Source organism: Gambusia affinis, linkage group LG02, assembly GCF_019740435.1.
Source record: "Gambusia affinis linkage group LG02, SWU_Gaff_1.0, whole genome shotgun sequence".
NCBI lineage: Eukaryota > Metazoa > Chordata > Actinopteri > Cyprinodontiformes > Poeciliidae > Gambusia > Gambusia affinis.
This window is the reverse complement of record NC_057869.1, coordinates 10787207-10931385: the sequence shown is the minus strand read 5'-3', so window position 1 is coordinate 10931385 and position 144179 is coordinate 10787207. Positions and strand designations below refer to the sequence as shown.

General features: G+C 38.2%; 2 protein-coding genes and 1 long non-coding RNA gene across 5 annotated transcripts; 2 read left to right on the top strand and 1 right to left on the bottom strand.

Moving 5' to 3' along the window:
- Window positions 1-1942: 1942 nt before the first annotated feature.
- On the bottom strand, window positions 1943-2374 carry LOC122841985. The gene is made up of 2 exons (XR_006372469.1): window positions 2294-2374; window positions 1943-2192 (listed from the first exon to the last, which is right to left on the bottom strand). It is a non-coding gene; the product is annotated as an uncharacterized LOC122841985 (long non-coding RNA).
- A 30602-nt stretch (window positions 2375-32976) lies between these two features.
- Window positions 32977-52765, top strand: spata17 (spermatogenesis associated 17). The gene is made up of 7 exons (XM_044135528.1): window positions 32977-33083; window positions 34677-34766; window positions 35825-35906; window positions 37296-37346; window positions 40853-40956; window positions 48276-48399; window positions 52118-52765. Exons 1-7 carry the CDS (start codon window positions 33016-33018, stop codon window positions 52385-52387), a joined length of 789 nt encoding a protein of 262 aa, XP_043991463.1. The 5' UTR covers window positions 32977-33015; the 3' UTR covers window positions 52388-52765.
- Window positions 52766-76548: 23783 nt separating this feature from the next.
- On the top strand, window positions 76549-138619 carry greb1 (growth regulating estrogen receptor binding 1). Of its 3 annotated transcripts, none has more exons than XM_044135522.1 (34): window positions 76549-76633; window positions 120397-120578; window positions 120722-120829; window positions 121304-121480; window positions 121667-121849; window positions 123864-123977; window positions 124089-124214; window positions 125014-125175; window positions 125290-125412; window positions 127114-127299; window positions 127902-128038; window positions 128152-128428; window positions 128512-128640; window positions 128728-128937; window positions 129225-129422; window positions 129546-129729; window positions 129817-130000; window positions 130089-130225; window positions 130325-130676; window positions 130788-130903; window positions 131012-131217; window positions 131311-131860; window positions 132521-132677; window positions 132763-132865; window positions 133025-133177; window positions 133304-133440; window positions 133552-133713; window positions 134086-134290; window positions 134409-134571; window positions 134670-134788; window positions 135345-135577; window positions 136484-136684; window positions 137332-137470; window positions 137785-138619. In XM_044135522.1, the coding sequence occupies exons 1-34, from the start codon at window positions 76554-76556 to the stop codon at window positions 137946-137948; spliced, it is 6057 nt and encodes a 2018-aa protein (XP_043991457.1). In that variant the 5' UTR covers window positions 76549-76553; the 3' UTR covers window positions 137949-138619. The 3 variants fall into 3 exon arrangements, with proteins under 3 accessions (XP_043991457.1, XP_043991458.1, XP_043991459.1); XM_044135523.1 differs by having other exon boundaries at window positions 120397-120557; window positions 137785-138618; XM_044135524.1 differs by lacking the exon at window positions 76549-76633 and adding an exon at window positions 115322-115409.
- Window positions 138620-144179: the final 5560 nt, after the last annotated feature.

The following is a 144179-nucleotide window of genomic DNA, read 5'->3' as shown; positions in this document are numbered from 1 at the left end:
TCTCTTACTCACATTCTTCTTCTGACTCTTACATACTATTTCTCTGTCTGTCTTCCTCTTCTGAGCTCTTTGTCATTCTGTCTTCCTATTCCCGACTAAAGTTTCTAGTTTATTTTTCATTCAGCTCAATTTTCTTACATAACTCTTTCGTTCTGGGTGCTTTTGTATTATTAACCGCCTGTTTGTGCCGACATACAGCACAAGAGGACACGCGCACATGCACGCAAGCAGACTCCATAGTCAACATTGAGAAAGTGTCAGTGCTGTTCTCAGGTCAGTTGAATTTGATCGTTTCCACTTTCTGCATTCACACATTAAGAGGCAGCCCACAGGCGGAAACACAGGAAGAGACAGAGACACTGGACTTTACAGTGGTGACAGGTATGTGCAGACAACTACACACAATCACGTTTTGACAGATGTACTTCTGAGAACTGAATCACGCACCCTAATTGTAGAGTCGTTAGTAGCTGCTTATGTTTGGTGGTTAGGAGAATTATATTTGGTCTTTTAGTTCTAAAAATAAAAAGTTCAGGCATCCAGGTGCAATATTTGGGATTATGATTCCTTGCTGCTGTGGATTTGTATTTTACTGGTGGCCTGTGATCAAATTAAACAGTTTTAGATGAGGTTAGGTCCTATTCAATTCTCTTCTCCCCTGTCAGTCGATCTTTGTGTTACACTCTTTAACTATATCCTCATCCTCACCTCTGTCTAAAACTCTTTGCTGCAGGGAAGTGATCCTTATTGCTTTTCCTTATTTCTACAGTTTTTCTGACAAAGTTTTTCTTTGTCTTTCACCTCATTCCCACAGTTTCTGTCTTCTTCATGTCCGCTACTTTTCTAGACTTCCTGTCTCATTATCATTTGTTTACTCAGCTTCACAGTAAGTGCAATCCTTCCATCCTGATCCACATCACCTCCTCTTTGGTCTATTCACTCCTAACATTTCTTACTGTTTGTTCAGTGAGTGAAGAAGTACTGAACAAAGCCAGGATAGATATGTTATCCTTCATCTCAATGCCCAAAGCTTGAACATAGTCTAATTTTTTCATAATGAACTGCAACCCAATCCTCACCTCCATCATCTTTAGATCTCCTCTTAAGGAAGTGGAAAGAAATCAATTTTTATTCTTATTAAGGGAGCCCTGCTCCCGCTTAAGTCTCTGATTCAAGTGTGTGCATATGTGATCTTGTCTGTGCTCTTTCTCCAACTCCTAGCATCTTTCCTTCTTTTTCCCATTCCCTAATGTATGACTCTCTCTTTCTTCCCTTTGTGTTCATTTTTCATTCGCACTCGTCTCCCTGTGATTATCCCAGTGCATATCAGAGGCTCTTAATGAAGATTCACAACATTTTCCCCTCCCAGCTAATACCTTATCAAAGGAGAAATCTCGTTCCAGAAAATCAATTTTCTTTCATATTATTAAGTCCTCCAATACAGCGCTTGCATGCGTGATTCCTTTGGTTTAGCGCTGCAAAGCAACAGTGAGAGACTTAACCCTACGAGCCTTGCAAACTCCAGTAACACACATGGATCTGATATCTCTTGTGACTGAAGCAGATATAAGGGCCAAGGTAAAAGCAGAAAAAAAGAATCAGTTCTTTGAAAAGAAAACTTTTCAACTTATAAAGTGCAAAAGTCTTCACAAGATTTTCCACAATCACTGTTTCAAATTAATTCGCCGCCTTCATCTAAATTTCTACATTGTAAAAATTGTACAAGAAGAATCACAAAAATATGGAAAGTTAAAGGTTTTATGATCCGTTGTTGCCATGTTCGGCTCTAATCTTCTGACCCACATGCAGACTCAACAAGTCCAAGTAAGAAGAAGGGAATTTATTAACAAATGATCGGATAACAAAGACAGGTCCACGTAGCGTCTCGGGATTTGACAGCTATGCGCGAACTGCGGCACCTGAAACAGAGCGGTGTTACTGGTGGTCTGGGGTGAGTGCTCCTTAAGCAAATAGAAGCGGCTTACTTGTAAGGCGGTTCAGGTGAACCGTAGGGGGAAGGTTGTCCTGGATCCCGTGTGGAGTTTTGGTGGGGATAAGTGGGCCGAAGGTCCAGATAGAGTCTAATGATGACTGGGAATGGGCGGAGCAGGCAGGCAGGTTCCTTGCAGGAAAGAGACTCGGTAGGAGGAAACAGAGGGATCACTCCAACTAGGAAATCTCCTTGATGAAACCTGGACAGAGCAACACAAGGCTGAGAGACTAAGATAACAAGCTCAAAGACAAAACATCAGCTAAACTAGCAGACAACGAGAGAGAGCCTGAGAGAGACTACCGGTAGCGTTAATCCTCCAGCAGTGGTTGACGGATCTGCATCTCCTTTGTTTCCACACCCTGATGAGGCTGATGATCTCCACGCGGCCGACTGCCCTGGCTCCTCACCAAGATCCTCGCTAGAGAAGATGCGTTACTCTCTCACTCACACACACACACACACACACACACAGGATCCTGACACCACCCCCCCACTAAAGACCGCCTCCTGGCGGTCGGGACAAGGACGACCCATGCGAAGCCTCAAAGTCCCGAATGAGATCAGGGTCGAGGATGAACGAACGGGGAACCCAAGACCGTTCCTCAGGCCCATAACCACGCCAGTCCACTAAATACTGGAATCCTCTACCCCGACGACGAACAGCCAGGATCTTAGTGACATCATAGGCAGGGTGGCCATCGATATCCCGGGCGGGCGGCGGGGGTCCGGAAGGGGGACAAAGAGGACTAGAACGGACAGGCTTAAGGAGGGAGACATGAAAAACAGGATGAATCTTCAATCCCTCAGGCAGTTTGAGGCGCACGGCTAAAGGACTGAGAACAGAGGTTATTTTAAAAGGACCAATAAATCGAGGGGACAGTTTGCGATTTGATGATTTGAGATTGATATCACGTGTGGAAAGCCAAACCTCCTGTCCAGGTGAGAATGAAGGGGCAGGGGTTCTCTTACGATCTGCCAATCTGCGATTCACCTCGGCCGTCCGGTTGAGGGCAGCATTAGTAAGGGCCCAGATGTGTCTGCAACGGCGGAGGTGATGGCGGACAGAGGTGACTGATGCTTGTTGTTCATCCGACGGAAACAGAGGAGGCTGATAACCAAGAGACGACTCAAAAGGAGAAAGACCAGTAGCAGTTGAAGTGTGACTGTTGTGGGCGTACTCCACCCAAGGTAAGTGTACACTCCAGGAGGAAGGGTGCGAAGAACAGAGACAACGAAGGGCGGCCTCAAGCTCCTGGTTCAGACGCTCAGTCTGACCATTAGTCTGGGGGTGAAACCCAGAACTAAGGGCAACCTTGGCTCCCAGGGCTGTCCCAAAACCCTTCCAAACTCTCGAAACAAACTGCGGACCTCTGTCAGAAAGAATTTCAGCGGGAATGCCATGCAGGCGAAACACATGTTTGGTCAGGAGCTGAGCAGTCTGCATGGCGGTGGGGAGTTTTCGTAAGGGAACCAGGTGGCAGGCCTTAGAGAAACGGTCTACGACAGTTAGGATGGTGGTGAAGCCTTTTGAAGGTGGTAACCCAGTAACGAAATCGAGAGCTATATGTGACCAGGGACGTTTGGGAACAGGAAGTGGGTGAAGTAACCCACTAGGAGGTTGATTCCGAGTCTTATTACGAGCACAAACTGAACAGGCCAGCACGTAGTCCTTTACATCTCTAAATAAAGATGGCCACCAAAAGTTCCGTCTGATCAGGGTGACAGTTCTATTAATGCCAGGATGACACGAAAACTTTGCTGTGTGAGCCCAATGAATAAGACGAGCTCTGACTGAAGAGGGGACGTACAAACGGTTGGGTGGTTTATTAACAGGACCAGGTTCGGTCTGTTGAGCTGCCAGCACCTGGTCCTTAATCTCCCAAGAAAGGGCTCCAACTACACACGATGGTGGAATGATGGTGGCAGCTGGTGCGTCATGATCTGAGGAGAAGAGTCTAGAAAGTGCGTCTGGCTTGGTGTTTCTGGAACCTGGCCTGTATGAGATAGTAAAGTTGAACCTGGAGAAAAGAGAGACCAGCGGACTGTCTGGGGTTCAACCTCTTAGCTTGCTGAAGGTAAGCAAGGTTCTTGTGGTCTGTCCAGACAACAATGGGATGCTCAGCCCCCTCTAACCAGTGACGCCACTCATCAAAAGCCATCTTCATGGCCAAAAGTTCCCTATCTCCTACATCGTAGTTTCTTTCTGCTGATGATAGACGACGGGAGAAGAACGCACAGGGGTGTAATCTGTTGTCACTGGAAGAAACTTGTGACAGAACTGCCCCCACTCCAGAATCGGAGGCATCCACCTCGACAACAAACTGCTTCAGGGGGTCAGGCTGCATGAGGATGGGCGCAGCAGCAAACCTCCTCTTCAGTTCTAAGAAACTTTGTTCTGCTGTAGGTGACCAACTAAAACTAGCCTTGGTGGATGTCAGGCTGGTGAGAGGTAGGACAGTCTGACTATAGTTCTTAATGAACCGACGGTAGAAATTGGCAAACCCCAGAAAACGTTGAAGTTGTTTACGAGATGTTGGGGTTGGCCAGTCCAAGACCGCCTGAACCTTAGCCGGGTCCGTCTTCACCTGCCCGCTGCTCAAAACATAACCCAGGAATGTCACTGACGACGCGTGGAACTCGTGATTTCAGCCTTCACGAACAGCTGGTTCTCCAAAAGACGCTGAAGAACCAGACGAACATGCTCCCTATGTTCCTCTAAGGATCTCGAAAAAATAAGGATGTCATCAAGATAGACAAAAACAAACTGATTAAGATAATCCCTAAGGACATCATTAACTAGCGACTGGAACACTGCTGGTGCATTCATGAGACCAAAGGGCATAACCAAATATTCAAAATGGCCGAGTGGTGTCCTAAACGCCGTTTTCCACTCGTCTCCCTCTCGCATTCTGATTAAATGGTAAGCATTACGGAGATCAAGCTTGGTGAATATGGTGGCCCCCTGAACGAGTTCCAAAGCTGAAGCGAGTAATGGTAGTGGGTATTTATTCTTAACAGTGATTTGGTTTAACGCCCTGTAATCGATACAAGGTCTGAGTGTTCCATCCTTCTTACCGACGAAGAAGAAGCCGGCTCCCACGGGTGAGGTAGATGAACGGATTATGCCAGCTGCCAGGGATTCACTGATGTACTTCTCCATGCTCTCTCTTTCGGGTTTGGATATGCTGTACAGACGGCTGGTGGGCAGAGGTGCTCCTGGAAGGAGGTCAATAGGACAATCGTATGGACGATGAGGAGGGAGAGAGAGAGCTCTGGACTTACTGAAAACCATGTGGAGGTTATGGTATTCGGATGGCACGTTGGCCAAGTCGACTGGGGAGGGTTCATCCTCTGGATGAGAAATTGCTGGGGGAAGAGCAGATTGCAGACATGATGATAAACAGTGTTTGCTCCAAGACTCCACCCGACTGCTCCTCCAGTCAAGGTGAGGATTATGGCAGTTGAGCCATGGATAGCCTAGAACCACTGGCGACTGAGGTGAGGGAAAAACAAAAAAGGTTATCATCTCCCGATGATTTCCCGACACTAAAAGTTCGATGGGAATAGTGCGATGAGTTATAACTGGTAAAGCCTTACCATCCAGAGCCGAGACCAAAACTGGAGTAGGAAGGGGAACTGTGGGTATGTGGAGTTGATTAACCAGATCGTTATCCATGAGGTTCTGTTCACATCCAGAATCAACTAAAACAAATGTCTGGAAGGACTGGTTACAAGTTATCAATGAACATGGTAAGGTAAAACGGGAATTCTTCTTAGAGCTGCCCACCACTCCTCCCGTAGCTAATGGTGAGCCTTGTCTTTTGGCAGATTCTTACAGTTGGCGACATAATGTCCTGTCTGACCACAATAAAGACAGGCTCCAGATCTCAAACGACGCTGTCGTTCCTCAGGGGTGAGTCTGGTTCTACCTATCTGCATAGGTTCCTCAGGGCTCAGATCTGTAGAGAATGTATTGGATTCAGCCATGTTAGAACAGAAATGCAGATCCTTCTTGGATCGGGTTCTGTCCCGGATCCTATTATCTATCCTAATAGCTAGTGTAATGAGATCCTCCAATGATCCTGGTTCATCTCGATAAGCCAATTCGTCCTTTATATTGTCATTCAGAGCCTGCAGAAAGGCTCCCTTTAATGCCTCCGTGTTCCAGCCGGAAGAAGCGGCCAAAGTTCTAAAATCAATAGCGAAATCTGCCACTGCCTGGCCACCCTGCCTTAACTTCCAAAGCTTGCGGGTAATCTCTGAACGAGACTCTGTATAACCAAAGGTTTGCTTAAACGAAGACAAAAACGAATCATAAGTGCCCTGAAACAATGTTTGTTGTCCCATCTTAGCCTCCGCCCACTTAAGCGCTCTTCCCCTTAACAACCCAATTACGTAGGAGATCTTTGCTGCATCTGTCTGGAAACCCTGGGGTGAAAAGGAAAAAACTAAAGAGCACTGTAACAAAAAACCTCCACATTTACCTATTTCTCCTGCGTAGGGCTCCGGAGTAGGTGGCGAGACCTCTTTGAATCGTACGGGGAGGGGAGATGTCTGCGCCGGTGAGGCGGATGCGCTGGCAAGGGCAGGAGGCGGGACTGCAGCCGGTGGCGGAACTGCGGGAGAAGGGCCTGCAGAAACCGGTCGTTGGGAAAAGTCCTTGAGAATCTGGGAAAACTGGTCTAAGCGCTGGTTAGTGTTAACCTGTTGCTCATATAAGGACTTGAGCATGGAATCATGACGAGCACAGCATGATCCAGATTGGGATCCTGAGTTGGTTCTGCTGGGTCTGATTGGCTGGAGGATTCTGCCATGTTCGGCTCTAATCTTCTGACCCACATGCAGACTCAACAAGTCCAAGTAAGAAGAAGGGAATTTATTAACAAATGATCGGATAACAAAGACAGGTCCACGTAGCGTCTCGGGATTTGACAGCTATGCGCGAACTGCGGCACCTGAAACAGAGCGGTGTTACTGGTGGTCTGGGGTGAGTGCTCCTTAAGCAAATAGAAGCGGCTTACTTGTAAGGCGGTTCAGGTGAACCGTAGGGGGAAGGTTGTCCTGGATCCCGTGTGGAGTTTTGGTGGGGATAAGTGGGCCGAAGGTCCAGATAGAGTCTAATGATGACTGGGAATGGGCGGAGCAGGCAGGCAGGTTCCTTGCAGGAAAGAGACTCGGTAGGAGGAAACAGAGGGATCACTCCAACTAGGAAATCTCCTTGATGAAACCTGGACAGAGCAACACAAGGCTGAGAGACTAAGATAACAAGCTCAAAGACAAAACATCAGCTAAACTAGCAGACAACGAGAGAGAGCCTGAGAGAGACTACCGGTAGCGTTAATCCTCCAGCAGTGGTTGACGGATCTGCATCTCCTTTGTTTCCACACCCTGATGAGGCTGATGATCTCCACGTGCGTCGACTGCCCTGGCTCCTCACCAAGATCCTCGCTAGAGAAGATGCGTTACTCTCTCACTCACACACACACACATACACACACAGGATCCTGACAGTTGTAGGCTAAAAAATATTTTTGTATGTATTGTACTATAGCAGAAGATGCTGTCCCCAGATCTACCACAATTTCTGCTTTACTCTTGGGTAATCCAGGTTTGAGGGACCATTCTTCTTTCAATAAGCATAGGAGAACTAAAAATCAATAAACCAAGGTCAAGGTAATGTTACTAATCTCACCAGAAGAAATTTGTATGTCAATATAAGTCAGCGAGAGGTTGGTGTTATTTATGGTGGTCAAGGTATGTCGGCTCTTCTCTTACTTCTGTGTTACTCTTTGGTAGATAAAAAACAAAGACATTTTAACAGATTTTATTTTTTATGTTTTACTTTTTGATAAATATCTAAGAAAAACAACTTCTAACCTTGGCATTTTTGTGAAATAGACTAAATTTAGGAGAAATGAGTCCAGTGTTTATTATAAAGGGACACTAATGCTCAATCCACTTTTGTCGTCAACAGATAAATCAGTGCACATAAAGTTATGATTTCTATGCATTGTTTTTTACTAATTTACTTGTAGAATACATTGTTGTGAAAAAGTATTTGCACCCTTACAATTTTCTTCTGTTTTCATGCTTTGGCAGACTCTTTTTTGTTTTTTTTCCTGATGATGTAACAATTTTATAAATGAAACGCAGCTTTCAAATGTATTCATCAAGATAAAAAAGCTTTATAAACCAACCTTGCCCTGCATGAACAAAGTAATGATTGTTAAATCCTGGATTAACTGTGAAGATGTATTTTATATGGAGATTAGAACATTAAAAGATGCGCTGCAGGCGTAAAATTAGCAGCTTTTCAGAAACAAACTCAACCATAGTGGTGGCAGTGTGATGGTCTGGGATTGCTTTTCTGCTTCAGTAAATGAAGCATCACATAAATCATAAATCATTGTGTGGAGCCTCGATTTGTGTTGTCTTCCCATTAGTTTGCGATCTTAAATTTAAGTAATTTAGAAAATGCAGCAGAACAATAATCCAAACCACACCAACAAGTCACTACTAAGTGACTTAATAAAAGTTAGTCCAGATTAAAATCACTTTGAGATATTGTGTCCTTTAAATAGGTCACTTGTGCTTGAAAAAGTATAAGTGGCTCAATTAAAAGAAGTCTACACAAAGTAGGCCAAAGATGCACAAGACTCATTTCCAGTTACTCCAAGTGCTTGATGGTGTTTTTTAGCACCCAGGGTGGCACAAACAGTGGCATTAGGTTTATAGGGGGAATAACTTTCCATAGGGCTGGCTTAGATTGGATAGTTTTTCTTACCTCAATAAATTAAATCGTTATTTAAAAACTTCTTTTCCCAGATATTGCGTTTAGGCTGGAAATAAGTTTTTCCACTTTACATGTAGTTTCAATACTGTGCATTAACTATAAATAGTTTATCACAGAAATGGCAAATCGGGTCAAATTACTTTTTCTTAATGTGATTATTTTTATTTCTTTTGCAATATATATTGTATATTTTTCACTTTCACCCTGTTAGATGCATAGGAGGTTGTAAACCTGTCATTGATTGGAATCTACATGTACAAGATTTAGTTTAAGTATACGCTGGCAGCACCTTATTACTTTCTCATCATAATCTCAAACTCATTTATTAGAAGCTAATTGAAAGCATTTTCTCATCACCCAGGAAATGTTGCCAACTCAAAATGACCTTACGTCTGCTCATAATTGATGCATAAGGATTATGTGCCATGGTGCATCTCAGGGTTTGGGCCCCATACGTTTTAACTGCTCCGCCTGCCGTGTGTTCTGACCAACAGAGGATCCAAATCCCACTCTTGCTTACACATGCTTATCATAAAGGACACATAAATAGATTTTACAGTTTTTCAAATGAGAACTACAGACTAATATATTTTATTTAAATTGTTTGTGATGGACCAAGACAAAGTAGCACATAACTATGAGGTGAAAGGAAAATGACACACGGTTTTCAGATTTTTCTGAAATTTCAAGGTGGAGTTGTGAAAAGTATGCTGTCTAGAATGAAAACCTCAGGATCTCAATCTTTTTTCCAGGTGATTCAGTTGGTACTTCAAGCAGTGGCCTTTAGCAAGTACTGCAGGAGAGAGCCAACAGATTGAGAGTCAGCTCCTGTATTTTTGAGGAAAAGGTTCCGAGCTTTATTTCAGACTGCAATTGTTTAAAACCAAAAATGGTTTATTTTCTTTCCAGTCAAAACTTTGCAGCAACATGAAAATATTTTAGACTAGGTAATATGTATTGAAGAACAGAGGCAATGGAGCCGTTATATGAAGTGCAAAAAAGCCATTTAAATCATAATAAATCTCATTAATCATTGGTACTGTGATACTTAATTTAAAAGAGATTTTGGTCATTTGATTGCACAAAGTTTGCTTTTGCCGAAACCACAATTAATTAAATAAATATCTAATTTTCTGTTTTTGTGGTAAACAGCTCAATGGTGAAGGTCTTGAATACACACACACACACACACACACACACACAAAATAAGAGGCCTGGTTCCACTTTACTTTTTTTAGGCCTTGTTCCAGCTGTTGAGATCTGCTGCGACTTAACATAGGAATGAGGCCTCTGGTGAAGGAAGAGGCTCTACTGCAGAGCTGCTGGGTGATAGATAAAGTAGGGCAGGGGTAATGATGAGGCATCATCGATGTAAATGATACTCAGGGAGGCCTGGCAAGAGGTGTGTGGGGGAGCGGCGAGCAGGTGAATGTGAAAAAAGGGAAATGCGGAGACACCAGCACTCCTGAGAGATGGGAGCAGGTGAGAGGAAGGGTTGGAGGAAAGGTGGATGGATGGAGGAAGGGAGAGAGGGAATAAGAATGATGAAGAGGGAGAGGAGAGAGAAACAGAGGTGTTGGGGTGGTGATGTATGTAGCCCTGTCACAGAGTAGTCGGGGAAGATACAGTGTACTCCTTACGCTGGGGAAGAAACACCTCCACCCACTCAACAAAATACACACACATTTGGCTGCTGTCCCACAACCACCCACTACCTCTCCCTGGGTCAGGCCCGATGTAGGGGTTGACTAATAAGGTAAAGGTTGTTAGGTTGATCCCCAAAACAGACAGGGGTGTTTTCTGGCTGTGAGCTGGCAGCTGGAGGATTTTGGTATTACTTCTAAACTTCTCGCCAGCAATGCCCTTGAATAAGACGCATAGTCCCACGTTGCACTGTAGGTGGCCTCCAGCATCTCTGATGAAATGCAAATGTACAGAGAGCTGTAAGTGATTGGAGAGGAAATATGAATATCTGTCTTCTGAAAGTGCACCAATCAGACTGGAAACAGAGAGTAATAGTTTCAAAGGAGGGATGAGAACTCAGGAGTCGGTGTGCAGCGCAGGATCCTGTTTAGCATTCTAGTCTGACTAAGCCCTAAAAGACAAAACGCATCGTTAGCAGCTGACCTGAGTAACAACACATTTACATATTTTCTTTGCATGATAATGTTCTTTGATGTCTGTCACTTCCGTATTTAGCTTTGGTTGGAATCTTATTAGTTTTGGTCACCTAAAAAAATTGTTAATTTGAGAAACTTCATCAAAAGACACAGTGGAGCACAGCAACAACAAAATCATTTTATTTTGTTATTTTTTTAATCCTCATTTTGTTTTAAAGCTTATTTTTCAATTTACTCGTTATTGTAATACTCTATATGTGTTTTTCATTTTTACTATAAAAACAAAGTTTCCCCACAGCTGCAGCTGAAATACTGACTGTAGATAAGCTTTCATGGATGTTGGATCAACATGATTGATCTGCAGAAATTATTTTTTTATGTGCATTAATTCAAGGCATAACAAAGAGCAGACTAATTATTCCTGATTATGGAGAACTGCAGATTCCATTCTCTGCTACAAAATATGAAATCTTTGCACTAAATATTTTCTTTTCATTTCAATCATTATATCTCAAATTTAAATTTGAGATATAATCCCTTAGCTTTTCTTAAATCCCTTAGTTCTTCTACAATTTTCATTTATCTTACACCTGATTCATCCACACAGTAAAAGGAACAATAGCCTTCTAATACTGTGTTTTTTCTCACTTATAAAAGGTCACTGTGTGTTTGAGCTTTTCAATTCAGTTAAATATTCTAGATAAAAATAAAATTCAGCTTTTCTTTTTATATAAAAAAAAAGGTTTAAGTTTGCTACACTGTTAAATTGTTACAGGTTAACATAGAAACTGAATTTATAGCTCTACCAAGAACTGAAGAAACAAGATTTTCATTCACCCATCCTCAAATTTCCTCAAGTTTTGATAAGTTTAACCTCTATCAAGTACAAGAAAAGTAAAAAGGAATCCATATAAAGGCCTATCATTATGAATGTCATAAATTTAGCACATATCTAAGGTATCCAAATGTAAATTTAAGAAGTTTGTGGGAAGTTGCGAAGTATGTATGTGTATGTTGGTGCTCCAAGTGAGAGAGCACAGTAATCCATTCTCTCCACAGTGGTATAGAAAGACAGTCTTGTCATGCAGCACTACTCTAACACACACACACACACGCACACACACGCACACACACACCCACGCGCACACCTACACTCCAAACACAGAAACTGTTGTCATGCTGTGTTACATGGAGCCATGATCACATTATCTTCCACTGGACCCTACACACTCATTCACTTATATAGCATTCTCTGTAGATTTCCTTCACACATACAAACACACACAGTGCAGGAGCCATTGCTCACCTGATGGGCTAGTTGAGAGGAGAGTGGCACACAAACACACACACACACACACACACACACACTCAGTGGTCCTGCTGACAAGCTCTTCCACGCCAGATTAATCTGGTTTACAGTCTTATCTGAGTACAGATAGCACCTCTACAGGCACATTCATATACACACAAAAACACACACAAATATAATATCACAAACAACATTTGGAGAAGCAATGAACTGGAGAGATGGTGCCACACACACAAACAGAAACATGGACACACAGTGCAAAAAGTGTACAATTGTCTGTTTAACTGCAGGTGGGCTGGCCAGCAGCAAACATGGTCAAACAAAACAATAAAAAGAGAGTTAATAAAAAAAAAAAAGACCCAAGTGAAAAGAGAGAAACAGGCTCCTCATGTGAGAGTTGCGAGAAAGTGGGGGGTAGCAGAAGAAAGTTTGGATTCGACAAACATCCCATTAGTCACAGCAAGGCTTCTCCACTCACTCCCCAGACAGACAGAAATATAACCAAACGAATACCAAAGCAATAATCTTCACAAACTTCTCTTTTCATCTGTCCTTTGTGCTTTGGCAAGGTCAGCTTAGCTTATGCCTTCAAATGATCTTTTTCAGTTTTTACTTCTGCTCTGCACCTTCCTGTCTTTTGTTTCTGTGTCTGCATGGCAGGTGAACTAATTTACCAATACGTTTTAAGCTCCTTTCTATGTGTATAATATGCACAAGATAGTTTTTGATACGCTCATGTCACAACATAGGCTATTCAACATAATTACAAACAAGTGTTTCTAAGAATTTTTATTTAGCTAAGTATGCAGTTACATATTCATTAAAAAAATGCTTGGTGTGCGTGAGCAGCGCAGCTTTAACATTTAGTCCTCCATGAAAGAAGCAACAAAATCAGGTATTTTATATGATAATGCATTTATACTATAAACAGTTTTAGAAATGTTAAACTGGAAAAAGGAATATATGAAAACTTCCTAAGCAAAAATATGTTTCTGTATTGAAAATGCAAAAAACCTTTTCATTCCATTTTTTCATCCCTTCCTCTGTTTTTTTTTTCTCCAGTCTTTGAGCTTCCAACAGTGGAGAGTTATTGATTTAGCATCTACTTTCCAAGCAAAAGAGGAAATAATTAGAGAATATAGAACAGATGCAGAGATAACTGGTGGAGAGCGAGAGAGACGTATATGAGAAAGAAAAAGAGAAGGTTTCTAAACACTGACTGTCCTTAGCAACTACCCCTTCATTAAATCCTCAGATTGGACACATTTTACTCTGTCTTTAAATGTGGTAAGCTTGTCTACCTGACAGCAAATCTGCTGACTAAATAAATAGAAAATATAATAAAACAATTAGTTTTATAAAAAGTCTTACTTCTTATATTAAGTTATCTATACATATTTTAAAAATATGTATATATATTTTTAACAAAACATATATATACATATTTTAAGCTAGTTAGAAAATGTCAGTATCTTAAATCCTTTACAGTGTACTGTTTCATTTTCATAATGAAATGCTGTTTCTATTTGTAAACGTTTGTAAAGTGTCTGTTGTGTTAGACATTAATTCAAATTATCAGCTGCATAGGCAAAGATATTTAAGTCTCACTGGAGCTTGTATTTTTAAAAAAGAGTAATGACTTTTCATTTTAGGATTTAATGTGTTTTCTCAAAATTTCCACTCATTTCACAATCTCTTTTTCCTCTTCAGTTATTCTTCAGTCTGGGCTGTTTTTCATCCACTGAGTAAAAACAGATTTGTTACAACACTGTGTATGCACGCTGACAGCACTGTTGTGTATTATTACAGTGACAACAGGACACTAAACTCCACTTTTCACTCCTCACGAGGAAAACGGGTTGAATGTCAATTCCAATTTCTCACCAATTTCTCTCTCTGCCTGAGTCAAAAGCAGTGAGCTTCAGCAGTACAAAGTTGGTAAATATGAGTCGGAGCAAACAGACAAAACACATCATAGATGCTCCTTCTATCTTACAGTTCTTCTTCTGGGTTGAATCCACAACAGTCTCTTCTACTCTCCATTTCTTTATTTTAAGCAAACTCTTTCCCTTCCATCCGTAGGTTTTCCCTCTGCTACTCCTGATCTTCTCACTTGCACCCCACTTTCCCTGTCTTGTCATGGACAGCTGCCATCCGTGTGCATAGACGTGCATGTGCGTGAGTGTGAGAGAGAGTCTGCGCTTGTGCTCTGTCAGTCTGTATGGAATGATGTGAGTGGCCTCTACTGGCTGATTGAAGGGAAATAAGATGATTCATTTAAAATAAAAGCTGCACTGCTTCCTTAAACACATGCAAACTCACAACTGAAGCGGAGAAAGAACTTGAAATAATATAATTTAAAATGCAAATATCACCTGCAGAGAAACTATACTATATGTTTGATTGTGTTGTTCATGTTTCTTGCTTATTATAGGAGCATAATGTGTATGATGGTGCGTGTGTGTGTGTGTGTGTGCGGGTATGTGCACGTGTTTGAAAGGGAAAGAAAGGCTATGTGAGGTACAGTGTACAGGGAACAGTAGGCCATAGATTTATTGCTTTCAGGGGAGTGGAAGGCTGCAGGCCTCAGGGGTCTGTCCTCACATCAATATAACAATGACATACATCGACCCAACAACGGCCCACTTGCTTCATCACTAGGACAAAGTAGCATCAATAGTTACACAGAGAGTGCCACTACACTGGTTGCAGAAAAAAACAAGAGCAGAAAAATAAATAAAAGAATCCCCAAATGGTTTCGGATGGAAAAACAGAGCAAAACTGTCAACATGTTTGGAAATTTTATTTGAAAGACAAGTTGTGGATGAGAAAAAAACCAAACAAACAGAAAAACAAAAATCTAGAGTGGTTTGTTGTAGAGAAGTTTTAAACATTTTGAATAATTTATTTCCTAATTTCCTTAATGTGATACCAGTCTATTTTTATGTTTCACTTGTTGCTACATAAATACTGCAAAAGCACAAGTTATGATCAGTTAGCACTTCTCTGATAAAAAAAAAATAATAATGATAAAATAGAAAATATTTATTACCTATCACAGTAATCAATTTTATTTTTGGAAGTTTTATCATACCTTTACTCAAAACTGAATTCAATCCCAGTATGTGGCATGAAAAGTGATGAAATTCTCACAGATTATAAATATGGTTCAATTATTAAGCTTTCATATTTAATGTGAAATAAATAAATTTACCTGACAGGTATGAAGACAGTTATGGTTAAGAAAAATCAGGAGTTATTAATACTACAATGAAAAACCACTAAGAAGGCTTTTAACAAAGAAAACTCCAAATACAAAATATTTTAGTTAGTACATAATACTGACAGGAGAACCAGGAAGCACTGCAAGCTGTTTTCTCTATTTAGGTATCCTAAGAAAACAGATTTTGTGGAAAGGTATTCAGATTTTTAAATCTGTTCTCCATGTAGTCACATCTCAGCAGTAAAGTTGGCAGAATGATAAATAGACTTATTTTGAAAAAAAAAAAATCAACACTGGTCAGCCCATTATTAATGTACTTTGTTACCTTTGCTCTTCATTCTATTCCCAGAGTTCTGCATTATAAATCTTAAATTGAGATATTTTCATACATGTGTGGCACCTCACTAAACAGAGCACAGTGCAGTTCATAATTTGCATATGTTTTATTATAAAACTCCTATGATCTGACATTTTACACATCAAGTGTTTTAGTACAAGACTTGTCATCGCAAGCTTTTAAAACACTTTTATTTTTTAAGTTATGGAAAACAGATAAATCACAGATAAACAGAATTAGTGTCAAGTTCCATGAAAGAGTTATCTACTGGTATAAAGAGACAAGTGCAAGTGGAGGGAAAGGCATGGTCGGTATTAAATTGCTTGCTCTATCATTATAGTTGTATTTTTGGCAAGTATAAGACATTAGTTCAAACAATGGTTGAAAGACAGGAAAGGAAATAGAATAGAAAGAAAACAATAAAGTACAGGACTGTTATCAAAAGAGGAGGGGGAAGAGAAACAATATGCTGTAACAGTGAGCCGAGAGAGTTTGTTGCCACTGAGTGATGAAAAGTCCATATGTTACAGAGCCATCATAAATTATGTCCCACAACGTATGGTGGAGGGGCACTGAGTCTGGTGTGTATGTGTGTGTGTGTCATCCAGAAATAGGACACCCAGCCAGCTAGTCAGACAGCTAGCCAAGGAAACAAATAGCTCTCCTCGCCACCAGGACAGACCTGCTTCACCTATACCTGCCACACCTAAAGCAGCAAATACAGAGACACACAGACCCTTATTGTACATAAACATGCAGAGGGGAAACTTAGACACCAACTTCACCAAACAATCTTTGAAGGGTGGGCAGTTTAGGTTTTAAATAAACATGGAAAATTCACCAAATAGAGTAATGTATGTGCAGGAGTAAAGACCTACAGCCTAATTGAATAATGAGGAGAGTGAATCAGCACAGATGTTATTGTACAGCAGCTATAGTCAACTTTTACAGAAAAAAAGGCTAATTAGTGACGCATGTTTACTGAAAATCAGAACTGCCCGATTCCTCGATACTTTTTTTTATCTTCGATTGTATGTTTCAAATAAGCATTATTAGAATCAGCCTTACAGCGCAAACAATAATAATACCAATGCATTAGTGCCATCCAGAAAATGCTTTTTTTTAAATATATATATATTCCTGGTTTACGAGCTGTAATCTTCCCTCTGACTGAATAGGACACAGCCAGAGGTAGAGGCTGATCTTGCCCCAGTGTATGATTCTGGCCCACGAAACGCAGCGCTGCTACCTGGCTGTTTGTGTTTGTCCCTGCTCTGTTTGTGTGTTTACTAATAAATCATCCCATTACACATCATAAGTAGGCCATCATAATTAATTGGCCAGTCAAGAGAAGCTCTGACAACGAGCCCCCAGCGGTGAACATGTAGACACACATGCTGTAAGAGAAAGCTCTCACACAAACAGCAGGCCGCTCCAATAGTTCACACGTAACTACAAAATAACTGTACATATTTATGCATGAAAATAAGCACCGGATCACAAATCTGCAAAAAAAAAAGGAAAAAAAAAAGACTGCACTTGGAGTAATCTTTGCGTATTTTCAAGTTTCCACTTAAAACTTGTCTTGTCCTTATATCAAGGCAAAATCCACACTCAGTGAATATTAAACATTTTTGAAGTTATGATTAATTCTGCATATACCGTAATTACATAAATAGAAAAAGTTACCAAAAAGACAAAAACTTGCCGTTCATTTGCCTTAGTTTCCAAACATCCTTTGTCACATATTGGTGTTAAACCAAAGAAAGTTGCACAAAAAGCAATAAATGCATCAGACACAAGGTCAGAAGGTATTCAGAAACAAGAAAACCAAAAGGACAGTGAACAATATTCCGACACACAATAGAGCTCAGTTCAAAGGATTGCCACGTCAGTGTCTATGTGTGCATGTTACATGTGCACCATGGTGTGAGACTGCACATATGCACACAGCTGCTTTGTTTCTGCTGCATGACCTGCTGCAGCAGCATGTGGCCAGAGTGTCTCTGAAAGAGATAGGCTGTGGAAGTTTGTGGAGCTGTCAGTGGTAAAAGGAAATGAGGGGAAGGTGACCCTGGAGAAAAAGAATGAATGACCTCTGATACCCATCTTTAGATCGGAGGAGAAAAAGACACCTGATTGGGCTTTGAATAATTTAAAGGGACATTCCACCCAGGCTTGTAACCCCACCTTCTAACACTGAGCTAAAATAAACAAATGTTTCTCTTGACTTCAGGTGAATGGGTGATTCAAACCATGTGTTGCTTCGTGTTTTTCACGTTTGATTACTTTGTAAGTTATTTAATATTTCATTTATCTTTCATACATAATGGATTTTCTTAAAGAACAAGAATCAATGTTCAAGGCAGTCTCATCTTTTATAAACTATCTTATTATCAAAATCTCAGCTGAAAGCTTCTTCATTTGCAGTAAAAGCTCAGAAAAAGATGTCGATTACAAAAAAATTTGAAAATTAACATAACTTCACTTCTCATATATACATTTTAACTTATTGTATGGCCAGTGCTTTGCCAGTGTCATTTAAAGATATCCAAAGGTTACTCATTGCATATTACCAATATTGTACAGTGGGGGTATCATTTATGTAGCTAATGTATTTGTGATGTCTTTTATAATCTCTGCATATCAATCACCATCTGTTGGAATGTTCCATGCTTATAAAGTTTGCATTCTGCATAAAAATGCATTAACAGGGCAGCAGAATTTTAAACAGTTTAGAATGTTCATTTTATTTTAAAAACTTTGGAAAAACATCAGGCACAGCTTATTGCAAAAAAGGATCAGTTTGTCTCAGTGATATCTCTGCCGTTTATCTTCATAACTAGTAGTGCAATGACACCAACCTTTCACTTTTCTTCCTTCTACTTTATCACCAGCTTTCAGCTGATGGTACTTTTTACACAATCTGCACAATGCCAGTAGTTCTGATCTTTTAGAAAACTAAAGGATCTACTCAGACTGTAGATTAAATAAATATATTTGGATTCCTGTTCAAGCCTTGCTCTACTCCCACCCCATGGTATTAAAATAAAGTGTAAAACACTTGCTACAGTAGCCTAAACATAAAATCAGAAAGAAAGGAGTTTGTTACCTGCAAACTAGCCACACACTGAACCAAAAAGGTGAGACCCTATAGGCTTGTTAACAATCAAGGTTAGGGTTAGGGCAGGTTTTCTTCTTCAGAGCTGCAAATCTACTGACAACAGAAGTGTCGTCACATTGGTGCTAACAGACTGATGTTATAAAACAGACAGCAGGATATAAAATTGAGAAACATTCTGGATTAGTTTCCTTTCAATTCAGATTTGCAATACCCTTGTGGTGTCCCAAGACAAATATGACAACTACTTTTACGCTATAGAATGGTACAAGTGGATTTAAGAAGCAGCTTAAGTAACAGAGAAAATCGTTCACTCTCTGTGTCTGCCAAGAGTCTCCAAACACACCAAACAGATTTATTGGTCTAATCTGGGGACCCCTGCACTGACATCCGCGAGTGAGATGAGGGAGAGAAGGAGGGAGGCCAAGGTCAGGTTTAACAGGGTCAAGTTCAGTCCATCTCCCTGCTGCACTGCATTATGCAGTCAACTGACAGAATTAGCATAGCAACCCGATTTAGCCAACCTCTTTTCCCCCAGTTCATTACTATATCACATCCACACACACAAACACACACTCTATACATTTTTGTTTCATAGGCTTCCACTGTTTCCAAGCTGTGGCCGACTGAAGCAAAAATGCATAGACTTGTTTCTCTAGAGCTAAAAATCTGAAGAATTTTTTCAAAGCTAGATTTAAAAGATCCAGATTGTTGTTCTAGAAAACGACAACAAAAAAATAAAAATCTAAATTTGATAAATATTTTTATTTGAAAGCAATTTAAAGGGGTGATGTTATGTATTTTTGAGGCACACAGTGCCATTACATAGCACAATCAAGTAATTGCTACCTTCAGTTTTTATAAAAAATCCTATATATAAACATGACTTAAAAGAAATTTGACTTTGTAAATTGACGCCTACTCTTTCTGACACTACACCCTCAGCAACAATGCTCCTCCATGACGCCATATATAACCGTTCTTACGAGTGTTTGTCACTCCTAAGAATTAGTTTGTATGATAAACTCAGCAGACTTGGAGTTCCACCAGGTGTTTGCTAATTGCTGCTGCCGCTAGTCTTGAGGAGCAGAGTGGAGGGGAAGGGAGTTGTGGGACAGGAGCGCTCTGTGAGCCAGAAGATAAAATGAAGACTGCAGCTTAATGGGCAGCAAGTCTTTAGGCACTCCTGAATGGCTGCCATGGAAGATTGAGATATTTCTCTAACATTCATCAAAAAAAAATCAAAGCAACATTATGGAGCTCAAAAATGTTTTTAAATAATATACTACCCTTCACCTCTTCTGTGTAGTTTTCAGTCCGCTTGTTGGTTTTCTTTTTTGTGCTGTACAGAATTTTCTGTTTTCTAAATGAGCTCAACTGATATAAATATTCAGACAACCTCAAGTACTTTGAGAGTTGTCTGACGTTTAATCAAAAAAAACAAAAAAAACAATTACTGACCGCCAAACCGGCATGAAAACTGAGAAGTGGCCAAAAAAAGAGAAGTAGAACCTAAGGTGCCGCATAGAGGTTATGAATCAACAATCACAAAAGCAAAAATGCAGCATACACACTGATCATTTAGCGAAGCACTGAGAGAAAAAATAAAAAGCTAAGTCTAAATTAAGATGTTGGATGCTGGCTTTCCAATAGGACCTTGACACAGCTGTTGACCTACTCATGACAGGATCCCAGTGCTGCGGATTTGGAATTCTATTAGTATTACCAGCTCCAGAGGAGGGGAGGGAAAGTGTCATGCAGTCATCAGGAAGAGGCCAATCCATAGCTTCTATCCATCAGCCAATTACTGGTGCTAAAGTGGAATTAGATAGGTATTGACAGTGAGAAGAGGTGGGGGGAGATTAGCAAGAGAAATGGAAACAGCAGAAGAACGGGAAAGCTGGAGGGGGGGAAGGGGAGACGGTGAACACAGATGAATGGAGAAAACTAAAAACAGAGAAACTGGGGAGGAGAGAGGAGGAGAATATTTTTGAAAGAAGGGAAAGAGAGCTGTGATCTCATCATTTCACTTGTTTAATGGTAAAATAAGACAGTATAAGTTACAGAAATCTGTGTGTCAAACATCTGCATGGAAATTAATATTAAATATGTTTTTTTTATTTGTCTTTTTACTGTTTGGTTATTTTTAGGAACTCGGAAGAAATGATTTTGTGGTGCCAAGGAAACCAGAAAACAAATGCTACTTCTGGAAATTATATTATTTGAATTCTTTAATATAAAATAACATTATTCTAAATCGCTTAATTATAATTAAAAGGATGTGGAAAAAACTTCAGTTATTACAATAAAAAAAGGCTAAATCTAACTTTTTAAAAGTATCGTAAGGTGAAAAAAGAAACTTTATCTTAGGCTTAAATTTAAGAAAGTGAAAAGTGGATGAAACGGCAAGAGAAAAAGATTTCTAAAAAGATAGAAGAAGATGGCAAAAACAGACAGTAAATTGTGTGGGAAGGAAAAGGGACGGGACAGAAAGGGATGAAAGAGAGGGAGACTATATACTCAGAGCTATGTAATGAATTTATGCCTGGCTGGCAGATCTTTATAAGTTATTGGAAAAATAGTCGGGGCGGCGTATTGACACAGCTGGGTCTGAGATCAATACATTGAGAATGAGCAATACATTTTAATTTAAAACTGTTCAAACTTTAGCAGCAAATCCATGTGGCTCAGCACAGCCTTTTGCCCCATCACAACACACTTCTACTAACACAAACTCACATGAACATGCCTTTCTGCACACAATCAAATGCACACATACATATAGACATGTGAAGGCTTGAGTTGACAAAGATAGAAAATTCAGGTTCTTGATCTTAGCGTAAGCATCACTGTGACAAACATACTGGGACTTCTACCGCTTCAGAGGACATTACATGAACTGAGTTTCAACCTAAACTTTAACAACAAATACAACAATATTTGCATGATATGACTTTCTATTTGCTTTTTCATGACGTGACAGTAGAAATAGCTGATTTTGTCATGGGATTGTTGCACAGAAAAGCAGGTGCTGTGCTACAGTGCAAAAGCGCTCAATTTTACAGTAAAAAAACCCCCCCAAAATGCATATTTTTAAAAGTTCCATTGCGCTTTAAATGTATTTATTTTGTACTTTCCATCCTTGTAATGATCATGCACAAACTTTCCGTGATGGTGCAACCCAAAATTGTATTTACATTATGTGCAATTTTAAACAATCCACTTTTAGGCTTTGGGTAAGACTGCATTCAAAAAAGACAAGTTAAAAAAAGAAGAATAACTGGGTTATATTGAGTGCTTATTAGAGCTGCTGTTGCCATTTAATCATCCATCCATCCATCCATCCATTTTCTGTTCACCCTTGTCCCTAATGGGGTCGGGAGGGTTGCTGGTGCCGATCTCCAGCTACGTTCCGGGCGAGAGGCGGGGTTCACCCTGCCAGTCTGTCGCAGGGTCATTTAATCATTTCAGATAAATCTGAAATGTCATTTTTTTCCAGCATCATCAGGGCATTTTCATCCACAAAACTGCATCAAACTGGACGATCCCTTTTGTAGCTGTGCATAAAAATCCCAATAGATCTACAGTTTTGAAATACTCTACCAGCATCCATCCCATGTTTAAGGTAACTTAAACTACTTCCCTTTTCTTCCAATCTAAGGGTTTAGGTGCTCACTGTTGCTCACTCTGTAATGAAAAAAGAAGAACTCTGAAAGGCCGTAGCAGCTCAGATGAGGTAACCTTTCTAAAACTAAACTTTTTGGTAAATTATGGTGGACTTCTTGTTTAAAATGTCAGAACATGTCATGCACCTGCCTCTGTGTCAAATAGCACTTTGTCATTCTGATTCTTCTGTTTATCTCTCTCTTCACATGAGTTGTTTAGGATAAACTGATAGCTTCTTTATGGCCAGTTCATCAATGTGTATGTAGGAGGGCACTCTGGACAACTGTTTTCATCCTGCTCAATTAGCATAATTAATTAACATGAATCAATACAAATAAATTATTTTTCAGCACTAAGAATAAATTACACTACATCTCGAACTGATCCAGCACTTTGCAAAGCTTTTATTGATCTCCTAAGAAATGAGATAATACTCAGTGATGAGGCTTATAGTATTGTATTCCTATTGTAGTCGGCCATCTGAATGCTTACATCGTCCATCATTGACCTAGTAGAATAGAAGAAAACTTAGTATGTGCATAGGCAAACTTTCTCCAGTATGCAGTCCTAATGGGGTTTACATTCATTTTTATGTATACCCATCTTAAAACAACACATATATACATTATATTCCCCGTGTTCTCTGTAATTTTCTGTGCTGCAGTGATCAAACAGTAAAAACTCCTAAATGAAAGCAGAGCAAGATGACCAGAGGCTTTTTCATGTGGTCACAAATTTTACGTGAACTTATACGTAGAAACGGAATGCAAAGTCAACATTATAACACAGCTCTGTATGAAATTTTAAGGCTACATGAAAAGACAAATGCAATTTGAAATAGATATGACAAACACAGCCAACACTTCCACGTTTGTGTTGGCTGGCGGGTTTTCAGTGGCTTGGGTTAATCAGAAAAGCAAGGGGAAGGGTGCTATCTACTCACTACACTGCCGCATTTATTGATTCTGTTTACACATACACACATGGGCATGTGCTCACACACTAAAAAACTGACAGCCTTTTTCACCTGAAGAACAGGGGCCCATAACACCTCCTTTAACTAATCCATTGGCCCCCAAATAGATTTTCACATTTTACGCTCTGCAAGGAGGGGAAAACACTGGAGCAGAACTGAAAGTGATATAAATGTATCAAAAAACAGATGAACAAACATTGTGGGAAGATTTATTACTGGAGATTTTAATAAAAATGGGAGGCGGATGAATTGATTTTGGTTTAAGGGAGGGTGTTATAAGGAACAATTTATCGGGATGGCCCAGCTAAGATGCATTATTTTCCGATTGTTATCTGGCTTCACTGTTTAAGCGCCTGATTTGTGTTGTGTATTGCATTTTATGGGTAAGAAGGAAAGGGGAACTTTCAATGATTTAGGTGGGATGTATTAATCAAAGGCAGCCAGTGTGAACCATAGATCGCCAAGCCAAAGAGGTACAGGTGACAGCTCATTCTGCTAAAGAATGTTTTGGAGCTGCACATCACCGCTTCTCAATTCCTCTTTTCCTCCTCAGCCTCCTCACCGCCTCCTTGTTTCGTGTTCTCTTCATCTCACTATCTTTCTCGCCTCATCATATAAGCCCCTTTCTCTCCTTTCCTGCTATCTTTCTCTATCCACGCCTCTTTTCCACAGTATGGTGCACACTTAGTTTTAATTTTATGAGGCTGAGAGTAGCTTTTAACCATCCATGCGGCAAATAAACTGGGGATTACGAGTATTTAGTGTTTTCCTCCTTCGTAAATGCTCCCACAGTGCTCAGTGACCTTTACTGCTGCCTCTGACATGCTAAGAGACAAGCCCATCATCATCATGAGGTTTATGGATTCACTTCACCATCCGTTTGGAATTGGTCTGCTGTTTGCCATTGTACTGGTGGGATGTTTTCTGGTTCATCTTTGTGTTTGTTTGATGTTTTCTTCAGCATTTTATAAGGTAACATCATTATGCTGTGTATTTTCATTTTTCTTTTTTTACATTGTTGTGGCTTGTTTCCAATATTTAAAGTAGTCATCTCTTTACACAAACTTAGTAAACAATTATTTTCCAAGATTGGTATTATTTAAATGATTAGCAAACAAATTCACAAGGCTATTTGCACAAGCCAAACACATGCAAACCAGAGCTTGCGTCTTGAGTTAATCCTCAAAGTGCCCGCCAATGAAGATCTTCTTCTAAAACTGCCCTGCCAAGCAATTAACTTATCTCTGCATCAATACCGTTTGCTCACATTTTAATGAGACATTATGTGTGTGAAGCCCATATTTACATGAATGTGTGTAAATTACACGGAGTAAAATTTATCATATTGCTCAAAGACCAGCATAGATTGTGACATACATGTTTAGTAAAACAAATGCTTCTTAAAGCTGTGAGTCTGAATAAGCAGAACAAAAAGAGAGAAAAACAACTTTCAGCAAAGCTGGCTTTACACAGAGGATAAAAATATTACAAAATGGAGAATTCTTTCTCTCTTCTTGTTTGTATAAAATATTGTTTCAAATTATGCAAGTAAATGAACTGAAACTAAAACTTCTAACTGTAAATCATTTTACACAGTGAGGTTTACAAGCAATAGTTAAACAGAATGAGAAAACTTCTAACTTTTTAGTAAGGGTTTTTCATTTCCTGGTCAGTCAGGAAAATGGTGATCCTCTTTAAAGGTGGAGGTGACATTTAACCCTGCCATTCTCTGCTTTTTGGGGGACCATGATGAGATGCTACCAGCAGGAGGGAACAATACAGCTCCAGATATGAAGATATGAATAAAAATGGGGGCAAATTGGCCAGTGCAGGATCTCAGGGATGAGGGGAGCACAGTGTGAGCGTTCCCAGTCTTCTGGCAATGAAAAAGCTTTCCTTTTGTTTTTGTTTTTTTCGTTTTTTTGTTGTTGTTTTTACATCTTCCAAAGATTTTTTAAGTCCAGGTAGCGAGCCTGAGGAATGGATGTTTTTGGTGCATCAAAGTGAGATGTGGATTAGTCTGTGGGATGGGTGAAAGGAAGCTTTGTAAAACTCCATTAGAAAATGCAGGTTAAAATTACTTCAAGTTAGAAGAAACCTGCTAATAAAATGCATGGAATGCCTTTAACCTAAATATTCCAGAAGTATGGACAATTTTAGACTAGTGCTTGAACTGTAGTGCAAATGACTTACACATTCTTAGTCCTTAATGTGCCTGTTTCTGAAAATATGTTTGTGATTGCTTTGTGAATTGAGTACAGGACTAAAAGAGATAGTGTCCACAGAAGAATGATGAACAAAAACCAGAGCAAATAGCACAGGTTTGGGAGTTCAATCATAAATATTCATTTCTGTTAAACTAAATAAAATCAAAGTGGAGAGAATCGAGTGACGAAGGCTACTTTACAAAAGAAAAAGACCTTCAGAGTTGGGCAACTGTGTTCTCCTTCTAAACCGTTTTAGACAGCATAGTTCTCTTACACTCTCTCTCTCTCTCTCACACACACACACACACACGCACGCACGCCCACACACGCAAACACACATACGCACAAATCCCACTTAATGAAAGGCTATTTGGCCTGGCCATACACCTGCGGTCAGACTTGTTTTCAGTTGATTTGTAAGTTAGATCAGCTGTGTAATGAATAAAGCTCAGTGTGTATGTGAATGTAGGCTGTTGTAGAAGCATCGCATTTACAACAATTCTATGGTATGCATTAACCGTCTGCATCATTAGGTCTATATTTACTATATTATTAGTTAAGAGCAATAATCCAACTTTACATTTAAGCAAAACATGTGACAAGGACATTTTAAAGTGGACGTCCAGTCATAACAGTGTTGACAGTTAGGGAAAGTAGGACAAAAAAGCCTTCAATGGGTGGATTTAGTGGAAAACAGTTTCAACTCAGTCAGAATGTTTGCTACACTCAGTGAGTCACAAATACAGGTTTACTGATGCATGTGATTGGGTGGTCACTGGTAACCCTCAGATTTATATTGAGAAGTGCAGACTACTAAAAAGCATGCAGCATGTGATTGCTGAAAATAATACACATTTAAATCAATAGTTGCTTAAAAATAACAACACATTCATATACAAATGTAGGGTTAATCTTGTTTGAAAAGAGGGTGTGGGTCTTATTAAACTTCAAGACCTTTGTCCCAAAAGTTCACAGTCCAATGTTTTTATCCACATGGTTTTCATTACCTACACATACAAATAACATATGAACACAGCCAAAACGCACAGCATCATTTTCAGACAATTTCAGTGTTAAGTTGAACATTGGTGGAGAGTTTGATGCAAGCAATAAATGAAAAATATCAGAAGGGAGAGTAAGAGAAAAAAAGTCATTTAGATTTACATAATAACAGTAGAATTACTTCTAACGGTGATAGGTGAGGAAAGATTGGTTCTGTGATTGGTGGAATTGTGGTACAACATTCAGTTAATCAGTAAGTCCATCCCCATATCACTTGCTGAGCAAAACGAAGTCTCCTGTATCTGTTCCAGAACCACTGTACATCCTCATGTGTGTCCACGTAAGTGAGAGTGTGTGCAGATGTGTCTCTTTTGTGTGTCAGAACTGATTGCTCTTGACTTCATTAATCTCTGCAGTGTGGTTATGATTAGCTCTCTGAAGCATGCCAAAGGACATTTGACACACTCTCTCACATGCTCGTTGTCAGGTTTGGCCACCTCTCCAGCCTGTTGGTCCAACCAATTAGCCAGGTGCTAAGAGAAAAAAAACAAGTAAAAGACTACCTTCTGCTGGTCTGATTTAAAATAGATGACTGGATTTGGAATGTTAACACCATTTCAAATGTGCTTTTTTAAATTTTTACAATTCAGGGACATAAACACCCTGAAACACTAGGATCTTAAGGAAAATCTTTCCTGACTTAAGAGTTAGCAGAGTTGCCCTGCCGGTAAAACAAATAATAAAAGACAAATAAAATAAAATCCAGCACTAGCTAACATCTGTGACTTTTCTGACCTTTAGTGACCAACCTCTACTGTGGATTTACATGACTTTTACTTGTATATTTCTAAAGTTTATTTCATAGGCTGTTGTAAGTAACAGGAGTTGCTACAGACCCTTTCTTATTTAATTGATAAATGTACAAAATACAATTATTACGATATAATGCAAACTATCTACAAGAAGGGGAGAAACTAAAGAAAACAAGCAATTAAACAGTGACAAAGAGCAAGAGCAACAAAAAAAAGACTCACAAAAGTCCTCAAATAGTTCAAGCTGAGGCTAACATGGAATACCAGTCAGACGAGCACAAACCTGAATTAGAAGCAAACAGGACCAGCAAATGGATAGGGACAAATGAAAAGAACGAGTGGGGTGAGACAGTAAAGTGTTACGGAGACGGAGAGTTGCAAGACTACACCCTGCCATGATCACAGTACATAGTGGGTGATTTATTTTCTACCTCCAAAATTGAGTCGGTGGAAGAAAAAAAAATCTACATTCTATTAAACTACTGAGAGTTTTATATTAAATGAAGAATGTGATTGTGGGCGTAAATGTGAGGAATATAAAGCACAGTCATGAGATGTGGCAATCATAGCCTTCATCTTACTTTCAACATCTTGTTCTGCTTTGATTGTCATAGTTTGTTTCCCTGCTTTCTGTCAAAAAAGGAAGAAAATGGTACAAATAGAAAAATTCTTCTTATGTTTACAGAATAATTTAAGGCACATTTACTTACAGCCAGTGCTGCATATAGAAATACTACTTGTCAAATGTTAGAACTGTGCAGTTAAACATTGTGCTTTTAATATAAAAATTAGTCTTCGTAAAGTTTTTTTTCCACGAAAAAAAAAAAAAAATTATAAATGTAGCAATTGTGAGAATAAAAACAGAAAACAAACTGTGATTAGAGAAGAAAATGTAACAAATATGTAACACAATTTTTGGTCCACAGAGAAAAATATTACAGCTTTGATAGTAATTGGACAAATAGTTTGGATTGTATACAGTATACAAATAATTTACGATTTTTAGGGTTAATAACATGATTAGGTTAACCAGTTAAAACAGTTAAAACAGAGGAAAATATGTTTTCAACTTTTCGGTAAATCCTTGCACTTTGTACTTATTTCAACTGAGGAGTACAAATGAGGACACTCCCACACTTATTCTGACCCAAAATGACTAAATTCCCACGTGAAAATATGCCACAGGTGCACACGATGAGAACTACTCAGTATTTCAAAACAGGTTAGGTCTGTTTCAGCCTCAGACATTTTAGTTAGGTGCCTTCCTGGCTGCTGAAGTGAGAGTGAGCACTTTGTTGAGGCAAAATGTGACACTAGCTTAATAAAGAGACAAATGTTCTTTAGTGTTTAATATAATAGCCCACCACAAAATACCACTTTGAGCGGCCCAGTCAAAGTCCAGATTTACTGAATAATCTGTGACAAAATTGGTCAATTGACATTCTTAAATTCAGCCGGTCTGTCTGAATTTAAGCTAATTTGCAAAGACAATTAACTAAAAGGATTATCTTAAAGATGCATTCATTAAAACTGTTATGGTTGCAATTGCAGTGCAATGCGTTTCCACAAATTATTGCCTCAGGGCAGCTGAATATATATTTATAACCCTTTTTTTTTATTTGAAATTTCTGTATTTCATTTTATTGTTGCTTGAATTTTTCCAACATTACATGAAAGTTTTTATTTTTCTTAATTTTTTATTTTTAATCAAATACATTTAAAACTTGAACCATGGCAATCTACACAGACAACAAACCGCCACATGTTACTGTGTGTGTGTGTGTTTGTGAGAGAGAGAGAGAGAGAGAGAGAGAGAGAGAGACAATGCAGGCAACAAAATGACAAATTGTTGAAAAGCAAAATGAGAGGAGTAATGATGGCACAATAATGCCACATGTGTACTGTAGACTAAGCTTTGTGCGTGTGCGCATGTCAGTGTGTGGGTGGCTGTGTGTGTGTGTCCAATCCAGAAGGACATTTGCTGCTGCCGGCCCCACTGTCACAATGAGAGATTCATCACCACACACACCACACACATCTCTACACACGTATACACAGATGGAAACGACCGCACTAATGGATCACCCCTGTCTGCATGCAATCCGCCACAAATAATGATGAACCACCCCTGCATTAAACTATTTTACACAATGCCCAATTCATTAGTCTCCTTCCCTCCCTTTTTCTGGCTACATGTGAGATAATAAAGCTAAGTTATTTCTCCTTTACCTTCAGAATCATAGTAAGACATTAGGACTTTAGAAAAGAAGACTGAGGAGAGGTTAGGAGATGGACATTTGGTTGCAAAAGCACCAACATTGTAAAAGTAACAGCTGCCCCAGGAATAAAGAAAGAGCAATTTGAATACTATTGCTATGAAGAAAAGGGTCAAGTTTCACCATATTTAATCTATCAACAAATTAGATTGATGTTATGGATTTTTGAAGATGGACTTGTAAGGTTTGATAAAAAGATTGAAATAAAAATGAGAATCTTTGTGGCAAATAAAAAGTAGCTCAAATAATAATTTATGGAAAATAAGAAAGGGTTGAATGATTCAGTTGCCATTAAATTTGTTTAAAAAGGAAACATTGAGCAGCGCGTCTAAATGATTGAGAACTTAAGTTTGATCATATTTTTTGACAGGTAACCTGTAGGCCATGACCTATAGTTCTCATCCATTGTGCTTAGACTGGACTGACTCCCTCACAACCCTGATCATATAGAGTTGGATAGTTATGAAAAGCAATATAAAGTAGACAGATGACCCATAAAATCCCACTCTGGACTGTTGCTTTGGAAGCAAACTCTGACAAACTGTTACCTGTTACCAAGGCCCGTTTCTGTTGTTGTGGGGTCTGACTTCCTAATTCTAGTTCTGACCAATTGTGCTGCATCTATTTCTCAACAGGCCCATGGCATTTGTCTGAGTTTTCTTAAATTTTCTTAAATTCAAAAGGTGATGTTATATAAAGGGTTTGTGTACTTAGGTTTGATACGTTTAAAGAAAAGAAAGAACAAAAGTCAGAATTTTTTAGGATCAAGGACAAGATGTTGAATTCCAATCTCTGGTCAATTAATTGGTAAATATAGTGAAAACAAAGTTTGGTGTTTAAAAGAAAATGAATGGATAACAGAAAAAATATTTTTTTCTGTGTTTAACATGTAAAATATTAATTACCATGATGTATTTTATTCAAATTGTACATCTATATTTTTAGTGTCATTTAATCAAAATGTATACCACTATGGGATAGCGATTAGATAATAGCTGGCACAAATATCCTTTTTATTTAAAACACATTTTCCTTTTTCATTCTATCTGGAGCGGGAGAGGAAAGAAGAAAGTGTCATTATGGATTTCAATTAAGTGATCCCTGGGCAGAGAGGGATGCGTCAGGGTGGGGAAATTAATGTGCTATGGACAGATGTTTAGTAATAATGGCCGAAAAAGGCCTGCCGAGAAACACATTCCATCCGCTGCACCCAGCTGTGGCTGGAGGAACATGCTTGCACAGAAATACACTGAAAAAAGTGAGAGGCCAATATCCACGGGCACATTTGTCTAATCACTCATATGCTGACACATACAATAATGATAAACACACACAGTGCTGAGCACTTTCACATACACCCTGCTTATCAACAGAAGCTGGTATCACCGTTGGTGTGCATGTGTCTTTATGACCAGCGTTGGCCACAGCACATCCACCCCTCATTTAGGTAGAATGGGCAGAATGACTGGTTGAAAAAGCTTCTTGACTGTGGGAGGTGACTGGATGCATGTTAAGTGGCATGCCCCGTAAGGAGATATGGAGTAAGAAAGAATAAAAGTAGCGGTATTCATTGGAAACTGTCTTTAAGGGCTTATTACATCCCTGAGCAACAAAAATGTTTTGATTGAGAACTGACAGAAGATGAGCAAAAAAAGCTGAAAAGCAAAAATATTAGGTAATCTGGCAGAATCTGGATTATTAAACAGCTTGTAAACAGCAGGTCTTTTATGATGTGCTCCTGTTCTTTTTTCTGTCATTTTCTCACAGAGACACACCTGGTGCCACCTAATCAGTGTTGTGGCAGGATGGATAGCTTCCAGCCATTCTTATTGCCTTGTCAAAACAACACTCTCCCAAAATCTCTCTCTGTGTTTCTCTCTCACACACGCACGTTTTTCATGGCCTATTGTCACAACAGCTCTCCGGTAATTACCAGGGTGGCCACCCTCCTACTGCCCTTCGATGGATGGACTGTGCAACCACAGGTTCGCCCCTGCAGCCATAACTCTACACCGATGTCTGCTTACTTCTTTTCACCTGCACAGCAGCCAGCAAATTGGCTTCAGAAAACGACAGAGACACAGAGAAAAACTTCAAACAAGGTTTTTGTCAGAGACTTAGGTATGTGGGTGCACAGACATGAGAAAGCATTGAAGTAGACACACTTATTCACTCTCAGTATTTGTCATTTCCCTGTCTTCAAGGAGTAATCTATAATGCTGATATACCTCTGACCAACAGGCAGACAGGTGTCTTTCCTAAGAGAGATACAAAACTACACAGTGACTTACAGACAGACAGAGACAGAGAGACACACACACACACATACTGCTTTGGTGATCACTGTGACAGCGGAATATGACTGAAGAGAAGTGGAATAAAGATGAGAGGAAATAGGGAAGGGGGAGCAGGGAGACATAAATTGATAACTTTTGATAAAGGTTGATAACGTCAAGAAAAGATGGAAATAGATGGAAGAGCAGATGGAAGGAAGAGCTTTGGCGACTGGCAGATCAATACAAACATCTACAATCTGCATCTAGAGAGTAACCATTTTTAAATGACTTCCTAGCATGCCTGCTCTTATAATTTAAATACTTTTTAAAAGCTATATGTAATAAATTCAATAGATCTGAGTATGTTATTTTTAATAACCGTTGGTTTTCTTATGTTGTAATTGGTCTTACTCTACAGTCTCATAATATATATACATTTATAAATATATAAATGTTGAACAATAAATGATGTGTCTGTCCTATTCTACTCTAATAAAATGACATTTCTTTATTTTTTCTGAAATTTTGAAATCAGTTTTACTTTTGGAAATACTGACTTTGAGTGAGGCTATTAGTATTATCCAGTTATCTAGTATCTATTCATAACATCAAAAATGAAACAGTATTTGGTTTGGTCATTCTTTGTAACAAAACTACTTTAATTAAAAAGACAAAAACAAAAAAAAAGTCAGTTCCTAAGATTAAAACAGACGCTCAAATTACTAAACATATTGCATGTAAACGTTTTAAATTAAACGTGTTAATGACATATAACATAAGAGGCGTGGGTCATTGGACGCTATGAAGCATTTATTTGTTTTACAAGTTTTTCCTACGAGTCCTGAACGCCTCTTCGGAACAGAGCTCTCGTTGCCAGGACAACAAGTAAACTGTCTGTGTGGCAATGGCTGATCTTCTAAAACTGAAACAACAAGTAGAGGAATTCAAAAGTGAATACTACAACAGAAACAGGTTCGTGATATGTATTTCCATATGTCTATATTGCGTATATTGTATATGTGCTTGTCGCAGAACTTTAAGTTTTTGGCAATAACGAATTAGCTTAACTGACATAAACTTTTTTGTTATCGAAATTTAGTGTCAGGTTAACAGCAATGACATTAAGTTTTGAGACAATATCACCGTCATCATTTTAGAAATGATGACGGTGAATGTCGTAGCGATTGATTGTCTACAGAGTTTTTGTTTGTTTGTTTATTTGTTTTTCCGGATGCAGGAAAACCGATAGCATTCCCCCCCCCCGTCACATAATTAACAAAGAGGAACGTACAAGTTAAAGGGTACATTGTGATTTTTATTTCCTAAAATATGATTTGGTATGTTGTTGGTTTTTGGCTGTTTGAGAAATCTAACAAAAATAGATTTAGTGAAATGTTCAATTTAGTTCTGAACACGCTATGTTTTCATCACTCGCCACAAATGTAATTTTAGGTATTTGTTTTGACTAAAATATCAGATTGTATTGAGTATGAGTGTATCTAACACCAACTCTAAAATATATTTGCACATGTGGTCTATTAAAAATTATCTACATTGTCAGTTCCACATCGTGACAATCTAAAGTGATTCTTAGACTCCAAAACACAAAGAAGCAAATGATGTTGTGTCCCAGTTTTGGCAGCTAAATGCACTGTGTAGAATCATAAAGTTTAAAGAGAGCATCTAAATTAAAAATGTGGTTATTTGTTCAGAAGCACACAGCACATATTTTCAAAATTTTGATATATATTAATGTAAGTTTTAAAACTTTTTTAGTAATCTAAGCCTTACTTTAAAATTTAGTTATTTTCAAAATACAGGCAGGCTCGAAATATGTCACATTTATCACAAATTTAAATTTAAAGTAAACTTTTAATTTGACTGACATTGTACTGGAAGTAGTTTTTACAATTTTTTCTTGCATGTTTAAAGCACATTGAAATCATAACACATTTTGATGTACAATTCATAACAACAGACACCAATAATGCTTTGGAGGCCTGGGAATCATGGAGTGATGGTTACAATTACTTTATTGAATTGCAACACTCACATTGGTGAGGATTAGAAACAATGACTGAAGGATTTTAGTGAGACATTTTTATCCAAACCGTGGGAAATATCTTTAAAATAAATTGTTTTACATTCATTTAAATTCATGTGTTTTAAACAACATTTTGTTGTGGTGTGGTGGGATTCTTTCCTGAATGCTGGACTGAAATGTCACAAATTATATGTTTAAATAACTCCATCACAATTCCTATCAAAACCTGCTTTTAATTATAGCAGAAAAGAAAATGTATATATTTCTAAAAATGTGTTTGATTTTCTATGATATTTCCTGACATAGTTGGAGAATCAAAGCAAAATAGTTGTGAGCAGTTTGAATGTTTAATAGTATTTAATCGTTAGGAAGAGTACACATTTAGTTAATCTGCATCTGTTTCTTTCTTACTGTGAATAGCATCTGCTTGGGGTATGCATTACATTATTTATGCAGAGCTACTGTTACATAATCTAACTCTAGAGCTTACAATGGTTTCATTCCGGGCCTTTGTGCTTTAGGGAAGCCGAGGTGAACAGAAAGAAGGAGACCCAGGCTGCCATCCGAATTCAGTGCTGGTTCCGAGCCTGCAGGGTGCGGACATACATCAGGTAGTTCTGCAGATCTTGCATGTTATGAGTGTTTGATTTAAATACAACTAAATTAACCTAACATTGTTATATTTGAAATTAAAAAAAACAAACAATCAAATACACAAACGCACAGCAGCAGAAAGAGCCTTAATTGTCTTTTTTTCTCTCTCTCTCTCTGAAGGCTGTAAAATATCGAGGCACAGCTTTAAGAGTTGAGTTCAAGGGAAACCCTGATATTAGCTCACTCACATAATTATCCCCCTTCTAGAGCTGTGCAAATGGCCTCAAGGAATAAATGTAGCTCGTTTAACACACAGAGAAATATCTCTACCTTCATGCTTCCTCCGATGCTGTGACCCTAGCACCATTCTGCAGGGTCAGCAGACAAACTTCCAGACAGTAGGTTAATTCAGATTACTTTAGTTAATTGATCAATGCGTTAAGTGGATAATTAGCAACAATTTTAGCTGCCTAAGTGCAACTCCGGGGTTGTGCTATCCCCACTATAAGCATTGATTTTCTGGGCATATAAATGGCCTTTTGGAAATTGATGGCCTCGTTGGAGGCAGAGAATCGCAGTGGACTTGCATTTAGAGTATGTTTGAAGATGAATACAAATGTGCACCACTGACTAAAGGGGGTGAAAGGCTCATCTGGCGTGATTGAAAAGCCTGAAAGCGCAGAGGCCTTCCATGTTCGTGTGTCTTTCTGAGAGCCTACTTGAGAGTATAATGTTTTCCTGACCTTTCCAGGCCTTTTGTTGGCTAATGCCATTTGCACGTTATTCTTAAATAAAGGTACATTTATTTCAGGGTATTTTTCAAAATTTGATCAACTACATTCTTCTGGGTAGATCTGAATATTTACCTTATTTTTTATTAGAAGTTTCTGCTTAGGCTAGCTTTTTGTTTTAACTGAGATGAAAAATTTCTGACTGTAAACTAACCTGTTTGTGATTAAAGTAATAAAATCTTTTATTTTTATTATCTCAGAATAATATCCATTTCAAAGTTTTGCCTTTTCAGCATGTACAAATATACCCAGCTAGTTCTCTCCCTAATATGATCTTATTACAGACATCTGAACAAGAAAGCAATCATCATACAGAAGGCATGGCGCGGCTTTGCAGCAAGGGCACATGTCAGACAAATGGTGAAGGTAAGTTAGAGCCCGGAATAGCAATAGATATATTGATTATGATATGATAGCATGCATTAGAATTCAATTGCCATATTTCTAAGTCTCTGCCTCTGACCTTAAGAAATATAATTCACTCGTTACACATGTGGGAATTAACACTTAGCAAATGTGATGAATTACGATAAGGAATTCCATCATATCATAATTTCTGGGATTCTTATAGAAGGAGTTTAGTGACAAATAGAAATGAGGGGAGAGTTGTGCACATGATGATTGTGTATGTGTGTGCTTTAATAAAACAAGGCCCCATTTTCAGCATATTGCCTCCAACTGCTTCTTAATTGAACAGATTGTTGATACCGGATCCAATACCCAGCGCTCTCACGTATAATTTTCCCCTGGATTGAGTTTTGTAAATGTATCACAACAAGCTATTTATCATGCCTGTAAATTGACTGTTTGCTAAAGCATAACTGCCAGTTGCCGTTTGGGAGGCGTTCAAGAATTGGAAAGGAGGGGGCGCAAAGGGGTGTTAAAATAAACAGTGAAGGATGTGTCACACACACATATGGGCTAAAATGAGGCTGTTTGGTCTCATTTAAAAACAGACGAGTGCTAATTTGAATCACTCAAAATTGCCACGGTGCACTGTTTTGAATTAGCCCAGAGATATTCCACGCTTCACCTCCTCTTTTGGTCTCCGTCTGTCTTTCTCTGTCTCTGGGACCTTATCGTGTGTAATGTGACTTGTGCAAAGCTTCTTCACAAAACATCAAGCTGAATTTACAATCTCCTTTCAAGTCTTTGTGTTCTTCCCTCTTCCTGTCTATCCCTTCTTCTTCGTCGTTATTGAAAAAGACGTGTTGAAATATGAATCTCTTTTATGGCCGACTCTCTAGTTTGCTTCTGAAATGTGCCCCCAGTGGTCGGCTGGCACGTTCAGTCTGTGACGGCTTGTTGAGTGCGTTGCTGAGTATCCTCTGGCCCTTTGTTAGTCTCTTCTGTGGCAGGGCTGTCATTGATTATGAAATCCAGAGGAGAGCGTTTGGCCGTCATACATCTCCATTAGTGCGCTGCTTGACTACCATAGATTTTCTTGGCCCTTGTCTGTGTTAGTATATTAAGAGAGTACCGTCCTCCCCTTGATACAAAGGCCCACTAAACACTTTCTCTCTCCCCTTCTCATGCATCTCCCTCACCTTTTCTCACTGCTCTCTTATTTTTTGCTTTCTTTTCTTCTCCATTCCTACACCTCTTCCTCCACCCTCCCCCTTTACTGTGGCCCTATCTGTGCCGTCTCTGTGCAATGTATTATGTATAAAGAGCTCTTTATCTTTGATGCCTGCTGTGGACAGATCAGAGGGCCGGGAGACAAGATGTAACGGCATCTTTCCTTTGTGTTCACAGGCGGCATATTTTACCATGAAGATGAATTTCTACAACGACATGGCGGTCAGGGTAAATATCATGATAGTGTCTTGTATTAGCAAATTCAGTGTCTTGCTGTGGGGACACTCTGTTGCTTAGTGTCCGCTGTGAATTGGAGTCCCCATGAATAGCAATCTCTAACACTTATTACCAATTCTACTGCAAAACCGAAACTCTTCATTTTTACAATATCCTACTATTTGAAACATTAACTTCAATGCTGCGTTTTAGTTTACATGGGATTTATCATAAGAAGGTTGATTAGATTTATGGGGAAATTTACATTAGAAAAAGAGAATAGAAATAATATCATATTGTATTTCATTCACATACAGTGCAATAAAAAATGTACTTTCCCGCTTATCAATTGAGTCTTCTTTAGATTTATTTTTAACACACATGAATCCCAATCCCAGTGTTCTGAGGTCGACTTTCCCCTCATGTACCTCCTGGTTTCTGTCTTTTTCCTGAGTTCCCGTAAGTTAGTTTACATGATTAAATTCTTCTACTTTATGATGATTTCTATGCCTTCCTCAATTCATGACACCCTGAAGCATGTCTGAAACTGGCAATCAGTCCTTTATGTCGCTGGGAATGAGGATTGGCCCACTTTTCTTTGACTAATTGTTTAAATTCAGCCACTTTAGATGGTTTAGGAGTATAAACGACCTGTTTAAACTCTTGTCACAACAAATCAATTATTTTCAAGTATGTAAGGCTGCTCCCAAACCCCCTTTTTCTTAATAGCTTTGACGAAATAACTGAGGTTTTAAAAATAGATATAACAAATGCAGGTTTTAGCTTCTTTTTTTTTTTCCTGGAATAATTGCATATAATTTTCACAACAAATGTCACTAAAAATCATTTTTATGAAGATAACATTTTTTTATTAGGCTTTAAACTTTATGCAAATATCAACATCACATGTAGTAGATATTTTTCAAAAATTATTAGTTGTCTGGACTGGGGGCAAAAATTGTTCTTTTGATTTTAAAGATTTCAGACTGTAAGTGTAACCTTAGTGCAAAGTTACATTTACACCTGTCAAGACCAAGTGTATATTTTTGATAAGTCAATATAGGCAGTTCATATAGATCATAGTTTGATTCTTAGAATTGTGTAGGCAAACTAATTCTCCGCCATTTTTATAGCACCATAGCCTTTATTTTAACAAATTCTCTCTTTTTTCCCTGAGAGCAGTTTCTACATTTTATGTCATAAATCACAGCAATGTAACCCTGACTGATGCTTGGCAGTTTTACGAACAGACACTTTTTGTTTTTACAGTTATATATTCTTTATTTTTAGAGCAAAGTCTCATTCCCCTTCCTCCATAAAACTGGTTGAAAATTGGAGAAACAGAAAGGAAAAAAAATAGGTAAAGGAAAAAGAGTAATGGTGCAGATGGGCAAAGACAAAATATGTTTTTGAATGCTTTCATTTTGTTTGAAATGAAAACTCCTTGTACTCTTTACAACTGTAGTAAATATATGTCATTATAGAAAAACATGCCCCAGTATTAAAAGTTAGGGCCAATGTCAGCCTGTGCAGCAAAGCACATGCTTCTAAAGTTAAAGGAGAGGGCTCTTTATTAACTATTAAATACATTTTATATCCTATGATATTTCTCTAACTTCCAGATTTATGGTTTTGTGGTTAAAAAAGCAGATGATTTAATCCCCACATGAGCCCTGTAAAGTTTATTCTATGTTTATCTGTGATTTAAGAGGTAGAGTTTCTACCACCCACAATTCCTGAAACAAGTCTTATGCCTTGCAATATTACAGATGTAGAGTTAAAAAATTACAATTCTAAAAACTTTTGGAGATGTATAATGCAAAGACCAAACTTTTACATGTCTGGCACATGTGACTGGCCACACCAAAGTTAGGAACAAGTCTCTCCAGGGGCATTTTGAGCTATTTACAAATTTTGAAAGTGTGGATTCTAAGCATTCTAATGATGTCAAACACATAGAAATCAAAAGATGAAGAAGATAAGACAATTTGAATGTTGATAAGAAAAGAGCTCACAACATTTAAGAGATGCACCCAAACCTGATCAGCTACCAGGGGGTGTCAACAAAGGCTCTTCATTTAATCCCACCGGCCAGCGTTCACTGACAACAAGTATGAGCAGAAAGGTGTGCAGCCAAAAGTGAGCTTTTAGAAGTTTTCTGCTTTTGTCCCATTTTTCAATAAGGCTATGAGCTTCTGTATTGTGAGAGAACAATGAAACATCTGTTATCTGCCATTCAAACACAGTATGCTATTCAACTTTGAGTTTCCCCCAAAACTCCAAATGCCTCAGATTTACTCTGAAAACGAGCAAAATTCAAACACTAAATTTAGCATCTTAAAACCTCCAAAACTGGTATTTACACTTGGGAGGTTTCCTTCATGATTATAATATATTTTGCAAAAGAAAAATAAATAAATAAATATCCCTATTGTTTCAGCAATTTATCTTTCTTTCATTTTGTGGTCCGGCGACTTATTCCTATTTTTCTTGTGGTCTGTCACAAAGATAAAATGTTTTTTTCAATCATAAGACTTCAGACAAATGCAACCTTCTAAGAAAAAAACAAAACAAAACAATAATTTTGATGTATTTATATAACCACAAGAAAGATCATGACACAATTGAGTCAAAGTGTAAAACTTTCTTATTAAAGGAAATTAACCCTTTTTCACTTATTCCTCTGTGTCTGAACAGACAGAGGAATAAAACAGGCCTCTTAGGATCACATTGTGATGTTTCCTTTAAATCAATGTTGACTCAGTTCTTTTATTTCTAATCTCCCCTTGTTTTCATCACGTTGTGTTGAATAACAGAAGATAATGTATTAAGGCCATAATAGAAACTAGTGTTTACATGCTGCACCTCGTATTTGTATTAGATTCAACAGCATTGATTTTACTAGTCAACAGAGGTCAGCAAAGAACTTGTGGTGCCAATTACTTTATTTAAAATTATCTATTGACTGGCAGATCAATGCTAATTCTCATTTTGCTCTTTGTTGTTTTCCCACAGCCTCCACTCCTCCTTCTCCTCTTCCTTCTCATAGCATAATTATTCTTTTACCTGCCATTGTTTTAATCTCCTAATTAGTCTGAAGGACATCCACCCATTGCTTTAAAATGGTCGGCTAGTGTGTGTGGGTGGATGTGCTAGCTAATATGCCGCCTACTCTGTCCGTTGTGGGTTGAAATGGTTAAAATTACGGAGATGTGTTAGTTGTCTGACACATCTCCTTGAAAAGCCTGTTTGTCACTGTCTTGTAGGATAAAATGCTGCATGTGATTTATATAAAAACTATCACAGCACAAAATACATGAAAGTAATGGGACAGTCCTGACACTCCTCAGCAGATAATGTTTTGTAGAGAACTTATTATCTTTTGTACAGGGCAGGTGTCTTAGCATTAGATTATTTCAAAAGACAAAAAGAGTTTCTTCTGTACTTTGTCATCTATTCTCTATTCTGTCATTATTCGTGGTGTAAAGTTTTGAGAAATTTCTGTGTAATTTTTACAGATTCAGAAAACATGGAGAGGATTCTACTACAGGACGTACATTCATTACTTTTATGCTCGGAAAAGGTATCTGCAGCAAATTCTCATGAAGAATGAGCTTCTCAGGTAAGAAGAAAATTAAACAGATTTGACTTTTTACTATATACATTATGTATATAACCTACAAAAGATCACTTTTCTTTCTTACCTCCCTGCCTCTCTAACCCCTCAAGAAAAAAAAAAAAAGAATTAGTGCTTCTAATTTACAAAATCTGTAAATTTGTAAATTTACAAAATCTGTGCTTTATGCTTGTACCCACATGGTCCATAATATGAGTGTCTTGCAGTGTTGGAAATACTTTTAAAACTCAAATTTCAAATGCATATGGGACAAAGATAAAATCAGCACTTTCAAAATGTAGAAAAATATATGCGACGAACCAAAACGTAGATGTGTACTACTATGTACACGTAATAAAGACAAGTTTAACTTATGAGGAATAATACAGCAGAATGCTGTAGCTGAAAGACTAAAATTGAGCTAAGCAGAAAGGAAAAGTGAAGAAATATGAGAAACCAAGATGTAGAAATAGAGTAGAAAATAGAGGCTGAGAAATGATTTCTTTAAAGTGCTCCGGGCTAAGGGACAAAGAAGTGAACAAGTGAAGAAATTAAAAATTAACCTCTGATTTGAACCGCTGCCTGTACATTAATAAAACATGCTCTGCTTTAGGGCTTAGTGCTAAAGAAACACCATCTTTTATTTTCAAAAAAAAAAAAAAACTATCATGTTTAGCTAATAGCCACATTTTTAATGCTGCTAATTCATCTCAACAGAAAATATCTCTAGGCTTCTGCTAAAATTAAATGTAAATTTGTTACAATGCTTCTTGGATCACTGCCTTTCCTCAGGACTCCACCTGCATTTCACCTTACATCCTTCCTCTTTAACCTTTTTTAGACTAGGACTACATTATTAAAGCTTATACTCTGCTATACTATATTGCATCATACTGCATGGAGTTTATGAGAAGATTTAAATGTTCCATTTTTGGTCTAGTGACTGCATTATAAATGTATGACATTCTGTTGCTTTTGTACAAGCGCAGAAATAGACTCTGCTACACCCTTGATGTGCTCAGGGTGTTACATTCTCCTTTGCTTCAGATAATCACATGTTTATGCAGTGCGACTGAGGTCAGGATCAATTAACACTGCTCCGTAATTCATTGAAAATATCCGCCCTGTGTTAGGTATTTAGTCCTTGAATCGCTCATGACCTGATCGCTTACCCCACAAAGTTCTGCTGCTTAATCCACCAACATGTTTTTTCCTCCACTACCTGTCTGTCTGTCCAGTTCACTGAACACATTATTGAGTCCTGGATTAATGGTGTCCATTCAGCGAATGTTGTTGTAGCAGTAATACAGTTGTATGTCTCTTGCTAAACTGCTTTCTGTCCTTTCACACTCATAGTCTCTATTTCAGTCTCTTTCTCTAATGACAGATCACCCCAGCACAAAAACCATCTGTGCCATTTCATTAGGTACAGCTACCAACTAATCCCTGCCACTTACACCATCCTCTTCGATACACGACTCCCTTCATCTCTAACTTTCGCTTCTCTCCTTGCTCCTCTCTATCTTAATCTATTTAGCTCTATATCTTCCCTCTCTCTGCCACAGGTTCACTGTGTCCATCTTCATTCATCCTTTCTCTCCTATTGCATACCCTAATGAAGTCAGGACCCCAGCGAAGTCCCCTCTCTGCCTCAGATTTCCTTGATACCCCAACAATTTATCACTTTGTCAGGGTGACACTTAAAGTTCCCCGGCTTTATTAAGGGCATGCAGTGGGACGATGGGGCCAATTAGGAAAGCAGAACAACCATGCTTTGCATATTTACTAAATGTCTTGGTGTTGCCGTTGCCACCACTAACATGCCCTGTTGACTACGTGAATTATTCCTCTATCTTCTATAACAGCTGGGTAATTATTACTGCCACAATCAGATAAATAATTTTTGCTGTGATGCTGCAACACTGTAGTTAAACCTTTTAACTTATCCTTAAAAGTGCCAAATTGGAGGACTGAGAAGAATTTGTGGATTGCCACTGGGCTGAGCTGTACTATTTCTTTTCTATAAGCTACATTGCTCCCTTTTCTCTCCACACTTTCTTCTTTATGTCTTTCTTTAGTCAAGTTTTCTTCATTCCTCTCTCTCTCTTGTGTCCCTTCCAAGGACATTCATGAAAGGGGAGCTGCTATGGTGGAGATAGAGCAGGCCTGCCCTGCGATCACTCTCCACTTCTGTGCGCCTGCATTTCTTTGCTGTTCTTTCCTTCTGATCCATTCTGGATACAGTTAAGTTCACTCTTTCAGTTTGATTGTATTTGTATGTTCTCCCTCTTGCTCTATATTTGTGTTTGTGAGAATAAAACTATAGGAAGAATAAGTTAGATACATTCAGAGTGTTCCTTTTTGCTTTAGCAATACTAATTGGGACATATTTATTTTAGCTTAGGCCTGTCACGATAGCAAATTTTGCTGAGCGATTAATTGTCTCAAAAACTATTACGATAGATGATAATATTGTTTGAAGACCTTTGTACACTGATTTAATGGAAATGGCATAATGCATGCTATGTCCTGCCAAAAATAGAGACACTTTATTTTCAAAAGAACATTTAACACTGGAACTGATAAACAAAATAAACAAAATAACCAAAAACAAAAATAAAATGGATTCTCAGTCCTCCATCAACAAAAAAATGTACTTGATTAAAAACACCAAAGTGGAAATAAATACTGGTTTCAACAAAAAGAGTGCAGATTATGAAGTATGTATATTAGATTGCCCTTCAGTAATCATTAGATTTAAATAGAGAAGATGGGCACATCGACTACCTGATGCAATAGTTCACACTATCAATCAATCAATCAAATTTTATTTGTATAGCACATTTCAGCAGCAAGGCATTTCAAAATGCTTTACATATTGTTTTTGATGTCCAAAGAAAAAAACTTGATCAATTTATTAAAAAAGATGACAGAAAAACCCAATGAATTAGTTTTTACACTTCATAGAACTTCTAGAATAAGAATAGACAAACAGTTATCCATTATTTATTAATCATTACAGAATATGTGACTCACACTGTGGTAGTATAGTAAACAACAACCCTTCAGTTAATATTTCCATCTCCAATCAGTGACCTTTGTAACAGAAAATATATGAAGTCAGCGGAAGCGACGTAAAAGTCCACTCTGGAACGGCGCTAGCGTTGTAAGTAGCAAGTTTAGTTTTTTAACCGTCAGTTTTAACGCCGTAAGTTTACTTACGGAACCGTTAAACGGTTTCAGAAAGCCTTTTGTTGTCTCGCGCCAGTTTTCTATGATTTACATTCAAGACTGTTTAAAATGAGTCATTTTGTTAACAGTCAATTGGTGGTTCAGTGGAAGGAACATTAACGAGTTAACCTTTTCAGATCATTAATCGCATGTATTTGCGCATTAATGCTGACGGTCCTGAAATATATATTTTAAAGTAGGTTTTTCTTTATCAGGTTATCATTTAATAAATTATAGGTTATATCACTATGACTGCAGGATCTATGCACCTTTTCGCACTAAATTTTTTAGTTTAAAGCTGATAGAAAGATTAACAGTTTTAATACAACGCATTAATTAATGCGTTGTAGTACTACAACGCATTAATTAGTTAACTGGACTAACTAACTAGAGTTAGCTAGTCCAGTTAACTAATTTTAAGTCCAGTTAAAATTAGTTAACTGGACTTGTAGCCATTATTTTGTGCCCATTGTTGGACACCACACGGCACCTAGAATTTCTGTCGGCTAAAGTGTGGTCTCAGGTTTTGAAACAATCGACCGACAATCGGCCGACAGCTCTAAGATCGTGTAGTGTGCGCTGGACATTACACTAAGGGAATGAGGAAGGGAGGGTCAGTGGAGAGCACCGGAGTTGAGCCTTTTTTCATTCAGTGTCATCAACAGAAAGAGAAAAGGGCTGGAAGAGACGATAATGGCGATAATTAAAATGATGTCGATAGTTTTAATTTATCGTATAATTAATTGATTTATCGTTTATCGTGACAGGCCTATTTTAGCTATTGTTTGCCTCAGTACTCTGCTCATTTTAAGTACTTTAACTGATTAGTTAATGTAATCAATCAGTAAGTTAAGCAGAAAAACTGTTACAGGTTGCTGAAAAATGACTCAAGTTGTGACACCAAATTTGTCTATAAAGTCGTATGTACACTCTTTGCCAACTATTGAATCATTCAATTGGAACAATTAAATCATCCAATCAGGTCAAGGCTTACGTAGCTTATTAGCTTCTCTCTTCTCTGTCTGGATGACTAAAAATGTAGCCTGCTATCCCCTGGATCCTCACTCTCTGATATTCCATCAGTCCTTGAACCCCTGTTGTGAACCATAAAGTAAATTATTGATGAAATACTGAGAAAGGTAGCTCTCCAATATTACACATTTAAATACGTTAAAGGTCCAGGGCAGAAGTGTCAGCAAGGGTTTCCAGTTATTGGAAAATAGTTATACTATATTACCATGTGTGTTCAGCAGTTCAGCAGCCACAATGTGAAGTCAAAGTGCTCTGCCTCATCTTCTGCGGCCTGGTCTGAGCAATGTTTGTTTCTTGCTAACTGTAATGTGTTATGAGTTCTTAAAATTATTAACTTGACTGTAATTCATGTCATATGCCAATTTGTCATTGGAAAATAATTTTTAATTAGGCCTCAGATACACTACGGTACTCCATAGGATAGATCCTTCCTCCATTTTTGAAAGAAAGTCTGTTCAATTAAAAAAAAGCTCTAATATATCCCCTAAAACAATGTTGCTAAAATCTCTCTTCTTTTTTTGTTTTTAACCAAAAATTGGAGGTCTAACTGGAGCAAAAAATCTTCTTTATTGTCAAATATCTAGGTTAGTGTGGACATGGCCTTGCAAGGCGACTTATTATATGCAGTGTCTTTCAGACCCTAGTGCCATTTAATAGCCTTACAATTGGGCTCTGTCTCTTTAAGAAGCTGCTACTCTTTCCGACGCCCCGCCTTCAGGATGTCATCACAACAATGCTAATCCATTATGCTGTTTGCAACCGCTGATAGGAGGGTTGAACTGAGAAATAGTTCACATGATAAGCTCAGCCGAATCAGTTCCACCAGGTGTCTACTGCTGTATAAATAGGCAGAGCTTCATTACAACAAACTTTAAATCACCCCCGAATGGCCACCATGGTAGATCAAAGCAACAATCCAGGTATCTTTGTTGTGAGGAAATAACATTATAACATGATGTAAAGCCCCCCAAAAAGTGATTCTACATGTTGCCCCCACTTGTAAGTGTTCACTCAGACTCTAAATTCTCAAGATATTTATCTGGCATTTTTGGTAAATAAACTCATTCTACAAAACACAAAAAATTTAACATCATTGTACCAAAAATCCCAACAGACACAGAGATGTTCTTCCTCTACGCCCTGATTAATTTCAGCTTATTTTCTCTTAAAAGGATAATTTGCATCTGAACTTCATATCTAATAAAGGAGACAAACATATCTACTTTATGATTGACACACCAGTCAAATGCACTACATTGAATTTTTTAGTTTAAAGCTGATAGAAAGATTAACAGTTTTAATCTTTAATCTTTTAATTGTAGATTTAAATGTCGGAACCCTACATTTAAATCTACAATTCGATTTGTTGATGTTGGTACATGTTTATGTATGAGAGACGACAGAAAAGTCAATGTGCATTTTTATATTTTTCACATAATTTCAATTTAACTTATTCTAAAATACACACATTTCCAAACACACACAGGAAGAGGACACGTGCCGAACAGGGCTAATGAGGGTTGTATGTTGTGGTGGCTGGTTGGGTCGACACAGATCGAGGTGCCTTCAGCCGTTACAAATCTGTTTGGCTTTTGTCCACTACACAGCAATTAATAACACCAGGACTGGGGGCAGGAAAACAAAGGTCACCTATTCAGCCAGACCAAGACAAACACAAATTCACTCCATCACAAATTTGTGTGTGCTTCCAAAGTCTTTAAAAAAATTCGCATGTACACTAAACCACACTGGCAAATTTGTGACATATACACACAAAATATCACACACTTAAGACAGTTTTACCTACGAACTCTCAAAACAGAAACATGCACACCTAATAATACAGGTTGTGGCTCTGCGAGGCATAAATATAAAGATATACAATCATGCACCAGGCGGTTTGTGAATGAGATTCTTACAGTAAACACCAACTTTATATTTTACATTAACAGGTAATATTCCTGTTAGCTTGGTAGACAAATAGAGGCCAGCAACCTCAATATTTACACTTTTCATACAACCCCCCCACACTTTATCAAATAGCTATGCTTAATATTATAAACATACACATTCAGATTTGCTCCTTTTCTTATTACACACAAGCACACACTGAGCTCTGGATATTTCATTTATTTTGTAATTTAATCTGGTTCTCTGGAAGGAATGAGAATGCAAAGGCAATGGGACCGCATTGTAATTCCCTTTTAAATGTCAGCTGCCGCAGAATGTGTTAACCTCACATTACAGAAACACTTTGAATATCCGGATTCCGGTGTGGAGACTTGTAATTGAAAACAGAAGTTGGATAGGGCGAGAAAAAGAAGGGATCGGAAACGAAAAACAAAAGGATGCAGGATTGTTGATGAGCTCTGGCTAAACTCTTATTGGTATTACACCAGCGGAAATAGATTGGTTTTACTCTTAGCTTTGTGGGCGTCTCTTCAAATTATCATGGCGTATGTGTTTTAGTAATTGTTTCCAATTCCCCTTTTAAGTTATTACCCCTTTGTAACAATAAGGCTGCGTGATTGTGGAATGAAATAGCTGTGTATGGGGTTTTAATGCATCCCATTTAGCCAGCTTCGCTAAACAGATGTTACGGACAGACCTGTCCTGGCTACTGTGATGAAATATATCCATCATCCTCCCACTTATAGCCTCTCATGCTTTCAGTTTGCTTTTTTCTCTCCGCAGAGCCTCATTTCCTTGTTTTTCTCCCACTGCACCATTGCCTTTTCATGTCTGTCCCAGTGTGATTAGGCAGTTTTTTTATTACTCTGAAGGACACTTCAGGGAATTGTCAGGCTGTGCTTGTAATACATACTAACACCTGCACAAATGCTGTTTAATTGGGTTGACATTGTCTACAAATTGTCTAAAACTCATGATGATGTCCTAACTTGTTGTGAAAAAAGTGTTTAACACTTAGAAATTTTGATATTAATTTAGAGAATTCATTCATTTACATTAACTGTGAAGGCAGTAGTTATAATTTTGAATGGCAATACCTTTAAAATAAAATATGACTGTTGATTTATGTGGCTGTTTTGTGCTCCATGTAGGAAAGAGTTGGATGAGATTGAGAAAGCACAGACGAGAGAGAAGGAATATCTAGAGGCTACAAAAGAGCAAAAAATGAAAGCTTACCAAGCTTATCGATTGCACCACCTCATCAGCACAAAACAGGTTGGTATTTAATAAAAATAAATAAATACAACTGTTTTGCTATGATGTAATAAACTTGCATTAACCAGACCAATATTTAGTGGAAAACTAATACTGTCTTATGATTTCTTCCTATTAACATTTATTTGTCTTGACAAACATGAGAAAGTATTTACATTTTTCTATTATTACTCATATATTAGTCCCAATACATATGGATTAATAATTTAATTTTCACATTTTCTTTACTCACAAAAATTGTATAACACTTTATGTAAAATTTATTTTGTCATATCTATGCAGTTTTATAAAAAATGAAATCAGCAGTGTGTACATTACATGTGCATTAGAATTGAAAACTATATTTATGTTGCATTTAACCTCACATTACAGATTGTTGCAATCTGACATACCCGTTTTAAGTCTTTAAAAATTCCCACATTTATGCTTCAATTTGACAACAAACTTTTAACCGAGGCTGCAGCAGTAGATGAAGATACATGTCACACTGAACACATATCACCAAAGAATTTTATTTTTCTACTTAAAATAAAAGTGAATACAATGTTTCATTATGATTCTCTGAAGAAAAATCTAGGCAATAAGCATCCCTATTTACATATGCCAACACATATACCTGTACAGCTTATTGTGCTTGGACCGACAAAAACTGAGATAAGCTCTCCAGACAGGGCGGTCATCTGGAGGCAGGCCACACAGAGAATTTCTTTTTTCTTTTATTTCCTTTTTTTTCCATTTTTTCAACAGAAGAGGGCTGTGTGGAGTTAAGTTGAGTGTGCGCACATGGGTCCTCATGGCTCTTCTGATGTGCTGAGTGGAGTATTTTAGTTCTTCCCCTGATACAGGTGCATAGGAGTGTGTGTGTGTGTGTGTGGCATCCACAAATCTCTGTGACTCCCTACTGGGATCATAATGAAGACAAAGCACACTGGTCACTGTTGATTCAGCACCACTCCTCTCAATTTTTCTGTCTTCTTTTACCTTTTCATCTCATACTGTCATCTTCTGATTGGTTTCAAAAGCCTTCTTATCAAAGACATGACTTTTGTACATTGCTAGCTGGAATAATTTCAATTTGATTAGTCAGAGATGTTTACCAATGTGTGTTTTCTTTTTCTTATCTGAATAAACTAATGATTTTTTAAAAACAAGCAATAAAGAGAGTATAGTAGAGTTTATCTTCTCTTCCTGTCCTCTGTCTTTTTAATATATATTTTTGTCTTCCTCTCTCTGCCTCTGCATATGGCAGGGGTATCTTTCCCATAGTAGTTCTGACCTTGTCAGCTGTGAATAGATGGCTCTCCACCACAGTTCATCCTTCCTCAATTCTCGGACCCAAGCCCACACACACACAATGAACCCACACTCTCATACGAATACTCAGACACGGCTTACCAAAAGGCCCTAAGTCCCTCTGACAAAGACAGAGATGCAGTGTTCCCGGGGTCAACATCATTGTTCTTCTCGTGGCTGGCTTGGTACTTTTGGGGTTTTGTGTTTGTGCTTCTGTGTGTGTGTCTATGAGAAAGAGAGTGTGTTTGAGTTACCAACAAACTCTAAAGAACATAAGTTTGTCTCTGTACTAATATATTTAGACTTTCATGAACTGGCATCATGTTGCTGTCCTATTGAGTGTGTGAGCATAGAAACAGTCCTTTGGATTAAAATTCCTGCCTTGCTGCTGATGACCCAGGCTGGAAACATTTCTGATGAGTGCCAATTACCACCTCATGTAATCTTTACTACACTGTACTAAACTCTCAAATTAGCCGAAAAGATTATTTGTATTAATAGTTTAGCAAAGTATTGTGTGCAACAGTGAACTCTTCTTTGTGTACAAAATTACAGAAAATTTGTTATATTATTTGGATTTTACAGACTGATAAATCTTCTAATTTAAAATAAAACACTCCTGTGGGAGATGCAACATATGTGTAGCAACTAAGAGGTAGTGGATCAAAAGTAGCATTAGAATTACATTTCAGTGAGTTGAGCTAATGTAACGTGTAATTTATTTCTTGTTTTTGCATTTACTGTTGTAAATATATATTTATTGGAGCCTAGATCTGTCTAGTAGGTATGAATTACGACTAGATTCAGTCAGATAATTTGTCTTTTTTTCCTTATTAATTTAGTTGTGTGTTACACCAAAGTGTGGACTCATATGAACTGTATGGTGGAGAAATGGGTTGCTGCTTTGCCACAAGACAGTCCTGAGTTTGAATCTTGACAAGGTCTTTCTGCCTGGAGTTGGCATGTTTTCTTTTGTCCTCAGGTCTAGGTGTGTGTGTGCGTGTGCGTGTGTGTGTGTGTGTGGGTTGCGGGCTGTCCAGTGTGTGTCAGCCTGTAATAGACTAGCGTCCAGAGATAGGGACCAGCTCCCAGCAGGTATAAACAGTAGACAGAACCATAAATGAAACAAATATCTCTTTATCCCAAGATGGAGAACGTGGAATTCTCCTTCTATTACTGACTTCTACATATCTAAGGAGTATTATTATGGAGTGCCCCATCAAATTAACCTATTAAAAATAAAGCATTAGTTTCAATTTGGTGGCATTTTAAAGATAAGAACAGACTTGTTTTAAATTCACCAATTTCCTGTTACAGCTCATTGAATAGCTAGTTAAATCAAAAATTGTATTAGCAGTGAAATATTATAGAATTAACTAGTTGGTCAATGTTAAAAAAAGAGCGAGGTTTTACTTGATGTAACAATTTCCCACTTCTGACTTATTCCCTTCTGTCTCTGTTGTCTCAGTCTTAAAGTAGCTTAAATAGCAAAGAGTGTTATTAGCATATAGAGTAGATACAGAGTCGTCCGACTTGAAGCTTTGGTCTCTTAATTAACAGACAGGCAAAAGGACCACTGTGATTTGAATAATTATTACTGAGACTGTCGGTGCCTTATCTCTTCCAATTTTAGAAGCAATAAGACAAAGTTTTGTTTGTGTTTAAATACTTTTGCTGCACAGCTACAAAGATTTCAGTGTTTGTTTGACAGTTTGTGTAAATTTTCTTTCTGTTCTTCCATGCATTGTTGCTCTTGTTCAATGAAGAAATGATGGGTGGAAGGATAGAGAAATGTTTTCCTAATGGAGCTGAGACTGAAATTGTAGCTGTTTATTTCACAATTACTGGACTTTGTTGGCACAGTCCAGACAAAGAATATGTCTCAAAAAAATTTCAAGGAAATTCAGAGGAAACATGTAGTGACCAGCAGGAAAAAAATATATATGTCATTCGGTGTTACTGTTGAAAACTAGAACTGTGGCATGGTTAAGAGACCATATGCCAACTCAAGTCCAACAAGTCCAACCCTGATATTGTCACATACAAAAGAAACTTTATAATGACATCATTTTCCAATGTCTAAAAACCATAAAAGCACCATCAATAAGGACCCTGGCTAAATTTAATTTAAGTTATTCAAAATATTTCTTTGGTATTTATAAAAATTATTGCTGTTATTTTAACATAACACATCTTTATTGTTTTGTGGCAATACCTTAAGATGTTAAATCATGTGACTTGCTGAGCAGTAAAAACATTGTCAAAAGTAAGACTTACTTAAAATTCCCACATTAAAATAGTTAAATCTTAACATGTACAACTGTTACCACTGCAAAATAATTATTCCTGTAGCCTCCATCGCTGGTTTTCTCTCTACTTCTCTTAAGTCGTGGGCTAAAATTTCTTTTTGTTTCTCTTCTTTTAGGTCCCTGGGGTATTTAACTCTCCTTACAGGCAGGACCCTGAGGAGATGGAGCTGCTGCTGAGGCAGGTCAGGTATCAGGTCCCTACCAGCAGGGTCCGCCGAGATTCAGGTTGTCTCAGGGGCCGTTGTGACTCAATGGGACTTAGTTTCTCTGGGCCTCCTGAATCCCAAAGTATTTCCACCAAAACCCGGGAGTTGAGGACCAGACTACCTCCTATTGGCAGCAAGAAGGGAAAGGCAAAAATAACCCAAACTGTCCATAACAGATGAGGCAGATAATGGATTAAAGCAATATGACTGAGGTGAAAAAAAAAAAAAAACTGAAAAAAAGTGCAATAGTAAAATTCTTGTGTTCGAGTGATGACAAAATAAAAGACAATGTGACAGCAGCTTTAAAGCCCAGCTGGATCAGAGGCTCCTGGAAGAACACCTTTGCCTCAATAAAGGGATCACAGGGAGAAGAATCAGCAATATCTGTTCTCCATGCGACTTATGCAAAAATCTTAAAATTACAATATTACACCTCAGACAGGTGAGACTTCCATGACTCACACTTTTTGTGATTTATAATGAATCATCTGATCTTTCATTTTATTTTTATGTGTACTAGTTCACTTTTAATCTGAGTAAACACATATTTAAACCATACCTTTTTAGTGTTTCTATGACATCAAGTAGGACTTTTGAAATAAACTGGAAGCTAGTGGAGGTAATCTCTTCAGTCACTGAAAGAGTTTGCAAAATATACAGCTATTAGGTCTTGAGCAATTATTCATATCCACCCCTCTTCATACCCCCTCTCTTTCAGGTAAATCGGGAAGCTTTCCAACACAAAAACGGACTTGCTTGTGAAAATTTTACTTTTGGTAAACATAAAGTTCTCATGTAATTTACTTAAGCTGAAACATACAAATCAGAAGATAAGGCTAATACTGAATAGAACACAAATTCTTTAAACTATGACAAACAAATGGTAAAGTTATTTACGACAGCTGCGTTCAGACTCAGCATATACTCTCCAGAATGGTACTTGAGGGTAAATAATTTATTTTCTTATGTTTATTGTTTCATAGTTTTGAGAACTACTACATAACCAGTACTAATAAACTGCAAAGTACTTATTAAGCCATTCAGACGAAATTCAACATAAAAATATTTTAGACAAATCTTGAGTTCATCTTGACTTGCGTATTCCCAGTATATTGGAATAATATGTCACATACAAGCTAGTACTTAATATAACAACAGTAGTACAAGTGTAACAAAATGAGTTAAAGTTTTTTTTGGATCAAACTACTTCATGTATTATAAGGTGAAACAATATGCAATAAACGAGGTAAAGTCAGATTTACTAGCTTATTAGTTGCGCCATTAAAAGATCATGACACCAAGATACATTGTGTGTACATAATCATAGGTGTTTGTCTTCTATTCCCTATGTGTGCTTTGTTTGTTTGCATTAGAGTTTGTTCTCAGGGCAGGAAGTCCCTCTTTTCTTTCATTTGCACTTTCCCCTTTACCTCACACCCCCTCTATCCGTGGTGTGATAACTATCTAGTGGTGATGGATAAGGTTGAGGTGCTGGCTGTGGAAGTGGTCAGGCCAGGCCACTGATCCCATAGCGATAAGAGCAAGGACAGGTTCCCTGTCCCTTCCTCTATGTCCCCCCCTCATGTTCCCCCTTTCTTTTTTGTAAAAAACAAACGACTGAAGGTCATCTTTTAAAAAGCAAAAACTACTTAAGTTAGCCTTTTTTGCAAAAGGTTTATCCATCACCATCAGAAAACTCCTAAACAGTCAATTAATGGGTCTTACTGTTAAGTACATGGTCACTGCTGGTAACCGAAACAAATGAAAAAGTATGTTTTGTCATCAGCACATTATAAAAATCACCACACGTTAAAAAACAATGTTTGACATGAAAATGATCCATCCTTTTTCTATGCATTCAAGTTTGTTTTTTTTAAACCTAGGCACAATATATCTGCTCTTAAACAAATATACCCATGAAATGTAATCATAATTGTTCCCCAATGACAAAATGAGGTAATATACAAACCCCTTTCATAGGTACAAAACTGGTACCTACAAATTTGTGTTTTAAAAAAACGGCTTCAGGCTGGGTTCATAGTGAGTCATATTCCATTCTCTCAGCTCTTAAGTTCAAACTCTTGAGTTTTAATTAGTAATTGTGAGTGTGAGTGTCTTCGCTGAAACACTTGACTATAAAGTCATTACCACTCACAAGCTAATCTACTGAGCTGTCTGTGTGTAAGTGTGAAGTGCTGTTATTAACCCTCTGTTTGATCTGTCTCACACAATAATTTCCATAACCACACAATTAAAGACCACACATTTTGTCCCACTCCAAGCCCTTACAGTCTTTTTTTCCTACAATTAAATAACAAAGAACAACTATCATCTTTTATTGTTACTAATTTTTCCTTGATTTATTTTAATATCCATAATGTAAAGACAAATTGCAAGGCCTATCTCGTCACTTGTTTTCCAAATAAGCAAGAAATATTTTTAATCAGAAGGACTCAGTCTTCAGTTCTTAAACTATACATTTGGTTATACTAAATCCAGATGTAAAGCCGACTCATAAAGTGTCCACAGATACAGCTTTTAACCCAAAGAGTGATACCAGACAGGTTTATAAAGTTACCTGGATTCTGTCATAAAGACACAATCTCCCCCGCCCCAAAGAAAAGATAAAAAACACAGAAGCAGTAGAGCTGAAACCTTCAACTTGTGTTGTACAAATTTGTCAAAAGTGACAGCAATTTAATAAATCATCGCTCTCCATCACACGCATATGCACACCCACCCACACAAGAGCACACGATTCACAGCTTGCCCTCTACTGCCCGATCTACATGTATACGTAAATGAGGTGTAAGCATGGAGGGGTGTGTATGTATGTGTGTGTGTGTGTGTGTGTACGCAATTGTTAGAAAGAGAATGTGTGAGCATGGGCCCTGCAGTCAGGTCCAGGCATTAGGTAATTGACTGTGTCTTTGCTCAAGGCCTTTCATGGATCACCATCCTTTATTAGCTCACTTCCCAGCACTCACACACACACGTCCAAAGTTCCCAGCAGCTCCACCCCAGCCCCTTACTCCCCACCATCAGCACCCAGACCCAATTGCCCGGAAACGAGTAGTGAAACAAGAGAGAGCAAGAGGAGCATGGGAAGAAGAAGAGAGCAGCGACAGGGGAATGAACTAACACGGCCCCAGGAAGTGGCAATAAATAAGCATGAGGGCTGAGTTGGAGGGTGGATGGGGTCTCCTTCAGCTGACAAGAGAGATTGGGGGAAAGCTCAATGCATTTTATAAACTCTGCAATATGCAGTGTTTGTTAAAAATTATTGGCAAGGTTGTGTATTTATTGGGAAGGTTGTAGATCTGAAGATATAGCATAGAAAATAAATCTCATATACATTTTCTAAATAATGGATATTTTAGACAAGTGTAGCGTGATTCTGTCTGATTGCAATAAAAGAATAGCAAAAAAAAAGCAGAGGATTTTGTTTTTAAAAGTTTAATTGGCTCTAGTGGCTTTTACTTGAGAGTAGCCAGACAGGAAGGTGGGTAATGGGAGAGGAAGACATGTGGCAAAGGTCATCGGTCCGGGACTCGAACCTGTGATAGCTGCGTCGAGAGCTAAGTCCTCCATTCGTGGGTTATGCCCCAGATGTATATATATTTGTGGATTATATAATTAAGTACACCATAGTATCTGGATCTTCCACCAACATATGCGTGCACCAAACTGCAGCTGCTTAGTGGAAAAGATTAGTAGTTACAGTTAGAAGTAGGATGTTTTTGCGGCTGCTGTCAGGCTTCATTGACACCATCTGCATTTATGACTACAACGTTTTTCCTAAGCTCACATGCATATCTTTTTAATTGCAACTGTAGCATTTTATTTCTAAGGATTACACCTCTGACAGACTGCTGTTTGTATGTAATAAACCACATAGAGTGGCTGCATGAGTAGTGTGACAAGATTGTAACTTTAAAGCATTGTATTGAAACTGCTGTACTTGTGAACTGATTTTATGCACTCACTCCACACAGATCATATAAAATCTGCCATTTGTCATCCCTCGTCAACAACAAAGTGTCATGTTGCAACCACAGATATTTCATTTTCTTGTGAAGGAAAAAATTATGCATGGTTTTGCCTGAAATCTTCCTCAAGGTTCCTCAAGCTTGAGTTTAGTTAGCAGCCTCTAACAGGTCTTCTTCATGGACCTGTATTCCAGACAACTCAGAATGGCTGATTAAAAATAACCCCAGTGCATTATACTGTGGTATGTGAAACTTTCAGTCTCAAATATTGTTTCATAACCAAGTTTGCTTTAACTTTATACAGAATTTTATTCCTGATCTGTCTGCTGTGTTCCTTGGTATTATGATACCATTTTTTTTCCACTAATGCCATCTAACAAACCTCTGAAACCTTCAAGGAATGGGTGCCTTTATACTGAGAATACATTTAGTACCATCTCACAAAACTCAGCAGACCTCATATTTTACCACTTTCAGTCAGCTCTGTGAAGCTTCATCTTTCTGCTTCTCACCCCCTCTGTTTACTCTCTCTCTTCTCTCACTCTGTGGTAATTAGTGCGTTAGACCTATCATTGGCATCACCGCCAGCTACAACAGCAGCCAGCACAGCTTCTTGTCACAGCTCACAGGGCCAGTAGAGTGGACAGCTCAACCCTGGTACTCATCATCTTCATACTGCGCCTCACCCAACTCCCCCCAGCCACATAATCTAGCAATGCTATTCAGCCGTGCTTCTAATTATTTTTTCAACCCTGACCATAGCCCTCTCACCCAGCCTCTGCCACCATATCCAGCAATGCTTGTAATCATCACCCTAACCCTTGCTTCAGCCTCTCTGCAAGGCCTGAAGCTTCATCATTAACATAGTTCAGTTTTGTTCCCTTTTCCCAGACTATGACTCTTTGGTTTGACCATCACAACTCTTGGCAGGATACACACAGCACCCCCAGTCCAATCCAAGCACTAGAAAAAAAACTGTGACTCCTGGATTATTGTTTGTGGGTCACAGAAAGGCAGTCTTTCTTTCCTTACACAATCCCAATTCTAACTTGGCCAGGATACAAGTGCTTTGTCTTAGTGAAAGGAAGAATTTTCAAAGATTGCCTTTTTTTGGCTCAGATGTTCCTCTAACTCTACTGCATCCATTTCACCTATGTCACCATAACTAAAAGAAAAGCAACCTCAGATTTTTTTAAATGATGAATGAGTTCTAATAGCTCTCAATTATTATTTTTTATTTATTTTGTCTTTTTTTTCTTTATGGAAATACTTTCATCACAATTCCTAGTTTCTCATCTTCACAGCTTTATTTTTAATATTGTTTGGTAGATCTGTAACTACTGTGCTATCTGCGTACAATTAAACATAGCCTTCATATAATGTTAAATGTTCAAAATTCATTGAAAGGATTAAAAAAAGCCTAAAACGTTTTATGTTTTTTGACAAAACACTGCCCAACCACAACTGAAGCTAGAAAATACTTACATTGTGATGTTCACTGTAAGATAAAACTCTGTAGAATATTTCCATTGTCTGACTAATTTAAAATGCAAATAAGGGAAAGCCCCATCTTTTTATGCAAATTTTGTGGTTGTTATTAGCCATGTCACCAGCGGATCTGCCTGTAACCACAAAAGATAGCTAATTAGGAGACTTCGTGCTAATCAAGTACGCTGCAGTGAGTGGTCACGTCTGTGGCTGCATGCGCTTCGAGCCTTTCTTTCCCCTCACATTAGACTGACATGCATCACAACTTTGAAAAGTCTGATCACAACCAACCTTAAGTTACATGTATGTCACATTTTCATAAAAAGCTAATCTTTCTTGTACACAAGCACTAAAACAGATACATTTGTTGATATACAAAACACACTAGTTACTCTTGAGCTTTAATGCTGACCTTCTAGATTCCCCTGTGGTACAACTGACTCTAAGCACTCACTACTTTTCCCTCACAGAGGTGATGTTAAAGCCTCTTTGCATGTACTCTGCTATGGGCTAATTGTAGTTTTTGCACACTAGTAAAGCTACAGGCTAAAGGTAAAAAGCATCCCCACCCAAATACACACAGTCACTATAAATGGCCTTATTTGTGGTGTCAGAAGATAATGCATGACTAATCATGGAGGAATATTTGTATTGAGAATAGTATACATCATCTGTTAATTCCACAACTCAAATAGACAGGAACCTGAGCTCATCTGCTCAGGTTAGACTGAAAATCAACAAAATCGCTTTCTTAGATGTGGAGATAATTCTTATGCATTCAGTGGTGTATTCAGTACCCCCATCTCTTTCTGCAGTTGGAAAATGGGAATCCTAACTTCAACCGTTTTACAGCATCTGTAAAACTCTGCTTCCCCTTCATTTGCACTGCCATAAAACACCCCTCCCATCACCACCACACTTCTTCTCACTTAGGACCTCCGATCTATCAATTAACCCAACACTGAGCTTCCATTACTGAGGCATTTATATTGACAGTGGAACAGTAAGGGCCAACTGCTCAATTAATATAATGATATTAATTGAACAGTCTCAATGAAATAAGTCTGAATCAAGTTTCTTTGAAAAAAGTTGACACCATTTAACATAATAGGTGTGCATATTTTGTTTCATGGCTTTTATTTAAGGTGAAGTTCTGCATTGGTGAAGTGGAAAGTAATTATTTTTTAACTTGGCTTAAAATTTTTAAATAATCAGATAACTTATCTTGAGATTTAAAAAAAACTGAGTTAAATTGTCCCTGGACTCAGACATTGTGTTGTGCAATAATCATGTGATGTGGCCATGAGTTTTATGTGGCTCCTCCCACTTGTAATCATTTCTTTCACCATAGTGATCTGCCTGTCACATGATACCGTGATGTGGCCTTGTGTACATATCACTTGACAAGTAGCAAATCTCTGTTTTGGCTATAATGGTGTTTGTAGTGAAAACCCAATAATGTACAACTTATTGAAAAGTCAGTAAAACCTTATTGCACAAGTGTAGCTTTACTTTTCCTTACTAAAACAGTTCCTGGACCTATCCTAGGGTTGCTTAGGAGATGAAAGATCATATAGAGAGTGGGTATAAGTCTCTTTGACTTGCTTTTGCACAGCAGCAGCTGATTTGGAGCTGAGTAACACCTAGTTGAAGGTTGATGCTGTTTTACATTATACAGGAAATCAAGCCTGATCTTACAATCCAAAAAACATCCATGTTAATTTATTGAAGTAAACTGCATGTCCTCCCTATTTCTCTCTGACTTTCTTCATGTTGAGCTACCAATAAATAAAGACCACTAAAAATTAAACACTTTTCCTCATTGGAGGCTTAAAGCCAGTTTTGGAATGAAGTTAAAAACAAATGTGTGGTGTTGTTATTACAAAGGATGCTGTCTCAGAGCCAAAATTGGCACCTACATTTAAAGTGAAATTATAGTTTGTGGCAACTTGAAAACATGACATTCTGTCCTTGTGAAAAATTCTGTGTTCACTATTCAGTTTGGGTCAATGTAAAATAACATTCTGGTAAAAAGATTATTATGGACTTATTCAAAATTAAAATTTACAGCTGGGATTGAATCAGAATGAAAGTTACCCTTTTTGTCAGGTAATGACATTAGTTCAACTGACTGGTTGTACTTCAGCAAGAAAGTAGGCCTGATACACAACTGATTGAGATTCATGTTTTCAACAAATTGCCTTAGTTGCATTAATGCGCTCAAGAACTCATTCCCTGTCAGGACTGCATACAGTATCATGAAACAGTCATAACAATAAAAGTCTTTGGTTTTATAGTTAGTTTGAAGTGGAATCAAAGTGGGCGGCTGTTTTTGGTCTATGCAGATGGTTTCTACTTCACGTGTGGATGGATGAAAGAAAAAGCAGGCCGACAAGCTGAATAGGGATGCCTGTTCTTTAATGGACAGTCTGTCCCTGTGCAGATATGCTCCAGTGAAGCATACTGCATGTAGTGTGGTATAATCACTTTCTATCTTTTTTTTCCTGTCATCACTCTTTCTTTGCTTTGCTGCCTTGTTTGTGTGCACACTAGTTCTCTGTTTTCTTTATGTGCAGTACCTAGTTTCAACTCCCCCCAACCCCTCCTCGCACAATACATGCACACGCACTCATACTTGAGGAACATGACAGGCCTCTCATACAGCAGTGTGTTTGGTGATAGAAGTCAAACCGGGCTGTGAAATGCAAATAGATTGCGTTAAAGCTATGGTGTAGACGGACACCAAGGATACAGCAGACAGTATACATTTTCTGGACTTCCATGAGTTTTTTTTATTTTTTTTTTTCATTCAAAAACTTGCCAGAAAGTATCTTTTAAATGCAAATATAAGATGTATTTTTAATCTGTGTTTCTCTAACTATTACCAGCTGTGTGTATGCAACAGAATGTCTCACTGTGTGTGAGTCTTGTTTATCCAGTATGTGTTTGTGTTTGTTATCCTTGGTTTTGCACTTGATAAGCCGCTTGATATGTATGTGAAAGTCACACTTTTATCTCGGACGGGCTGCGCTGCTTTTATCTCTGCAATGTCTCATACGCGCTTCCTGGATATGTCTTATTACAGGTTCATATGTCCAGGGGCCAGTCTGTGACTGTGTGAGAGAGGCTGGTGTGGTGTGGCATGTGGTGGGACCTGGAAAAGGAAGCAATCACAAGCCCTTATAACTGCAAATGGCTCTGATGTCCTGTGCAAAGCAGCTTGTGTTGACTGATGAGCCTGTTAACCCTGGCTGAAACAACTCCAGCACAGGGGATTAGACAGCACTGCAGGTCTGTCTGCTCGCAGCCCGTTTTGCATGGGAATTGTGCATATTTAATCTAAGGTGTGTCGAGGTGGAAGGCGAGCCTCCCTCTCCTCCCTTTCTCATTATAAATGTGTAATAGCACCCCGAGGCTCCGGGCCTTAATTCACCAGCCCCAGTCTTAATCTTGGACTCAGTCTCAGCCCCCTCCTTCCTAAACTGTGTCTACTTTTAGCCCAAATCTAAGCCCTGTTGGATCGCTTTACACAACCCATCTTTGTCTTTTGTGCCATACTTGGTGCTGGATGGATCAAACAGTATCTGTATTCTGATCACCTTTTTCATAGTGGAACAAAAATCAACAAGGGAGCAAGTCTGTTTCCTTTGCACCATATGTTGCAGTATAAAAGCAAAGTCAACACATTTACATGTGTTTGACAACATTTTTATTTTAGAAACAAACTAGTGCAAAGAATCAGTTGAAATTTCTACAGTGGTGTGGGCTTTTGTTTTTTTTTTTTAAATCAGAGGAAATACCAGACTGTTATAAGTGGTAATCTAGATTCGCACTAAAACATGCCTGTTGTCATCCAAAAGACAGCAACATATGTCACAGGGGGAAAAAACCCCACAACATTCAGATGGTTTCTGTTTTAGCCATGGAGTTCTAATAATTCCAACTAATATTGAGGTTAGTTTTTTTTCCCTTGATGGTTGTTCTGGAGACCTTTTCTAATTAATTACATCTTTGGCACCTTGGTCAGACACTTCCTGTTTGTGAGTGAGAAGTTGCTGCCTATTTTTTTTTATATATTTTTGCTTCAATTGCAGTTGTAAATTTAGCATTTGTTCTCTGATTAATTCAACAGAGTGTCAGGCAGGGAAGCTCTAGAGTCTATCTAACTCCATCTATCACATCTCTTCTCATCACACTCTAATCCAGCAAATGCTTCTCTCTGCAGGACAGAACAATTAATACATCTTCAAGGTCTCTCATCTTTGTCTTTTTTCCCCCTTTTCCCTCATAATTCCCTTCCAATGATATTGCTTTTCATATGCATCTGCCATGAATTATATTAATTCTTTATGAGACAAACCGAGTGAGAGTGGTTGTGTTGTGCATGTGTGTAAGAAAGACCCCATGCTGTGTGTGTAATTTCTTGTTTGTACATGGTACCAAACATCTTAGGCCACTGCAGATACAGAGAGGGGCGAAGAGGTTGAATATGACAAAAAAAAAGATTGAGAGAGAAGAAACGAGAGAGGGGAGAATTGGAAAAAGGGACGATAACAAACATGGCTCAGATTTCACAGACGCATATTTCATCAATCATGTGAATAAGTCGTGGTGATTATGCATGGTGGTGGCAGGCCGTGGGGTGTGTGGTGCAGGGGGGGTCTGATTACCATACACCATAAAGGCTGCTTTCTTATCTCACACACCCTGATTAGTTTCTGTCTTCAGATAGCCTCTCACTCTTCACTCTCTCTTGCTCACATGCATGCACACACAAACACATCGGTGGTGTCTCTTTCTATCACACGCATGCATGAATACATGAATTTACCTGCAAGCACAAGCTTAGATACAGACATAAGTGTAAGTAGAAATGCACATGAATGGAATTTACCAGATAGCACTACGAAGACCCACTAGAACCACCGTCTGTGAAAAGTGTGCTAAGACGCTATTTATTTATTTAAGTTATTCACTTATTGTTGTTAAAAACCTGAATAATTTCCTTGACAAAAGATTGCCATGCCAATGGAGTGTGAGTACAAGAAACAAATTCTTGACAATATATTGATATGCATAATATTTTGGTAGGTAGAACATATTTTTAATATTTAAATGCATAAATCATTTTATCTGTTGTTCCTTAAAATTTACCAGTTTGATAAATAATAGATAAAGTTTAAAATCAGGCAAATATTTTCTTATTAATAAGTTTTTTATACTGGTCTGATGTGATATTCTAATCTTAAATGTCCTATTTTTGTTAGCTGTAAGCAGAAAATCATAATTCATAGAACTAAAGGCTTCAATTTTTGTTAAAAGAAATTAATAGAAATTAATCTCTATAAATTTCTTTTAATAGAAATAAGATTTTTTTCATCCCCAAATATGTGTATGAAAGTACAAATATTTTCATACATGTGTATTTTCATGATACGTGAATGGGAATATGTGTCATTTAGTGATGGAGTGACTGAAATAAATCCACTTTTTTATAATATTCTAATTTATAGATCTGTATAAGCTATTTCATTTTGATTGTTTTGACTATCTTTGAACAACTTACTTGAGCTGGAGAGCATGAATTAAATTAAATTGTATATGTAGCCAGTTTGAGAGGTTTTTCTTTAACATAGGCCTTCACCCCCTGCTTTCCAATGACACAGAAGAGGGATGAACATGGTAAGATAGGCCATAATTAGCTACATTTGAAAGGCCTCACTTTTTGTCTCAATAAGTGAATTAGAAATTACTCTATTCTCCTCCACTTCTCTCTCTCTCTCTCTCTCTCTGTCACTCTGATATAAAATATAAACTCATTTGGTAACTAGGCAGGAGCTGTGTTGCGCTGTCTGAGTGCCTGCATGTGAGAAGTGTGCCTGGGATGCATTAGGGCCTTCTGACAGGGGCCTGGGTGAAATAAGTGAAATTAATGGAGCTCCTTTCATGTCGGACAAGGCCGCGGCACCCCTTTCACGCCGCATACAGTCACAGAAAAGTCAATACTTTTTTATTACTCCACGCTTGCCCTACATTCCCCACTACAAGTGCTCTACCCGCTAATTGGTTTCAATTTGCAGAGAAAGAGAGAGAGAAAACAGAAGAAAGAGTGGGAGAGGACTACATCGCAAAGAACACCGAACCAAATAAATCAATCTCATATTTTTCTCCCTGCTGTCTTTTTTCATAGAGTAACATCAAGGCTGAGAGAGGCAGACACAAGAGAGAGAAATAGAAAAGAGAGGGAGAGGGTAAATGGTTGGTTAGATCATGCATGGTCCCAAGGGAGCATAATAATATCTGGGAGCCTGTTAATGGAGACAAGTGCTTAAAGTGGTCTGGGCTCAGGCCAGGTCACCCCTGGGGGTGTCTAACCAGCAACTCCACCTCAGCTAACTGCTCAGAGCTCAGGGATATATGGAGGCATTGTTTAATATTTTTTAGGCAAGTGGTTTGATACTTTTCAAAATGAGATTTCAGCTCAACCATTACTTGAGCATCTGAGTCAAGACATTTTACTGTATAAGTTGCACAGATCCTGGCCTCCTTACAGGCATTTCTATATACCAATTATGGTGGTGTACTACTATCACCCCCTATAGGTGAGGTGGATAACAATACAGTAACAGAAGCCCTGTTACTGTATGGAATGTGCTTGGCAGCAAATTAACCTATTATCATCAAATAATGAAGTATACAGATTTGAACAAGAAACTAGATTCAGATTCAGAGCATCTTCAAATTTTGAGATTTTGTGACTGTTACCAGTCTGCAGTGGTTGGTACCTATCAGCAGTGTCCCTGTGCTTATTGGACTGCCAAGTCTCAACAGCCTTTTCCACAAAACATTTATGTCACAAACTGGCACAGCTGAACTTCTTGGGATCCGTTGTTCATAAATCTTGCAGTTACATTCCAGTAATATTCTCAAAAATAAAGCCAGAACTGCGGATCAACAAGAGCAATGTAAAGAAAATCTCCACACAATATTTTTTTCAAAACTATAAATGCAGATAAAATCAGTGCAATTCTTCATATTAAACATATATACCACATCTTCTTGCATCTCTCATCAGAAATGATTTCAGAGTCTCATTTATGCTTTTACATTATTACCTCAAATTACTACCTTGATGCCACCTTGAACGTTTTTGTGGAAGGAGCTGTTGGTGCAAAGGGGAGCAAAGGCAGGCTCACGTCATCTGAACCATAAAATTAATAAATCAGACTGCTAAAAAAAGGTTGTGCTAAATTATTTAAATCTTTAGGCGCCGTCTTCTTTAATGGTAAATGTCTTAAAGTCACTTCAAAAAGGAGTTTCACTGACAAAACCTGAAGTTTTCTGAACAGCCAAATTAAACACAGATTTAAGAATGAGTCTTGAATAAATCCATATTTGATCTAATCCCAAATCATATGTTTGCTCCTTATCAGACTTAAACTGCAAAAAACTAATATTTTACATGATCTCCAAAATTAGCAAACTAATTACTCATCTAAATAATTCATTTACATGTTTGCAGCTAGAGATGGCCTGCGTGTGTTTGCGCAGGCCATCTCCTGTATGCGTCCTGTCTGTCAGTATGCTGTTCACTGTTGGGCTAAGCTTAAGTGGCAGTGGGGTTAGCCTCTTGCAGAAACAACACAGCCACAAATTGATGTGACACTTTGAACCCCACTCCACCACAATCCCACACAAACACTCACACACGGACCAGTCAGCCTCTGGTTAAAGAAGGTTCCACCAGTCTCGTTTTCTCTCTGCGTCCCAGCTTTCACAGCTCAAGAGTGCAAGCCAGGGCAGGTTTAGGGGGCCAATAGCATGTGTGCATAAATGTGTGTATGTACATGAGTGAGCTGTCACACAAGGCTGGCATCACCATCCAGTTTGCCATGTCTTCCCTGGTTTGACAAGTCCCTTCTCTGTTCCCTTTGGCCAACACAAATCCACACATCCCCCCTGCCACACACACACTGTCTCTCTATCACTTGTCCATCATACATGTATCGCATGTGAATATGTATTATTGGATTGTGCAGACTACGTACATTGACGTTTGCGCACACACATATGTGTAGACAGTCACATGATGCATATTGTACAATGAATATGTTTGACAATGCATGCACCATGCTCTAAAAACAGTGACAGTAGCATATCACATCACATTATTGTTACTGATAAACAGTTTTCATTTTCAATCTAAACTGGAACATCCTTTGATTTTCCTGTGCCACAGTTTTTATTTGTGACTTCAATGAATTACAGTCAACTGTGTGTCTGTGTGTGAATCTGTGTGTGTCAGACTTTCTCAGGAGTTGTTGTCGTCAGATCGAGGAAGGGTTTTGTTTGTTACAAGGACAGGCTTGTCCCCACCTCCAGGCGTCGGCATTATGATGATTGTCATGGCGATGGAGTGTGAGTGACAGGCGGGATCACATGCAGTAGCCGCGGAGCAGGAAGCCCGAACCGCCCCAATCCCTGACATTAGTTTGTCCTTCATCAAAACTTTATACTCGTTTATAACTACTCACTCCCTTGGTTGGAATTCCTTTGTTCTTCATATTTTATGCCCATCGGTTTTTTGTCACAGATATATTTTTAATCCTTTTATTTCAATTTCAAAATCTTGTTTTTTTTTCTCATTTACATTTTAGGTTAAGGTCACTTCCATCTGCATTTTCTTGTCTTTATCCCTATATTGGCCTCTTTCTGGCGTCTTCCAGTTCAAAAATTTATATAATCTTTCTGTTCCATTTTATTAAGAGGGTAAATTAATATACAAGTTCCATCTGTAATTGTCATAGTTGCGCAACACCTTTCTCAGTGCAATCAGGCCTGCTGTGAAGTCATGGATGCAAAAACAAGGTGTATTTGTGCCTGGGTGCATATGTTTTTAATTTACATTTCTATAACTCTGTTGTTTGTATGTTAAGATATACATATTGTTGACAGCTTACATGTGTGTGTGCATTAATGCATGTGCATTTGTGTCTTTCTGTGAGAGAACAAGAGCATTTTGTGCATCACAGCAGAAAAAGAGGTCAGGGTTTTCACAGAGGCTCGGGCATTCATCATTAGCCTGCTGCTGCTGCCGGTAATGTTGCCTGTTACAGTCATGATTAAAAGCCCCGCTTAGTTCCAGCAGCCGGTGCAGACGCACAAACTTTTACAGAAAACTCAACCCTTACCTTGTGCCACATACACTAATGTAAATGTGTGTGTGCTTTATAAGTGTGTTCGTAGAGATAGAGGGCTTCAGTCCTTAAGAGAAAAGGTTGTCCCAGTCACTCATAAGAGCAATTCATCGTTTTTCATGCATATACAGACAAAACCATACATAATTGGTAACCAATACTAGTTGATATACTAATGAAAACCAAGATACAGCTGTGACAACATTTCTTTCTTATTTGTAGTTCTATTGATGTTCACTTGATGGACTTGATGAAGTGTTGTTGCCCATACCTGTCAACTGCTAATATACAGTAGTAACTGGCTGCTACTTCACTGTTAACCCAAAGACCTTTTTATCAACAACACATTACTTTCTTAGAAAATGATTCACCACTGGACCTGGAACAGTCCAGACAGTGCCTGCTAGTTTCTTAGTTGAGGCTGAAATTTCCAATCAGACTCTTCCACAAAGTATTTGTTGTCTGCGCCACACCCGAAATCAACATCACCAATATCTTTGCTCTGCTGACTAATGAGACCAATGACCAATTAAAGACCTCCCAGGTAAATTAGTTTTCCCACAATGTCCTGTGAAGACCCAGACCTTCTCCCAAGGAGTTTGGATCTGAGAACCAACCTCTGACATCATCAACCACCACCGACAACAGGAACACTGGACACCATGTGATGGATGCTACTGGAAATATTACCACTTCAAACTCCACCAAACACAGTTAGAGAAACTGGAGAAGCTCAAAAACCACAATAATCTACTTCGTCATTGCAGAGATGATGAAAGAAGCAGCTGCATGGTGACAAGTTTATCAGGCGAAACCACCCAATTCCTGTCTGTCAAAAGACCCAAACAGCAAGGCTTTAGAAAAAAAGCATCCATCAAAGATATGATCTCCTGTCTTAGATACACAGAAAAGTATGCATCCCTCTATCACTTTCACAACCTTAAATTACTGTGTACACAGCTTTCTCTGGAACATTCTTGCAGCAACGCAGAGATGTTGTGGAAAGCAAAGGCCTCAAGGGTGCTGGTGGCCATCAGCATTGTGACTCTTAAGCTGGAGAGTTAGTCCCTGTATAATCAATAATTAACTTTTTGAATAAAAATTTTATGTTTGAAAGACAGTCTAATCTTAATGTTAAAAGTTACCTCCTTTCGCACAAATATATTTCTTGAAAATCAAATTCAGGAAATCTAAAACTTTTTCAGACTGTGTTAGCTCTTGGAGAAAATACAACTTTAATTATTTAGTTTAACTTTGAACCTTCTTTGAAAGTTCAAACTGCACATCGGAACCTTCTGTGCCCTGAAGCTAAGCTCCTTCGCTTCCTATTCTGCTCTGATGGTTAAATAAAAAGTGGCTTCAGAGTCAGTCTTTGTCACAAAATTGACAGTTTTTTTTTTCTTTTTTGATAAAAATCTAATTTAGCTTTTAGCACAAATGTTTCATGGTTCTTTTTGTCCTGTTCTGTTAACACTTGTTGCCACTTTAAAATAAATAAATAAATTGAAAACAAAAAAGTCAAACCTTTTTTCCTCTTGTTCCCTTCGCTCACTTCATGTTGCTTATATTCCCTTGGGTCTGTGCTGTAAGGCGTGGAACGGGAGCTGAGACAGAGCATTTAGTAATGGCTTCTTAATGGGCTTGTCGACAGCCACATTAGAGCACGCAGGCAGTGGGCGAGGCTGGGCAACGATATGCCAAGCCAGATGCCATACCAGCTGTGGCACTCCGCACTCTCATTCACACTTTCATTTGTAATCACATTTCTCATACGGATGGACACCATGTGTGCAAAGAGGAGGAATGTATCCCTCCAGTTGGCGTTGACTATATACATTTTTTCTCTGTATACTCAATCAGTTTTAAAATTATAAAATTCAATGGTCAAATAAGTTTTAAATAAGACTAAAATGTGTCAAAATTATTGCATAAAAACTCAAAAAAGGACACATTTGGATTTTGATATTTGCCCTAATTATTTTTCCCATAACATACGTGAGGGATAATGAATCCACTAAAAATTTATTTCATTTTAACTTGCATTAGAAAACATCTCAGACACATATACAAAATAACAAAACATAAGGCTTTGCTTTTTGCCTAATTGTGCAACTTTTTAATTTGATAAGAGTACTGAAAAGGGAAAATATATTCTCCATTCTTCTAGGCTTATTACCTCTGGATTCATTTTTAATGTGGTAGTTAGACATCAATAGAGGGGATTAAAAACAATAAATGCTGAAACTTTATGAAATGACTGACATGCATTCATATGAGAGCGTCCGTAGAAGATGCACTCAAAAATGAGGTAGAAAAGACAATATCAATAGAAAGATGAATGAATCAAGCAATGAATCTTGTACTACCTTGTAATCAATGACCCAGATGTCATTGCTAAGGTCTTGTAGGTCTCCAGTAGGGGGAGCCATGTGTCAGTGACTTTAGGTTGTGTCAAAGACCTTTATTAGTAGTGTGTGTAGTGTGCATGTGCACACATTCAGCTAAAGAGTGAATAGTCAGAATGTGGTTCTTTGTTTCCTCATCTGATCTGATCTTGTTGCTACCAAACCAAATTTTCCTGTGTCAGCGATGATAAAGTGTGATGAGGATGCAAAGAGAAAATAGTATCTCTGAACATGTGGCGATCGGTGTGTGTGTGTGTGTGTGTGTGTGTGTGTGTATTTGTATTGGCAGCTGATAGCATTTTAGGATCTGAAGCCTGTATAGAGAGTGGCGACCCTCTACAATACATCGACAGCTGCCAATTGTCACTCCTGTGACTGACAGTTTTGTATTGATGGAAGGGACCTGGTGACAGAGAGATGAAGGACAAAAACAAAAGGATACAGAGCACCAATTGTGGAGAGAAGAGGAGAAAGTTAGGAGAAACGAGGGGAAAAAAACCAGAAGAGGACAGTGAAACTGGTACACATGGAACTTTCTACAAGGTCGTGATAAGGCAAAGTGAAGGTTACCATGGTCTGAAGTTCACTTTTGGCTGTTAGCTCAAGAGTGCCTTTTAGACCTTCTATCTGAAAGTATGTTATTCTTTAATACTGTTACTGTTTTGCACCTTTGTAGTATTGTTTTCCAAAATTGTTGGCCTGAGTACTCCAGGAAATTTTGAACTTATTAGGCTGAATTTGAACCCACCAGAGTAAAGATTTTGCGATATGCAACTAACACAGCTTTCCTACGAATCCTTTCGTTTTGTACAGTAGCTTATCACAACACCTCTTTACTAATTTCCATATTCATCTTAAGACCTCATTTGGCTTTTCATCAGCTGGAAACCACCATTTGGAATTCAGCAGGCTTTGGCAGTGGGCAGTGCTTCCCTCTTGCAGACACAACTAGATAGGTGTTGGTCATAATCCTATTGTGTACCTGTGACCACTCCTTAGACTTAACATTAGCTAACTCATGCACACAGGATCACATGCATTCACATATACTCACAAAAATAGTGCTATCCTGTCAGTCACTGTAATGAAATTGACTTATTTTTATATATAAAATAGAAATCACTAACACCACCTTATGCATCTCTGGGCAGAAATAAGATCCTTGTACAAAATAAGGCACTATATAAATGATCCTTAAAACTTATAGGGTTTTTATTCTACATAGTCTACATTTTACTTCTGTTGTGTTTTACAAAAAATAGTCATAGTACCACATTGTAAGGATATTTTTCTCTGTATCCAGTTTCCATTAGCAATATTCAAAACAATGTTCTCCAGTATGTCAGCAATGGATGAAAACACATCTAAGCTGAGGTGAAAGCTTTCTGTCTGTGAATTAAAATGGACAGAGATGCTTTCAGGAGGGTAAAAGGTCGTAAAAGTTGTTCCCCTTAGGTTACATTGTTTGCACTGTCATCTGCAAAGTTTTGAAAATTTTTCATCCCCTTTCATTGCCTGTGAGGTTTCTCACTGGTTACTCCAGTTTAACCCCACAGTTCAAAAGCAAGCCAGACAATTTGGTGATTCGATGTTCATCATAGGTTTGAGTATGTTTGTATTGATATTTATAATTGGTGTCTTTGCCCGTGTTCACACCTGCCATTAATAGCCATCCTGAGAGCTGATGCTCTCCATGTTGCTGTGTTTAAATACAAGTTCCTGATAATATCAAAAAGTCTTACTGCAATTAACAAATTTATGTTTTGTTTTGAACCACTGAAAACCTCCCAAAAAGGTCAATGCCGACTCTCAACACTGGGAAGATCGGGCAAAATGTTGACTAAAAAGTGCAAGCTAGCAGTCTGGCATATTGATAATTTGGTAAAGTGTAGAGGTTTCTCCGTCTCTTGTCTCCAATTCTCTTGTCACACAGACACACAATACACAGTTGTCAGTTTTCCATCTCATACACACTCTTCTCAGTTAATCACTCACATACACCTACTCTCACTTTTGAGTATCTGGCTGTGTGACTTTTTACTGCAGGTTAACAATGAGAGGAGAGGTGTGTGACCCTGTCACAAGTGTGAGAAACTGACCCAAAGAAATGAGACAGGGGCCAAGACCCCCCAACCCTAAGGGCATTAGGCTGTGTGTAGAGAGGTGGAAAGTGTGTGTATGCATGAATGTGTGTCCATCCCCATCTTCTCATAGATGACATATGTGAGGCTATTTACATAATATTACCTTTCTACTAGATGTGGGACACACACACACACACACACTTCCATAGAATAGTTGAATGTGATGGTTCTGTCAGATGTCAGGATGCAGATGGGATGGGATACAGGGAGGTAGGTCACGTCTGTTTCCCTTCCCTCTGCTCTCCTTTTCACCCGTCCACACACAATACTTGTCTTGTGTCCCAAGGTTCCCAGTTACTGAGAGAGTTGTCAGTAGGTCTATGAGGTTCCTTAACTGTTTGACATCTGCCTGCAAACCTCTGAAATACCCATTTACACAAACACAGATATGCTACACTAACTAACTGAGGCACAATGGAGCATTTCTGCAGTACCTAACATTTGTCCATAATTCTAATAATATCTTATTTGTTCCAGCTCCACTCCCATCACCCCCACACCATCTAAAAAACACATAGGTAATAGCACAATGCATGCTATAGAGACAAGTTTTATGTTAGGCTATGTTCACACAGCGGACGAATGTAACCCAAATCTGATTTTTTTTTATTACCTACATCCAACCTTTTCGTGGAAGATTGAATGGGCCAATTCTGATCTCTTCATTTCCAAAAAAATCTGATTTGTGCCAAGTTGAAGTCAATTGTTAAAAATTCTAAACCTTTATATGTTTGTTTTGACTAAGTCAGCTGATTCATCTGCAAACATTTTTTGGACCCATTAACACAGGTAGTACAAAAAAAACCTCAGCTGAACAGGGCCAGGTTAGAAAAGAGGTGATGTTCTAACAGCCAAACTCAGTTTTACAGAAAGCATACTGGCTTGTAAAAAAGAGAACAAGGAGGGCCCATAGTCATTGGCTTTTGTTTACAGTTTACACATCAGCATATGAATGTGTGCATGAATGGGTGAATGACTGAATGTGAGTCTAAAGAACTAAGGAGTCCTCTGGACTTGATAAAACAAGTTTTTTTTTACCATTAATACCTGCTGTATGAACGTAGCCTTAGTCTGTTTGGTTTGTTGTTTTCTCCGTTCTCTATTCTGATGGAAAGTCAAGTCTACATTTGTTCCACTTTATGCAAGATAATAAAGCTGTCATTCACAGACAACTTTACTAGATCGGCACCGGAGCTCAGGGTCACAAACTCACACACACAACTACCTAAGTGCACAATGCTCCAAGAAATCCCCATGGACCCTGTTAAGCATATGTCAAATATAACCATGCAAAGAAAGTGAGATTGCATGACATCTGTACAGCTGCTTGAGTGGCAGATACAAAGCTCCTCGTAACACACATACATGGGTGTGTATGCACACCCACCTCATATCTTTAACATGCAAAGAGACAGACAGCCCTGATAGCAAATAAAATGAAATCAACCTTGAATGGTAAAATCCTCTGTGAATACTTGTCTCCTCTTTACAAGTCAATTTCATATCCTGTAGCGCAAGACAAACCTAAAGAGATTTGGGAATGGTGGAGAACTAGACAGAAGATAGGGTGTGTGTGTGTGCGTGTGTGTGTGTGTGTTAGGGTGGGCTGGAGAGGGGGGTAAAGAAAGGTTACTGAAAGAAAATGAAGGAACTGAGTTATCGTGATAGACAAAGAGGAAGAGGGGCACCTCAATGATGCCTGGGACAGTAGGTTAGCAAAACTGTGTCAGAAATTCATATACTTACTATAGATTATAGTAAGTGTAGAAAATTTTATAACTTTTAATACTAATGACAGCTGCATGGGTTAAAACATTTTTAAATGATGATACATGATTTTAATGTCTGACTTTATAGCAACTATACACCTGTACAGATTGAATCTGTAAAAAATATCAGAAAATACGACTGGCCTTCAACAGGTCCCAAAATGATTAATATCTTTCCAAACCCAAATATCCACCCACTGCAGATTTATATTTGTATTTGCTAAACAAGGATAATGCTCCAATGGAAAAGTTTACGAATATGAAATACGTTGTAAAATCACAAACAGCCCCTTTCTTCTCGTTCTCCTCATCAAAAGCCAGGGTTGATAATATCTGTCTTGCCAACAAACTCCAAGCTGTGGATCAGCGCTGCTCCTCCAGAGTTCGCATGGTTCTCTGATTATTGCTCTCATTTTCTGTCAGTTTGGGTGAACAGATTGATGTGGTATGTTTGCAGATGTAGGACTAAGCAGAGATCCATGACTTCTTCAACACTCTGGATATTATTTAACAATTTAATCCTACTTTAAATTTCCCCATTACTCACACGCTGACCTGTCTTGGATTGTTTCTGTTTGTATTGTTGAATATGCACTGCTTAGTTTATTTTAGCTTTTCTTTACATTTTTGTTTTTCCTTAATTAATGTTTATATTCTCCTCAGCTCATGATCATAACTCTCCTTCCCTCAGGCTGCCTGACTGGTTTCCCCTCACAGTTGCATCATGTTCCCAATAAACCATGTCTTTTGTCAATAATCAATCTCCCAGGTACTTTAACTCCTCATTCTCTTGCAAACACTGCTAGTTTCTTTCGTTTGTTCCCGTCTTTCTGTCATAGTTCCTCGTGTTCATGCTATCTTCTAGTTTCTTGGCTGTGTCTTTGTTCTGTTTCCCTCCATAACTGCCTCTAATTAAACTTTTGTGTCAGTTTTTATTAAAGTCTCATAAAATATTTCCGCCTGCATCTTTGATCTAACTACAATTCAATACCGTGACAATGAAAATGCTTTTGTTATTTATTAATGATCACTGTTGTGCTGCTTCGTGGTTTCATTCATTATTTTGTCAGCATGAATACATTTTTTAAAGCCAAATGCTGCTCACGATAAGAAAATACTTCAAACATTAAATACAATAACGCACATATTGGTTTATATTGTGTAGCATGTTCTTTGTTTGCTGTCTGTGGAAAAACTGAGATACCCCCCATCCCAATATTTGAAATATATACTTACGGCTTTCAACAGTAAACAAAATCAACTATCTCTGATATACATTGAAAAATAATCAATGAAGGTATCTGTTATTACTTATACAACATTCAACACAAATCAGATCTTGCTTCTTCAAATCTAAACGATTTAGTTGAATGTTTCATATATAACATAAAGATGGCCTGGATCAATATGTTATTCTTAATTTAACATTTTGTGGCGACACCTTTAGCAGCAATAATTATCAACAAGGATCTTTGTATTTTGAGGTGAGATGTTTGCATTTGCTAATATAGTTTTGTTCTGTACTTATTCTTTGTTGAAAGTACTTGACAGAAAACTTAGCCGCTATGAACAGTGAAAACTAAAACAGATGCAGGCTGAGGGACTACATCATGAATGTGAGCAAATATGAGAGAGGAGTAATTAGAAAAGCAGTTAACTTCTTCCAATCCGATCATCCCCACATCCACTCATCTTGGCCTATTTAAAGAGAGACATAATTACAGCTTTGAGTATTTAGCCTTGTAATTTACTCATTTTGTCATATTATTAATAACTCTCTCTCACTTGCCTCTTACTTTGTCTCGCACTCACGGCAGGGGTTCACCCGTATAATCTACTCTGTTAGGTCCAATCCATATTTCGATTTATTATCACTTTCATTTGCTTATTAAGTGCTCCCTTGTTTTCTTCAAATAAGGTTATAATTAGAGATTTGGTGTCTGCAGCTTGAAATACTATCTCCTCTTTATGGAATCTTGGGTGGGATGAGAGAGAATCGTGTTTTATCATACTGATGAAGTTAATGAGGATGTGCACAGCTTGATATTGTGTTTGTATGTGTGCACGAGTCCCTGCATGTTTTCTAATTACGTCTTGGTGGCAGCTTTCTGGCCTCCAAAGTACCCACGTACTTTATTCCCTCTGTTGTTTTGTTTTCCCACTGTTTAATGCAAATGAAGCAAAAGGAAAATAAAAACCTTTAAACAATTTTTCAGATTGTAGAATATGGCCATTGGTACCATGATGCTTTGAGGATCAAATTATATTTTAGCCAGAGCCTAGTTTAAAATACAGACTAATCACAATAAGCCTTTATATTGCATTCACAGCAAAACAAAATGCACTTTTCTAATATGGAACCTTTACATATTAGGTTCCATATGTTCCATATGTATACATCTTTTTAAGAAAGGACATCATAATATACAGTTATGGGAGCATCTGGGTATTCAATATCAATTTAAACAATTGTAAAGATCTCAAATATTTTAACTAGATTGAAACTAAAGTAAAAGACAAGAAAATATGTTTTAAAAAGTCATTTCTGCTGAAGAACAAATAAGGGCACCAACATATTAATTACTGTTTAAAATGAACGCAATCCCAGACAAGCATATCATCTGCATATTTTGTCAACATTAGGTATGGGGATCTCTGTTCTCTATCTGATATGATACACATCTGGATTCACAAGCTACAATCTGAAACATCTTAGTTTTTTCTTCATCAACCAGAGATTTAATTAGATTCACGTCCTCATCACTATGCATCTCGATTTAAATGAACTCACTGAAAAATATGTTTTTATAAATATTCTTTTCATTCCTAAAAATGAAGCAATTCAAAATTCAATCATTTATTAATTAATTGTTATTTTAAACGTTCTTTATAGGTCACAAAATCTGTGTGTGCGTGTAATGTTTGAGTGTTTTTTTAAAATCTTGATTGTAGAGTACCGGTCCGGTTCATAGATTGTAGCGTTGTTGTCAGTTGCTATGGCAACGAGTGTACGCGTAGCATAGTCGACACACGTGAGTAAAAGAGGATAGGAGTAGTTCTGAATTATTCTAAAATCGTTTTTCAGTAATATTTTTCATTATGCCGTGGCGCACTGCCCTGAATTAGTAAAACCTACATCTCTGGGTTTCACTTATTAAAAATGTCGCGGAATTATTTTACCGCGACATTTTTTATTTATTTATTTTTTGCCCTTCAGCACTGTGCGCATGCGCGTAATTTCGGGACGTAACATAAAATAGATATAAAACATCTGGTATGGCTTTTGCACAAGTGGAGTTAGTAGCCAATTTCCTGCTGAAAAAGGGCAAAATGCTAGCCTTACCACGTGTGGAGATGAAGGAAGAAGAACGACGTGCCTCTGAAGACGGCGAACTGATAGGCGTCCCGATACTGATTCCATGTTGCCTTTCAAGGTTAGTCGTGCTTCCATTGTACTTGACAGAAGCGTGGCACATTTTGCAAATCGCATTTGCTTTATCAAGCCATCCCTTTCTCTTCTGAAATCCGTAGTGTTTTCCAAACTTTCGATTTGCATCATTGCGGTGAATGTATCGGTTCCTTGCTCCGCCATGTTTGTCAGTTGTTGCGGTCATGTAAGCGCGCCTAGTGGTACAGCTTCATCTTCTTCTGGAGGTTGGCGGACCAATTAAATCGCACACTGCTTTGGTCCACAGGAAGCACGTTTTGGACAATTGTTTTTTTAATTTATTATTTTGTGCATTAATACGTTAATATCGAATTTAATCTATACAATGAGGTAAAATCCGGTGTAATTAGAATTTTTCTTATAAATAACTGAAATTTAAAGCTGCCTTACCAATACATTTGTATCACGCATATACAATGACTAGTAATCTTCCTATCACTACTCAGCATTATTTGTTATAATTCTGAAGGACATTTAGTTTGAAGAAAGGCTTTCACAGCTCCTGAGTTCTGTAAAAGATTTACTCTAAAGAGATCTTAGAAGATTTCAAAATCAGCCATTCACCTGTTTGGAATAGTCTACATGAAAAGAAACAGGCAAAAGTTGGCCAAATGAGTTTCCCCCAAGAACTGGTTGCAAGATGCTCAAATAAACTTTTTTCCTCCAAAAAAGTCAAAAGGCATACAATAGTTTGCCTCAGTTTTACTAAAAAACTGAGGCAAACTATTGAATGCTACAATTGTAGCACATTGTAGCAATTGTGCTAATTGTAGCACAAGCACAATTAGCAAAATTGTGCTTGTGGTAATTGTAGCACAAGCACAGAGTTTGGAAGTTAAACACTTTGTAGAAAAAAAAAAAACTCATCTGCAAAGCACATAGATGTAGGTATCATGGTTTGAAGTCCGTGCACATCACAATAACACTCTGATACTATAGAAATATTTACTTATAATTTTTGTCTTATGTGACCGATGTACACTATATAAAAAGAGGAAAAAAAATCAACCTTCTAAATATTTATGTAAAAATATAATTATAATATGACCAATTCAGTGAATTAAGTGTTCATTTTTTATTATTTTTATTGTTTATTGTTTGGAAGATGAACTTAAAATATAGATAATCCTTCCAAATTTCAGGACAAAGTCCACATGTAATCAACGAGCTCATTACTGGCCAATGTATGACTGCTGTATCTGTGCATCTCTCAGCATTTGCATATGATGGCATTTTGTTCTTGCGTGGTTTCTCAGTCTAAATTGCATCATTAGACACTGAGAAGACTTAACAATTGGTGAATACTAATCACAAATGTTTCCGGGGGTTGATCCACTGATCCATTCTTACCTTCTCATGACCCACCCCATGGGCCCAGGTCTGTCTTTGAGGAATAGCGGAGTACATTAAGACACGCCCCAGCAACACACTGATTACATATGCTAGCCATGGTAATGAGCTGAGCTGGACATTGCAAGACTGCTGCTGTTTATGGCAACTCATTATCTGCCCCATTGACCAGAACTGTTCTACACATCATAGAGCCCTGTGTCCTCTACATCTACTCAACCATCACTATCTTTGCTTGTCTAGTTGGTTGCTGAGATGTGTGTGCGTGCGTGTGTATTACATTATGAAAAGTACGATGATTCCTAACCTGATTATCTCCGCGGCATGTGTGACATTAACTGTCCATTTGAGCAATGCGTAGTGTTGTTAGTTATGTTTAAGTGAGTGTTTGCGCATGAATGTCTTTGATTGTATGCTCAAGTCTCTTTCTGAAGAGTGTCTGTATGTGTGTGCATGATACTATGATCGTCTGCCAAAGTAAAGTGTTTGCAGCCGACAGAGACAGGGGCACTAAGCTCAAGGGCACATTTGTTTCAAGCTAATGATAGAATGTAAATGGAGCAAATTTCCTCTGCAAGAGCATAAGCTCTCCCTTGCCCAAACACATTCTCACACACGCAGACTGTTGTACTCACGCATACACACAAACCTAGAAATGCACGCTTTTCGACGCACACAAAACAGCACCGTGTTGATGGAGTGCAGAATCTCATTACACATCTAATAGAATAAGTGTAGTGTGCGTATGGGGAGAGAAGAGGAGCAGCCAACCTGATTAGCCTTATCACTTTATTATGCCGCTCTGCACGCAGCACACAGGACAATTGCATTAGAGAGGAGCAGATGAGCTGAAGGCAAGGAGAACTCAGCAAACACAGCCTTAATTGATTCCTCACCAAATTAGCAGGGACAGGTGGGGGGCTCACTGGCTGGGTGGCTGCTTGACTGACTAGATACGCAGTCTGATGCTTCAGCGAGTGGGTGACTTGTTGACTTGTTCGCTGGTCATTTAGCTGAGTTATGGCATAATAATAGCACTGAGTGAGTGGTCAACTGGTTGCTTTAGAGACTTTATGATGAGATGAATGTCACGAGAATTCTGTGATTACTCTGAAGATTAGCAGAGATGGTTGCAATGTCACCATGACTGTTGAATCTGTTTGACAGTTGAATTGTGGTGACACTCACCACTAGGCTTTTGAACATTTAGTTTTATCAGATTAGGTTGTCATTCAGAGGACAGAAAATAATCATTCCATGCAAATGGTAAGAAAAAAGGAGAATAAAGAGATGTGGTGACATTAAAAAACAAACTTCAAATGAATTGAAGTGTTGCAAGAACTGAATATTAGATTTATTCCTAATTTGTTCTGTGGTTTATTATGTATATATATGTGTATATATATATATATTAATACAATCTGTGGAAGACTCGGGATCGGATTATAACGTTGTGTGTTTTTGTTTTTTCAATAAAAGAATAAGTAAGATTAAAAAGATTGATGAAGGTTTAAAGATTAATTAATTTTACCAAACAGGTTTTTAAAACTTTGATTTTGGAAATGATATTAATGAGGTAATCATAACGTACGTATATGTGCCGTATCAAACAGTGAACACGAAAATCTTTCAATAATTTAATTGCTCTAAAAGGTTATTTTTTTTTTTTTTGTCTTTAATTTGTAGCCAAAGCTGAGAGAAACCCTGTTAATTGCGCTTCTGACGGTCATTCCTCTGTTGAAACCTGAATGTTGGAACGTTGTTTGAGGGAGGGATGTTTGAATCTGTGTAACTGGGTCCTGGAGGAGGAAAAGTGGCAGAAAAAAGGGGAGACACAGGACACAAGGGGAAGAGAGTTTGTCTTTGTCTCTGTTAGTCCCCCCTGAGGGATTTTGGGATGGTGGAGGTTAATGAATCTGATTGGCTAGTGGGAGTTTTTCTGCTGGTTCTGCGGTTTGCACTTTCACAGTGCTTCGCTTTTTTATTTCACCAAGTTTAACTTTGACACAGTGCAGCATGAAGGACATACTAGGTAAAAAAAAAAAAAAGGAAAAAAGGTGTTACTAATATTTGGATAATTTCACAAGTCACTGAAATTTTAATGGTTGCACGGTGTAAACTATTTATAAATGCAAATATTATACAGTTTAAGATATAAAGGTGGATCAAAGCTTGTGTGGGCTTCAGCAGATGTCCAGTTCAGTGTTGACGTGCAAAGGTATGCGTTTCTCTCCACTTATGAGTGAACAGTCGTCCATGTGTCATGCATGTGTCTGATTCTCTTTGTGTGTATGTTACTGTACATGTGTGTGTGCTAATGAGAGTTGGGGGGAAGCGGGCTGTCGCAGCAGTGCGTCCTCTGCACTCCCGGCAGGTCACTAGCGACAGATGTTCTCAGCATATGTGGCGAATTAATTAGCCGCTAGTAAACAGAGGGGGCTGCTGCCGTGAGCTGCTGGTCTGTGCCGACGCTGAGCTGCAATGAGCAACCCTTTGTCCAAATTCCTCTTTTCCCACCATCCTCCTCTGGTAGATAGTTAAACCGAGCATCATTCTTTTTGATCAGTGGACCTGTAATGAGTTGGGGGGCAGGGTGTGTGTTTGAGTTGTGTGTGTTTCCATGGGGCGGTATGTTTCTTGAGTTGGAGTCAGGAAGAATACCCCATCATTTGGGCATGGCAGTTGGCCTGTCTTTGTGATGAGAGATCCCCTTGATGACCTAATTGGTTGATTGAGGTGCATCTTTGCATGTGTGTGTGTGGGAATGTGCCAGGGCTTGAGCATTCCCAGTGCAGGAGATGTTTTCACAGCCCTGGCATAACTTGGCAGGTGCTGGAAACACTTTGAGAGTTGTGCAGATAAACAGGCAAAAGCACACCATGTAAATAAATTTGGCTTATTCAAAGACACAAGTTGTTTTAATAGTTGTCCTAAATGGTATAAATCATAATTTTTACAACTTTATTCTTTTGATTGTTTTCAGGCTTAGAGTTCATAATATTTTTATTAATTTTCAAGACCAAAATAATAAAAAAAATGTAAAAGCATAAAAAAGTAATACATACTGCATCAATACATACTGCATTATAATAACAAACAAAAAAATTCCTGGTTTTACAAGTCTCTAGATAGCCACTTTTCTCTACTTGTGGAAAGTGTTGCTACATTACATTCATTCAGCTGTCAACAACAGTGACAGGCAATCTCTGCTGCCCTAAACACAACATGAGTCCTATAATATTTGTTAATTTTATTAACTTACTTCCAATAGTGTATTCTCTTTTTTTGTGTGTTGTTTCTTTGAGCTGCATGGCTTCCCATAGATTTTTGTGTTTCTGTGATCTGTCCAGGCCTTCAGAATTGATAGAACAAGTTTTCATAAACATCCTGCTGCTGCATAATGACAATTTATATGTATAAAAATATGTCAGAAGGAATCGCCCATAAGAAAATCTCCTAGCATTTTCCTCTCTGTGTTAGTGAGATCAAGATCCATGTGGCAAGAACAGATACCAGGTCTGAATGATGCATTCAGAGCAGGACACTTGAAATCTGATGACTCAATACTGACGTTGCTGCGAGGGCTGAACAGGGCCTCTGTAATGCCATAATTATATTGTATTTTTTGTATATTATTTGGGCATATACAAAAAAAAAAGCCAAAATAAGAGAGTGAAGAGAAGAGAATACATATATATTTTTTACTCTGAAAGCAGAGCTACCAAATGCATGGCCCAACGCTACTCAACACATTATTCTAAAGAGACTGTCTCTGATGCCATCAGCAGAGATTTTGTCCTGACAGAGCACACAAAACGTGAGAACTGTTTTCTTACCTGATAAACCGCTCACAAGCAGCTGCTGGCGCCTCTGTGGTCCGGTCGTTCACTCTTGCTATCTGTCCTGACGGTGACATGAGTTGTGTTGTTCCCTCCTCCATCATCTTTATCTTGTTCTTTTAAGTCAGATATTATATTTGGTTCATAATCCTGGTGTTAAAAGAGTTTCCAATAGAGAATGTTAATCCTTACTTGCATGTATCTCAACTGTATTTTAATAGACAATCCATATATGGCTCAAAAGTGCTACTTTATCCGTTTCCTGTCGCCAGGAAGGCAGTGCATATGTTTGACAAATTAAGCAATATTTTTTAATTAACAATGTAAATATTCTGATCTGTTTTCTGCTAGAGATTTCCTTTCAGTGTCTTTTCATGTGCTACGTCATCATCCATGTTTTAGCTCAGATTTCTGGCTAAAAATGTCTAAAAAAAATGTTATTGTCTAAAAATTTTGAAGTGTTTGGCCTTTAAATTCAATTTCTTTTCAGCAATAATACTCAATTAAGTCCATACTACATGGGAGTTTATTGGAAACTTTTACACCAAATATAAATGAATCAATTTCAAAGTAAGCTCAAACATGATAAATGACATTGTCAGGTTTTATACCTGATTGATATCTGTGAAAAGTCTTCACTTGATGATCAACAGTGTGTGTGAGAGAGATGGTGTATGAGTGTGGCGGCCATAATGAAGTTGTTAGTTAAAGTGGCCCCCACCCCATGGGACTGGCTTAAGCTGTGTGTGATTGCTTAGGGATCGGACAGACACACACACACACACACACACTTATCATTATCAACACATACACATACACTCAGAGTCATTACTCCATTACGCACATGGACTATTGATTTTCTGCCATCTTTCCATCAGGTGCGAGCTTGCCTGGGAATATGGGAATGAACGCCTGGCTAGGAAAATAAAACTGTCACTCCTCCTTTCCTCTCTTCCTCCCTTCTCTCCTTTATTACAGACAGATGACGGGTCAAAGCTGCTGCCGTTCACTCCATTGTTTTTCCTTCGCCCGTCATTGCTCAATCACTTCTCACTTTTGGATGTCTTCATCTAATGAATCTTTACATCTGCTGATGTCTTTCTTCATCTACACTGTTCCTGTCTGTTTCTTGTCTGTTGAACTTTTTCACTTCAGCACATTTGTTTGCCGAATGATTTCACCTCCTCTCTGATCTTCTATACATCCCTTCGCTTGCTGGCTTCTTCCTGTCACTTCCTCCCTAGCAGTGATAGATTCAAACCTCTGTTTTCTTTTCCCTTTCCCCCTCTCGTCATCCCTCTTTCCACAAGTCTCTAACACTCAGCACAATCAATCAGCTGGCACCTCTTCCCACCATCCATACATCCCTAAACCCCTTAGTCCCCTTTGTCATCCCTCTTTCTGCAGATTTTCTCCACCTTCTTCCCTCCCTGCTGTTCTGTACCTTCTAGTGGCCCCACTGCTTTTTTTCTCCGTTATTCTTCTTTTCTAATATTAAACTCGATGTCATCACCCTTTTCATCTCACGGCTATATTAGCATAATGCTACAGAGCTGGTAAATCTGTGTAGACGTCCAAGATGAAGTTGGGTGGCACAATGGACAGCAGAATGTGATGGTGTTTTGAAAAGGCTGCTTCCGTCAATTCCGTTATTTTGGGTGTAAATGCTAGTTGGCAAACGGTTGCTTCCAAGGACAAAATTCCTCTGTAACAAGCTTTTTGCCATGAGTGATCACTAATCGGTGATGATCACAATCAATAATTAATTACTTATAGCTGTAAACATAGATGTGTGCATAGGAGATTGAGAAAACGCTTACCAAACAGCTCAGTAATAAAAATTTAAAAATGAAAGACACTTTATTTATATCAGTTAGTCTTCCTGCTGGTTCCTGAAGCTCCTTTTTGCCATTTTCAAAATTTTTTCTTGGTTATTATTTCCTTAATAGTTTGAGATATCTTCAAAAATTTGCACAAAACAAACATTTACCCTTTATATTTTCCTTTTCCTCACTAAAATACCACAGAACAAGTTGACGCAGACTGTTAACCTGCAGCAAGCTTGAGTAATTTAGCTGTTTGTTTAAACTTAAAGTTATTTAAAAAACTTTAAGTTTTTTAAATAACTTAAAGTTATTTAAGTTATTTAAATATTTAGAGAAATATCAAATATTTCTCTAAATATGAGATGAATATATATTATTTTGGGGGCTGACGGCTTAAAGATCCAGAGAAATCTAAGACCTGTTCACATCATCTCTTCTTGCTTTATTCCTCTTAAAACTTTTAATTATGCCTCTTCCTCCTTCTTTCATTTTCCTCTGCCTCTCCTCCCTGTCTTTTCACTCCCCCACTCATAACTCCTCTACTTTGCTACCTTCAACTCTTTCTCTTTCACTCACTCTTTGCTTCACTTTATCTCTCCCTTCTTCACCTCCCATGACTTCTCCCTCCTCACCTGTCCTCCCTAAGAAGAGGATGCTGGATCAGAGGATGTAATTCACTGACAAGGGTATCTATATTTAATATTCATGGTCAGGCAGGAGCCTTCACTCTCAAACCCATACACAATTATAGACACACAAGCATAGTAGTGCCAAATAAAAGGTGATCAGAGGCTGTGGAAGGTGCTGTGTTGTAGCCCTCAGGATAGACGCCTTGTGGGCACACACACACACACACACACACACACACACACACACACATGCAACACACTTAACTGTGCAGCACTCTGCGCTCCAGGATGGATGTGGCATCATTAGGCAGAGGAGTGTGGCCGTTCTCAGTAGAAACGGCCATGCCGGCGGTACACATCAATCTAGCACTGCATGCTCCCTCAGACACTACCTTCTTTCCCCTCTCTTTCTCTCTCTTTCTCCTTCTGTCTTACACACACACACAAACAGATGGAGTGGATGTAGCAACACAGAGCAACTTAGGTTTTCTCTACAAATACAAACATATACCCGCATACAGTGCTGGCCTGCTATGTGCTGCTGTATTCTTTGTGTGTCACTTTACCTCTTTCTCACATAAAATTAATGCAAACTATTGCTTTAAAAAGGGCAAAGAAGAAAATACTATATTCTTCTTGGTCATAACTACTCCCGTAAGTTTAGCCATCATGTTATTTCTACGTTAACTTTTCTTCTGAAGAAACTGCAGTACACAAACCACATTTTGTCTGAAACCCATTTAAAATATTAATTTTGACCTGAGTGACCATAATATATTTTCAGGCTTAATGTTTAATCCTCTTTAAGACAATTCCTGTCCAAGTGAAGGGAGCTTGAAGCTCATGACCAAATTTAGTAAGAGAAACTCACAAATTTATGCACCTAAAAATGTTGTTTGTCAAATGACTTCAGTAAAATAACCAGTACTCATTTCAACAAAAAGAATCATGAAGTTTTAAGAATTAAGACTGACAGAGAAGCTACAAATTAAAAAATGTCCGACCTGCCATTAAAAAAGATTAAACCATTCCTCCAGCTGCTTTAAAAAAGTGCTCCCACTTGCTCTAAATTCTGGAGCCATTAAATTTGTAAAACCACAGAAACTGAAATACAATTTATTGCAGACAAATGAGTAAATATGTCAGGTTTCTGTCAGAGTGTTTTGAAAATGCAAGTGATGTAGATTAAGCTATCAGACTTATATTCACAAGGAAGTCTATATTTAACTTTGAAGCTTTCTAGTACTAGTTGCTATGTTTAATAATATTTATTAATATAATTGGTCAATAAACATAACTTTCTAAATACATATACACAATACCACACATTCATAAAACAACATTAACCAGGACCTCTTACATTAATTTATAACTATACAGTCTCCTAATGCCACCCAATAAATTCCTGTTCCTCCTGAAAATAATCTGTTCATATTTATTTTAAACTGAATTGTCTTTGAATAATGTCTTAACTCCATCTTAACAATTTTACACCACTAGTAACTGAAGAAAAACTCTTCCATTTTATAGGACAGTTCAGAATAGTTTCTGGTAATGTTTTTTTTCCTTACCATAACCAGTGCTGGTTTGAGTTGACAGTTTAGAAAAGTCCATTAATGTGTTCACAGAAGTTGCCATTGTGCAATTGAAATGTCTTCCCCACGGACACGGAGACAGAGGTAGCAGGGGTTTGAACTAGCAACCTACCAGTCACAGGACAAACTCCTACCTCTTGAGGGCCCGTCACTCCTTTTTGGCTGAAAATGTAATGGTTGTAATCTTTCAGTGTTTCTCCAGACTTGTACACAGCAACTTAACCATGGTAGCACCGTACAAGCATATGAAGAGTTTGATTATTACATGCTTAGCTTTGAGCAAAACTGAACAACTTTTATAAAGTTCGTTTTGAATTTGACTATTATCTATGGTTGTTTTCATAAATTAACAAGAAGATTGCTTTTTTTTATATCTTACTTAGCAAAAGGCAATCCTTGCATGTGATCTTTTATCGCTTTGATTCTCTTAATATTTAAGACAAAACAGAAGACATTGACTTATAGTTAGGAAAATCATCTCCATATATTTTGTCTTTCAGTTGTACTCTCATATTAAAAACAATATAATGGTGTAAAATAAAAATTCCACACACACAGTGCTTCATAAATATTGTGATCAGTAAAGTTTTATCTCATCTGTGCGCTTCAGGTGCCTTAACGTGCCTTAGTGCTTTTTGTCTGCTAATGATCTCCATATCAGAGTTGTTGAGAATAACAAGCGTCTAAAGCAGATACCATCTGCCTGTGGGCTATACAGAGACAGATTTTACTGTGTGTGTGTGTATGTGTGTTGTCTCCTTGGCTCCCATTGATTTGTGGGGGATCATGCTGTATCAAGTACCAGAACGCTCTGGGATGGGAGCAATATTTAAATGAAGGAAGATGTGTGTGTACATGCACACATGTAAGTATCCACCTGTGATTGTGTGTGCAGATTAACGTAGTCGCTTCTAAACGGAGCAGTGGTGGTGGGGCAAGCAGGGAGCAGAGTTTTTCTCCGCTCCTCAAGCCGACAGATGAATAGAGGGCCCCTATTGGGAATCAATGGTAAAACTCGAGCCATTGAACAACTGTCCTCCTTTTCAATTGTGTCCCGTTTGAGAAACAATTTGACAATAACGTCAGCTTGAGAAAAAGGACGTACAGTCAATATGCAGGGAGAGCTGTGTGAAGGACAATTTACAGAGCATCATCATCTATATGTGTGCGAGTGTGTGTCCTTTGTCCTATAGGGTTTTCTTTTGGACAAAACCAACAACAGATTGCTGTCTCCCCTTCAATGATAAACACCTCCCAGAGTCATTAAAACAGAGTTAGTCTGTTCATACACTGAATTTTACAGACATATAAATTCAAAGAATCAAAACTACAAAAAGTAAAGCGTAGTTTACTGTTGGATGCACTAATAAGGCTTTTCCTGGGTGATATCAATGTCCTGTTTTCTTTTATATTTAAATCAGAGGATTTTAATAGCCTCTGATTTTCTTTGTTTTCTAGAGATTTAAAAGAGAAAAAGAGAAGTGATGCAGATATTTTTTATAAAACTAACAAGTTTGTTTCCTATAGGAAATCACATTGTGAACTCTCAAAAGACAATAAAGCAACACAAACAGATTATCAAATTTGACTAAAGTATTAGGTGTCAATAACCAGTTCCTAAAAACAACTTCCACTTCCGTACAGCAATCAAACTCTGCTCCTATTTGCTGACCAGATGTAGCACCATTTATAAAGCCATCTGGCCTCCAGACATTTGTGTGTCTATGATGCTGAAGGACCTCTTTTCCATCCACCTAGTCTGGAATTCCCTCCAAAAAATGTTCATCAGGTGTTTTGCTGAACCATTCCAAAACATTAATTATATCCAACCAGTTGGACCATGTCAGTTAAATTAGAAGATCAATTTAACCCTAAAGTGGAATAAGTAATGTTGGGCTTTTTCATCAATTCCTAACCCTTATGCATATTTAATATCAAACTTAAATAACGTAACAAATTATATGCTGTTGGAGAATCTGCTTAATCAGTTACAGCCAGACAAGGGACATTTTTTAAATTAGCTCCATGATTGACGTTTTTCTGGAAATTAAATTCAATTTTCTTTGAAAAAAACTGAATGCTTCTGTGTGCGCCTGGCCAGGCTTGACACTTGACAAAAAAACAAAAAAAAAAACACAGAAAGTCAAACAATATTTTGAAATGAAACTGAATATTAAGCATTCAATTCAACGAGATATTTTTTCTTCCTAAAAATCTGGATGAATTTAATGAATTGTATAGGCATCTTCAAACTTGTCTTATTTTTACAAACTTTTTTGCCTCGAACCCACAAACCGTATCCTATTTTAATGCTCGAACGGTTGATGTGTGTGTTTTGTGTCTGTGTGTGTTGTAACTCTGTTGTTGATTAAAGCAGGGGCCACAAGAGATGTGCCCCCCTCCCATCCATCAGTTTGATAAGTCCCTGAAAAGGTAACATATTGCCTGGGACACAAAGAAATGGCCAGGGATATCAATTTTCAGCTGTCCAATGTAACAACACTTCTGCTGTCAATTGCACAATGTGGATAACTAAAAAGGGAACAACGTATAAAATAACAGCATGATTCCAGTACAGAGATACAAGCGCACAATCAACCCAAAAATGTCTGATGGGAGAGAGGAGGACAGGGGTGAAGGTTAAAGCCAGAGTTTGTGTGAGCACAGACTGTTTTACTTTTGTATTTTTTTATTGTGTGCAGTGTAGGTACTCCACACAAAGAACATAAACATGTTTTCATTTATTGTTTTATTTTTATTTTTGACAAACTAATCTGATCTGCACAAACCACTTTGCCTCTCCTTCCTGTAGGTGTGAATCTTGCAATTTAAAAATCTTATCTTTTTTTCAGCTGTGACCAAAAACATAATAAATTCAATCTTGGGGCTCCCTCAGGCATTGTAAGTTTATTTATAGGTCCTCACACTGTAACCTATCAGGACCCAGACCGGCCGTGTCTGTCTCATTAGCTGCGAACGCAGCGGCCGGGCCTCTGTTCGCGTGTGGATCAATAACCTGCCCAGAGCTGTGGATGAACTGGGTGCAAGATGGGGGTCAGGGTTTTTCACCCAGTGTTAAGGAAATAAGTGGATAAAAGCATGACAAAAAGAGCAAGACAGATATACACCGAGGGACACTGAGGTAAGGCGGGGATGAGTCAGGTCTTAAAAAGTCTAAACTCTTGAGTAAAAAAAAAAAAAAACAGAAATGGAATTTAGCTAAATTTAACATCTTTAAGTATTTGGTGGATTACAAATATTCATCTGAGATGGGCTTGTTGTTGAATCTTAAGAAACACCTCAGTTGTTTAACTTTTGTCAGGTTTTCTGTCGTTATAGTTAACGAATTGCTTCTTCCTTTTTCACCACAAATACAAACACACACGCACACACACAGTCCCTGCTGCACACAGCTCCAAGCTTTGCTCTCTACATAATTGAATCAAATTTTCCTGCAACCAAAAAAAGAACAAGCGTCAGCATTTTCTCTTGCGTTTTGCATGGCCATTGATTGTCCTTCATGCTCCTCTCTGTAGACTCACTATAATGGTACAAATTACTCCGTGGCTCAGACCGACCTGACCAAATACACACAGGCAAGAAGTTGCATATTTTCTTTTCCTTCCACCTCTTTACCTTTGTGATAATATTTTCTAACTTGGGAATAACCCTATCGCACTCATACAAGCACATATATGTGCAGTCCTATTGTCATGATAATGGATTCCATGTTGCTGGCTTTAGGGTCGGGAGGTCAACATAAGCTTCTTAATGGACTGTGAAATAACCTTAACTGCATTAACCTCTCAGATCTCTCACCAACACATTCACACACACACGTCCATCTAGATTCTTACAAATAAGTGCACATGCAGACACGAACAGCTCTCCCTCACACTCAAACACACACAAGGCCCAGAAGCGATTAGATTGGTCTTTAATTGGCAGGGCGATCGCACCTTGAGGATGGAGGGAAGCTCCTTCAATCAGATGGAGTGATGGAGCGATGGATGGACAGGGCGGATCAGGGGAGTAATGGATGGAAGGGAAACAAATGAGTGAGCATCAAAAGAGGACATTGACATGTCACAGAGGGATGCAAAGCGAGTTCTGCATCCCTGGACTTCTGGAAAGCGTCTTCGCCAACATACGCATACACACACATAGGCTTGCATTTAGGTAATGTGCTGTGCAAATTCTGCTTTACCTTTTTAGAGTGTATTAAAAGTGGATGATGTTCAAGTTCACACTCTGTTGGTGGAGAGGGAGGCAGTGAGTAGCTGCTGCTGGCTGCATATGACCTCTGCCAAGTGTCATTCTCCACATACTTCTTTAATACAATTATCTATCTATCTATTTTTATCTATCTATAACAAACTTCAAGAAATGCACTTTTCTTTTAGAAATAAAAGTAATGTAATTCTGACATGTAAGCTTCCAAGTTGCAGTGAATTCTTGCATTTTTGGTATAAATCCCGCTCTTCTCCTCTCCTCCTCTGCCAAATGGGTGTCTCCCTGAGAGGGGATCACAGAGGATTTGGGGGGGATTTAGCGGTGTCTCTTAAATCAGTCTTAATTTTTGCTCTCTGCTATTAAAGCGCTGCCATTAAGCTCTTCTCGCCTCGCCTCATTTCCCTCTTCCTCTTGTTTCACTTTTTTCAATTTGTGCGAGAGGGGGAGTTCACTCCTCATAAAATTTCACTTTGGCCAGCCTATCATTTGCATCTGAGCCAATAAATAGCAATTAGCATTAACAATTAAACCAGCCAGTGGAACTGCGGGCAGCTCCCTTAGATGGCCTGATGGATGGGAAGGTGGATAGGGAGGAAGAAACGGAGGAAAGCTTTAGTGTGCTCCTGCATGGATGTGTGTGTGAGTGTGTGGCTACTTACGACATGAACTCTCACAGGGCAATCCAGTATATCTTTCACTTCCATTTTCCTCCCAAAGCTAATTTATCTACTGTCTCTATGGTCTAATCACAGCACACACATATGTAGCGTGGGCAGAAATGCCAAGCTGGCACACCATTTGGTGCTCTGATATGGCACAAATTTTATTTGGTAATTACACTTGTAGATAACAACTCTTTGGGGTACTCCATCTTGTTTTATAGTTGTGCTGTTTGCCACCGGAGTTGTTTACATTAATTTATAAATATCTAAAGTAGTGGGGGGGGCAGCAGGAGCCTGAGAATTTCCCAAAATATCAGATTAAATTTCTGCACATATTGAAGAGAGATTTGTTATGATGAAATATATATATATATTTTTTTTATATTTGCTTTGTTTACCTGATCCAAAAGAGAACTTAAATATATAACAAATGAAGAAGAAATAACCCTGCATTACAACATAGTCATAGCAACTTGACTGTAGAGCGTTAAGACAAACAATTGTTGTCAACATATGAATCCTCCATTTCTGGGGGCTTAAAGCTTGTGGAGAAAAGACTGGCTGCATTGGGTTTGTCTAATAAATACTAGCATTTCTGAATCAAATAAATTTGCAATGTTTTAATGCAAAGTTATTAGTATATTACTTTAGCCATGATAATGACATAATTCCACATTCATCCATCATTCAATCCCAAGCATGCAATCACCTCCATGACTAAAACACAGAATTATTCATTTTTTTTATACAATCAATAATTAATTATTTTAAAACTTATATAGGATATCTACATTTAAAGAAAGGTTTTTATGCTTTAATAAAACTCATTGATGGTTCTAAGAGACACTTTCACATGAGCATGAAGTCTAGACCAAAGTGAATATAAACTTTGGGCCGTCTGGAGTGAGTTGAGAAGAAGCAGTTGTTTCTTAAAAATCCATTCAAGGCGAGGGTGCTTTTGTTTTTCATTAACGAGTATGGTCGTTAATAAAATGCAACACTTACCTGTGCAACCTTCCTTTTCCTGACACTCTTGAAAATGCTTTAAATATGGAATCAACTAAAACAAATTTAATAAATTTTTTTAATCTAATTTTTATCAGTTGATTGCTTACAGCTCATTAACGCATATATATATATATATATATATATATATATATTTTAAAATTCTAAATAAAATAAAAAACGACCTTTATTTTTCTTGTACAATGATGACTGATTATCTGTTTATTCTCTGAACTGGTGCAATAATCAAACGCAAACTTTAATGCAGTTTAATATTAAAGTTTCTTATCATTCGACACTCTACCACTGCCTGCAGCCCACTGCTAAGTTCCCAACACGCGCCTCCTCTGTGCCGGCACTGAGAATAATGTTAGTGGCTGGTGACGATCAGTCCATCTCCATACATTAATCACCACCAATAGAAAGCCCTGACACAGCAGCTACAGTGGTGCCACTGCCCTGCCTAACAAAGCATAGAGCAAGGACACACGGCGCCAACAGCGGAAGCACGGAAACGAAGAAAGGGAGAGTGTGGGTGTGTTGAAGGGTAAGGGAGAGCGTGAGAGCTACAGTTGGTGGGAAAATATGAAACTGTAGAAAGAAAACAATCCCATTTTATGTCTCCCTCTGTGTCCTAACCTCTTTCCGTTTCCTCCATCTTTTGCGGTCTTTCTTTTTCTTTTGTACTCTTGGTTTTTATTGTTATTACCATAGCAGCACCATTAGAGAGCTCTACGTTCTTCTCCAGTGGAGCAATAAATGAAGAGGGCCTCACTCCTTTTTCTTCCTCATCCTCTCTTTTCTCATCCAGTCTTTTCTCTCCCTTTTCTTACCTCCCAACAGCTACGTTTCCTCTGAGCTGCTTTCCCAGGTTATGTATCTTTCTAAATGTTTTCTTTAGTCAGTTGGTTTTACATTACTTTAGTTTTACTCTTATTTTTGTCTAAATTTTTTATAATTTAGTTTTTCCCTTTTCTCTCCAAACTAATTATAAAGAGTAGAAGCAGCTCTGTTTTTGCTTGAATTAAACACTCCAGACAGTCACTAAATGAAGATCCTCCAACTGTATTGTGACCTAAACATGTTTATGACGTGTGTTTCCATTGCAGACTGAGTTTTATGACATTATTGCCTTTCAACCAACAGCCTGTCATGTTGTTTTTGCATGTTTCATATTGAAGAGACTGAGCAAATATAATAAATTGTTGTGCATTTATTTCAGAAATTAAATTTAAAAACTAAATGTATCCCTGTTGCTTGCATACTTTTTGTACAAAATGTTTTCCTTATACTTAACTTTCTGGATGAAGCTAAATCAGATTCAAGCACTTGATTTTTTTGGCTTTCTCTCCTTATGGAAAATGTAAATGACTAACTACCGTAGTGATCCAGATGACTGTTTAGGCCACAACTTTGCATTTTTCTAATCTTTCTTTGATAATTTAATTTTGTGAGAAATTTGGGGTTTTAATTGGTTGTAAGCCATAATCTTCAAAATTAAGAGACATAAACTTGAAATATCACTCTCTCTGTAATAAAACTGTACTGTATATTCTCATAATTTAGCTTTTTTTACTTAAACAGATAAACTGACTGATATGATTAATTGAGATTCACTTACATTTGGTAACAAAAAAAACAAACTCCAAAACTGAAAGGAGTCCCAGGACTGAAAGTCAACATCCACGCAGGAGTCATCAAAGTTTAAGAAAAAAAATGATGTGGCAGACGCCATGCAGAGAGAAAACAATGTTACCGGGGGCACAAACACCAAAAGCTGTTCAATCTGTACCAGACCTGCCCTATCAAATACATTCCTTGGTATGAGACAAGACATGGACACAGCATGTAGACGCTGTGTGAAAAAGAAAAAAGGCCTGGGACATAAACCTGGCATGAATAAAGTATATGGAGTAAAAGGTGAGAAAAGATGGGAAGACATGAGGAAGGTGGTCCAGGCAGAAGATGCCAACACGGTGTGGTAGTGAACAAGGAGACAGTAAAGGTGGTGGGAGCTGTGCAGAGTTGCAAGGTGAGGGAAGGGACTACTTCTTGAATCTGTTCAGGAAGTAAAACAAAGACTGAGCATGCAAACTACATTTAAGTTACCACACATTCATTAGCTCTACTTTTTTTTTTCTTTAACTGTTTCTTGGTTTCTGTTGCTTTTTCAGCCATGTCAAACTCGTCAAAAACAGCTATTTTTGATGTGTAAAAAAAACCTGCAGTAGTTGGAGCTAGAAGGAAGAAGATGACGGCAGGATGGAGAGGTGATAAAGCAAGTAATCTGTGGGTAATATTGGACTGTCCAGAAACAATGTTTTACAAAGTCCCTCTAGTAAAAGTAACAGTTTTTAGAGGCCGCTGAGGAATATTCTGTATGTGTTGGCAACTGCCTTCTGAAAACACGCAAGCCTTCCAGACAAAATCTAAATAGCAGATACGGGTGGAGGGATGGTGGTAGGATTAACAAGTGTGTACCTGCTGCTGAAGACAACGACAGCGTGTTAACATTGTACTGACACATCAGGAAGACAGATTAATGTGAGAAGGGAGAGAAAAAGAGGGGATGCCAAGGTTAAGGTCACTGTATCAATGAGAAAAGTCAGGAAGACTATGAGAACTGTGGTATGCATCTGTGTTTCCAGTCATACACACTTCTCTTCAGTGAGGGAGTCTTTGACTTGTCTTTCCCCTATATACGGCTGAACATATGCTCTCTTTTCTCCTCAACACTGTCCAGGTATGACACTATCAGTGGCCACCTCTGCTCGTTTGTCTGTCTGCGTTCCTTTTCAGACGCTCCATTCAGTTATTTTGAGTTTCTGGAAGGAAGTGGCACTTCTCACCTGACAACCCTGAGACATGGATTCATTACAGAGCCTGACGCCACCGGGAAGCTCTCAGTGTGTCTCTATTGGAAGTCATCTGAGGGCAACCAGCTGTTTGAAAGACTGAAAAACATACAATATGCAACGTTTTTCAGTACAATTTCTAAAATTTTTGTTTTGTTTTATCCATTTCTCTCCACCTGCCTTGTTTTAAAAAAATCCACCTGAGCAAAACTGGTCTTTTAGAGCAAGTGGGAGCACTTTTTTGAAGCAGCTGGAGGAATAGTTTAATCTTTTTTTAATGGCAGGTCAGACATGAATTGGCTAAAATATCATTTGTTTTCAGTGCAATGAATTTGTTTCTGCAAAAAAAGACTTGATCAGAAATCTTAAAGCTTTGTTCAATCTTAACTCATCTAAAGAAGATAGGGTAACTCTTTTAAATTTTTTTGACTCTTCCTCTACCTTACGTCTAACCTTTGTACCGTTTTATTACCTCCCTTCTCTGTCTCCATTTCTCCTCCCCTTTCTCTCTCTCAGTCTCTAGCATCTCCTTCAGGGCCCCCAGTGAGAGCAGCTAAAATTAAGTGGTGCCACTTCTCAATGACACTTTAATGATAGCACCGCTGCTCCGCACAGAGAGAGGGAGACGGTAGAGGTATGAGCATCTGCTAAAGATGGGCCCCTCAGATTCAAACGCACACAGACACAAGCGGACACACTGCCGTCCATCCAAACGTATGAGCCTCTCTTTGTCTCGCCTGCCACAGAGACCGTGGGGGACGCATGGATTCTAATTAAGGTCGTCTGTAGGGAGAGGATAGTTTGTGTGTGTGCGCGTCATTCTGCCTTGGCGTCACCGTCACCTGCTTGGCACTCCCATTATGACTGGCAATTGAGAAAGAGGGAGATAGAGATCATTGGCCAATGGATGGCACAGTGTGATGTGCAGCAGTTTAGTTGTATACTTCATCTCAGGAAGCTGTAATAATATAGTTGGCTTCTCATAATGTTACTGAACATTAGTTGGAATACATAAACAGTCTATGATGGTGTATGTAAGTTAGCACACCTTTCAAAGCCTGTCGGAGTTAAGAACATGCCCTTCTGCTTTCAGCATTAAGGAAGTTTTTGGTCATTTAGGTCTTTTTAGCATCAATACCTTGTCCTTAAAGTCTTTAGCAGAATAACTCTCCTTAACTGTATTTTAATGTTGCCAAATCCCAACACAACTGCTCTGATCCACATATTTTTAAACCTTACTGTAAGAAAAGTGCCATTGTGTGCACATCTCAACCATGCCGCACGCACATAGAGCAGCCATTAAACTATTGCGTTGGAGGGAAAGTGTTTGCAAAAAACCATACGTGACAATATTAGTTCACCCCTTTAGTGGCCACCACTTAATGACATCACAAAGAAATGCTCTTGCTTCAGTTTTGTTGTATGAAGAGAGAACATGGTTCAGTTCAAAGTGCTCAAAACAGTTTGATCCACTTGGGAATGGTATTCACTTTTTAATTGAATGCGTTCATTCACAATGGTCTCTGGTAACATCAGACTCTCCCCCTTCAAGACCACTGGAAAAACATGAACGACAGTGCCTAAAAAACGTTTTCAACCCCCTGATTGCATAAAATGGTTCAATAATTTTCATAGATCTGCTGTAGAGGTCCTGAATTGTCTTCAACAATTCTTCCAATCTTACGTTGAAAGAAACGCTGCTCTCTGTGCAGCAAATGTCCCACAGATTCAAAGGCTGTGTTGTATTACAACTATTCTACAGTACTTTGTGATAGTAATATATACCCATCCTCTCTCTACTGCTGGCATTTACTGATCTACTAATTTTGGAATTTATTTTTATAAAGATATTTCTTTGAAAAGATGATAATTGGTAGTAAAAGAAATGTATGTTTTTGTTGTGGTTTCATCAAACATAGTGGAAGCTATGTTTTTTTTAATCTTTTTATCTTTTCAAGGACAAGATAAAAATTTCTCCATACACATTCATGCAACCACACACAAACAGGTATGCATAGTGGAGGTAGTGTGTTGTGTTTTATGGCAGTTGTCTGGGAGAAAGAAACCTGTTGCGTCGTTTTCAGAAGAAATCAAAAATAGAATGGAGCCATCTAGTCTTCTGGGCCAGTTCACACCAGCTTTTCCAAGGAGAACACACACACACACACATGCATACACCGTTTCCCTTAATCGTTTTCTTTAACTTTCTTATATTTAATTGTACTGTCATTAATTTAAACGGTCGACATGCAGAATTATGTCACTCTACATAAAAGAAGAATTTAAAAAAAAAGAAAACGTGATCATATAACTGCCATTTATATGAAGTATGTTTTCTTTTTTCAGCTCATCTCATGCACATTCTAATAAATGAGAGCAAATTGTTTTATGTGATTTGGCACATTTTTTAAATTCTCTCGTCTTTAAACGTGCTTTGTACCAAAACTTATAACTGTAATATTAAAAGGCCTGTACTGTTTTAAAGTTCCAGTTATGTCCTGTTACTGATACCAATAAATCTTGAAGACTGTGGATGTGAATATGGCACTGATACAGCAAATCCTTTTCTTAACCCAAAATTATTCAGATCCTTGGAAAATTTAGAAACATAAACCTTTTCCTCTGACTGAAAGTAACAGTAACATTTTGGAGTGATCCGGCCAGGTTCAGGTTGTGAAAGGGAGGAAGAATGGCCAAAATATAAACAAAAAGATAAAGGAGTTTGGTTGCTGTAATGTAGATAAGAAATATACAAATATTTTTGAGAAGTGTATAAAAATGTTCAGCTTGTCTTTTTCAATAAAATGTAAATAAAAAATAATAAAATATTCAGTTTAAATGTATACTCCTTGTACATAATTATCTGTTTCTGTGACTTCTAGGATGAACAAAAAATTTAGAGGAAGTATCAATAGTTTGGGCTTAACTTTACATCCCAAACATTACATCAGGTGTTAATGGAAAGTTTCAAATGACAAGGGGATTGTAGGTTTTTACGAGTTCACAAGTGTAGAAAATGTTTGGACCTCATTTGAATTAAAATGCATCTTGACCCAAGATTGCAAATAGTAACACACCTGAAGATATTGGTTGACGTTTTGCTAAAAGAACAGTTGTTAACTAATATGCCTGACTATGTATATGTGTGATAGAAGCGGGAGAGCTCGGTCTGAAACGGGTCGCCTGTTCTCAAAGCAGAACATGAGTGTGTGTTAGTGCTTATGTGTGTGCCGCAGCCGTGCGCTCTACTTTCTGAGAGCGCAAGGCGGAGGGAATGAAGCGAAGCGGTGTGTAATTAGGCCACGATTTGAACTCTCTTAGTTCCTCCCTGAGAGAGGTCGTGGGGTCATGCCAACTATTATAAATCGAGCTGGGTTATATATGTATTAATTTGTGTATGTATAAGTGTAGAAATGTGTGCAATTGCGTGACCACGTGTGTGTATTCATCCGAGAGGTATAGGTGGAAAAGGGTAGGTCTTTGATGACCGGTAGAAAATCTACTGTTAAATATAGCTTTTCCAGGGCAGCCTGATGTCTCAGTGGTTTAAGGTCCTTGACTTTTCAGTTATACTCTAATTCAACTAAAATAATATATATTATATATATTTTTTTACATCGTTTAAAGCTTGTCAAGTTTAATAATGTGGAAGTCTTGAAAGAAAATTTGTCATAGATTTCCAAAAGCTGGGATGTAGGCAGACATTTACTTACATTCACCTTACAAGTGGAATGGAGAGGTTCAGTTGCAAGTGTTGTAGAGGCAAAGTGAAAGATCAGACCTTAATTCAGTTGCTAATCTATGGCGAGATTGATTTGAATTAGATTTATGCATATTCTCTCACTGAGTTGGTCAAGGAAAACTCAAAAAAACAAATGCAGTCCTATATTGGAGTCAAAGGATGAATACAAATTAATTAGCATTTTTCACATTTAATTTGTAAAATGAGAACTATGTAAACCTTCTCTTTAGCTTCACAATTATGCACTACTTTGGGTTGATCTGTACTACTGAAATCTAAAATACACTAAAGGTTGTGGTTGTATCATAAAAAATGTCTGAGAGGTGTAATAATTTTTACAAAAAATCTATTATCCACGCAATGAAAATGTAAAATTAGATAAAAGTTAAAGTGTTGTTTTATTTGTTGACTGTGTTCAGCTTGGTCAAGTATGGATGAATGAATAGGTATATGTATGTTTTTTTTGTAATGATTATCCAAAAATATTAATTGCTCTCATTTTTGTGCATCATTTCAAAGTATGTGCCATTACTCAAACAAAATGAAAATATCTGACATTGTTAACCTTTTTGACCAATAGTGTTACCTTTTCTTTGGATTATAATAGAAATTATAGATTATAATATACTTAAAGCTTTATTTTGGTTAAATGCTAATTGGATAATACTATAAGTGGTTTGTGTGAAAATAAAACAGACATTTCAAAGTACATTTTTTATTGACTTGGGCTTTAGTGTGCACCCCCAATCTATCAAAGTCCCTTTGTAACCTCCCCTGCACCCTCCTGCTAAAACACACTCAACCCATTAATGAACTGATTGCTAATTAAGACTTAAAAAAGCAAGGGAGTTGCTTCTTTTTAATAGATAGCACCGGTCATTTTCTGTTTCTGCTATTTTGCATTTTAATGTTTATTAATTCACTTTTATAGTTTTGTTAATTATAACACCATCCTCCCCTGTTGAGGACTGTAATAACTGAACGGAGCAATGAGTTCAGACTTTAGGAGATTTTCTGCAACAAGGCAACAGATGAATGTGCGAGATTAAAACAGCAACAAAGGCAAGAGGACAAAAAGTAAAAGACAAATGATCAAAGAACAAAACAAAAACTGCAGGAAGTAGAGTTGATAATGATGTAATGTGTGGTGTAGGTTCAAGTCGTAATTCGCCACAAAGTTTTAGACTATTGCAACAATTCAGCAGAATTTATTGATATTATCAGAGTTTTAGTTAAGGAGACTTGTAAAATCTGTTCAAGGTTTTAACGTTTGACATTTTCTCACAAAGACATGACTTTTCCAGTGCGTTACAGTAAGCCACTGAAAGCCATCAAACCAACAAAATAGTCTTCAAAGATTTATTAAACTTAGTCTCTTATGTAACACCACAACTGTGACAGAATGAGTTCAGCATTTTGTACCCTGTCCGCGCGTCTTTGTCCGTAAAGGGGAGAAAGGCAACTTCTGATTGGTTTGTTAAAAGTGTCTGTGCCTTGTGGACGTGTATTTATGTGTGCATGCAACTGTGTGTGCAGATGGGCTAATTTAAATGTGAGTCTGTGCATTTGTGCTGTGGCCTTAAAGGTGCCGGGGCAGGGACATGCATGATGGATCGTGTAGGCCAGTTGATAGCGCCATTACTCACTGACACACACACACACACACACGCACCCGCACATACTGAACACACCTGCCTGACACCTGTTCCCCATGGGGGTCTGTTTGCCCCTGAGGCCATTGCCCTGGAGACGAGCATAGCCCAAAATTATTCTGCACACCAGCAAATACAACTAAAGTTTAAAAAGGAAAGAACATCCGAATGTTGTAGGACATTGTCTTCCTTTCTTTCCACCCCTTACAGTTTCTATTGGCGCTTGTATTTTCTCTTTTTCTTTTATATTTGTGTGATTCAGTTCTTATTTTTAGCATGACATTTATTAATAATATAAATAACAAGATAAAATATAGAAGCATTTAGAACTGACATGCAAGTCTTTTCAAAGTGGTTTCTTTGCAACTTTCAGAAAGAATGCAAGTTATAAAACGTGTTAAGTCTAACTATTTCAATCTACCTTGCGCTTTCTTTGCTTAACAAAGTTAATGAACAGTCTAAAAAAAGCTGGCAATCTATTAAAGACCTTCCACCCACATCCCTAAACAGTCATTATTGAGTAATGGCTAACCGAGAAAAAAAGTCTATGTTTTTAGTTATTTGATTGATTGTCACAGTACGTACAGCATGCACTGTTTTATTTGAACCCTTTAAACCAGTGAGCTTGCGTGTGTGTGTTTGGATTTACTTTAAACCTTATTTTGTGTCATTGTTGATTGTATAAAAGCTGGAACCTATCCTCAGTTGACTTATAGGAAAAGAAAGAAAAACTAAAAAGAAAATATAAAATGACACAAATTGAGGTTTAGTGTCTAATTAGCATTAAATGGGGCACTTAATTGGCACCGAGCATGGTGAGAAAACACTCATATCTCACTTTATCTTCATTAGCAGGAAAAACTGATGGGATTTGCTCTATTGTGAGGCTGTATGTGTTTGTATTCACATCATTAACCAGCGGGAAATAATAAAAATACTTTGACTAGGTCAAAAACAGACAGTCCTGCTACTCTAATTCTTTTAGATGTTTTGAAACAAATTCATCTTTTTTTTTTACCAGCTTTGACGCATTACAGCACAAGAGACAGAGTACTCCCATAAACATATTATCCTGTATGCAAAGGCTGACCACTTACCGACCACAGGTCCAATATTACGCATAAAGACAGACTTTCATCGTTGTATATGTGAGGGCTTACAACCAGAGTAATGGACTGATATAGACATCCAGAGCAAAATTGTGTTTTTTGTAAAAACCAGAGGTGAGGAGTAACTAACTGCATTTACTCAGTTACATTTTCTTGATTAACTTTTGTAAAAAAACAAAAAAATAATTACTTGTTTAAATAGTTTTACAGCACTCTACTTTTTACTTTCAGTTGAGTAAAATTTCTGATTTCACAATCATGTATACCATTTTCAAACTTTCTCTGCTAAAAAAAACCCCCAAAAAACATTGTTCAATTTATTACTTGTTATGGATAAGTTGTCCCACTCTAAGATAAATTACTATGGAATACATTTAAACATGTGTAAAGTTGTAATGAGAAATAGCTCCCATAAATCTCCAACAGACCTTCAGTCAGAACTGTGTGGACAGACAAATATTCAGCAGCAGTAAGACACACAGAAAGGGGCTAACCTGGTAGCTAATGTTATATAGAAGGACTCCCAGGGACTTCCTACCGCACACAGCAGATCACCTGGGGACACTGTAGCCATATGTTTAAGCTTTGTCTCGTCCTACAAAACTCAGTCTGCCCTTCACGTGATTTGTCAAAGGGCTGTGCACAGTGACAGGTACAGGGTACAGCAGGGCCTCAGATACAGAAACACACCAACTTACAGAGAGAGGTGCATGGAGGGAGAGTGGCCAGACGACAGGAGGCTGGTGGGTGGTTCAGGAGTGTGAGGGTGAAAGGAAAGGCAGCAGGAGGGTAGAAGAAAGGAGGTCTACGAGGGGCACGGAAAAGCCAAACACAAAAGAGCCGGCCATAGAGACCAACTCTGAGGGCTGAAGTGTAGGGGGTGGTAAAATGGGTGGGCCGTGGAAGGTGTATCGAGGAATTCGGGAGGCAAGTAAGCACAGAGGAGGAAAGAGAAGAGAAGGGAAGGAAGGAAGGAAGGAAGGAAGGAAGCAAGCAAAACACAAAAAGACCAGAGAGACATGAGAGATGAGATCAGGGGGAAAAGGTACGGGTTAAGAAGCACGGTGCCTCGGGGCTCTTTCTCCTCGCTTTCTCTACCTCCGCTCCCTCCCTCCACTTGCTCTTCTCTTGTCCCATCTACCTTCGCCTGCTCTCCTCCCCCCACTCACTCTCTGTCCTTCTGTGCAGGGGGGGTGAGGCGCTGAACAGATTATGGCGTAATTAAGGCGCTAAAGCAGCACATTATCCACCTGGTGACTTATCCAGGGTGGATAGAACCACGACTAGGCTAATCAGCCTATGTGTCTGTGTGAGTGTAAGTGTGTATCTGTGTTTGCAGGTTTGTGTGTGTATGAAATTAGTAAATTATGCATTAGCATTTTTCGCTTGGCTGTGGATGTGTATTTGCTGTAATGTGCATGCGTGTTTTTGCATGTTAGTGCACAGGAAGCACCACTGAGGCCTTTTCCCCCTGATTAAGGCCTTTTAGAGGGATGTGTTAAAAGCATTAGCTGAGGACAGGAATGTAATTCGTCATGTTTAAAGGCTGAGAATTGAATCAAGGATTAGGCTGCAGCAATGAGCTCACACACCCAGAGAATCTAACTGCACCTCACCTCTTTTTCTTTCTTTTTTGTCATATGCTTTCTTTCTGAATTTGGATATGTTGTGTTATTTTCTGGCTCTGTATCTTATTCAGTCATCTTACAATCGTAAGCAGATTTTTTGGTTAAATTAAAAAGAGTGGTACACACTTTCCAGAATATAACAAAAGATCATGCAGAGAACTTGAAAGAGAAGTAGATATTAACAGACTGGAAGAAGAACCAAGTGTACAGTAAAATACCTCAGAGAGCCGTTTTATACCTTCAGACTTTATTAAAGATAATGGGTTTATATATGCCTCCCCAAGGCTGGTCAGTTCATTAGTTGTAGCTCTTAGGAACAATTACGCACACAACGAAGTCAAGACATTGATCTCCTTTCTGGCTCAATGTCCTGACTTCAGCGGCTCCTTCTGAGGATTCTAAAAGAATATATTCAACTGAATAAGTACATATGATAATTAAATAGGAAATAAATATGACAAACTGGAAAAATCTGCAAATAAGTAATAAAATCTGTTTTCTATAAATACAATTTCAAATTTTTATCAAATTAAGTACTTTTAGTTTTTGCTTTGTTTTCTAATTTAATTTTTAATATGCTTTCTAATATTTATTACACACCTACTAATAATAAATCTTGTAATTGCAAGTATAATTTAACATGCATATATAGTAATATGATTGTATTTTATTATCATTAAATGATTTTTAATAATAATCATTGTTATGATTACTATTAAAAATAATAAGAGGTTGTCAAAGTACAAGAAGAGGTTGTTTAGTTTAAAATGCAATGTGAATTCTTTCTTTGTTCCTATATTTACTATTCTGGAATGATGAGGAACATAGACAGAACTCCTTAAAGAAATATGAAAAGCAGACTGCTGACATTGGAATGTCTTTGACAAGGGCGATGTCTTTATTTTCATCCTGTGCTGAGATGAACATGCAGAACAGTGAAGCGGTGAGTGCTAAAGAGCCACCAGTGTGTGTGTGTGTGTGTGTGTCCATATACTGTATGTGTGAGACTCCTTCAGGGTGTACAGAGGTGATGATGGTTAAGTCTAAGCCTCTCTTAATTGCATGCAAAATAAAGGGAATTATAATTATTGCTGACAAGAGCATAAACAAAGTTATCTGACTTGACATTATTTTAAAAAAAAGAAAATCTTTTTTTTTTTTCTACCATCATGAACATCTTGGTTTTTTTTAATCCTCGAATAAAGGTTAAGTGTTTAAATATTTGGTTCTGGCCTTTCAAAGATATTTTGGAAGAACTTTGGAAGCTTTTTAAAGAAAAACACAGCAGAGGAAAGTAAGCATATTTAATACCTATTGAACATGTTTAACAATAAGACAATTTTATGTTTTACAAAATTTTAAAGTGTGAAGAGACATTTTCTCTCTCAATTATTGTGAACCGTTTCGTTAGCTGTAGTGTGCTTGAACAAGACCCTGAATCCTGTGTGGCTCCCTTGAGGCTCATTTCATAGTTAGTCTCTACCTCTGACCTCACAGACGGCACCAATTGAAGCAAGTTCCTGTACAGGAATGAAAGATTAAAATGTTAAATTTCTACGAATCATTTTAAGAGTAAACACTGGCGTTTACTTTCTGTAGACTTTAAAGAATAAAAATAGATGTGTTATTTTGTTGTTGCCATATAAAAGTATCAGAGAAATGTAAATGGTATTTTAGAGAAATGTAAATAACATTGAAAAATATACCAGTAATTTAATTACTGTCTGTCTTTTGTTCGCAGGACAAATTGAAAAGCAGCCTCATTTGTATCTCTTTGTACATTAGCTGCTTCAAATCTCACAAACAATAAATGAGTTAAATGAAACAACAACAGAGTTCCAGAACAGGAAGGCTGAGTCATTCTCAAGACGCCTTTTTTTCCTTTAAGCGTAGGGTACAATGTGTGCATCTGCAACTCAACTGTACTCTCTGAAGGACATGCTCCAAAAATGACCTGGACCTGTAATCGGTAAATAAATGTTTAAAGAAAAAATAATAATTCTCAACATTTCTTGTTGGTGTAATTTTTAATTTTTTTTTTATTTTTCAAAAACCAAATTCTTAGTTTTTCACATTTTGGTTTTATTTCAATCTTCTAATTTTGAACAGATTTTTATTTTCATTTTTCTGTGCAAAGGTTATGAGTCAAATCACAAACATACAGACTAAGATTGTTTATTTTGAATGTACTTTAAGAAAAAATCATATATGTGTATATTTTTTTTCATATTCTAATTTTGTAACTTTTAATTGTGCGAACAAAAATGCAAAGCAGGGGTTGTGAACATGTCACTTTTCTATTTTTCCATCTGCTTTTCCATTTTTAAATTGGACTCCTACTCAGTAAGCATTAATGCCAAACAATCATATAATTTACCCAAAAATATCTTAATTTCAAGTGTTTTAAAATCAGTAATTCTGACATACTTTTGTGCTTTGCGATTAAAAAAACCCCCCAAAAAACTAATTTATGATTGCCAACTAACTTGGTTTATATTCAATTATTTGTGAAAAATTAAATCCAGCGTAAGACTTCAAGTGTGGTACAGTCTCAGAGGATGTCAAATAATTTATCAACTTTGTCCATGAAAGTGATTTAGTTATTGTAGTTATATATATGTGCTTGTTATTGTTGCCACATTTAAAAAATGTATTTTACCCATGCAGATGATTCAAATGAAAATCAGCTTGTACTCATTTAACCTTCTGAAATATCTGTATGTTTTGCATTTTTAAAATGTGTAGCATGAGGATGTTTTGGGTGCATTGCAGCATTCCGTTGAGCTCGTTTCATTTAGTTAAAGGTTTTGGAGTGCTGAAATAAGAGCTTTTAAATCTACTGAAGCCTGCGGTCAGAGCATTTGGGCGAATTTGTGAATTATGTGAGAGGCTGCATTTATCAGAAGCAAAATGTCGCACAGGGCCCATCTCTCTTTGTGATCTAGTGTGTTCCCTCTTGTTTATAACTTCACTTTATGCTTTGTTGTTCTGTGGCTATTCTGGTGCTGAATGTGCTGGATGACTCTGTCTCCCCAGCTCAAAGACAAAGAAGGACGGTCATTAGACTATTCTGTAACGTCAGGTACTGTAAACCTTCCTCTCTGCTCTTTCTTGCACACATCTTTCCTGATCTATTTTTCTCTTTCTGCCTTTCACACAGGCGCACCTACACACACTCAGACACATGTGCATCGCTGCTCTTAGCCAGCTTCAACATTCCGGTACAACGCAGGATGTTTTCCTGGTATAGAGCTCCATCTACAGGTCTCACCTGCAACCTCAGTTGCTTTTCTTGTACTATGTTCTCCAGAAGCATTTCCCCTCACATGAGACAAACATTTTTAGACACAACAACATGCTCAAGGGGCTTATTCACTGTGTAATGACTGTGTTCCTTGATTGCTGTCAACATGTTTGAATCCAATATAAATGTTTGCATGAAACAGCGAAACAGGAAACCTCTTGCAGTCTGATTACAAAAAGGTTTCTAATAAATGTGTTAGTAAATTAGGTTACAAGGAAAATAAAAATATTGTTTGATCTGTAAACAGTGGTTGGCACTCATGATGTTAAAATGGAACTTTAGATTGGATTGTGAACTATGAAATTGAAAAATGCTTTTAAAACTTAACATGTTCCCTTTGTAACTGTGTAGATATTTGATGTACATGCTGCTCTGTGGTGGTGTATGTGCATGAGTGAATGGAGCTATTGGCCTGAGTGCAACTGCTTTTATCTTTTCTTTTGTGTGCTTCTATAATAGCTTGTTATATTTGCTAAAGTGATGAACGAGTTAGCCCTTTCCATCCTTCATTTTGTGCGTGTGCATGTGCGTGGGGTCCAGCATTTTCAAAGTCATTGTTTCCCTGGAGAGGGGTCAGTGTACTGGTCAAAGATTTCTGCTGCCATGGTCACCTCCCAGCTTTCGCCACTGACTAGAACAGAGGAGGGAGGGGAGATTTGTTAAAGGAGGTATTAAATAGCTAGATAATAAAATCTGTTGTCACTTTTGGTTGTCATTTCCTGGTAAAACAAAAGAAAGGAGCAGATACACAGCATTTGTTATTTTTAGAAAAATACATCTAAATTGAATGTCCTTTTTTCTCTGCAGTGCATTTAAATTTTTCTATTCTATTATGCCTTTAAAATAATAATGGAAAAAAAAAAGCCAAAAATGTATTTGAAAGTGCAGAAGTCTATAAAATATGATGAACAGATTTCAGATGGTCACTGCATATTATTGCTAGCAGAAAAAAAAAAATCTTTGCACAAGGCCTTACCTTACTTTCCCTCTAACACACATGCACACACAGTACTGTACAGCCATTATTAAACAGTCTGTCAGGGGGGTTGAGAGTGTCGCCTCACTCCTTCATTCGCTCACTGCCCCTAGAACAATTTCAATTTTAATAGCTTTTACTATGTATCTAAAGCACTGGAGACACCGAAAGAAAGGGCAGCACACACGCGCGCACAGACAGAGAGAACCAGTTCCCCTTGTTGAAAATAGAGCCATCAAAAATGAAGGCCTGCCCAGCACTGCCGACAGACACACAGACAAACCTCAGGAGCATCTTGTAATTATCCCTGTGGACGAGTTGCCTCTAGCAGGGCTCAGTTACCCATCCCAGGTCCCCCCGCCTCCCTCCACCACTCCCTCCCATTCTATTATATCTCCATCCTGCCACTAACCCCTCCACTGCTAATTTCATCCCGGGGATTAGCCCCTACTTGCTTGTCTATCTTGTAATATTTCTGGAGGGTGGATTGGTGAAATATGGCCTTCTCTTGCTTATTATAGGACTTTTAGGGCTGGAATGGGCCATGCCTATAGTCTACCTCCCCTGTTCTCTCTGTCCCTCTTTTTTCGTCCTTCTTTCTCCACTGAGACGGAAGAAAGTTGTTGGTTTTTTGTTTTTTTTAAGCGGGTAGATGTGGACGCAGAGAAAGACCAGCACTGCAAGCGTGGCTGCTGCGACTCAAGTTCTAGTGGGATGTGACCGCACAGAAAGGTGAAAGTGAGCACAGCGCAGCACTCTGGTAGTACCTGCAGGGCAATGCAAGGTGTTTTCTTTTTGCATAAAAGAAAAAGTAAGAAGGGTGGGTAAAAAAGGAGAAAAGTGGCCAACATTCTGTTTATCTACCACCCCATTATTTTGTTAAGGTACACCAGTCCCCAGTTCTGCTACACCTGCTTGTTCCTAAGCCTGATTATTGCTACATTTCTATGCATTTGGCAATTCAATACCATAGATCTCTATCTGTGGTATAATTACTGGAGCCACATGGCCTGAATCTGACACTTTTTAATATTAACGTTTAGCAGGTGTAATCTAGAGCTAATGAACCTAAGCATACAAAACTGTGTGTAGTTCAAGTAAAGCATTTGTTTTGAACAAATACAAGTCAAATGGGACAAGTGACAGAGAATATTTGGGAACATCTCATGAACAAAGAGCAGCACCGGTGGTTACTCAAGAGCCCAGCATGGTCAGAAACATCTAGCACACACTAATAAGTTCGTAGAAAGAGGAAATAAAGAGCTACAACACCTTATTTTGTTTTGCCATTGTATGGTTTATTGATTTGGTTCAACAGTTGTAAAGTGGCTGCATACATGTGCCAAGTGGCCAAATTGTTTTTTGAGGTCAGGGTTGGTTATAAACTGTCATCTGTCCCTCTTGCAATTACAACATCCAGGACTCTTCCTGTTTATTTTTCCAACCTCAAATTTTATTTATTTTCTTTTACATACATACATTCCTTGTTTGTGACAAAATCCAATTTATTGGAAAAGCACAACTCATTTTTGTGCTGTTTTAATGTGTTCTGACACTATGGTGGTTGTACTTGACTGTTACTTTTGGCCAGGAGGCAATTTGACTGAACTGGAAATAAACAAAACATAAATTTAGATTCAGTCCAAATGCAAATCTAAAGGTGTTAGCCAGTAACTGGAGCTAAACTCCTGTCTAACATGGTGAAATCGCAGCAAAACTTGCAAATAATTTTGCATTCCACAAGTGATGGAGATGCAGAGGTGTAAAACAGCTTTTTAAAGTAATAGTGCGTAATTCTTTGGCCCCTCTGACTAGCATCTTACTCATTCGTTCTACTTATTCAAAATGGTGTCCAAGGGTAGCCTAGCTATTGCCTTCCTATGCAATTCTGCTTAAAGAAAATTCTCACTTCCAGCACACTTCTTATCAGGGACTGCTGGTATAAGTGGGCTAGTAGGGCTAAGCCCTGCCTGAGATTTACAATAAAGTTGTTAAAATAACTACCTAAAAATAAATACATTTTAAATATAATGTATCGCATTTTGTTAAATTTTCAACAAACCTGGGATCAAACCGCCTGGGGAAAATCCCGGGGTCTTTCTGAAGGGCTAACTTCTGTCACGGCTCAGAATGATTGACAGGGGTCTAGCCACGCCCCCTCGGTGTTTGGCTTATTGGGGCTAATTTTAGTCAGCCCGCAGGCACAGGATCCATCCAATCAGGATGGACTTTCCTCCAGCTCGAGTGTTTGGGATGGCCACCCACGTGACCACGTAGAATGGGCATCAGCCAATGAAAAGCGGCCCCTCTGGTAAGGTCCATAGACTGAGAAGGAGCGATGGCGAGCAATATTGGCATAAACGAGGTGGATTATTTAACCTTTTTTGCCCCAGAAATGTCGTTGGAGTCAATTTTTCTTTAAATAAGCCAAGTCTCATTTAAAAACATATTGTATCTTGTTTCATTTTATCAGTGTGATTGTGTCCAGTGTTGGGGAATTAATGTAGGGGAATTAATTTGGTCAACTGCAGAGGCTCTATGCAATTGGTCTTTGGTATTTTTCCATGGTTGTCTTTTTATGGTTTCAATAGCAGGTTTTCTTATTTTTCAAATTGAATGGGTCTCTCATTGGAGTTAGAAAAAAGAATTTAAAAAGAAAAAAAAAATATATATATATATATATTTATATATATATATATATATATATATATATATATATATATATATATATATATATATATATATATATATATATCACTCTTCAAATAGAGGTGTACAAACCTGTTCAGACCGTATTTTCTACACTTCCAAATATTAAATTAACAAAGACAGCCACCTCATTCAGACTGGCGCTTCTCTCTTCACAGTGGAGGGTGGTTGTTTACAGTGCAAGTAATTTCCAGTAAGCTACTGTAGCATGAAAATGGTGCATTACACCATCATGGACAAATATTTGAAATTTGTTAAAATTTAAAACTTCGAGAGTCCATACCTCCAGGAAACAATCATTTCCCAATAGCTAAGAGCCCAGAACTTCTGTGTGAAGCAAATAATGTAGGACAAGGGGCTAGGTTTTACCAGGCTATTGCAAAGAAACTCACACTGCAGGTAAGATACTGACTGCTCCTAAACTCTCCACAAATCCCTTCTTAAAAAGGTGAAGTAATTCATTAAAATTAATCAAAATTATCACCATGGTAAAAACATTCATCTTAAATTTGATCTTGATGTTTCAGTTGAAACTTTGAGTTGTGTATTGAAATGAATATTTCCAAAATAAATGTCTGTGACCTGTCAGTAAGCTTAAAAAACAACAACAAAAGGTCAGGCATAAGCAGAATTGCAATTGCTTTTCACAAAAGTGACCATGTGTATGCAAAGTCGCCTTCTGTATGTGTCCACTTAGACGCACACAGGGCAGGTTTGGGTGTTCATACACACATAACACTATGCTGCCTGTGAGTCTGTCTATCAGGAAGCATCTGCAGGCATGTGTGTCTGATCATACGGTGAATGACCTATAGCCCTCTGTCTCTCACACACTCCTCTCCATCACTCCAGCCTCTCATTACAGCTACAGAAGCCCAGCCTGTCACGTAATTAAAGGCAAAGTTATAAATGACCAGTAGGCCAAAAGCCATATTTCACAGGTGGCCATGTATTTATTTATAATTTTTCACCTTTAAATGTGTTTCTTATGCAAATGAGAGCCAGGACACTTTTCAATTAACTTTGGGGGCCAGTCCCTCTAAGTACCACAAGACCTTGTTATTGAAAATAAAGTATTTTTTTGTTATCAGGCATAAATTATTGCTGTCTGTGACAAAGGAATTGCAGGATATAATGTATGGACCTGTTTTTGGTGCTGCCAGAGGTGGCAGGTGTAATTCTCATCTGTTGAAAACTTGGTGATTGCTTTTCTATGAAACCACTTTTATTACATTCTCTATACTATATGATGTCCACCCCCCAGGCTTTTTTGTTTTCCTTTACTTTGGTATTCTCACTTTCTATTACATGCACAACACTTTCATTTGCAGTACACTGCATAGCAATTTAAAAGTATATTAAATGAGCAATTGGAAAGCAGGCGGTTGGGTACGGTTCTTTCATGGTGGCACACTCAGAGCGCCCCTTTCTGTCTCATTTTCTCCTTAATTGACCAACTGCGGAGAAAAAGCAGAGCAACCCTGTTCCACTATCATATCAGGGAGAATTATTTAGAGAGCAGAGGACTCGACAAAGCTGGCTGTCCACTGGAACAGGGAAGGGGGAAAAAAAGTTTAGAGGAGAAAGTTAAAAGCAAGACAATGGCTGTTAACAGGGGAAAGAACATGTGTTCCCCCTGATCTCCTGTCCCATCAGCAGTCCCGCACAGTGTGAGATGTGGAGGATATGCTTTGAGGTATGTGTGCGTTACATTCGTTACCCAGAGTGTGCATCACACATTGAGGTGTGTGTGCAGCGGTGCCCTCTCCATGGCGCGTAAAAAACGTCCATTAATTGAATTCCCCCCTAATTTCCCGTCAGCCTGGCCTTGCAGAGCGAGACGCCTGCCTGCCTGCCAGCCGAACAACGCCACACTTCAGGTATGGTGGATAATGGAGGATGACATTTCTGTCCTAACATGCCTGGGGGCAGCATGTGATACATGGCTTCCTCTATGAAGGTTAAACTCTGCTAACCTGCCTTTGGCGTTTCATTATCCACTTGTTAAATACTCTTTTGGTAATAAAATGATTAAGAATTTTATTGCTTCTCTCAAATGAGGCCTCTTTTCAAAGGGCCTTAACGACGTTAGTGGTGGATATGAATATGTGTGTGTTTGTGTGGGTGCAAGGTGCGTGTGTCTGTCTGTGTGTTGAGGGCGTGTCCAGACAAGTGCATCTTTAGTTACGTACGACTAGTGTGTAAAAACCTAATGAGAGTGATATGCTTTAAAGCGAAACCACCATTATTCTCAGCCAAATGACCTGGCCCGTCATTATGTTTAAAGTAGCAATACCTTTTCCTCTGCCGGGGCACATTCAAATAGACATGCTTTACATACACCTCAGTCTGTGTCTTGAAATCATGTGAGGTATTTATACTAAAATGAATGGGCCGGACTATTTTTACATCACAAGTTAAGCACCGTGGCTATAGCAACGGGACATAAAATATTATATTCAAGCCATTAGCAGGACCTACAAGCCTTGCCTAGGCCAATATGTATCCACTGTGGCTTAGAAAGTCACCATATTCAATGTCATTTGCCTGTAAAATTAGCAGTAAAGAGGCTTGAGAAACTAATCTCGAATCTTAATTTGCGTCTGTTTTAGGCTCCGAGTCCCAGAACAAGAATTGGTCAAGGAAAGTCTTGCTTTAAGGCCGCATGCAATGTTTTTCTTTCAGTTTAGTGATAGTAAAATAGGACAAAATTATACTTAATCAATAAAGTAATGTCTGAAAGAAAAATCTGCAATCTTTTAGTGTAATATATATATATATATTTTTTTTAATGAAAATGTCAAAGCCGATGTTCTGTTTTCGTTGTTCTGTTTCTGTTGGGCATATGTGGTTTATGTTTGGGGATTTCTTAGATTAGCTCACCTCCCTGTTGGGTCTTTCAGTCCCAATCAGTTTTGTTAGGGTTCATTGTTGTCCTGCTGCTGCACCCCCAAAAACCCCCACCCCCAAACCCCAGAACCTACACGCACACACTCACACACACTCACTCACTTAATAAATGGCTGGGTCCCCCTCCCTCGGGCCAGGGGAGTTGGTGCTGGACGGTTCATCTGATATATCATGGCAGCCCGCTCCTCTCTGCTCCACTGGACCCTGTCCAACACCTGTTCTCCCATCAGGGGATGTTGTGTTGGCGTGGCATGGCTGTGCCACTGTACAGATTGGCACTGCCCAGTTGGGACAGCAGAAAGGATGAAGTATGGGATTCCCAGTGACAAAATGTAAGCTGTAATTAGGAGGGGTACTGGAGTCCGAAATGGTTAGGCCTTATGTAAATAATCAAAGGTTTTTAATCTGAAATATTAGCAGTATAATTTTATTTTACGTGATTTCCTTTTTTGTGGTTGCACCAAATGTAACACCTGCAATTAATGTATCTAGTATTATCTTATTCAAGTCTCCCTTTATGCTTTAAGTTAAATGGCGATTAAATTTCTTTTAACAATTTCTTTTTTAATTATTGTATATTTGTAAATATTTTATCCCATTTTACAGTTAAAGTGGCCTTCAGGAGAATTTGAAACTTTTCACATTTTATCACGTCATAATAAAGTGATAAATGAACAAAATCCTGGGCACAAGTTGCCCAGGATTTAGCTCCAACCCTTTTTTCCATCTGCTTTGACCAGCTTCCTGTCCATGCAGATGAATTACATCCCCACAGTATAATGCTGCCACTACCATGTTTTAAAGTCGGTTATTGCTTCCAGGGTGATGTTTAGTGTGAGTATACCAGCGTTTTGGTAAAAATGTTGTGATCTAATCTGAACAAAACACTTTCTTTCAATCTTTGCTGTTTCGGCAACATCTTTTTTGGTAAAGTTTTAATATGAATATAGGAAATGTATATAAAAAACAGCCCTCATGTTATCTGTCACAGGGTTGTGAAAAGCAGAGATTTTACATTTTCTTAACCTGGCTGTTAAATTGATACCAAATTACCAAAATCCAAGAAATAATCTGTAGAGTAAAACTGAAACTCGGTTATGTTTTAACTGAAAATCTGTATATGCAGAGCTTTAAAAACATTATTTCATACTGAAAAAGATGTCTTGAATGTGGAACATGCATGATATTTTTACATGTAAATGAATATTTGATACGTACAAAATAGATTATATGTATCCACCACAATGAAGTACTTTGATAATTAAACCAATTATACCTTCAATGTCTGTAGTGTGGCATGGAAATTAACTCACCTGTTGGTTTACTGAGGGTGCAGGAACACTTGGCACATGGGGGTCTTTGAGCTAGTGGAAGTTGGAAAGCTTGTAGAAAATTGTTCTCTGATCTGATGACCCGATATCTTAAAATAAGTCTTGACTATTAGTCCATGTAGTCAAAAAAAGATGACTTCTGTTTATTATTAGCACACTGTTAATGAGTCAGCATCTGTTAATTCTCCTTAATTCTACCTCAATCTGTAAAAAAAACCCTCTCTGTGCAAAAATGTGATTTTGTCTCACCACTGAGCAGACATTATCCCCAAGTATTTTGTCGAGGTGTTGCTTACTTCTTTAATTCCCTTGCTCTCGCTGTAAGGCAGTCTTTTGTCCAGTAGAGAGCGACAGACATCTTTTGGACGTCTGAAGTATTTTGAGTCTGTTTAAGCTGCGAAAGAGTTTTTATTCCAAGATTTCTATCTGTAGGATACCAGGACAGTTGGCTCTTTTGGCATTTGATGTCATAATTAGTAGGTAAAAGTAGTTTAATAAAAACGTCTCTCCTTGGAGGGAAAGATTTTAGTTAAACTTGTAACTTGATAAAGAATAAAGCACAAGTAACCCATTTGTTGCTGATTTTCTTAGTTTATGCTTTTACAGTTTTTATTTTTTCCCCCTAGGAGGTCTTTTGTAGGCTCTAGTGTCCCTTATATGACAGTAGGCTGACAGGGAAGAGGGGAAGACATGCGGCAAATGTCGGTCGGGTCCGGGAATCGAACCCACGACGGCCGCGTCGAGGACTCAAGGCCTCCAAATGTGGATCGCGCTATCCCCTACGCCATCACAGCACGCCAACAGTTTTTAATTTTGACTAATTTGTTGGGAGTGGTACAGTTCAAATGCCCAGTGTGCGTTTGAATAATTTCCATGGAAAATGTCAGCAGGACACAGAAAGTTTTGCTTTTAGTTTTTTGTTTTTCTTTAAGATGGATATGTTAAAAGAAACACAAGAAAAGTTGCTTAAATACAGTTTTAATCCTTACATTTAATTGCGCCATGACATGGTTATGTTTAATACCGTAGTATAAGATTAGCACCAATAAAACTTATAAACTTATTAAAGGCTTAACAAATTTAGCAAAGATTCTTTAATCCGTTTTATTTTTGTCATTTCATTTGTTTGTTTTTCCTTTACCATCTATTTATTGTTCTGCGTCATTATTTCATGGTCTCAAATTTTTTAGACAGCTTTTTAACACAATTTGAGGAGACTGACCGTAACACAGTTCCGGAAGAAAGGGGAGGGACCTCGCGGCGGATCAGAGGTGATGACACGCGCGGCACCAAAGCCAGTCCCGATGCAGGTCTCGCGCCGGTGACATGGTGACAGCACGCGGGATCAATCTATTCGCTTTTTGAGAAAAGTGGTTTTTTTTCGGATTCTGGCGCTCGAGTGTAGAGGTACGTCCACCCTGCATCTTGTATCTGGTTAGCTTTAGTTATTACAGAAGCTGACTTCAAACTCAGTTGTTGTTGACGTTTAATAATAAATCGTTACCCCTGTTTAGTATTTTGGAATACCGCACGGTTTCTTTACCTTTTAACATTTTATTCATTTATTTTTAGCTCATTTCAAAACCTTGTACTGAAATGTTTTAACAGCTTTATGAAGTTGCATACAACTGTAAAGTTAAATATGAATTAAGACTTTTATTTTACTCCATCTTTGTTTAAAATAAAGATATGAATAATTGCATTACTATTATTGGCTAATCTACTTTTATCTGCATTTAAATGAATATTTTATATCTTTGATTATTTTATATCTCACGTTAAATGCACAAGGCTCTTTATAATTCATTCCTCTAGTGACAGACTGTAACTAGAGGTATCTGAAATTATTAAAAAAGTTTAAATAATTTCTTTGTCCTTTTAATACAGTTATATAAAGTTTATAAGTTGATGCAAACTTGTCTTCGTTAACATTTTACACATCTGCCGTTTTTTTTTTTTTTAAAAAATGGTGATGGTACAAAGTGATTAAAATTTTTAAAGGCATTCTGCATCATAAAAGTATAAAGCCAAACGAAAGCACATATTAAGCCAGATGTTCATGCATCTAGACAATACAAGTATCCCTGAAGTTATGTAAGCAGAACGGAGCAGAAGAAACAAAATCTGCTCAAGGACATTCTCTGAGATAGCAAAGCGACAGGCAGTGCAGCCACCAAACTTTCAGTGAGGAGCAAATTTATGGTGTAAAATATACACTGACAATAACCTGCAACCTGCATAGATCATTTTGCATTATCTGCTGACATTGTAAATAATTTTCCTGTTCATGCAGGTAAATAGAGCATTTGAGTGGGAGAAACATGTAGGGATTTAGTGATTGAAGTATTTTTATAGATATCGGTGATTTTCTGGCTATTACAAAGAGTGGATCAGTGCATGAATGCATACATGCCTATAGAGATGTCTGACCAGTTGGCAAACTAGTCATCCATGCAGTGTGTTTTGAGCAAACTGTGAATGGAAGTGTTTGCTGTGGGTCACTGCTTGAAGATGCTCCCATTTCAATATCCACTTCAGATGCTGTACATCCGACATGGTGTCGGAGTATATGTAAAATTTTTATTTATTTTTTTCACTGTTTAAATACAGGACAGAAATAGATGCTGGATGATCCTCAGCTACTTTATCTTATCTGTTTCGAATACAAAGGCACAAAAACACTCGCAGTAAAAAGGGTCTCCCAATCTGTGAAGACTTATCCCCACTGACCTTTCTCTAAATGACCTCATTTGTCATAAAATTAAGTGAATACTTGGTGTTCCTATGCCGTATGAACCACACATGTATGAGGCACAAACTAGCTCTGTGCAGTTTCTGGTAATAGTTTAACTGCATAAATCTTGTCCACTATTTTCTCCTCAGCTGTATACTGGGAATTTAAGTAAGAGGAGACCCCACGTGTCGAAGTGAACAGAAAGAAATAAAAGTCTTGGTATTGCTGCATGTTTTTTTTTTATGTGTTTGTGTGCGTGTGCATGTGTGTGTCTGTGTGACTGGTATGTGGGCCGGGCTGAGAGAGGGAAAAAAGCCAGGGGTCTTTATTTGACCTCTCCCAACATGACCCTTCACCCCTCTCTAAGACGAGCCTTTTGTGTCCGCTTAGCTAGAGACCCTGGGAGAGCGTGTCTGGGGTGGGAGGTGGGGAATCCCTGTGTTTGTGCATGTGTGTGTGCGTGTGTGTTTGTGCGCACTTGTGCAAGAAGTATAGCTCACATCAAAGCTTTACTTAAACATTGTTATCTCGGCTCACCTTTGACCTTGTGGTCATGAGACATCCCTCAAACTAATTCAGCCATGCCCTCACAGCACAGATGATATATATGTGTTTGCATATGTTAGCTGGCTTTTGCAACAATGGAAATGTAGCTCTAATTGCAAACTCTTAAAAACATCTTTGCAGTGTGGTAGTCAGGATTTTTGTTTTAAAATTCACCTGATATTGTAGTTGAGACTAATCTTTAGTGTAAACTACACAATACTATTAAATATATTTTCTTCAAAGTGAGTTTAAATTACACATTTATAAAATTATATACATATAATACTTACATTCAGTTTAATATGAAAATAAAAATATTCCTAAAATATCAGTTACAGTATTAGTGTCCAAGTAAAAACGTATTTGATTTGTGGTATAGTGTTCGAATTTCTTTTTAAAGGATCGTAACTGCAACTGTGTGTGTGTGCGTGAAAATGTAGTAATGGGAATAGGGTTCAAGGGGTCATAAAACACCACAATAGTGTCTCTCTCCCTAGGGTGAAAAAGAGGCCGAAGGGGAAAAAAAAAGTAGAGGTGGAGATAAAAGGATCTCCCACTTCCATGTCAAGGAAAGAGGAAAGAAGGGGGAGGTGGGAGGAGAAAAGATCAACAAAGCAGCCTTAAAAGTTTTACTTGCGGCTTATTGCTGTCATCTTTTCTGCGTAACGTTTTCTGCAATAAATACTGAACCCATGACAGAGCAGGAGCACAAGTTGAAACATAGATGAAAGATGGAACTTCAGAATAAATTCTAATCCTTCCTGAAGGTTTCTTTGTGCCAAATTAATTGAAACATTAACAAGAAGAATTTTATTTGATATTATGCACTATTATTATTATTGATATCAGTTCCTTTGTTATTTTATGGATTTTTCAGCAAAGAAGATTAAATTGTGTTTTATACCTACAAGAGCTTTGTCTGTAAGCTCAGGGTTTTAGGCTTCCCCCCAATTCAACTTACCACCCAGCCCCCCCCCTTCAGTCTGTGGTCGTAAAATGATCAGCATCCTCTTTGGCAGAAGGTGTGATTACTTCCTGTCAGCACTGGTTGTGTGCTGGAGAACGAGCTTTTTGTCTCCCAATCACTTCGTCTCTCTGCAAGGTGGTGCAAGGCCCCAAAAAGCCTCCGTTGCTCCTTTCAAAATGTGGGAGCAGGAGGTGGTCAGGAATGTGTCACTGCAACCATCTTCAGCCTAAATGTGTGAGGTGAATGTAAAGCTAGAAGTCTCGCAACAGTTGACCCAATAACATGTCAATGTTGAAAATGATTGTAGAGGGACATCTGTTACTAATGTTGTATTCTGACAGTTTTTTGGTTTTTTTTGCAAAGTGAATGAAGATTGTATTGCAGTAAATAACAATTAGAAATGGACTAATCTGATGCCGATTTTGACATTTCTTAAAGGTGTGACCGGACTTGACTTTTTTGTAGTATGACAAAGAGAAGTATAAAAAGTTGCTACAGGCTCTCTTAGTAGTTTTGAATCCACCAACAGATTTTGGAATTATAAGATCTTACCCTTTTATAAATCCTAACTGCAAAAACTGCATCAAATTTCAGATTCTTGGTTTTATCTTTGCCGATACATTTTCTTCAGTGTATAATCTTCCAATCAGAGAAAATTTAGATTGATTGTTAAGGTTGATTGAGGATCATGCATCTGTCCACAGATTGGCCTTAAAATATTGTAATCCCCCTGCAGATGTAGCTTTAAAGTAAGCTTTTATTTTTATTGCCATATTTTTTTATTTATTTTTTATTTTTATTTTATTTTTTTTACTGTAAGTAATATGGAAATGGAATGGTGATTTTCCAGGCTCTAAGACTTGGGAACTCGTTACCAAAGACCAATCATCAAAATACTAGTGGAAAGCTGGTCAGCAACTATAAGAGCAGTTATTGCTGTAATGACCATGAAGAGTTTTCCCCAAATATATGATGTAGTGTATATTTATTTTTAAAATGCAATTTCTTTTTATATCTTGTACATTTTTAATGACTTTTTTTTACATTGCTTTATTGTGTTTTAAAATGTCTCTGTCTCATTTCCTATCAGAAACAAACATAACCATTAAATGAACATAATTAGTCTCCATATGAATCTGTCTAGGTGTGGATTTTTGTCTGGCGTGTTTCTGTGATAACTGTTGCCACCTAGAAGATGGATTAAGAGGGCTCATAAACATCTTGCATTTTGAATGTAGATGTTTATTTTTTTATTGTTTTTTCTTTGTCCCATAATACAAAATATGGTTTTGCAAAGCAACACGTCATTGTAGGACATTGATAGATGCAGCTTCTTATTGAAAATATGCTGAGTGCTTTTAATGGTGTGTGACGATGTCTTTGCAGTAAGCTGACCCTCAGGTTGCTCCCTGGCCAATTCATGTCATGTTCAGGCATTTTAAGTCAGTTGTGTGAGTTTGTCAGCCAGCTTGGGAGCTGCCAGAGTTTAATGCAGAGGGATTAGGTTCATGCTCAGAGTCAAGTTATATTCTTTCAGTAAACAACTACAGCATATTTGTCCTCTTAGAAATCTGAGTTTGTCAAATTTATTTGTGTAAATGATCTGTTTAAAATTAGTGCTGAAATACACCATGGAGAGAAGGAGTTCGAGAAATGCTCTTGGAGAGAAAGTAGAAAAACAGAGGGAGGGAGTTGTGTCTAGGTCAGGGTGTTCTGACTCTGTCAGCGCAGCTGATTTTATATTATGCTCTTCGGTAAAACGCCCTGCACCCACAGCCACATTTTAATCCCCTGTCAGGTCTCTGTGTGTCAGTGAGAGCAGATGTGCTTCTGATGTTAAATTATTTTTCACAAGTGTGGAGGTGTCTGTGACTCTGCTCACATAACTAAGCAAAAACTTTTAAAAATTGATGCTAGAGAGATTTTTAAAATGTATAAACATAAAATATGTTTATTTACATTTTTGTAATCATTACAACATTTTTTTTGTATTACTTCCTTCACTGAGAAAACACTTCTAAATCACAAATAATATGACCAAAACTATCTGTTTGGTTCATCTTCAGTTTTTTGTGATCACTTCAGAGTAAACAAAAACAACCAAAAGACTTTTCAGTTCAGTCTGGGGTTGCTGTGTGTGCTTCCAGGACGCCGATGGGGAACTCTTATGCAGGCCAGCTGCGGTCAACACGCTTTGAGGAGGTCCTCCACAACTCCATCGAGGCATCCCTGAGGTCAAACACTGTGGTGCCTCGGCCGGTCTTCTCACAGCTGTATCTTGAGACAGAGCAGCTGTTTATGCAGGATGGTGGGTTGAAGAAATATTCAGGTGACGCAGCAGCGAGTCCAGTTTTAGGATGTTCCCCATCTTTAGTCTTAAGTCTGAAACATTTGTTTTAATCATCATTAAAATTTTTACTATCACTGATCAATTTGCCCTAAAATAAAACAGTGTTTTTGTATTCTAACTAGGTCGAACATTCAATGATGATGAAGAAGATGAAGATGGCTCTGGGTCCAACAGCCCACCGATACCCTATCAGATGAAACCTCCACCTGAGGGGTGCTGCACCACAGATGGCATGTACAAGTTTATATATGTGGTGACAAAAATACAGAAAAGGAATTTTTTCAGCAGTTTACGACAGAAGTCTTTTGAATCTGTTGGGGACTTTATTTTAAAATGTCAGTGTTGTCAATTAATGGGACGCAATAAAAATAATTTTAAAAAGTGATCCAAAATCGATCTACAACAATAAGACGCATTCTGCCAGCGTGGTACAACCAGATACTAATTTTCCATTAGATCCAGAACCATTTTTCTTAATAAATGAAGTCCCACTTTGAAAAGCCCCTGAGATTATTTTTCCTGATCATAAAATAGGTTATTGGTCTCAAACATGTAGACAAATAAACAAAAACAAAAGAAATGTGTAAGTGGACAAATACTTGATCAAACAATTGAATATTTCATGTATTTGTGTTGTTAAAATGGCTAATCTCTTGGATCTACTTGAATATTTAGTGAAAACATTTCTTTCCTTCTCCTAACAGGCTTCTGTCAGGCTGGCAAAGATTTGCGTTTGTCCTCGCTTGCGTCAGAGAACTTGGATGTTCCTCCTGGGTTCATGCCAGTTGGGGTAAAATCCCCCTCCCTCCCTGACAACCTGCTGGTTTGCGCTGTGGACCGACGCTTCCTGCCAGATGAACGGGGTCGAAACGCCCTGCTTGGTAAGACAGAACACTGTCTCAGGACAATGTGACATAATTTTCTGTTGAAAAGATTAGAAGGCGTAAATAAAGCTCAGTCCAAAAATCTTTGTTTATTTATTTGATTTTTTGCATGTGAGTGCATTCGTGATATTATCCACATAATCATTAAACATAATGTGATCTGTTTGCTCAATCCTCTTCCAGGTTTCTCTGGAAACTGCTTGGGCTGTGGAGAGAAAGGTTTCCGTTACTTCACAGAGTTTTCCAACCACATCAACCTGAAGCTCAGCACCCAGCCCAAGAAACAGAAGCACTTGAAGTATCATCTCTACCGCAACAACCAGGGCATGCTGGTCAAGGGTGCTCCCATTTGCTGGAGGGGAAATGGTAAAAGATGGAGCTACTGCTTTTACAAGAAATCTTGACTTTTTTTTTGACGTTCCACTTGAGGAATTGTACAATTTCACGTTAAGGGTGTTGTTAACTCTTTTAGACTGTGTAATTTATTTCATCAAACATAAGTAGGGGTGATACCGGTTTTAAGAATTGCCTTGATGACGTTTCTCCATCATACACATCATATTCAATGTTTAAGATGGAGATCCCCAGTTGTCATTTAGCTGTATTTTGAACTTTATAACTTGGCGACAAATGCTTACTGGAGATGTTTTTGTTTTAAACACATGCAACAAAACACCAGTGAAAAATTTTTGCCTTTAGCCAGATGCTTGTGTTGTTGAGGATGATCTGGGTCTGTTTAACTTGTAGCCAGCTTGGATTTCCAGCACTGAAGCCGAAGAGCTTCTCATACTTCGCGAGACAACAAGTATGATATAATACAAGACCTTTTACCTGAAGCAGTTACATGAATGCTTAGTGTTTTAAAAACATCAACACAGTCACCTTCAAAAATGCCTTTAAAATAGGCAGACGGTAATCATGGTACAGAATGTTATACTATATCAATAAAAAGAACTCGTATTCACAACTGCTTTTAGAACACATGTGAGATGTTTTTCATACTCTGAAAATTGAATAAAGTCGCATTTATGATTGCAAAGATGTGACTGTGTGGGTGTGACCAGATGGACTGGTCAGACAAGGTATTAGGGGGGTCAAAGGTGAGATGTTAGAGTGTGCACAGAAGCAACAGCCTGAATGTCATAGTGAAAATGGACATTAGGTGGAGAAAGCAGTTGTGTGGATAGGTGTAAAGACTGTTATTGAGTCTTAATGGGATATACCCCTACTGTTTTTGGATGTTTTTGCTCATTTGGTAATTGTTTCAATTTAGTAGTCTGTAACTGAAAGTGTGAGATGGAGGACTTGATAGTTCATAGAAAGACGTCAGATTTTCTCCGGATCTGCTTTTTCTCTTGGGCGTTGGTGTTGAGAGGCTGGAATTTAACACAGAGAAATTCTAGGCTTATTTCCTGAAAAGGGTTTGGTTACATACTAACGCTGGACTAACAACCCAACATACAATCAAAACCAGAGGTGAATCCTATGCATAAGGCTGACATTATTGGCAAGTTTCTGGAGTCCTGTTTTATTTTTTTTCTTTGCTTTGCCCCTCCAGAAAGAAAACAGTACCTTGTTTTTGTGCTAACAAGATTTATCTCCAGAGAAAAACTGAGAGAAAAATTTAATGGTTCTTGCAGATTCAAGCAAAAGTAGCATTCACTGAAAACATTTAATCGGTCCTGAATTCCTTCCATGTGTGTCACCAGTCACTTCCTGTTGTATTATCTAATCCTATTCTGGAATTTCAGACTAGTGACACTTGTTGATAGATCTTGAAATCAGAAGAATACGAAGTGCAACCCCAGCTTAGAGCACCCAAAGGCAGAACATTATGTATAATATGCTCTGAAAATTATGCAATGAGGCTTTTTGATTATGTCTTTTTTCTTATGTCTTTATCCAGACTTTGATTATTTGCACACAGAATGAGTGAGTTTGAACCTGTATGCATTTCAGAATATAACCGGATGATGCAACAACTTTTAGACTCAGATTTCGGAGAATTTGTTGCAGTCTTTGCACAAAACTCAACCTTTGGTCTTCTGGACATTTCCTCAGGATGTTAGGTGAATCCTGCTGATAAGTTTCACATACCATTACAAAGATGGTATCCGAATGCGTCTCTAGAACCGAAGTGGATTTAGTTATTGTTTGCCGTTGGTCATCTTTATGACGAGGCTTTATTTAGTTCAGCTCATTTCTCATTGTCTTATGTGCTTTACTTTTGTGATTAGTCAGTGTTTAGTTTCTGGTGTTCAAACCCTCACACTTCAATGTATGCGCTCCTTCTAACAGGCATGCTCACTCTCAAAGCATTAACGTGAAAGAGATTTAATTTGTCTCTGTTTGTAGACAACCAGTTTGATATGTCTTTCAGATGTCAGAATAAGACAGATCAGAACCAGTCTCTCAGAGGGCCACCTGACATTAGATGAACGGCCATCGAACCCGGCGTTGGCTCACTCATCACACACACCAGGCAGTGCCACAGGTTAAAAATGACACAAAGACATATTACTGATTCTGGTCATTTCCTTGTTGTCTTCTAAAACATAATTGTCTCTAATAAATCTTTGTCGTCTTTTTTTTTTTTATTTCTAAGGATCACATGTGGAGCCTCAGACAGCTGATGTTCCCACCATGCTGATAAATGGAAACCACACAGCAGCTTCCTCCATTGCCCAGCCACCTTCAAATCAGTCGGGACCTGGGAGACCATCAGTTACTGGTACAGATTCCCCTTAACGGGTTTTTTCAGCTTTTTAGTTCTTTCTAGGATATGTATGACAATAGTGTAATTTCCCAGAATGGCATATACTATTCTACGTAGAATCCATGCAGGCAATGTCTGCTTGTATAACACAACTTCTTGTTCATATGCAAAGAAGAAGTTGTCTTTAAGACCCTTCACTTTCTGTCTGTCTGCTTCACAGGAGCCCAGTAGCTACTTTTTATGTCGGGGGCGAGGGAGAAAGGTCCTTTGTTTTCCCTGCTTTGATTTGGCAGTCATCAGAGCACTAAACATCTACCTCTCTTTTCTTCCTGTTTGCCTCTGTCCTTCTTACTCCTTGTCTCTCGCTCTGGCTCCTCCATAAACCCAGGTTGTAAAATTCCCTCTCTCTCTGTCTCATCTTTTTTCTCCTGCATTATATCTGAATGAAACACTTCCTTCCTGGTGGTGTTGTTTTTTTTCATTGCCCTTTAACAAGCGCATCTTTTATGTGTTTCCATTATTACAGCATTTTAACAGATACTTGAGAAGAAAAGACTGATAAATGCATGACTAAAATACAACCGTTTTGCATTACAGTATCTACAAAGGTCTCCCTGGCATCTTGTAGTAAATGTGTTAATTTGTGAGGTGTTGGGATGAGAAAAGTCACTTCTGTGTGCCTCAGTTTGTCAGTCTCAAAGAGAAATGACTGAAAAATAACAAATAATTCACTCTAAATCACTGGAATAAAACACAAGATGGGACAAAAAACGTAATCTAAATATATCCTGAATTTGTTTTTTTAACCCGACAGTTCCACCTACAAATGCTGGTCCCCCCAAAAAGAGACACAAAGGCTGGTCACCTGATTCATCTGCCAATAGTTTGACAGAGAGTGCTGGGAAGTCTGCACAATCGTCATTAACTTTAGCAACATTATCAGTGACTTCTGTCATCACCAATGGAGCAAGATCAGGTACAAATAGGGTTTTGGAGGCACTGTGTGTTTTTGTTATCAGGCTAATTAGCCTCATTGGAACTGTGTGCTAAATGTAAATACCTTTCTGTGTTTGTTTTCCTTTTGTGCCAGAGACTACAGCCGTACAGAGTTCATCACGAGGTTCAGCAAGTCAACTTTCGCCCCCTGAAGTGTCTGTAGCAGTGCCTGATCAGCTGCTACACACCTGCAGGCTGCAGCCTGTCATATTTAAAGGTGAGAGGGTCAGCTATGTGTGTCATTTGAAAGTCGGAGGAATTTCCAGCACCCTGTGTGGCTAAATCATCTTCATATATTGAGAAATACCTAACACAAATTATCTTTTAAATTTTTTTCTGTCAATATTGTTCCCCCTCTATAGCATCTACTATTCTGTTCTACACTTCTTTTTCCTATAATTCCTCATTTCTGGCAAAAAGTTTTAAATTAACAGACTTGCACACTACAGGAATCCTTTCCTAACTCATTTATTGTACATTTACTTTTTTGTCTGACTGTTGTTGGTGTAGAGGCAATTTATATATTTATGTGTATATATATCCCAGCACATGGTAATGTGAACCTTGTATTTTTCTGATAAAATCTGTGATTTTGTCACCATGCTTGTAACTAAGTCTATATAGTAATTTATACTTCAATTGTCATGTAACAGAATGTTCTTGCTAGAGAACTTTGTTCTTAAAAATTTGTTAAAAGATGTGACAGAAAAGGAGTTCTGCAGTATTAAAGTCTTCTAGGTAATTTATCAACATGCCAAGTATTGGAAAAAGGTTACAACCATTTTAGTTTTAGGATTCTGGATTGTTAGACATGGAAAAAAAAAAGATAGGAGGTAAAAAAAAAAAAATAGAAAACCAAAACTCAAACAAGCCATTCATCAGCCAAGTTCAAGACTGTTAGACACACACACCCAAAACAAAACTAAAAATACCGACAAAAAGACTTGATAAGTAGCTTCACTGCTTTTGTTTGATTATTTTAGGCATTCTAGATGTGAGTGTTACCAGGACACTTCTGGGATTGTTGCAATGTGATGTGATCTATTGTCTGGAACAGACATCTGTTTTTATAAACCTCCCTTGGCATCTGTCCAAAAATGTTTTCGCCCTGGTTTATGTCAGGGAAACATGCAGGATGGAAAATATCTTTGTTAAACAGGCATTGTAAATTGCAGCATTTCCCGTTGAAACACTGTGTGATCGCCACTTGGGTGGGAAGCCTCCTGTAACATCTCCTCAAAACCACTTGATGTTTAATTCAGTTTCACAAGACCGAGCTCCACTGTTTCATTAGTGGAAAAAGCTTCTATGATGGAACTACTCTAAAGAGATCTCCCTGTTATGTCAACAACATTGGAAGCCATCAGAATATATGTTTTTCTCTTGATAGAATGAAGATTTTTTGAATTTTTTAAAAATATCCCTTGTCTGGTGCTCATTTGCACAAGATCATAATATAAAAGGATGAGGGGTCTTAAATAGTTTTTTGTTCCTTAACACGTTTCTCAGATGGCTTTTATGGTTATTGTGCTGCCGTAATTTATTTTGGTTGAAGATCTTCTTGTATCTTCACACTGGATCTCTTAGCTCGGCATTTTTGTGGGGGTTCTACCACTTGACTTCTTTGTTCCAAAGCACTCAGAGTCAATTTAGGAATTTAAAGTAAGTCTTACTCTGTCTCACCCTGGGGCCAATGGCACATTACATGTTGAGTGTATTTTTCACAAATATCAAGGCTTAGTACTTTCCACCGTTTTGTGTCACTACAACTGCAATTTCTAGTATATCTTGCTGTAATATGAAATATGAAAAAGGACAAGTGAATTTAACAAACTGCTAAAATCCCCAAACTGACGTTCAACTTATTCCCATTTACTCCCATGTTTTTTTTTCTTCTGTACATTTCCTATTTCTCCAGGTCATGGCCCTCTTCCTCAACTTACAGGCAACACGAGTGACGTACTCATCAGTTCTCTCCTACAGAGTTGTTACCTGAGCTCACAAACACTCCCCAGGGTTTACCAACATTACGGAACATCACCGATTCAACCTCTCTCTGCTGAGATGCAGATTCTGCTCACGGTTTACTACCTCGTTCAGCTAGGTTAGTGCAAAAGGATTTTGAACACAATGTAATCTTCAAACCATAAACTACAGTAATTTGACTTCTTAAATTCAGCTATTACATTGTTGGTTATGATCTTGCCTTTCTTTAACATCATATATATACTGCACACATCCTCCACTGCCATAACATTTAAGTGTTGCAGCAATATCTTACTTATAGTATTGCATAACCTCATTGTGTGCCATGCATGTGCTCAGTCTGCACAGTGTAAGATTCACTCACCTCCATGTGCTCAACTATTTAACTTATAGCAGTTTGTCCTGTTATTAAATTACTTCAGCTAATAGCCACTAATCAGTGGGGAGAACTAATAAAACCATAAAGTTTAAATCCAAGATGTTAGCAAAGTAACATAACCAACCCTGATGTGGAACAACAATGAATTTGTTGTTCCTTTCATCTCAATACACATGATCCATACAAAACAGCCACCTACATTTTTCAAAGAGGGTACAGAATTTCATTTACACAAATTGTTCTTCCTTTCTTCAGTCCTAAACCTGTGCAACATATTTTTTATATACAATCATAAATGGTAAGATCGTAAAAAGTATGACTGCAGCTTTGTTCTCTCTCAGGCACTGAGCAGGTACCCCTCATTGAGGACTTGGAGCAGATATTCATGAGGTCATGGAGGGAATCTCACCTCAGTGAGATCAGACAGTTTCAGCAGTCACAAACACAAGGAACACAAGGGAGACACTATGGCATAGAGGTCAGACATTGCGAGAAAAGCATCAGCATTGTGATTTTTTAAAATCAAATTTACATAAGCAACACTGATAAAATAACATACATGAATAAATGATTCAATTTGATCATCCTCAGGTACCTGCTAGCTTGCCCGGGCTCCCCCAGCATCTCTCTTTACCTCCTCAAAGTCAGCAGCCCCTCACCCCCAGTCAGCTTCCCTGGCTCGCCCAGCTCGCTGCCTCGTCCTGTGGGGAGGGTGTGGTGGTGTTGGGGGAAAATGTCAAGTCCTTGGCTCAGGGGCTTCTGCAGATGTTCAGTAGGTTGGTGGACGGACGGCTTGAAAACACAAACTATGTCGTCATCATCGTCACTTCACCGGGACAAGAAACTCAGTCCTGTGTGGTGGTAACAGGTGAGAGTTGTGGTGTAGTAAAAATAGTGATGTCATGGTAAACGTGAACAGGAGAATTGAATTCATCTGTGGATCTGTTTCAGGTAAACATCAGTGTCGTGCCTTGGCAGAGAGCATGTTTTCTCCCACTGAGGGACTGAAAGAAATCAGCCACCAACTCCACACAGGGGCTGCCCAGGAACTTATCCACTATTGCAATTCCCTCGGACAAGGTAAGTCTCTATCTTTGACTTGTTCATTTGCTATTGAAATTTTTGTCAGAATTGTCTAATATATTTATGTGGCTTTCTGTTTCTCAGATGGTAATATGGATTTCCTTCTGGACAGTGCCAGTGTGGAGCACGAAGCATCACCCCCCTCCAGTAGTCAGACTGTAGCTGAAGAGAAGACTCCTAAAGCCACAAATAGCCCCAAAGACAGACCGACTGCAAAAGATTCACAAGCATCCAGTTTAAAAGATACGCCCAGCCCTAAGGAGACGGCTTCAAGCCCCAAAACCCCTTGTTTAGGTAAGAAGAAGGCTTTTTGGGATTAAGTGTTAACCATTTATAGCGGCACTTGCATTAATGTTCACGTCCTTGAAGAAATGTAATTCTTGTTTACATCTGTATTAGAAGGTTGTCCAATTCAGAAAGGACCTTAGAAAAATACCTTAGATAAGATTTGCTCTTCAAACAAGCAACCACTGAAAAATCTGGTTTTATTTAAAAATTTTGAGTTTAAAATTTCTGTTACAATGTCAACTTTATTTACATTTTGTATGTTATAATCTCAGTGTCCATCTTTGTGCTTGCAGAATACAGAGTAGAGTGGCGTGAGGTTCGTCCCATACAGCTGGCGGTGGCTAGAAAGCTTCTGTCCCATGTTTGTGCCATTGCAGACTCCAGCACACAGAATCTGGACCTCGGTTCCTTCAACAGGGTCAGCTTCCTCATCCTTGTCCCTCCTTCCGAGGTCTCATTTCAGCAGACTGTTCTTCACCTCTGGAGCTCTGGTTAGTAGTCTTTGTTTCTTAACCTGTATGGATCAGACAAGTTTTTAGTTCAACAATAGTCACCAGCTAAGAGGAAGTTTTTAAAAATTTTTATATATTACTTCATTCCTTTGTATTTTCTAGGTGTTCTTCAGGAGCTTGGGAGTTCAGAGCAGGAATTTGCGTCTCAGAGAGAGGCAGAGCGCTATGTGGTGAAGATGGATCAGAGCGCTCAGTCACGAATTGACAAGCTTCTCCAGGAAGCACAGACCAACTCCTACACGCTCTACATCTTGGTTCATGACCATGCCCATTGGGATATTAGCAGGTTTGGATTAGGAAAGCTTAAATCAATGAAATAATGCAACAAAGATGAGGTCATTCATTGTATTTATGTGACTCCTGTCCATATCAGCACATTTTACAGCAGCACAGACAGCAGTCTGGGTCTTGTGGATCGGTTGTTAAATTCCCGGCAGGTGAAAGACGCCACAAACATCTTGATTCTGCACGTCACCTCGTTCCCATTTGCTTTGCAAACACAGTGCACTCGCATCAGCCCTTACAATGAGATTCACTGGCCGTCTGCATTCAGCAATGTGAGTCTAAGCTCTGTTTGGGATGGACATTTGGTGAAACAGTGGTCTGGTTGTTGGTCTGAATGTCAGCTGTTGCTTGTGTGTGTAGGATGTGGACCTGTATCACGAGAGGACACGGTACTTTGGTGTGTCAGAGCTTTTAGAGTCGACCCGTTCAGGAAGCAGCCTCCCACTGATGCGATATGATTCCTCTTTTGAGAGCATGACATCAACCCTCGAAGAGAGGTCCAACACCCACATACACCATCCTTAATCAGCTAAACTCTAATAAAGTTTAAAACCAAGTCATAGTAGAAGTTCACCATTTCTTCTTGGTGTTTTCAGATTTCCCAAACTCCACAGTGCTGTAATACGGACTACAGTTTTAGTACAACAATACTGTGTTGCTCTGATGGCTTCATCTGGCAAGATCAGCAGCTCTCACAATCTCCACAAACACACCTCTGTGGAAACCATGGAGATTGTGCAGTCTCTGCTCACCGCTGTTCAGCAATGTCCCACCCATCATGGTCACATGGTCCTGCTGCGGATTCCCTCTCTGGCTCTGGCAGCTTGGGCCCACCGACGGCTGTCCAGAGTGAGGAGGCAGCTGGGTATGGAGGACAGTTTTGAAATCATTCTGGGGAATCCTAGTCAAGCTTTGACGATTGGACAGACTTTCACTGATCAGATCAAGGTACGGTGTTGGTTGTTGATCGGATTCAGTTTGACACAAATTTTATTAGAAATGCAAAGCGTTATTATACTGTAAACAATAAATACTGATATGCGTGTTGATACACTACAGATTTGGTTAAAGATCCAGGATGCTGAATGGGTTCCTCATACCTACTTAGAGCTGGAGGCTCTGCCGTGCATCCTGATCTTGTCAGGAGCCGAACCGCTTGGAGAATCTTTACCGAGGTACTCGCTGAGCTTCGACTGCTGACTTTAGATTGTGTTTTAGATGAAAATTAGTAAGCGTCAATAAATGCCACAAGCAGATAAATTTGTCTTATTTTTTTGTACAAGGTCTTTGAAGTATTGTGACCTCCGAGTGATAAGTTGCTCATACCTTCAACGGACCACTCTGGAACAGGAGTTGGGACTAGCTGCTTACCTGGTGAAAGCAGAGTCACGGCCGCCACACAACCCTGGACCAGGAAGTGACTTGATCGAAAGCGATGCCGACAAACTCAGCAGCACTGACAATGAAGAAGAGGAGGGACAGGACAACGGTATGTTGAACAATTAAATCAGTCAAAGTTTGCAGATGACCTGAATTCTTTATTTATTTAAAACCCTCTCTTGTCATTTGGGGTCATTTCCAGGAGACCCTCTTTTACAAGCCTCTCAGTCTCTCCAGCCATGTCCTGATAGTAAAACTGTAGATCCCCTCCCATCTCGAATTGCCGCCTCTCCAAATGTTCCAAAAGAAACCCTGGACAACATACAGTCTCCCTCAAAAGCCCAGGTTCAGCTTCAGCCCCAGACCTCCTCTCAGTCATATTTTCAAATTACCCCCAACTTCCAAAGCCAACCCCAAATTCAGGGTTATCCCCAGGTCCAGCTAATCTCCCAGCAGCAGGCACAGCTCCAAGGTCAAAGTCAGCCAGCATCTCAAACAAATGTCCAGTCCACTCAGCAGCAGCCTGTTTCTCAACCTCAAGTTCCCTCCAAATCTGCATCCTCGGACTCCTCATCTCCACGGGCCTCCTCTCCTAATCTGAGCTGCTCGTGGGCAAGAGGACTGAGTCGTCCCCCATCTGTGCTCCTCCCCCGTGCTCTCTATGACATTATCACAGCCAGTGACAGCAGTGGCCTTCCACGGTGTACTTCATTCTTGCCACACATATCTGTTGCTTGGGCAAGCAGTTTTAGGTAACAGAAACTCTTATTTCTCAATATTAAAATTGATTTGTAGCACTGTTCTAATGTAATGTGTTAACAATAAATTTTAAGAATACACTACTCCTAAAACTAAAAACTCTAATATCTTTATTGAAAAGGTTGTGCATATTGAAAAGTGAAAGCAACTGCATGACTACATATCTTTTCCAGGTTCAGCGGCTGAACAATGTTTCATGCTCAAGAACTTTATATCTGTCCTGTCTTTTGCGTTCCTTGGTCTTCGTCATGTAGTTTCTTCAGTAATGTTCTCTAACAAACATCTGAGGCCTTCATAGAACAGCTGAATTTATAATGAGATATTTAAAACTGGTGGAGTTCAGTTATTACTTAGCTGTCATTAGAAATAAACAAATTTTACAAATTTTTTTTTCTGAGGCACTGTATTTTTCTTTTCTTTCCTTCTTAAACACAGTTTACAAAAAGCAAACAATTGAAGAAGAATAAGATAGATTCATTTCAAAAGTAAGCTGTAAGATCCATCAGCTATAAGTTGATTTGCACAATCCTAAAAGATGTACAAACAGCAGCAGCATGGGAAATGGTGGAAACAACTGCAAACATAGTCTCGGGTGTAGATGAAATCAAAATGGCCTGCATTTTGAAATTTGTTTTTATTGGTTTTTTTCTCAGACCTCTGCTAAGCAAAATGATGACATGCACAGAGCAGTCGCTGTATTATCGTCAGTGGACAGTCCCTCGGTCCTACCACATGGACAGCAGCAATCGCACTGAAGGACGAACTGACAATTTCCACCCACGTAGGCTGTTGCTTAGTGGTCCCCCACAGGTAGTGTCAGTCTGGTTGCCTTTCTTCCATTCATTTTATTAGCTTTCTTCTATTCAGAAGTCTTATTGTATGTTTCCATGGTCAGGTGGGGAAAACAGGGGCATATCTTCATTTTCTGGGCCTCCTGTCTCGCATGCTGATCAGGCTAATGGAGGTGGATATCTATGATGAAGAGGACATCCACTGCAGTGAGTTCTCACTTACATCACTATATAAAAAAACTTCTCATCTTCAAAAGATCATGTAATCATGCTTTCATTTATCAAGACATGTCTTCATTATGTTATGCTCTTAATTCTGTCACTCATAAGGAATGTGCATTAAAAAGTGCATTACATTTTCACCAGCCGAGGTAGAAGGTGTGCAGTACCACCCACCCAATGCTCCATGGCCAAACACAGAAGTTATAAAGACAATGCCCTTCGACTACACCATCCATGACCCAAAGTATGATGACATCAGCATTGTGTACTGTCCTGGATTTAAACCACGAGCTGATGGTATGAAGTCTGCAAATAAAGTCTTTCTCTTGGCAGTTTATTTATTAATTTCCAAAAGTAGTCCAGGTGTTCAATCAGTCATCTTGCAATATTATTCCCTCCTCTCTCCTCTGTTGTGTTGCTAAGGAAACCCTGTCCGCCAGGAGGATGTGTACCTACGCAGACGGACATCTCGGATAAAGCTGTCCAAGTACGCAGCGTACAACACTTATCATCACTGTGAGCAGTGTCATCAGTACCTTGGCTTTAACCCCAGATACCAGGTCTGCAAGTTACTCACCTACTTACACACAAAATGATAGACGACAGTGTGAGAAATAACATTCAAGCTAGCTCTAAAATCTAAATTGGAGCCATTTCTTATCAAATTCCAGATGTATGAGTCAACGTTGCATGCTTTCACATTCACCCATCTTCTGCTCGGAGAAGACATCCAGCTCTATTTCATCATACCAAAGTCTAAGGAACACTACTTCAGTTTCAGCCAGCCAGGAGGCCAGCTGGAGAGCATGCGGCTGCCTCTCACTTCTGACTGGGTATATACTTTTTATTTAAAATCTTTCTACAGAATTTGTCAATGCCAGTTCCCAGAGGGACCATTCAATTGTTGAATATTTTTCTTATATTAGCTTTGAAAAGTGTATTAGCTTTTGTTTTACATATAAACATTTATCATGTTGTGGTTTTAATAAGAGAAATTTATTTAAGGTGACATTCTTCAAGGATTGGTTGCAGTTACAACATTTCTCCACAAGGTGGTGTAATTGTTAAATCTTTGAGTAAATATACAAAGCACAGTCAATTCATGTTTTGCCAGAAATTCTAAATCATTTTATCATCTTTTCTTTTTCTTATTCTTTGTCATAAAGCGCTATCTTGAATTAAGTCCTTTTTGTTGTGCTTTGCAGAGCCCAGACTGCATTAAGAGTCCAATATTCACCCCAACCACCGGTCGCCACGAGCACGGTCTGTTCAACCTGTACCATGCGATGGATGGAGCCTCACATCTACACATCCTTGTAGTTAAAGAGTATGAGATGGCTGTCTACAAGAAGTACTGGCCCAACCACATCATGCTGGTGCTGCCCACTGTCTTCAATGGAGCGGGTATCGGTATGTGGCTCTGATTAACTCTGTTATTCTTCTGTTTCATAGTTATTGTTTTTATTTGGATTTTACATATTTGTTCAGATTAAATCACTTTTATGATCATATCTTGATGTATGTTCAGGAGCTGCTCACTTTCTGATAAAGGAGCTTTCTTATCACAACTTGGAGTTGGAGCGCAGTCGGCGGGTGGAAGGAGGAAGCCCATCGGTTGATGTCTGGCCCTTCATCATCCTTGCTGATGACTCGTGTGTTATGTGGAATGCAGTAGACAACGATAAATTGAGGTGAAAGAAAAGCGTATGCTGTTGTTTGAGAAAGAAGATCTTATGAGAAAATTGCTGGGTTTAACACAGACCATGTTTACGTTTTGTTGTTCTCATAGTTGTCCTGCTGAACATGCTGTGTCACTAAAACAAGTCTTGCAGCACATGGAGGCCTGCCCAGACCTTGCCCAGTATGGCCTGTGTGGTATAAGGAAGTGGAACAGCCGAGGAATAACAGGTGAGAAAACACAATGTCAGGGAGAATAGAAAATTTCAGGTTGAATAACAAAATGATTAGCAAAAAAAAAAACATTTTAATCCAAAAAACTCCAAAACATTAAAGATTCCTTCATTTTAGTTTGTTTAGTAAACATTTACAGCAGATGTTACACTTGGTCAGATGTAGTAACAATTAATCAAAAGCAATCCTAACTCAGTTCAGGATTGAATGACATTATACAGATTAATAGATGGATGTTTCAAGTTTTCATTTTTGTTAATTATGATAATTTACCCACATCTAATGAAAATGCATTAAAGATTAGAAAAGTGGTGTGCTGATGTCTTTGCCTTCTGTCAATTGCATCCTCTCTCTCCCATTAGCTTGTCTGAAAATGTATCACCAATACCAAGAGTTTTGGTATTGATGATACATTAGCCCAAAAAACCCTAAATATTGTCATTATTTTTCAATAATTTTTAACCACTTTAACTCAAATCAACATTTTATTTTCTAAAAGGTAAAGCAGCGTGTTCCATTAATTTCATCCTGCAATGCTTTGCTGTTGAATCAGGTATCAAACAGTGGGAGCCGTTCTCCAGAGGTCACGTTCATGACTTCCTCCTTCTCAATGTTGACCGGAGTCAGAACGTCCAATACGACCAGAACCGCTTCACCTGTCACGATGTGGACTTCACCCTGAGGCTGCACAGTGCCGGGCTCCTTGTCTGCAGGTTCAACAACTTCAGCATGATGAAAAAGCAAATTGCCATTGGAGGTTACCGGACATTCATTATCAAGACCAAGGTAGACACTGATACATAATTCAAACTGAGCTGCTAGTTGTTCTAGAACACTGCACAGTTCATAAAGCCTTGTCAGAGCCACAAATCAAAAATGATATTTTAATGTTTTTAATTAATACATGTTTTGACTAGAGAGTCAGCATCTTGAGTTGTTTAAAATGTTTATTTACATTTTAAACAACTGAGATACACAGTGTCATTAAAGTATTTTCATCACACTTTCATGTTTAGGTCGTCTTTCCTTATTTCTGTTGAATAATGAACACTGGCGATAACTGATTCTGGTTTAGGTTCAGGATGTTTTTCTAACTTCATGGACGAGTAGTCAGTTCTGCCTTGGAGAAATTTTGGTAGCCTTGTCACTTCTGCAAAGATTCTCCATTATTCCATGTTTTTTCCATTTCTGGATAATAGTTCTGACTTGGGTGCACTGAAGTCCCAAAGCCTTAGAATTAATTTATAAGACTTTCCAAACTAATTGATGTCAGCATCTTTGTCTATCATCTGGTCATGATTTTTTTTCAGATTGGGAAATGCTTTTTGAAGTATTTCAGCCTCCTTCTTTTTGTCAGACAAGTTCCATTAAAGGGATTTAATGTATTCAGTGAGTCTATTGATAATCAAATTTGGCTGTAGCTTTTGAAAGGAACTTTTACATAGAGGAAAGTTTGATTTTCTTCTTTAATGAATAAAATAATTAAAAAACATATTTTTATTTACTAAGGTTAACATGTCACATTTTAAAACGTATTTCATGATTTGAAACATCTTAAAGAAAAACTCACAGAGAAGAAATCTGTAGTGGGGAAAAACCTTTGTGCACATTAGCTGCTGTATTTACCCTTCTTAATAAATAACAGCATAAACTAATTTTAAATAACATCCAAAACTGTTGGTTCTTATTCAGATGACAGACGTTTCCACCTCAGTGGGACCCTCACAGTACATCTGTGCCCCAGACAGCAAGCATCTCTTCCTGGCCTCACCAGCTCAGCTTCTCCTGGAAAAATACCTCCAACACACCAGCCAGAAACTGTTCCCTCTCAGCACCAAGAACTACACTCACCCTGTTCTGTCTGTGGATTGTTACCTCAACCTGGGACCTGAGGTATAAAAACACCCACCCACCCACATAATAATAACCTGTCACTGTCTGACATTAAATGCCAGAATAATGACAAAAATACCGTAATTTGCCAAAAAAAATAAATAAATTGGTATAGTTTTCTTTGAATGCTGGAGTTTACGTACACTAAGAGTACTATAATTTTAAGCAATGTGGGAAAATCCAAATGCATAGATACATCTTAAAGCAGGACCTCAAACACACTGACAAGGACATTATGTGGAAATGGAGAAATAACATCTCAAGATGTCATCGAGGAAGTAAAAATTTTGGCACAAATAGGCATTCCAAATCAACAAAGACCCAAAGCACACAAGAAAATTAGTTACTGTGTCTTAAGAATAAAAAGAGTTAATATTTTAGTGCGGCAATAACAAAGCCAACTCTACCATAAATCAAGAAAATGGATATAAATTTCTGAAATGACAAACATTTAACAAATCGCAATAATTTTGGCAGCCCTGATTTAGCTGATCTAAATCAGAAAAAGTTTAGCCTGGTTTAATGTCTGACACTGAGGAAAAAATGTTGTTTCTCTTTATAAAGTGTATGCAAATTTGAATGTGATTTCAGCTACAAATTGTGCCGTTGAAGCAGATGCATTTAAACAAATTGCTCTCCTTCTACAGGTGACGGTGTGTTTTGTCAGTTCCAGACCTCACTGTATCAACATCAGCACCGCTGGTCTGCTGTTCAGTGGCCTTCTTCTCTGTTTTCCTGACACATTTGTGACCTCTGGGTTCCTCAAGAAGTTCACCTTTCTCAAAGGTACAGCAGCAGACCACAAACATACCGGAAAGTGCTGCATTGTTGGCAGTGGCCCATAGGAAAAAATACATTTTACAAACAAAAACACTCAGCAGATTGTAGTGTGAATCACATCTAAGGTGTCGCTTTTAATGTCAGAATGTCCCTCTGTGATCGTGGCCTGTACAAAATATCGTACTTTCAAAAATAAATTCAACATAGGACATGAACTCTGTGTAGATTCGTTCTTCATGCTTCCTGCCTGCGACCTATTAAAAGAAAAAGGACTTCTCTCATCTTCACAATGTCTGTCCCTGTTGCCTGCCTCTGTGTAGGTGCAACCCTGTGTGTAATCAGTGCAGATCGCAGCTCACTGAGGCAGACTGTGGGCAGGCTGGAGCTGGAGGAGCAGTGGAGGTTCAGGCTCAGCGACGAGTTCCAGACTGCCAACGCCAAAGAGGACCGGCCGCTTTTCTTCCTGACTGGAAAACATATCTGACTGAAACAAATGGTCAAAAGGAGCTGCAAAGAATCAGTCACAAGAAATTCAGTGGGGTGTTTTTTTTGTTTTCTTTTAACCGCTCACAGCAGGACATTGATTATTTACTTGCTATCTGGGAAACTGTTGTTTGTTCACTTGATGAGAGGAAACAGAAGGTTTTACATTTTGTTCTCGGTTCACCATGGCATCTTTTGATGCCTTGGTGAAGAAATTTCAATTTTCTACATTTACAGATCTGTGTTAAGCACATATTTTAGTAAAAAGATAATGAAGCTTTTAAAACACAATGACATTTCAGACACATTTGGCTGTGTATTATCAGGGTGAGCAAACTTCCTGTGTAGATGAATGCAAAACAAAAAGGTGGAAACAGGGAAGACACAATCATGTGTGTGCAATGTAAGCCCATTTTTGGCAATCTTTTTATTGTTTAGTTGTTTTTAGATGCATGTTTTTCAGACTTTCTTTTTTTAAAACAAAAAACATTAGAAATTATATATTTTTAGATGTAGATCATGTACAAAATTATCTTTGGTGTACAAAAAGTAAGACTGCCGTTCTGTATCTGTGCTGGTACAATTTTTTTTTAAATAACTTTTATACCTGAAAGGAACATCAATGTTCTACTTCTCTGCAGCTTTTTGACTGTGTACATTTTTATATGCAATTTGTATAAATTCACATATATTTTAAACTTGGTGTGTTTGATTGTGTAGTGAAGTATCAATCTAGTTCAAAAGTTCAGCGTTAGCTCTTTATTTTCAGGTCTGTGTCACATTCTCAATCCTCAGATTGCATTTCTGTGGTCTCTATGTGAGATACAGGCCTATTACCTCGAAAAGATTAACTAGAATATTAAACTGTCTTGTCAGGGACAGTAAAAGTGGTGCTGTTGTTATGGAGCAGAAGACAAGAACCTGAGTCTGCGGTGAGTCTGCGTACGGTCAGGACTCTCAGATTTCCTCCTAGAACTACGTTCCCAGAAGACGTGTTGATAAATTTAGTGTAAAACACTTGTCACCCAGACTCAAGCTGCTTACTTAAAAACACATCACACAGATTTTAGAGCTGGGCATCTCATACAAGAGCACTCACTCCATGTGAAAAAAATAATAATCTAAAGAAACTGATATTTGACAGTTTTGATCAGGAAACGGTGAACAAAGACATTTTGAACAACTCAGAAGACCAGCGGGGCATTTTTTTCAGAAGATTTTTGAGACATTTCTTGCATTTTTAGAAGGTTCTCCAGTCAATACTTCTTTAAGGTGGTTTCTATCTGCAAATCAAGAAATGGAGACATGACCAGTATGGAGGAGCAAGACTATAGTTGCCCGAATGAGACCGACAGCCTCTCTGACAGCTGGTCTTGGGTAAGACTCTAAAACAATGTCACTTATTACAAAACACACTCAACATAAGATTACTGTCTTGAAGAGACCAGAGTGCTAAAGATTTTTACTTCATTTTTTTTAATGAAATGTATAAAAAAGGGTGTATCAAGACTGCATATGTGAGAATTAAAAAATGTTAGAGCTAGACTTAATCAGCCATAGCTTAAAGAATTTCTAAGAGAAATTGTAGTTATGGTTTCAAGACATGAGCTGTAACACGACTACATGGAAATCTGTAGAGATGTTGCTGTTAGAGGGAGATGGACTTTAATGTCCGGTCAAATGACTCTTGGTTACTTTCCAAGAAAAACTTCCCAGGGTGATTTTCTCTTTGTACTGTGGCTCTTAAAGGTGTACACACACCCTTTTAAATGCTTTTAGAATGTAAAAGATGAGACCACAATAAATCTTTCCTGTACTTTTTCCACATTTTAACATAACATATATAATCTACAATCAGGTGAAAAACATATCAGTTTAAAGGGAAAAAAGTTTCTATACAAAAATAAAGTAAGTGTAAAATTCTGGAGGCATAAGTTCACACACACACTTGATCACCATTTTACTCAATTTCTACATTCATTCTTCTTTGGTAGGAACCTGTCAACACACCACATGACATCTTGCTGATATTTTATCCTCTGTTATTTGGAAAGCAGCTCTCCTAATCCACAATATTGTGAATACAACTCTAGTTCGGTCACTCCAAAGTTAAAATTTTCCTCCAATAATCTTTGTTTCTTGATTTGGATGTGTGCTTGGCCTCAATGTGATCCCAATAAATGAAAAACCTATTGATTTGGGTTAAAACTGACTTGTATTTTCATAAACCATGATTAAAACTTATCCATCTGGAGAAAATTAGCCCCACATCATGATGCTGCCACCACCATTTGTGCTCAAATTTCAACTTAGGCTTTATCTCCCCTACAGTGTTGCTGACTGATAACTCCACATGATGTTTCAGAGAAGTAATTTTGAAAACTATGGCTTAAGTAAAAGAATAAAATAAGCAGATTTCATAAAATTTTCACATAATGTCTAAAAATGTATTTTAGGTTTATCAGATTAACTATAATTAATGTTAGGCATGAAAGAAACACTGAGTGCTGAAATTAAAACAAGTGATGTTTCAACCAAGTATTAGTTTGAGGGGATGCGAACTTATGTATCCAGGTTAAAGAAGCTTTTTTGACCCATTTGTTTATTTGTTAAATTACATAGGATAAATGTTGAAAATGATTTATTATGTTAATTTTTTATAGTTAAAATAACTGGGATCTTAACGGCAGGGTTTAAACTTTTGATAGTCTCTATATGTGGAGTTGTATTTGTGTGGTAACCATGTGACACTCATTGGTACAAACGAACGTCACATGCTGTTCTCAGTGTGTACCCTGCTTGTACAGATTATGTCACTGAACTTTCTACGTTTAGATCCAAGCGCCTGACAGATGCAGCTCTTGTTGAGCCAACACAGGTACACCTCCATGGCCTGATACGGTCAAACAGAAAAGGTACTGCATAATAACAACATGCTGTCATCATGCAATGCCTTTGTTGACTCTGTTTTTACCTCAGAAAGTTTCTACGTCTGTTTACATCATACCTGATGGCTAAACTCTTATGAAAGTTATTATTTTGACCCTCTGGTAGTCACATATGTTGGCAAAACTTTTACCAATAGCCCTACATTCAAACAGAAACCACCAGTGTTTATCACACGTAATTTAGTCACGTTTAATAGAATCAAATAAAAATTTATGTCATCATTTTGGGCTTTTTTGGGGTCATCATGTTGAAGAATCCAGTTTTGCTTCAGTTAACGTTATACATTTTTGCTTTCTTATATCATTATATTAGGTTTGTAATGGTTGATAATAAATATGCCCATATTTAAATATCATTAAAAACAAGCATGCAGTAATATGGTGTCCTATATGCAATCTACTGCTTACAGATTAAATGCAATAATGTGATATGTGCTAAAAACTACATCAAAATATCTTGAGATAGACAAAAAAGAAATAGGCAAACTTTCTAGAACTAAGAGCTACAAAGAAGTAGAGTTGTTGTATAAATACTCCAGCTCTTTATTATGACATTCACAAATCACACCAGACATTCTCTGTGCTCTGTTGTTGCTGTCTGAGTAGAGCTGGTTTTAACAGCATGTGTGCCTGGCAGTGAAGACAAGCTAATCCAATATTTTTGAAGTCTCGGGGTTCAATAGCTTGGTTGTGGTGTGTGTCTTAGGCGGCTTTCTAATTGGCTCCAACCACCCATCCCCAGAGCAGACACCCACCGTCTCTGCAGTGATGAAATGAATGCATTGTTGACCTCATAGGGGTACTGCCTGGGAGAGAGTCGGCAAGTTCCTTCTCAGCAAAACAAACCCTCTTTTGGCCCCCAGCTCTCACGTGTCTGACACGAGGTTACCCTGTAGCTGAGAACAAATCAGCGCACTCACACAAACATAAATACCCTCATAACATACAGCAAGATGTAGGATACAGCTAATGTATACTGATATTTCCTTTCACAAGCAATAATGCTATGCTTGGACTTTTACAATTTAAAAAAATATATACTTTTTATGTCAGTCATCTTCTGTACTGATCGGTTTATGATCGACACCATTTAATACTGATCTCATGATGATCCTTTGAGAATGGAAAGTAGTTTGAGATTTTGTAAAGATTTTAAATGTAATATTTCTTTGGCAAATGTACGCAAGGAAACCTCATATCACCATAGACTTGTGGTGAACCACCACAAGTCCAACTCCTGTCAGAACTCTGACTCTGCTGTCGTCAGAGTTGTGCTTAAAGAAGCTGATTACAGCTTCTTGACCATTTTGCAGTATAAGCCTTAGCTAGCACTTAGCTAAGCCCTTAAACTCCTGAATCTCTTAAAAGTCCAGCATTTTTCCCTGATCGACATGTTTTCCTCCATCCCTTCTCTCCCTCTCTCTCTTTGTGCCTCCTTGTTGAATGGGACAGTTCCTAGAAAGCCCAGCACGTTTCCTTGTTTTCCTGCCTGGTTCTGATCCATTTGTGTGTGTGTGTGTGTGGGTGAATGAACTGTATGTTCATCAGGCGCCAGGCCAAAGTGAATGGCCACATGATCCAAGTTACGCAATGCAAGGTATGTGCGCAGTGACAGCAAAGTTTGATCAATACAGTCATTAACTCCAACATGTGTTGGTTCTGTTTCCACACACACACACACACAATCTGAGTCCAATGTGTTAAGGCCCAGAATACCAAGAAGAACCAGACCCAAATAACTGAGTGTAAGTTCAGGGAGGTGGTTCTTAGAAACTTTAAGCAACAACAAAAAGAGAAACAAGACTAAACTGAGGGAGACTCTATAAGGATAAAAACTTTGGATTATCTTTCTTCAAGTGTTTTGTTATAGCATGATTTCAAACGTATATATCAACAGTAAAAATGAGGTAATTTTCTCCCATTTTATTAGCAGAGTTCTACAAGTTCTACAAAAAAAAAAACCCTTTGAAAGAGGTCAGATTTTTAGGTTTATTTCAAATTCTCTGATTACCATAGGTCAGATTAATGGATCAAAAGACAGAAATTAACTTTTGAGAGGAGTCAAAACTTACAAATGATGAACTGATTATAAACCAAGAACAGAAACATCTCACACAGGACACACAACGACAACAGAAAAATCCAGCAGGGCATGAATGATGCGGACAAACTTAAGTAAAGGAGACAACAGATGAGACAAGATGACGATTAAAATAGAAACAGAAGTAAATAAACAGGCAAAATCCCATAGACTGACGTGGGAACAAGAACAAAAATATGTGGATGGCGCAGAAAAAACATAAACAAAAGGTTTGAAACTGACCTAAAAATATATATATGAAACAAATCACAAAAAATAAACATCAAATGCATTAAACAATATGAGGGAAACTGAGGAAGAATGAATAACACAATGAAAGAAAAAATATCTAACACATATCTACACTAAAAAACTTTGAAGAGAGGAATGAAAAGTAAACTTGAATGGTTATAATTAACCAGGGTAAAGAACTCTAGAGATGCTAGAAGACTGCAACAGGAAAATGAAGTTAGACAAATAAACTTTAAATTATTAAATGCATTAATTTTAAAACAGGGGAGAGTAAAATGTGCTAAAACACAAACTAAATTAACTTTTTCCCTTTTTGCCTTTTGACTGCAAGTCAATAGTTTCACTAAAGGCCCACTGAGTCTTTTGCATGACTGTTGAAGCCTTCAGGCTCCACGAATGTCAATGCTATTCTTGTCTCCACAACCACATACTAAACTTATGTTTCTTCTTAGGGGTAACATGACCTCGCTCCTCTCTCACGTCTACATGCAGCATGTACCTTCTGTTTTTTTGAAGGTTTATATTTATTATTGCCATTAACTATTCTTAGTAATGAAACACTGATATTGATATAACACAGCAGCAATAAACACATCATTCAAGGTAAATAATTTATTAGTGTCACCAACTAAATGACTTAAAGAAAACTCCAAAGCTTTCTCCTTGCTTATAGAAACCATTTGGACCATTGGGAACATTTTCCAGTGTTTTGCAAAAAACACTGATAGTCATGCTGTGGTCTATTATGGAAACATGAAGCTCCACCATAATTGAGACAACACTATTTTAAAACCACAAATGACAATTTAAAAGAGACATATGATTAGCAGAACATTGTAGGGTCTACCCAAGCAGAAAGCCTGGCTAATCATCTGGTGCTAGGCTTTTGGAAAAGCAGGGGAAAAAACAAAACAAAAAAAACATGCAGACAATTTCATCAGGGGGCCATATG

Excerpts from the sequence above, each read along its gene's own strand:
- spata17 (XM_044135528.1), top strand. The coding sequence starts at position 33,016 with ATGGCTGATCTTCTAAAACTGAAACAACAAGTAGAGGAATTCAAAAGT. Across the intron at positions 34,767-35,824 it reads AGGGTGCGGACATACATCAG|ACATCTGAACAAGAAAGCAA; the intron begins GTAGTTCTGCAG and ends ATCTTATTACAG. Across the intron at positions 48,400-52,117 it reads ACCTCATCAGCACAAAACAG|GTCCCTGGGGTATTTAACTC; the intron begins GTTGGTATTTAA and ends CTCTTCTTTTAG.
- greb1 (XM_044135522.1), top strand. The coding sequence starts at position 76,554 with ATGAAGGAAGAAGAACGACGTGCCTCTGAAGACGGCGAACTGATAGGC. Across the intron at positions 123,978-124,088 it reads CACACCAGGCAGTGCCACAG|GATCACATGTGGAGCCTCAG; the intron begins GTTAAAAATGAC and ends TTTATTTCTAAG. Across the intron at positions 128,938-129,224 it reads CCCCAAAACCCCTTGTTTAG|AATACAGAGTAGAGTGGCGT; the intron begins GTAAGAAGAAGG and ends TTGTGCTTGCAG.